Raw genomic sequence first — 141,367 nt, 5'->3', positions numbered from 1 at the left:
CCGGGCCGCGTGTAGTGATCTCTGTCTTTTATCCCAGCACTCAGGAGGCAGTGACAGGTGGATCTCTGAGCTCTGGGCAGGGCCTCGCCTACATAGCCTCTGGTGTGTAGTGAGTTGGAGATCAGCCTAGACTTTATGAGATACTTTTTCAGAATTAGAGAGAAGTAAACACTCTATCTAAAATATCTCTATTATTCCCACGCTTCTGATTCATAATTTGAGTCAGGATAGAATTCTAGGTTAAGAATCACTTTCCGTAGATGGTGGTAGCGCACACCTTTAATCCCAGCATTTGGGAGACAGAGGCAGTCAGAAGTCACGTCCGAGGACAGCTTGGTTTACAGAGTGAGTTTCAGGATAGCTCGGTCTGTTTCACTTGATAAACCGTGTCTCAAAAACCCAAGAAAAAAATTTAAATAAAAACCACCTTTCATGTGTGTATCAGTCAGGGTTCTCTCAAGGAACAGAACTGATTGAAAAATATATATTGATTAATAAATATAATTGATATATACATATAATAATACATTATATTGTTTTATATTAATATATATATATTAATGGGGGTATTAAAATGGCTTACAGGGGCTGGAGAAATGGCTCAGAGGTTAAGAGCACTGGCTACTCTTCCAGAGGTCCTGAGTTCAATTCCCGGCAACCACATGGTGGCTCACAACCATCTGTACCGAGATCTAGCGCCCTCCTCTGGCGTGTGGGCATACATCAAGGCAGAATGTTGTATACATAAAAAATAAACAAATCTTTTAAAAAATAAATAAATAAAATAAAATGGCTCGTCAAACAATGGATGTTGTTCTGACAGAAAAGACAGAAATCCAGTAGTCGTCCAGTGCATGGGGCTGGATGTCTCAACTGGATGTCTTCAGGACACAGCAAATACAGAAGGAGGAGGCCACAGTGCAAGCAAAGAGGAAAACCTTCTTGTCCTTTACAGAGGCTTCCAGTTTAGGCTGACCCAGTTTAGGGTGGGTCTGTGGATCTCCATCATCCAGATTTAAGGTAGATCTTCCAACCTCAAGCAACCTGCATTTAAGGTGAATCTCCCCGCCTCAGACAATCCAATTAACAAAACAAAAAAAAAATTCCCTCACAGGTGTGCCCAGGGGCTTGGGTTTTTTTTTTTTAGTTAATTCCAAAGGTAGTCAAGGTGACAGCCTTTTCAAAAGTACGCGTGTTTGTGTGCGTGTGCAGAGGTGGGGTGTGTCTGTGTACACAAGCAGCAGACTCCTCGGAGCTGGAGTTACAGGTACTCATGGGACACCTAGCTTAATATACAGGCGCTAAGATGTGGACTGTGGTCCTCCTGTTCCCAGGAGATGCTCTTAACCATGGAGCCATCCCTCCAGCCTGTTTTGTACGATTTGTTGTTGTTGTTTTATTTGTGATTATTTTTTGTTGTTTGAGTTTTGGCTTTAAGATGGGATCTCACCATGATGCCCATGCTGGCCCTGAATTCAAGATTCTTCCAGCCTCAGCTAACCTCAGGGCTGGGGATTTCTAGGAAGCGCCACTATATCTGACTGCATGTTAGCATCTAATGTTCTGAACGTTCTGAGGGCATTTCCTGTTTCTCTGGGCAAGCCACGTGTTTCACCTCTTTGAGCTTTAGGATCTGTTCTGGATCACAGAATTCATGGACACTAAGCTTATTCGCTGGGAATGCAGATCTTACCCTGAGCTCCTGGGAGTGTTGACATGACCATCCATGGGCAACCCTACTTAGAGAACACTTGACTGAAGGCATTCCAGAACCAACCAGCGTCCAGCGGCTGATAGTATGGGAGGTGAAGGCCCAGCAGGCCCAGCTCCCTTACCTCAGCTGGTATCTACACTGCGGGGTCCTGCCAGCTCTAGAATGACCATGGTAGGGCAGCTGAAGGTCTTCAGAGGTTCCCCATCACAGCCCAGCTTCTCTGCGGGTCAGCCTTGTTTCTCCTATGATGTTCTACCCTCATCCCGCGGACAATCAGTCCAGCCTGTGTTTTGTTTGTTTGTTTTTTAAATATTTATTTATTTATTTATTATGTATATAAATTTCTGTGTATATGCCTGCAGGCCAGAAGAGGGCACCAGATCTCATTACAGATGATTGTAAGCCACCATGTGGTTGCTGGGAATTGAACTCAGGACCTCTGGAAGAAGAAGCAGTGCTCTTTTCTTTGCTGAGACAAGAGTCTCAAAACGGGCTTGGAACTCACAAAGTAGCTGAGGATGATTTTGAATTTCTGATCCTGTCTCTAACTTCCAAGTACTAGATTGCAGGCATGTGCCACAATGCCCAGCTTTTAGCAATTTGTTTTCTATACACTGATTTTCTTTTAATGCTGAGAAATGAATCAGGAAAATAATACTGTTTATAATAGCTTAAAAAAAAAAAAATGTGCCGGGCGGTGGTGGCACACGCCTTTAATCCCAGCACTTGGGAGGCAGAGGCAGGCAAATCTCTGTGAGTTCGAGACCAGCCTGGTCTACAAGAACTAGTACCAGGACAGGCTCCAAAACCACAGAGAAACCCTGTCTCGAAAAAACAAAAAAAACAAAAAAAAAAAAAACCACCAAATGTTATGGTTGAAAGGATCAGTATGTGAATCTTGAAAATGAAACAGAAGCCAGCACAATGGCTCAGAGAGGAAAGCACTTGCTTAGCAGGCAGGGCACCCAGAGTTCCAGCCCAGGACCCACATAAAGGAAGAGCAAGAGCACCAGTTCCAACAAGGAGTTGTCCTCGGACCTCCATGCAGCACAGCAGTGCCCACGTGCACATCATTCATGCCAACACACATGAAACAGCAGCATCCACGTGCGCATGTCACGCCTACACACACGACACACTGGCACTCACACGCACATGTCATGTCTATGCACACAACATAGTAGCCCTCACATGCCCATATGCCATGCCTACCCATACAACACAGCAGCACCCACATGCACATGTCTTGCCTACACACACTATAATAAATACGTTTTTTTTGTTTTGTTTTTTAAATATTTATTTATTTATTATGTATACAATATTCTTTCTGCGTGTATGCCTGCAGGCCAGAAGAGGGCACCAGATCTCATTACAGATGGTTGTGAGCCACCATATGGTGGCTGGGAATTGAACTCAGGACCTTTGGAAGAACAGGCAATGCTCCTAACCACTGAGTCATCTCTCCAAAAGCGAGGTGATGCCGGGCGGTGGTGGCACACACGTTTAATCCCAGCACTCGGGAGGCAGAGGCAGGTGAATCTCTGTGAGTTCAAGGTCAGCCTGATCTAGAAGAGCTAGTTCCAGGACAGGAACCAAAAGCTACAGAGAAATCCTGTCTCGAAAAATCCAAAAAAAAAAAAAAAAAGCGAGGTGATGATGGCAGAGCAAATAAAGGTGTTTCCTTCTAAAGGCTGAGTCACAAGGTGGAAAGACAGTTGTGTCCACAAGTGTCCTCTGAGCTCCCCTTGCGCACACCACCCTTCATAAATAAATGTATCTTTTTAATCTTTGTTTGTTTGTTTTTCTCTGTAGCTTTGGAGCCTGTCCCAGAACTAGCTCTTGTACCAGGTTAGCCTTGAACTCACAGAGATCCGCCTGCCTCTGCCTCCCCTCCAAGTGCTGGGATTAAAGGTGTGCGCCACTACTTCCGGGCTAATTTTTTTCCCTAGACATTGTAATAATATTTTATTATACATCAAATTGTCTTCATTATAACTTAAAAGCTGATTAAATCTGAGACCCTTTTTTGGGGGGGGGGGGAATCTGAGACTCTTTTATCTTTTTTTTTTTTTTTTTGGTTTTTCGAGATAGGGTTTCTCTGTAGCTTTGGAGCCTGTCCTGGAACTAGCTCTGTAAACCAGGCTGGTCTCGAACTCACAGAGATCCGCCTACCTCTGCCTCCCGAGTGCTGGGATTAAAGGCGTGCACCACCATCGCCCGGCTTCTTTTATCTTTTTAAAATAAAAAAAAAAATCTCTTTATGTACAATATCTACTGTCTAGAGTCTGGCAAATATAGCACCTTTCATTGAAGGATTTTTGCTTAACATAACAAGCAAAATTAACCAAAAAAGAAGAAAAAAGTCAAAGCAAATTGAACCCCCAGATTCCTCAATGGTGAATAAAGCATTAAAGAGTAACTTTTGTCTAGAAACGCATAATGAATATGAAAGACCCCCATATGGAAAGACTCTCTCACTCAAGTCTCGGGATAACACGACCCTCCCCCCCCCCCCCCCCCCAGTAACTCACGAGACCGTCCTTGCTGCAATCACACAAGGTTTATTGACAGGTTACCAGTGCACTGGGGTCGAGACTCTAATCCACGCAGGGGAGGAGTTCGACCCCGAGTTACTGGGAGAAGGGGTTTTTAAGGGAAGAAACCACAGCCCAGTAATCCAAAGGGGGTAGGGAGGGAATCAGAGAAAATTTCGAAAATACCACTGATGATCACAAGGGGGCAACTCCCTGTTTCTCAAGATTATTCTCAAGATTACAATCTAACTTTATCTTCAGCTAGTTCCTGAAACAGAGTTACTGAACTGACTAGTCCCAGATTTCTGATTCTTCTCTCCCTGCTTAGATTTTTGGCTCTATTTTTTCCTGCTGGGGGGGGGGGGGGGGTCTGGATTTATCCAGGTCTTTTAAATACTTATATTAGTATTTAAAAAATTCAAACAGCCCCATTAGTCCTCGGGGCCGATGCTCCCGCTCTGGGTCGGGCTGACTCTGGATCACTTCTCGGCTCCTGGATGACGCAGCACAGGACCACGCTGAAAATTGCACCGAAGATCATCAGTACGGCCATGCCAATGTCCACTGCTTCAATGATGTAGAACTTGCTGTTGAAGACATCACTGATGGCTTCTGGGCAGGACTTAACCTGGAAGGTATCAAGAACTTGCTTTTGGGGGCAGATGTCCGAGATAAACTGTTCCTTGCCTTCTGCTAGGCCACAGCAGTTCAACGCCGCGTGGAAGGCTTTCAGTGTCTCCCGCTGGGGCCCATCTATGCTCTTCAGCTTTTGGTAAGTGTTGTTGTAAAATTCCTGGACTTCCTTAATCACCTCATCCTTATGGGTATAGCCCCAGAAGGCTGCAGCTATCTCGATGGCGAATATCACCAGGAGAAATCCGAAGAACAATCTCAGCATGCACCGGGATTTTCGCTCAGCTCTGCAGCAGCCCAGGAAACCCCCCAGCATAAAGAGGGCCCCAACTCCAATCAGGAAGTACACTCCCGTGTAGAAACTGGGATTAGAGTCTTCCTGTCGGTTTGAGAGTTGAGAGTCTAATCGGAGCCATAGTCCAAAGGCAAATATCGCAAATCCGCCCAGCCAGAACATGAAGTTAAATCCAAAGAGCACGTATTTGAGGCTCTTGCTATCCGCGTTGTCCGGCATGGTGGAAGCTGGACTTCCGTGGGACAAGGAGCAGACACGGCTGGGACAGAAGGGATGGCAGCGGACTGAGACACGCTGAGGCTGGGGCTCCCCGGCTAATTTTTTAATCTTTAAATAAGAAAATGAAGCCAAAAATAAACAAATGTACACAAATAATAAAAATCCAGAGACAGAAATTGGGGTTCAACCCGAAAACCAGAAAAGCAAGGCAGCCAAACCACTAGAGAAGACTTACCTCTACCAAGGCTGGGCGAAGGCAAACTAAGCCGCCACGACTTTGTCTCCCTGCGGTTTATATTTCCTCTAGTGCTGGTTGGTATTAAAGGAGTGACTCCCTAGGACTGGGATTAAAGGAGTAGACCACCACCACCTGGATTTGTTTCTGCTTTGACCTTGTGTAGCCTAGGGTGTCCTTAAATCCCAAATCCTGGGGTTAAAGGTGTGCCTCACCATTCCCTGGCCTCTAGTGGCTTTAGCTTTGCCTCTGGTCTTTAGGCAAGATTCATTCATTAAATAAATACAAATATACCACTATAAACTGTAAATCCCAGCTTCTGGCCTCCATTTTTGGAGACCCCTCCCCTATGCCCTTCGAACCTTGACCCCTCCCCAGGAAAGGTCAAGACCACTCCCTTGGGCTATTAATCGGCTCCCCGAATGAGCTCACCTTAGGAAAATATTCCTGCCTTTAATCCCAGCACTCGGGAGGCAGAGGCAGGCAGATGACTGGGAGTTCGAGGCCAGCCTGGTCTACAAGAGCTAGTTCCCAGACAAGCACCAAAGCTACAGAGAAACCCTGTCTCAAAAAACCAAAAAAAAAAGGAAAATATTCCTAACATAAACAAATGTAATTTTTATCTTAAATAAAATGAAGCCAGGTATGATGTCGTACACCTTTGATCCCAGCACTCTGGAAGCAGAGGCAGGCAGATCTCTGTGAGTTCCAGGACAGCCAGGGCTGTTACACAAGTAAGCCCTATCTTTAAAAAAACAAAAAAGAAAGAAAGAGGGCTGGTGAGATGGCTCAGAGGATATGTGCACTGGCTGTTCTTTCAAAGGTCCTGAGTTCAATTCCCAGCAACCACATGGGTTTTCACAACTATCTGTAATGAGATCTGGCGCCCTCTTCTGGCCCGCAGGGATACATGCAGGCAGAATATTGTATATATAATAAATAAATTTTAAAAAAAGAGAGAGAGAGAGAAAATAAAACGAGTGTGTTGCTGACCATTTCTAAGGCAATTGCAGCATTCTCTTGGTGTTTCATACGCATTGGTGTTTCCTGCCTACATGTCTGTGTGAGGAATCAGATCCCCTGGAACTGAAAGTACAGACAGTTGTGAGCTGCCGTGTGGGTGCTGGGGATTGGTCCTCCGGAAGAGCGGTATATACTATTAACCGCTGAGTGATCTCTCCCGCTTCATCTCTTGGTGTTTTGTGGGGTTCCCTTCAGTGTAAACTGGCTGGACACACTGATGCATCTGTAACAAACAAAATACAACTGTCATATGATGTCATTTTCAGATGGGGTTAGAAAAAGTCTATGGCTTCTTGGGTATTTCCTCTCTTTCTCTTAGATCATTTACCGCAGGAAAGCTGGCAGCTTTGTGATGGGACAACCCCAACCCCGTGGAGAGTCCACCGGGTGAGAACTAACCCTGCCAACCACCATGTGAACGAATTTGTAAACAGTCTCCCACTTCAGCCTTGCGGAATCTGCAGCTGAGAACTTCATGCCCACCACAGCCTGCATCCTCTCAAGATCGCGAGCCGGAAGCACCCACCAAAGCCATCAGGATTTCAGATTTGTGGCAATGTTGACAAGTGGAGTCAGATGCCAAGTAACAATTGGTGGCAGAGTCTGCAGACAGGGCTCGCACGCGTCTGTAATCCCAACACTTGGGAAGCTGAGACGAGAAGATAAGTTTGTTTTTGCTTTTGGTTTTGGTTTTTTAGAGAGGCTTTCTCAGTAGCTATGGAGCCAGTCCTGGAATTGTAGGCCAGGCTGGCCTTGAACTCACAGAGATCAGCCTGGCAGGATAACAAGTTTGAGGTCATCTTCTGCTACACTGGGAGTTCAGGACGACCTAAATTAAATAATTGCCTGTCTTAAACTGGGCATGGTGGTGTACACTTTTAATCCCAGCACTTGAGAGGGTGAGGCAGGCGGATCTCTGTGAATTTGAAGCCAGTGTGGTCTACATAGTTCCAGGACAGCCAGAGCTATATAGTAAGACCCTGTCTCAGAGAGAAAGAGAGAGAAAAGGTAGGGGAATCTGGCTTCTAAGGACTGGCAGATAAAAAGTAGCGTACAAACCTAGTTTGTGGGAAATCTTGGGTTTGATCCCAAAAACTTATAAGTAAATAAATAAATATGGAGACAGCGCAGTGGTTAAAATTTAAAAGCATGGGTTGCTCTTCCAGAAGACCTGGACCTGCGTTCCATTCCCAGCGCCCACGTGGTGGCTCCCAGCTTCTGTAATGTTAGTTCCACGACCTGATGCTCTCTTCTGGTCTCCATGGGCACGAGGCACAAACATGATACACAGACACACATGCAGGCAAAACTTTCGTATATATTTAAGTTTTTTAAAAGATTGGCTAGGCAGTGGTGGTGTACACCTATAATCCCAGCATTTGGGAGGCAGAGGCAGGTGGATCTCTGTGAGTTCTCTGTCAGGAATCGGCTCTCTCCTATCATGGGGTCTGGGGAGCACCTTTGTCTTTAAGCCCCGTTTTCCTGTTTGACCTTTGTTTAGAGGCCAGATCTTGTTTGTTTGTTTTGTTTTTGTTTTTCAAAACAGGATTTCTCTGTGTAGCTTTGGAGCCTGTAGATTGAGAGTTGGCTGTAGGCATGGTGACTCAGGCTTGTAACCCCAGCACTTAGCTGGGTGTGACGAAGAGCATTGCCTGGGTTCAAGGACAGCTACGCAGTGAGCGTCAGCCTGTACTGCTTGTGAACTGTCTAAAAAGGACGGATATGCACCAGGAAGACCGACGTATGGTGTCATAAACGATAGATCCATTATGTGAACATTCAAAAGCACAGCTAGGTGTTACCAGCCTTTGGGAAATGAAGACAGGAGGTCAGGAATTCAAGGTCATCTTCAGTTACACAGCAAGTTCCAGGCTAGCCTGGACTACGTGAGACACCCTGACTCAAACAAACAAAAATAAGACAAAACATAAGGAAAAATAATAATATAATTCATATATATGTGTGTGTGTGTGTGTGTGTGTGTGTAACTTTGGGTTTCAGTGAGAGACCCTGCTCAATTTATAAGGTAGAGAGGTACTGAGGAAAATACCCAGTGTTAGCCTCTGGCCTCCCAATGTCGTGAACATACGTGTGTGCACATCTGCCCACATACATGTGGACAGAGCATACCACACATACACAGTTATATATATATTGCATGCGTATGAATATGTGCAGAAACATAATCTGTGCTAAATTGTTCGTAAGGGCTAAAACACAACCATCTTTTCTCATTTTACATGCCAAATCTTCTTCCCATTCCCTCCCCCATTCCAAAATCTTGACTCTGTTGCTGCCTTGGCCTGTCAATAAAAGTCTGTAATACCACAACAGCCGCTAGATGGCAGGCCTCACCAGAAGTCCCTTTCTGCTGCGGTTTCTCATAAAGCATATTGTGAGTGTTGTGTCACAGTGAGTTGTGTGAGCTTCTCTCTGAGCAGAGCAAGAGTTCATCCTGCATTGAATTATCTCCTGGTTCATCCTAGATTAGGGACCAGCCTCGACAAAAATACCTCTTGCCATGGTAGGGGTGCTGGGATTTAGAAATACAGTAAAGAATACGAAGACACAAAAATAATAAGACATAAAACCATAGGATAGTGTTGGGAGGGAGTTCCAGTGAGTACTGAAATTGCCCGTGTTTAATTTCCAATTGCTTAAAATACCCTTGACCCCAAAAGATAGGAGTAAGAAAAAAAAAATTCATTAACGTGATATAATGAAATGAACAGACCAGTTGAAGGTCCTGGGCTAAATCCATAGTTACCATAATTAAACATTCTGTTGCTAGGGCAAAACAAGTCATTTTCACACCCTAGACCAAAACATTCTATAGGCAAACCAGTCCTGGGTGGAATCCAGTGCTATCTCCTTAAAGGAATGGGTGGGGGGAAGGCGTAGTTGGATCCTTAGACTTTTGTTTGAGGTAGAAACAAGTCTACTTCTCTATTTCTGAAATACTAGGTCTGGATATTAGCCACACCTGTTGACAATAACCTTGCGAGAACAGAACTCTCTGATCTGTTATGCCCAGATCACAGAGTTCCCCCCCAAAAACCAACTAGGAGACAGAGTTCTGTATGTAAAAGCAAAGAGCCTTTATTCTTACACAAGTTTACAAACTCAGTCTCTCTGTGTGTCCAGTGTATTGGAGTGATCTGAGAACTCCAAGCTCAGTTAGAGTTGGTTTTGTTTGTTTGTTTGTTTTTTGTTTTGATTTTCGAGACAGGGTTTCTCCGTGGCTTTTGGTTCCTGTTCTGGAACTAGCTCTTCTAGACCAGGCTGGCCTCGAACTCCCAGAGATCCGCCTGCCTCTGCCTCCTGAGTGCTGGGATTAAAGGCGTGTGCCACCACTGCCCGGCAAAAGAGACCTCAAAGGCCGAACTGTGTTTCTTGCACTGGTCCTTTTAGCCTTTGACTCTCATCTTGGGACCAGGGCGTATTCCTTTCACTGGCTCTGAGTCTAGGGACAACGTGTGCTTCTTTGACACTAGTTTCAGAATCAGGGCATGTTCCTTTGGTCCTGGGTTTGGGGATAAATATGTCTCTTTCCCTGGCTCAGGTCTCAGATCCAGGGTGTGTTTCTTTCACTGGCTCTGGGTTCAGAGTCAGGGTGCTCAGTGATTGGTTGGTTCCCTGCTCCAGTTGTCCCTTTTACCTACAAATATGCTAGACAGTTTGAAAATGGAAGGATTAAATGAGAGGATATGGCTGGGCAGTGGTGGCACACGCCTTTAATCCCAGCCCTCGGGAGGCAGAGGCAGGCGGATCCCTGTGAGTTCGAGACCAGCCTGGTCTACAAGAGCTAGTTCCAGGACAGGCTCCAAAACCACAGAGAAACCCTGTCTTGAAAAACCAAAAAAAAAAAAAAAAAAAAAAAAAAAAAAAAGAGAGGATATCTAATTTAGATGGGATTTATGTAATGTCAATTGTAAACATTATCAGCTTTACATTTTTGTCTTATCACTAAAAAGTTGGTTAATCTGACTGCTAAGACACAGGCCTTAGAAAAACCTAATAAAACAGGTCACAGAGAAATTCAAATCCAGAAAGAGGAATTTAATGGAGAACCAATTTCAGCATTGCCTTATAAGAATAGAGAGGAACTGCTGGGCGGTGGTGGCGCACGCCTTTAATCCCAGTACTCGGGAGGCAGAGGCAGCCTAAGGTTTTCAAACAACCAACTTTTTTTTTTTTTGGTTTTTTGAGACAGGGTTTCTCTGTAGCTTTGGTACCTGTCCCGGAACTAGCTCTTGTAGACCAGACTGGCCTTGAACTCCTAGAGATCTGCCTGCCTCTGCCTCCCCGGTGCTGGGATTAAAGGCATGCGCCACCACCGCCGGGCAACAGGGCAACAACCAACCTTATTATATTCAGTAACCTTATAGGAATTGTCAAATTGCAGAGGCTCTATTACAGCTATTTGGACTCCCGTGCCAATGATAGATTTAAGGAGATTCAAGGAAGCAATAGTCTCATATAGCATGCATTCACCTTTTGTGAAGCAAATGTCAAACTCGTGGTCAGTTTGTAATAAAATTATCCCTAAAGACTGGATAGAATTGGCGAAAGGTGTTTTAGAGTCAGGTCCACAATTAAAATGGAGTACCAGGTTCAGAGAAGAGGCTAAGATTATTGAACAGTGGAGTCAAGATAGAGGCGGGAAAATCTCCTAAAATCAAAATCTTGGAGAAAGAGATTATGCTACAATAGAAAGGAAATCTCTCTATGATGGTCACGTCCTGGCTTTATGCCATTAGCAGCTTTGAATGCTTGGGACAGAACTGGAGAAATAGGAAAGAAAGTTGAGTCATTTACTAAAGTTATACAGGGCCCAAAGCCTTTATGGATTTCTTACAAAGACTGACTTCAGCAGTGAATATAAAGATAAAAAATTTAGAAGAAAGACAAGTAATAATTGAATCTCTGGCTTTTTAAAAAAAATATTCATTTATTATGTATACAATATTCTGTCCATATGTGTGCCTGCAGGCCAGAAGAGGGTACCAGGCTTCATTACAAATGGTTGTGAGCCACCATGTGGTTGCTGGGAATTGAACTCAGGACCTTTGGGGCCGGGCGGTGGTGGCGCACGCCTTTAATCCCAGCACTTGGGAGGCAGAGGCAGGCGGATCTCTGTGAGTTCAAGACCAGCCTGGTCTACAAGAGCTAGTTCCAGGACAGGCTTCAAAACCACAGAGAAACCCTGTCTCGAAAAACCAAAAAAAAAAAGGACCTTTGGAAAAGCAGGCAATGCTCTTAACCACTGAGCTATCCCTCCAGCCCCAGATCTCTGGCTTTTAAAAATGGCAGTTATCTATTTAAAAGGCCTTTAAAGGCAAGATCAGCCCCTTTGGAAGAATGGTTCTAAGATACAATTAATATTGAATCTCATGAACATGATGATGCATGGATAGGAGAGGTGATTTCCAAATCACTTAAGAAAAATCAAAATGTCAAATGTTATCATTGTGGCAAACAAGGTCACCTTAACAGGGATTGTAGACAGGGCATTCCTAGAAGCAATGTTTTTTCTAAGAATGCCCTCCCATTTCTGGAATATATAGAATGTGTGCCAAAGGCAGACACTGGACTAAAGAATGTAGGTCAACAGGGAATATTCAAGGTAATACCCTGCCATTGGGAAACTCCATGAGGGGCCTTTAGTAGGCCACTATGACAAGTCCAGTTCAGTCATTTCCCGCCATCATAGAGGAAACTCCTTCCCAGAGCAATTAAAGAACATAATGCCTATTATAAAACCATACTGCTCTGGATAATAGAACAGCTATAGAAGATAGAAGAGAAAACAAAAAAACTCAGGAGAAACCATAAAATGAGTATTTTGGCAAACTTCTATAAATGAACAAAGACCAAACTTAAAAATACAAATAAATAACATTGTCATTGAATGCCTGGTAGATACAGGTAAGGATGTGACAATAACTTCATCAGAATCTTGGCATCCAAATTGGCCTCTTCAGGATGTAAATGTCCAGTTTTTAGGGTTTGGAGAGAACAAAATGAGTTGAATGTCTAAGGCCAGAAGGACAGAGAGGAAAATTAAAACAATATGTGACTAACATAGCAATGAATTTGTGGGGATGTGATTGTTACAGCAATGGAATGCTCAGATTAACATTCCCCAATCCCTCAATCTTAGAAACAAACCATAAATTAACATATGTTTCTGGAAAAATATTACAAAATATTATAAAGAACAGTCATCTACCATTCAGGATGTTCAAGAACAGGATGCAACAACAGCTGATATTTCAAAGGCACCAACAGCCCTACCTTTAAAATGGTTAACAGACAAACCTGAATGGGTTAAGCAATGGCATTTAACAATAGAGAAACTACAGGCTTTAGAACAGCTGACACAGGAGTAACTAGATGCTCAGCATATTGAAGAATCAACCAGCCCTTGGTATTCTCTTGCATTTGTTAAAAAGAAATCTAGGAAATGGAGAATGGTGACAGATCTAAGAGCTGTTAATAAGGTGATTCAGCCAATGGGACCTCTACAGTCTGGAATTCCTTTGTTTTCTTCATTGCATAAAGGATGGCCTCTTATAGTTATTTGATTTCAAAGATTGTTTCTTCACTATACCTTTACAAGAAAAAGATGAAGAAATAAATTACCTGCATAGTGCCTACTTAAAATAATTCTCACCCTGCTAAGAGATATCAATGGAAGATTCTGCCACAGGGAATGTTGAATTATTCCACCCTGTGCCAATATTTTGTAAGTCAACCACTGGAAATGATAAAGAAGTAATTTCTTCAGTCTATAGTTTACTATTACATGGATGACATTTTACTATCTGATTCAACTATAGATATTTTAGAAAAAAAATGTTGGGCCGGGCGGTGGTGGCGCACGCCTGTAATCCCAGCACTCGGGAGGCAGAGGCAGGCGGATCTCTGTGAGTTCGAGACCAGCCTGGTCTACAGAGCTAGTTCCAGGACAGGCTCCAAAACCACAGAGAAACCTTGTCTCGAAAAAACCAAAAAAAAAAAAAAAAAAAAAAAAAAAAAAAAAAGAAAAATTTGTTTTGTTGGGGATTACAAATTGCTTCTGAAAAAATACAAGGAAGAGATTCTATTAATTATTTAGGTTATAAAATAGGTTTACAAAAAAAAATAGACCCCAAAAGGTACAAATTAGGAGAGATTGATTGCAGACTCTAATGACTTTCAAAGATTGCTAGGAGACATTTCCCAGCTATGGCATACTATTGGGATAGGTCCTGATGACCTGATTAATTTAAACAAAACCTTCAATGGTGATAAGGACTTAAATATTTCCAGGTAATTATCTGCTGAAGCCGAGAGAAAATTGGCTTTATTGAAATTACAGAAGGCACGTGTGGATCCGTGTGTGTAGGGTAAAAGGGACAAGTGGAGCAGGAAACCAGCCAATCACTGAGCACCCTGACTCTGAACCCAGAGCCAGTGAGAGAAACACACCCTGGATCTGAGACCTGAGCGAGGGAAAGAAACATTTTTATCTCTGAACCCAGGACCAAAGAAACATGCCTTGACACTGAAACCGTGCATAAACAATTGCCAGGATCGGAATCAAAGATAAATAGAAGGCACAGTTTTGCTTGGTTTTGTTATCAGATTGGGATTTGTTTTCTTTCCTTTTTTTTTTTTTTATTTTATTTTTCGAGACAGGGTTTCTCTGTAGCTTTTAGTTCCTGTCCTGCTGTCCTGGAACTAGCTCTTCTAGACCAGGCTGGCCTCGAACTCACAGAGATCCACCAGCCTCTGCCTCCCAAGTGCTGGGATTAAAGGCATGCGCCACCACTGCCCGGCTGGGGTTTGTTTCTTGTGGGGATTTTGTCCTTTTTTTTTTCCTTTTACAAATACAATAAAACTTGAAAAACTCTACCTCAAAGTAACCTAACAGTTCAACAAAAATCCTTAGCTGTGGTCTAGACATTGACAGGCTACATCACAACTTAAAATCCAATGATAAAAACAGAGGTTTAGAACTGTTTGGTAATCACATGTCAAAAGAACAAGGTTCTGGAAACACCTTTTACTCGGTTAGCCACACCAGCAGGGACCCAGTGGCAGTTGCCAAAAGGTAATTTTTCCACACCAGACAGGAGACATGACTCTTGGCAAATAATATGGATTTTTCCTGCTTCCAAAATGTTTATCAAATCCTGTGTGTCTCCCAACAAATGAAACATCCATTGTCAGTGAAAGCGAGATGCACTCCTTTGGGGAATGGCTGTTCAACTCCAGTCTGTATCTTCTGCGTGAGCAGGAAAAGAGTCTCCCTCCTCTTCTTTAAAAACCTACTCCTCCTAGCCAGGCGGTGGTGGCGCACGCCTGTAATCCCAGCACTCGGGAGGCAGAGGCAGGCGGATCTCTGTGAGTTCGAGACCAGCCTGGTCTACAGAGCTAGTTCCAGGACAGGCTCCAAAACCACAGAGAAACCTTGTCTCGAAAAAACAAAAAAAAAAAACAAAAAAAAAAAAAAACCACCTACTCCTCCTAAAGTATAGTTCCGGAAAACTGGAAGTGAAGGACTAAAAGGTCAGGGGAGGAAAGGAGAGTGGGGGTCACACACCCATGAACACAAGGGAAATGAAAATTGTACAAACTCGAGCAGTTTATAATAGACACCAAGACACCAAAGGCTGGTTGAAGTAATCACCGCTCTGCAGGAACCAAGGCTGTGTGCTGTGTGAAGATCCGGGCCAAGCAATTCACTGCCTTGGAGTTGTGATCCCCCTGCCCACACCAAACCCACACCAAAGCCTGCTTTCTGCACCATGCCTCCACAGGGAGGGCCTCTCATCCCACCACTTGACCCACCACAGGGGCCTCCTGGTCCCCGAAGATGGTTATCCCTGCGGTCAGCTCAAGTCTTCTTCTCCTCCACGTTCAGAAGGCATGATGGACATATTGTTAAGGACCTTCTTTCTGAACAGGCTCAGAATCGTCTAACACAATAAAACCGAAGTTGGGTAACTTCTCGCCACTGTTAATGCGCAGCTCCACCACATTCCCATAATTTTGGAAAAAGATCCTTCAGTTCCGACTTGTCAGCCCCATGTGGCAGGTTCCCGATGAAGAGCTGGTGACTGTCAGGGTGCCTCACCGTCCTTCGAGGTTCCACATCTCCTGCTTCCCCAGCCTCGCGGATTGGCCGGGGTCCCCTCTGAGGAGGGATATTGATCCGTTGCTCTCGAACTCTCTGATCTCTCTGAGGCCTTTGTGGTAGATTCTGTGATTCAGACTTAGATTCTAGACGGGGCTGTGAAGGCGGCACTTTAACCACATGAGATGGTGTCACTGGAACAGCCCCTCTGGGAGGAAGGTTCTTACTAGTCACAGATGCCCGCCCTACTTATTCTTTATACAGCCAAACACCACTACCTGCAGCAAGTAACCCAAAGGGTATTCAAAGGAATGAAATCTGGCAGATGGATGTGTTCCATTTTGTAGAATTTGAAAAACTAAAATATGTACACCACACCATTGATACCTATTCAGGTTTTCAAGGGGAAACTGCTTAGAGTTTGGAAAAGGCTGATTCAGTAATCACATTTTTAAAAAATATTTATTTTTTTATTATTTATACAATATTCTGTGTGTATGCCTTCAGGCCAGAAGAGGGCACCAGACCCTATTACAGATGGTTGTGAGCCACCATGTGATTACTGGGAATTGAACTCAGGACCTTAGGAAGAGCAAGCAATGCTCTTAACTTCTGAGCCATCTCTCCAGCCCCCTAGTAATCACATATTTGCTAGAAGTTATGGCCATCATGGGTATACCTGCACAAATAAAGACAATGTGAGCTGGGCGATAGTAGCGCATACCTTTAATCCCAGCACTCAGGAGGCAGAGGCAGGCAGATCTCTGTGAGTTTGAGTCCAGACTGGTCTACAAGAGCTAGTTCCAGGATAGGCTCCAAAGTTACAGAGAAACCCTGTTTTCAAAAACCAAAAACAAAAAGATAGATAAACAATGCTCCAGCATATGCCTCTAAGAAAATAAAACAGTTTTTGCTTATTATAATATAAAGCATATTACAAGTATATCAAACAATCCTAAAGGGCAGGCACAGGAAGTTATAGAAAGATCAAATTGAACTCTAAAGGATAAGTTAAATAAACAGAACAGAATGATAAATTGTTTGCCTATAAAATGATAAATAGATTGCATAATGCTTTATTAAGTTTGAATTTTCTAAATGCTAATGAGAAAGAAGTAACAACTGCAGAGCGACACTGACTAGTAGAAAAAAACTACAGAATTAAAACAGCTGATATACTTTAAAGATGTACTGCCCTCAGAATGGAAACCAGGACACATGTTATGTTGGAGAAGGGGTTTTGCTTTTGTTTCCACAGGAGAAGAAAACCTATAGATACCATCACAATTGAAAGATTCAGTTTGAACAAGAGACACTTCTTAATCAGAAGAGATGTTGGTTCACTAAGCACCATGGTCGGTTAAGCTAGACTAACCTATAAAACTAACAAAAGCTGGGGCTGGAGAGATGGTTCAGAGGTTAAGAGCAGTGACTGCCCTTCCAGAGGTCCTGAGTTCAATTCCCAGCAACCACATGATGCCTCACAACCATCTGTAATGAGATCTGGCGCCCTCTTCTGGTGTGTGGGAAGTTGTACACATAATAAATAAATTAAAAAAAAATAACAAAAGCTTTTCATTTGATCACATATAACCAGAGTTAGTGTTGGGAAAGGCTTTTGTTTTTGTCTTTACAGAATTAAGATATCCAGCTAAGGAATCTGAAGACCACTAGACAAATGAGACATCCAAAGAAAAAGGACAAATCATCCAGAAAAAAAAAAAGTCTCAACAATCAGAGTAGCCGGGCGATGGTGGCGCAGGCCTTTAATCCCAGCACTCGGGAGGCAGAGGCAGGCGGATCTCTGTGCATTCGAGACCAGCCTGGTCTACAGAGCGAGTTCCAGGACAGGCTCCAAAGCCACAGAGAAACCCTGTCTCGAAAAACCAAAAAAAAAAAAAAAAAAAAAAGAATCAGAGTAAATTGGCTTATTGGTATATCACATTTCCAACAGGATAAAATTTTACAAATCTTTCCAAATGTTTGTTTTTGCTATTTTTTAAAACATATGATGCAAATAGTCTTTTTGTAGTCCTGTCCAATTAAAGATTAAAGCTGGTTTTGGAGCTGGAGTGTGGCTCTCTCCTTCTCTAAACCCAAGCATGTTTTTTAAAGTGAAATTCAAAATCTATGTCTCATTATTAGAAGAGCTACCTGATATGGGACAGAAGAAAAGCAAAAATTTAAGGACTACTTTATTGCCATGAATCTCATAACCTTATGATTTTATATTGACTCTTTAACAGCTTTTCTTTTTTTTATTTTTTTAAAGGAACTTCTTTTTTTTAATATTTATTTATTATGTATACAATATTCTGTCTGTGTGTCTGCCTGAAGGCCAGAAGAGGGCACCAGACCTCTTTACAGATGGTTGTGAGCCACCATGTAGTTGCTGGGAATTGAACTCAGGACCTTTGGAAAAGCAGGCAATGCTCTTAACCACTGAGCCATCTCTCCAGCCCCTTTAACAGCTTTTCTTAAGGTATACAATTTATAAAATTAATATATATATACACATATGTATATATATATATATTCTAAACTTTTTGTCATGATATTAATGGTCATATAGAGTACTAATTTTAGAAAAAGGTCTCATCTACCTTTCTGTACATGATGTCAGGTTTGAGTCTCTATCAGTTTTCTGCAGTGAACCATGAGCATGCCTACCAGTGACCTTTGAAGTCTCCATGAGAAGGTTGAGCCCCACATTGACGACTCCTCCAGGACTATGATAACACCACTAAGCTGAAAAACACCACCTAAAGATGGGCTTTAGACTACAAACTGCTCAGAACAATTTCAAGGTGGCTAGTTGAGATGATCCAGCCTAACAGACTGCTCTAGTCAGGACTTGAGACAAGCCCTCCACTTTCCCATTATGCAGAGACTAGACAACAAATGATACAGCTACCTCTTCCAGGACTTGACAATTAACCCAAATTTTTCTTTTCAGGATCCCCTAAAGATGCCTTTGCCCCCAAAACAGCAGGAAGTAATTTAAGAACGCAACACCCACATTCTTCCCAAGAGGTAGGGTGGGTGGTTTTTTGGTCTTTCATTGGGTTATAGATGTTTATCATTGTGAGTTGTTATTGGTAATCATCAGGAAAAAAGCTAAACAAAGAAAATTAGACTCAAGGTTCTTATTTTAAAAAGAAAAAAGGGGGATATAGATATGATAGGAGGGCTGGAGAGATGGCTCAGAGGTTAAGAGCACTGACTGCTCTTCCGGAGGTCCTGAGTTCAATTCCCAGCAACCACATGGTGGCTCTCAACCATCTGTAATGAGATCTGGTGCCGTCTTCTGGCCTGCAGGCATACATGGAGGCTGAACATTGTGTACATAATAAATAAATAAATCTTTAAAAAAAAAGATATGATAGGATAAAGCAGTAGATTATTAAATCTACTTTTAAAAAGCAACTATTAGTTTTAAATGTTTTACGTTGGATTGCAGTTTTGTATATTGATACAAATTTGAGATTGTGTTAGAGTACACTGTACATACATTTCTACTCTTGTTCAAGTTATTGTACCTATGCAACTCACTTAATAATGTAATGCAAATTTCTAGTCCTTGAAAATTATTATTACCAACTGTTTAGGATAATAAGGAAATGCAGGTTAGTAGTTAATCAATTATTATAATCAAACTTGTAGTTAGATTAGGTATGTTTTCAAGGTCAAACAAACACTTCAGAGATGTTTTAATAACAGAGGCTCTTTTGGGGGGCTGGAGAGATGGCTGAGCGGTTAAGAGCATTGCCTGCTATTCCAAAGGTCCTGAGTTCAATTCCCAGCAATCACATGGTGACTCACAACCATCTGTAATGAGGTTGGGTGCCCTCTTCTGGCTTGAAGGCATATATTGTATACTAAATAAATAAATATTAAGAAAAAAAATAGGCTCTTTTTTATGACAATGAGACATGTCTGCTTCTGGCAGTATCAATCTACTTCAGAGAAGATAATGGGCTTCGAAGAAACTCCACATGAAGAAAATGTCCTTGCCTCAACTGCTGACAGTATGCTGTCCTAATTGGACAAACAGGACACAAAAGAAAGTGACTGCCAAACATTGTCAAAACAAGGAGGGACAGGGCTGGAGAGATGGCTCAGCGGTTAAGAGCAGTGGCTGTTCTTCCCGAGGTCCTGAGTTCAGTTCCCGGTAACCATATGGTGGCTCACTACCACCCATGATGAGATCTGGTGCCCTCTTCTGGCCTGCAGGCAGACATACAGGCAGAGCACTGTATACATAATAAATAAATATTAATTAAAAAGAAAACAAAAACAAGGAAGGACAGCATTTCAGAATATCCTGCCTCACAGAAAAGTCTGTCGGATATACTAGGCCTATAGGCCAAAGATAGATGCCCCAATGTTGCAGAGGAACTTTGGGTGACTGTCCAGGCAGCCTGCTGTTTCTGTTATTTCTCATACTTTTTGGAAGCCTCTTGCTTGTACTTCCTGCTTACTTAGTTAATATTATTTCCTTCTTGGGTCTCTGAGGGAGTTGAAGACTAGATAGTTATCATTTTCCTTTTTTACTTGACACAGAAATCAAGTTATGATAGAAAGTAAATTAGGTACTTTTGACTCACCAACATAGGATAGTTATGGAGTATTTTCTCTGAATTTGTCAAATGCAAATGGACTAGACATTGTTGATGTATTTATTGTCTGTATATATTGTATATAGTTATTGTACTTATTGTATATAGTTTTCCTTATATTAGTTATCTAGCCTTCTTTTTTATTTTAGACAAAAAAGGGGAAATATAGTAATACTTCTTTTGTATTTTAATAAATAAAGCTTGCCTGAAGACCAGAATGCAAAACAGCCACACTAGTCAGCCATACAGGCCAGGCAGTGGTGACACACTAATTAGCCATAGAGGGGTGGTGGTGCACACCTTTAATCCCAGCACTAGAGAGGAATATAAGGCAGGATGAGTCAGGAACTCGCCCTCTTTCAGTCTGAAGATTTAAGAACTCTCTAGTGGCTTGGCTGCTTTGCTTCTCTGATCTTCAGGTTGAACATCAATATCTGTGTCTGGGTTTTTATTATTCGTGCACCATGTAAGCAATAATAAGACGGAGATCTGACCCTCAGACACAGAAGGGAAGGCAATAGAAAGGGAGGAAATACACCAGAACTTACTTTGATAAAAAGTAGTTGAGGGCACAGTTGCGAGTTGGTCTCTGTTGCCTCTGCTCCAAGCCTCACAGTTTCATCACCCTGCAGTCACCAATGGAAGAGGTAGAGACAGTAAAGTGTGCCCACTCATGGGGGGGGGGTCCCCAAAAAGTTCCTCTATGTTTATCAACAACTTGTGGAGGAAATCGGGGTGAAGGCTGAAGTCTCATTAACACATGAAGACCTGCAGCTCCAAGGGAGGGGTGGCTGAGGTCGGGGGAGGGGCCTATGCTGCTCCAGGCAACCGGCCCTAAAGGTGGGAGACCGGCTCTGCCCCTCTCAGTCTGGGAGAGAAGGGCGTGGCCTCCTTGAAGGCTTTGGGCTGAGAGCCTCCTCTCTGATTCCGCATTGGGTCAGCGGCTCCCGCAGCTCTGCCAATGAGGAACAAATGAGATGGGCTGTTGATTTTTCCCTCTTGGCCATTGAGAATTTTCTCACATAAATACTGAGACCGGCTCTGCCGTCTCAGTTCTCTGCCCCTGTCCTGAGCTGGCCCTGGTCCCCTGGGATGGACAGAGCCATGGGGCACTTGCTTATGCTGTGGGTGGCTGCGGGCATGTGCTGTACCACCTTCGGTGCCTCTGCGTGGTGAGTCCTTTCCCCAGCCCTCATTCCCCAAGGACGCCCCGGCCTGTCATCCCTGTTCACCTCGGTTTTTCTTTTTGGTAGGTCAGTGAGCAATTTCCTGGTAACAGGTCCTAAGGTAGGATGTCTTTCCGTCCCTGCTGATTTTATCCTCTGGAGTCCCTGCTAGACTCTTCTGGGGAAAGAGAAGGGGAGGGGCAGTTTCAGACCCCCTTATGGAGAAACCTAGCAACGCCTAGTTTTTGTGTTGTTGTTTTGTAGTGCCCAGGGTTGAACCTAGGGCCTTGTATATGCTAGGCAAGCACTCTGCCTGAGCAATGTCCCCAGGCCCCAGTGTGGTTTTTTACTGGGAAATTATTTTATTTGAGTCTGCCTTCCCCCCGACCCCACATGGCCCATGCCCAGGGAATCTCACAGCCCTTTCCCCTGGCACAGGCCTATCTGACTTACGCCACCAGTGTGGCCTTGGGTGCTCAGACTGGCATGGAAGAGTGCAAGTTCCAGTTTGCCTGGGAGCGATGGAACTGCCCCGAGCATGCTGTCCAGTTCTCCACCCACAACCGGCTGAGGGGAGGTAAGTTTTCACGGGGCCACACTGCAAGGCGGGCTTGTACATGTGGGTCTATGGCATGTGTATGCATGATGGACCGTGAAAATGCCCGGGGCTGCTGAGACACTGCTTCCTAGGGTGACCCTGTCAACACCAGGTTGGGGGCACGGGCGTCGGACCTGTTCAAAAGGAGTTTTGTACCATTTATTTATTTAGTAGGGGGCATGCCGTGGTGTGTGTGGGTGTGTGTTTGTGGGTGTGTGTGTTTGTGTGTGTGTGTTTGTGTGTGTGTGTTTGTGTATGTTTGTGTGTGTGTTTGTGTGTTTGTGTGTGTGTGTTTGTGTGTGTGTGTGTTTGTGTGTGTGTGTTTGTGTGTGTGTGTTTGTGTGTGTGTAACTTGCAGGAATTTGTTCTCCACTTCTAACATGAGTCTGGGATTGAACTCAGGTCATCAGGCTTGGATCTAGGGCCCTGACCTGCTGAGCCATCTCCAGGCCCTCGGAGTGTTCTGAGTGTTCTGAGAGTTAAATGTAGCGAACAGAAGGGTCTTGTTACAAATGCTGTTGTAGGTTTTCATGCACATCGGCCTTGTGTGCTTGTTCATGCTCACCTTGCTCTGATTTGCATGAAATGCAGTAAGAAATGGAGACAGGCACCCACGGAGCCCTCGAAGGTGATGCATTTGCCCCATTACCATAACATCCTACTGATAATGCAGCTGCAAGATCTGAATGAGTTTGCCTCAGGCTGCTGTGGTGTGTGTGTGTGTGTGTGTGTGTGTGTGTGTGTGTGTATGAGATGTGTGTGAGTGAGAGAGATGTGGAGGGTGTGTGGATGTGACATGTGTGTTTGAGATGTGGAGGGGTGTGTGGTGTGAGATGTATGTGTGGTGTCTGTGTGTGTGTAAGAGAGAGATGTGGAGGTGTATGGTTTGTGTGTATGTGATATGTGTATGTGTGTATATGTGTGGTGTGTGTGATGTGTATGTGTGATTTGTGTATATGTGTGTTTATGTCTGATATACATATGTATTATCTGCATGTGTCTCTGTGTTGTGTGTTGTTTACATGGTATATGTGTGTGGGGGGTGTTTATGTGTGTGTGCACACGTGCACAAATGCTTTCAGTTAGTTGCAGGAGTTTGTATGGGAACCCTTTTGTAGAAACGATAGAGTTGCTGGGGAGAGTTGGGGGAGACGGATCATGCAGGTAGACTAAGAAGTGTTTGTAAGGTAAGACCTCCGGGGTCTGGGGATGGCTCAGTGCGGCACAAGCGTGAGGACCTGGTCCGGACCTGGGTGTGGGACCCGTAATCCTCCTGTCTCAGAGAGTGAGCTCCAGATTCAGTGAGAGACCCTGTGAAAGTAAGACATTCTAACAGAGGAAGATGCCTGATGTTCACCTTGGTTCTCTCTACACACACAGACACTTATGGACATGTGTGCATGCATACATACATACATGCAAAGGGTGTGTGTCCATATGTACCTGTGTGTGTCCACACACTATATAAATACACACACACACACACACACACACACACACACACACACGGCCTCCCTGCCCTGTGTTCAGAAATAAAAGGTCTTTCTGGACTGCCTACGCCAGACCTGGGCTGCTCACTGCCTATATTCTAGTGGACAGAGGTCTAGGCTGGACTCGGAAGAGCGGAGTCCTGATCTGAAACCACAGCTGGCCAGTAGCCTTAGTTTCAGAATCCCCTGAGTTTCAGCTTCCCATCCGCAGGGTGGGGTGTCCATCCCTGCAGGTGGGAGGTGGGCAGGGACCACAAAGCCAGCCTTCTTCCCAAGGCCTCACCTGCGTTTCTCTTCAAAGCCACAAAAGAGTCGTCCTTCCTTCACGCCATCCGCTCTGCTGGAGTCATGTACACCATCACCAAGAACTGCAGCATGGGTGACTTTGAAAACTGTGGTTGTGATGGGTCAAAAAACGGAAAAACAGGTAAGTTGGCCTTTGATGGAGGAGGGAAGAGGCGGGGAGCTACAGAACTGAGTGCAGACCGAGTTTCCTAAGTCTAGGGGACAGGACTATCCTGAATCCCTAGATTCTAGCAGTCCCTTCACTGGGGGCGGGGGGGGGGGGGAGGTCATGGGCTGCTGAGGGGCTGAGTTTGCATCCCTGAGACCAGGAATTAGAAAGTTTCTCTAAACCGGGCAGTGGTGGTGCATGCCTTTAATCCCAGCACTCAGGAAACAGAGGCAAGTGAATCTCTGTGAGTTCGAGGCCAGCCTGGTCTATAAGAGCTAGTACCAGGACAGGCTCCAAAGCTACACAGAAACTCTGTCTTGAAAAACAAAACAAACAAACAACAAAAACAAACAAGGAGATTGGGCCTTGAGAAGGCTGGGAGAGTTGAAGACCAGCCCTGGTACAAGAATAGCTTCTCTTCAACCAACCAACGCTCCCCAACTATTTACAAAGCCCTATAGGACTCAGACCTGTCACTAATGAGGGTGGAGGGGACTCTGACACCGTTGTACAAGTGCAGAGGTCTAGAATGTTTGAGTAACTTCCGGGACCATCCAAGTCATCATATGTATCCATATTTCTGGTGGGCACAGACAAATAAATAAATAAATATTTTTTAAAAAAGTTGGTTCCAGGACAGGGCTTGGGAATCAGACCCCACCCATCCTTCCCAAATACCTCCATTTCCCCATCTCACCTTCAGATACACACAGCTTTAGCACATCCTCCCAGGGCTCTGGAGGACGGTTCAGCTGTCAACTAAACAGAACGCCGCTCTTTCCCTGGGATCTAGCTGAGCATTGTACTGAGAACCCTTTCTTTCCTTGTGTGTAGGTGGCCATGGCTGGATCTGGGGAGGCTGCAGCGACAATGTGGAATTTGGGGAAAGAATCTCCAGACTCTTCATGGACAGTCTGGAGAAAGGGAAGGATGCCAGAGCTCTGATGAACCTTCACAACAACAGGGCCGGCAGGCTGGTGGGTACAGGTTTGAACAGCCCCTCACGGTCACCAAGAGCTGGCTCACCCCAGTGCCATTCAGGAAGAACTGGGGCAGTTGTCTCTGTTTTCTGATGACAAAGCCAGTTAAGTCCCAGACAAAGACACTAAAGTTGATAAGAGTCAAACCTTGCGAACATGCAATCCATTTTATTTTATTTAATTAATTATTTTTTTTTGTTTTGTTTTGTTTTTGTTTTTCGAGACAGGGTTTCTCTGTAGTTTTGGAGCCTGAACTGGAACCAACTTTTTTTTTAAATATTTATTTATTTATTTGTTATATATATATACAATATTCTGCCTGTGTGTATGTCTGCAGGCCAGAAGAGGGCACCAGATCTCATTACAGATGGTTGTGAGCCACCATGTGGTTGCTGGGAATTGAACTCAGGACCTTTAGAAGAGCAGGCAATGCTCTTAACCACTGAGCCATCTCTCCAGCCCCTGGAACCAACTCTTGTAGACCAGGCTGGCCTCAAAATTACAGCAATCCGCCTGCCTCTGTCTCCTGAGTGCTGAGATTAAAGGCATGCACCACCACCACCCAGATGTGATACATTTAAATACCTTTTTTGGTGTGCTTGTGTTTTCCAAAAATGGTTCTTTTTTTAGGTAGCCCTGGCTTGCCTGGTACTTCACTGTATAGTCCTTCACCTCACGGCAATCTTCCTGTCTCAGCCTCCCGAGTGCTAGGATTACAGGCATGAGCCAGCCGTCAGGCCACATCAACAGAGGTCTATTACTGTCCTAATGCCTATCTGGGATTTGAGAGGTTGGGACTGAAGAATCTGTCCTTCACCAAGGTCTCTGGTGGAGTATGTTATAAACTCAAATCTGGAAAAAAACACTGAAATTTTCCTGTGAGCTTTCACCTGCTTGTCCTGGTCACCCTGGACAGGGAGAGGCACTTTTGAGACAGCTACAACCCCTGCCTGGAGAGCAAATGGATCCAGACCCCTTCTCTCTAAGAGGGTGTGGAGGAGACCCGGGGGAGGGCAACAGGTCACCACAAATAGTCTAGCTCCAGGCTTCTTTTTAGTTTTTTTTTTTTTTTTTTTTTTTTTGGTTTTTCGAGACAGGGTTTCTCTGTAGCTTTGGAGCCTGTCCTGGAACTAGCTCTTGTAGACCAGGTTGGTCTCGAACTCACAGAGATCCGCCTGCCTCTGCCTCCCAAGTGCTGGGATTAAAGGCGTGCGCCACCACTGCCCGGCTTCTTTTTAGTTTTTCGAGACAGGGTTTCTCTGTGTAGCTTTGGAGCCTGTCCTGGCACTAGCTCTTGTAGACCAGGCTGGCCTCGAACTCACAGAGATCCACCTGCCTCTGCCTCCCGAGTGCTGGGATTAAAGGAGTGCGCCACCACCCCCCCGGCGTTATTATTTTTTTAATTCCTATTTTTCTTCTTTTTTGCCTGAATTTGACAGGATAATTTCTATTTTTTGAGGTGCTAGAGACTGAACTGTAGCCCCCACATATGCTAAGCCAGCCCTCTACCCTTGAGCTGTATCATCAGCCCCAATCTTATCCAATATTTGCTTCAGGGGGCCAAGAACGCAGTGAAGAAGTGATGGGGTAGGACCAGGAGCCTAGGTTCCTGGCTGCAGTAACATTCTCAGCACTTGACCAGATCTCCATCAGAGGAAGCATTCATATCCTTAACTCCTGAATGTTCTCCTTGAAAAGATCTGGAAGGGCTTAGGAGACTCCCCAATAATCCCCACAGGTCTCCAGAGTCAGAAACCACCTCTCTAGAATATTCCATTTGGTTGCTAACCACTGGCCTTCTCTACCAAGAGTTATTCTTTGTGTTCTCTCTTCCCCCAACTCCTTCATTCACTCTCTTTTCTCCTTCTTTCCCTCCCCCTCCCTCCCTCTCTCCCTCCCCACTTTTTCTCTCCCTTTCTCCCTCTCCCTCCCCTTTTCCCTCCCTCTCTCCCCCCTCTCTCTGAAGGCAGTGAGGGCCTCCATGAAGAGGACCTGCAAATGTCATGGCATCTCAGGAAGCTGTAGCGTCCAGACGTGCTGGCTGCAGCTGGCCGATTTCAGGGAGATGGGAGACTATCTAAAAGCCAAGTATGACCACGCGCTGAAAATTGAGCTGGATAAGCGCCAGCTAAGGGCTGGCAACCGAGCCGAGGGCCGCTGGGCTCCCACAGAGACCTTTCTTCCCAGCGCAGAGGCTGAGCTGGTCTTCCTGGAGGACTCTCCTGACTACTGCTCCAGCAATGCCAGCCTGGGCATCTATGGCACAGAGGGACGCGAGTGCCTGCAGAACGCCCGCGGTGCGTCCAGGTGGGAGCAGCGCAGCTGTGGGCGCTTGTGCACCGAGTGCGGGCTGCAGGTGGAAGAGAGGAAAACAGAGGCCGTGATCAGCTGTAACTGCAACTTTAAATGGTGCTGCACCGTCAAGTGTGGCCAGTGCAGGCGTATAGTGAACAGGTACTACTGCACACGTCCCGCTGGTAGTGGCCGGCCCCGGGGTAAGGGAAAGGGGGGTGCTAGATAACACCACCACAAATTCACTTGCCATTCAGTTGGACGATAGTGAAGGTGGGGGACACAGCTTCTGGCCTAGCGGACACAGACTGGAAAGCAACTGAGACATCCATCACCACAGGGTTGGTCTTATGAGAGCTGCCATAGATCACAGAGCCTCTTTCTTCATAGAGCTCAAATCGAAACCTGCTTCTCCGACTTGTGCCCCGCCCCCCTCTTTCCTGCGCCTTTACTCCTGGACTTATGCAGCTTCTTTTTTTTTTTTTTTTTTTGGTTTTTCGAGACAGGGTTTCTCTGTGGTTTTGGAGCCTGTCCTGGATGTAGCTCTTGTAGACCAGGCTGGTCTCGAACTCACAGAGATCCGCCTGGCTCTGCCTCCCTAGTGCTGGGATTAAAGGCGTGCGCCACCACCGCCCGGCAGCTTCTTAAAAGAGGAGTTTGCTTTGGAGTGCACATCCAAAGGACCCTCAAAGAATTTGTTCCGTCCAGCTGTGCTGCTGGGAGTTGGAGGGAAGAGAAGCAAAAGGAAAACAGTTCCAGAGTTGAGGTGGTGGCTCAGTGGTTACAAGCGCTCATTGGTTGACCTTCCAGAGGACTCAATTCACTTCCAGGCACCCACTTCCAGTTCCAGGGACTCCAATGTACTTCTCTGGTCTCGTTGGTCAGCAGGCACAAATGTGCACAGACATCCATGTAGGCAAAATATCTATGCATATAAAATAATAAAGTAAAAATTTAATTTAAAAGGATCAGAGTTTTGTTCAGACTTGGGAAGGAGCGCCCTTCCTCACTTCTGACCCATTGAAAGCCTTTGATGAGGGGCGTGGGCAGGGACCAGCTTCTCCGACTGTGAGCTGCTTAGTGTGCTGGGGGTTTCCATCTGCTTATACACTTACAAACAGGTCCCCCGGCTAAACCTTAAGGAAACCAGGACCCAGCGTGACGGGAGCCAAAAGGACAATGAGTGGGCAGGTGACCAGGACTCACCAGACAACATCCTAGAAGAAGAGTACTTCACCAGAGCTATAGAACATCTCGACTCTGTTATTTTCCCAAATTGGAAACTCAATGTCATTTGTAATAAATGCTTCTAGGATTTATTGAGACAGGACTTTTGTTGTAAAAAAAAAAAAAAAAAAAAAAAAAAAGATTTGTTTCTTTTCATGTGTGTGTATTACCTGCATGTATGTCTGTGTGCCACATGCCCGTGGAAGTCAGCAGCAGGACTGGAATTACAGGTGGTTGGGAACCACCATGTGGGTGCTGGGAAGTGAACTCAGGTCCTCTGCGAGAGCAGTTGGTGCTGTTTTTTGTTGGTTGCTTTATTTGAAGACAGAGTTTCTCTGTGTGTAGCTCTGGCTGTCCTGGAACTCACACTGTAGACCAGGCTGGCCTTGAACTCACAGAAATCTGCCTGCCTCTGCCTCCTGAGTGCTGGGATTATAGGTGTGAGCCTGGTGTGGTTGGTGCTCTGAACCACTGAGCCATCTCCCCAGCCCTAGGACTTCTCTTTTTCGGTCTTTAGACAGGGTCTCTCCAATCCAGACTGGCCTCTCCTAAAACTCAAGGATGACCTTGAAGTCTTGACCTTCTACCTCCACTTTCAGAGTACTGGAGTTATCCCCACCACACCTGGTTTATGTGGTGTTGGGATCGAGTTTAGGACATCGTATGCTCCTAGGCCAGCTCTCAGCCGGTTAAGTCATCCTCGGGCCTCAGCTGGGACCTTTTCCTAAGCCCTTTAGAAAACCGGGGATCACCAGGCTATGGAGAAAACGGAACACTCAAGTGATTTCAATATTTGACAGGAAGTAAAGTCAAAACTGAGTGTGGCGGTGCATGCCTACAGTAATCCCAGCACTTGGGAGGCGAGAGGACCAGAAATTCAGCTATAAAAGGAGTACGAGGCCAGGCTGTCTCAAAAACCAAAATAAATAAATACAAATACAAACAAAAAAGGGAAGTAACAGGAAAACAGTGCACCAGATTTGGGTGTTATTTAAGTAGAATTTAGGCAACTTTGGGGAGTGAGGAAGTCCTCTGAACTTGGACCACATCCTAGTACTGTCTCAACTGCCTCGGGTGTCTGTACACCAAGACCCGGGTCCCAGGGCGGTAGTCTAGGAAAGCTGTGGATTCTTCTTCCCCTGGTTACACTTTCACTTCTTCAGAAGGTCGCCTCTGGAGGAGGGGTAGAATTCCCTAAAGAGCTGCCGCCTCTTCCCCAAGCCTCTGGGTTCCTTCCTAATTGAATTTCACAGCCAGAATGACACTGGTCCGGATCCCTGCGAGAGGTTTAGGGAGGTTTAACAAGTGAGTAAGCGATCCCCGGGAGCGGGCGGCGATCCCCAGGAGCAGGCGGCGCTCCCAGGCATTTAAGAACAGGATACTTCTGTTTCTTTCTTACCTACAATAAATATTTTTGCTTTGTGCACGTGCACGCAGGCGCCCGTAGAGGCCAGGAGACTTCCGATTCCTTTGGAACTGGGGGAGTGGGGGTTAACAGGAGATTGTAAGCCACCCGCTGCGGGTGCTGGGAACTAAATTCAGGTCCTCTGCAAGAAGAGTGCAGATTCTTAACTGCTGAACACTGTCTCCAGCTCAAATGATCAGTTCATTTTAAAATTGTCTGTGGTGATGAGAGTGAGATGGCCCCTAAGGAAATCGGCATCACAAGAGAAACCACAGTGGTTCCTTTAGAGTCTGGTCCAGCCTGACCTCCATCACTTCTAGTTTAAAACCCCACATGTGTCGGAGGTCAGACACAACAGGAAGTCCATAGACAAGCTTTTCTCCATGGCCCGCTTCAAAACAAGGGGTAAAAAAGACACAACGGTAAGGACAGAGAACGGCAGTGTGGTCGACGTGGGGCTGTGGTGACGGTGGCGGCGAGAGAGGAGAGACTAGAGGATTTGAGTAGGCGGCCAAAGGAAAGGTCATTTTCCTGGGAAGTAAAAACCAAGGCACAAAAATTACGTGGTCCCGAGTGTCGACCTGCAATAAACACGGATCTCAAAGTACCCAGCCTGACGCCTGATTGGAGGTTGTGATTCCGTTAGGGAAATGAATAAACTCGATTTTTCTCCCCGCATCCCTAACAGAATTTCCATCCCAAGGTCCAAGACACCTGCTAGCTTGACATCCGCCCCCCCCAACCTTCTGACCCTCATGTTGAATTCATACACCCAAATAATCCTAAGTGGGCGTGGGGCGGTGTTCAGAAACAAAACTATCGCTGCTGCCTTGTGGTCTCTGTGGGGTAATAGAAGAGTTTTCACCCCCTCAAAAAAAAAACCACAAAAAAAAAAAATAATTCTGTGGCACCCCGCCCCCCTGCAGCTCACAGTCCGCTGATGTCTTCTCCCGAGCCCCGCCCCCATCCATCTTGCCTCCAAAGCCATCAATCATCACTGACCAGTGTGAACCTTAGCGCCAGAAACTAAAGGAATTTAGATTTCTCCACATCCATCACCTTCCTGTCACTGTGGCCCATCCACCCTCATTCAGATCCACCAGTTACAACCCCAACCCCTTCCCTGCAGGCTCACCCTTGACAAACAGGCTATCATTAAGGTGGCTGAAGGTAAAACTCACGTGATCAACAGGTTCAGGATTGGAGGCAGGCAGGTGGACTAGGTTCAGTGCGACGCGTCTTGAGAACCTGCTGAGAAGGGGATCGATTGGATGAGGGAAACTTGTTCCTGAGCCAGAATTTCACCAAGTCCAGACCCTCATCACTGTACCTGGGAAATGACTCCTGTGTTTTCTGTCCAGACTAGAAAATACACTTATACTAGCCACGGGCCCCCATAAGGCTCTTTCTCCATTGCCATCTCCTCCGCCTTCTTCCCATCTGAACTCTGATGTAGATAGAATTAGGGACTCCTAAAGAAGACCCTGAAGCCATTTTCCAGAGCCTGCCATGGGCTCCCACAGACGTAGCCTCAGCTAGCAGTTAGGTGATCATTCAGGGTTCAGGAACCACAATAGGAAGGGACAAGTGGCAAGTGTTTAGCAGACACTCTCTCCTCCAGTCTTCAGAACATCTAATTAAATTGTTGGAATGACTGGGGCTCAGGGTATAACTCAAGGGTGGAGTACGTGCTGTGCATGCTCACAGCCCTGGTTCAATCCCCATAACCCAAAACACATCAAAGTTTAAGAGTTACATTCATTTCCCTCTTAGAGCGGCTCAGAGCGGGCAAGTACCCCAACCCAAGAATGACAACAGGGAGGTGGATTTGAATTCAAACCTGTCACCTCATAAATTCAAATTCTTCCCTTTGCAGTCAGTCACTCCTCTGTGGGGAGCCCCAAATCTCCAGCAACACTCTAGCCACCCCGACAGTTGTGGAGTAAAGATTATTCATATGCAGTGAGAGGTGCCCTCTTCCTCTTTCTTCTCCAAGTGAGAGCAGTAGAGTTCCCAGCCTTTCTCCTGAATGAAAGCCTTAACTTTTGATTTGCAAAAGCTTTCCTTAGAATGATAAAGCAGACGGCCTGGCCCCTGCTGACTTGGGTCGGCAGAATTCTAGTTCTCCAAGGGGCGCTCCGAGGGGGGAAAAAAAACCACTGAGCTTCAGGACTTCATTAGAGGTCAAAGTTTCAAGAGAGGACGTCAAGGGAGGGTGTTTATTTCAGGAAACAGAGGGAAGGAACACAGGCTCCCAAGGGAAAAAGGGAATCCCTAGCTGCGCAGCACAAACTGCCTGGAATTCTATTGGCGACAGAAGATCCAAGGTGAAGAAAAATAAAATGAAAGCAAGGACAACCTCGAAGGGTTGAGACAGATCTCAGAGTCCCTCCTCCCACTCCTGTCCCTACCGCAGGGAGAAAGAACCCTGCATAGCAGGGGAGAGAATAGACTCCGACCCCTGAGCAATCTCCATGGCTGGTGCTCTGGTCATCCCAACCAGGCTGCTCTTCTCAGGGTGAAGCAACAGAAAAGGAATGTGTAATATCCCAAGGGAAGCAGAGGGCTCGGACAGATAGGGGACATGGATGAGAAGTGTGGTTGGTGCCGAAAAGCCGTGTGGTTGGTGCACCAGGTGTCTAAGAAGTACCTAAGGGCAGAATTATGGTGAAAACCAGATAGTCAAAGGGGAAGATTATTTCCCTAGGGCTCGGAGAAATAAAAAAAAAAAATCATAGTTACCTGATTCTGATGTTAAAACATTCAGTCAATAATCTTGCTAGAGCACCCATTCCCAGCTGGGTGTGGTGTCACATACCTGTAATCCTGGCACTTGGGAGTCAAGAGCAAGAGGACCAGGTTATGAACTTATGGTTATTCTCAGTTCCTTTTTTTTTTTTAATTTTCTTTTTTTTTTGTTTGTTTGTTTTTTTTTTTTTGTTTTGTTTTTTTGTTTTTTGTTTTTTTCTAAACAGGGTTTCTCTGCGGCTTTGGAGCCTGTCCTGGAACTAGCTCTGAGTGCTGGGATTAAAGGCGTGCGCCACCATCGCCCGGCTTTTTTTTTTTTTTTTTTTTTTTTCCCCCAGACAGGGTTTCTACATAGCTTTTGGTTCCTGTCCTGGAACTAGCTCTTGTAGACCAGGCTGGCCTCGAACTCACAGTGATCCGCCTGTCTCTGCCTCCCAAGTGCTGGGATTAAAGGCGTGCGCCACCACCGCCCGGCTATTCTCAGTTTCATAGTGAGTCCAAGGCTGACCTAAGCTACGTCTAGACTGGCTCTCTACTTTCTGTTTTTCTTCCTGCCTCCCCCCCACCTCACCCCCCCCCCACTTCTTTCTTTCCAGGTGTTCTCAGGAGGCACAGGCAGATCAAGGCCAGCCTGGTTTACAGAGCTACTGCCAGGTCAACCAGGGCTACACAGAGAAACCTTGTCTGGGGAAAGAAGAAGGAGAAGGAGGAGCAGAAAGAAGAAGAGCAGGAAGAGGAGGAGAAGAAAAGAAAGTTAAGGAAAGAAGAGCAGCAAACTACACTCAAACTATTTTGGGTTTGTTGATTGTTGTCCTGTGTTTGTTTGTTCGAGACAAGTCCTTGCTAAGCACCCCAGGCTGGCCTTGAACTAGAAATCGTTCTGTCTCAGTCCCCCAAGCTCTGAGGTGACAGTTAGGCACCTCCTATGTATCCAGCTGTACACCTTGTCTTGAAAGACCATGGGGGAGGGGATGCCAGTCCTTCCCTTCCTGTGGCAGGTGTTTGTAAGGCATGTGCCCATCTGCACATGACCCCGTGGGTCCAGCCTTGTCTTTTAAGGCCCTGTGTTATGACATCTACTACTCCTACTTCCAGAATAGCCCCAAATGCTGCAGTTTTTCACTAATTAGCTCCAATAGGTTGTCCATCCCAGCCAGAGAGTTTAACTGCCAGCTGTTATCAGCTGGAATTGGCCCAGTAGATCAACTCCAATCACCAAGGTCCTCATGTGCTGGGAACTGGAGGTGGGATGGGGACAAGGATGTGACATTCACTTCAGAGGTCCTCTGTTCTGGGATCCACAGCTGGCCATTGAATCTTGAGTACTTGAACATTTAGTCCCAAGCTGGTGGTACTGTCTGGTAAGATTTAAGTGCTCACTGAAGGAAGGATGCTGCTATAGGTAGACTTTGAGATTCAAAACCCTCCACCCCTTCCTATTCACTCTTTCTGTTTCCTGCTCGCCCTAGAAGATGTGAGCATTCAGAATCCAGTTCCTGGCATAGTGGGTGCCACTTGCCGCCACTCTTCCCCACAACAGTTGACTCATCCATCAGGAACCATAAACCGATATAAATCCTTCTGTAAGTCGCAGTGTTTTGTCTTAGCAACACCACAGAAAAGTAACTAACACAATGAAAGGCCTAATAAAATCCAGCGGCTGAGCTGGCTCTTCGGAGTCACCCACGAGTCCACGCTCTGCTCAGCTGAGCATGGACCATATTTGGTCGCCTTCCCTTGGTTTGTTCTGCGGCTCTGCTTTGCTCTCCGTCACCTTCACCTCCACTCTGGGTTACACCCTGTATCTGGGTTTTGCACTAATTCAGTAACTGTCGGGTCTGTTGTTGTTCCTCAACTTGTCAGGATCTCTCTCTGTAGCCTAGGGCCCAGTGAGGCCTGGAACTCATTTTATAGCCCACGTTGGCCTTGAATTTATGGTAATTCTTCTGCCTCAGCCTTCCAAGGACTGGGGTTATAGATGTGGATACCATAACTGACTTATTATAATAAATTATACGTGTGTGCACACATACATATGTTTGTATATGATCGCTTTAGCCTACTTCCTTGCCAGCCCATCACCTTTCCAAGCACAGCTATTCCTTTACATTTTTTTTTTTTTTTTTTTTTTTTTAGTTTTTTTCGAGACAGGGTTTCTCTGTAGCTTTGGAGCCTGTCCTCGCACTAGCTCTTGTAGACCAGGCTGGCCTCAAACTCACAGAGATCCGCCTGCCTCTGCCTCCCGAGTGCTGGGATTAAAGGCGTGCGCCACCACCGCCGAGCTCCAAGCACAGCTATTCTTAACTTACTTTCCCTATTTTATTGCTTGCTCCTGCAGCTCTAGCCAGGCCAGGTTACGATATTGCCTTGCACATATAATTTCTACTTTATTTCTGCATCCCAGCTGAGTGCCTTTGTCCCATGTACCTGTCCAACTCCGAAGACTCCTTGAAGGGCCACCTATTCCTTGGCCTTGTGTTCCATTAGTCAGAGAGAACTACACATTATTTTATTGCCTATGCAATGTGTTCATGTCTCTACAACAGGTAGAGCCAGGTGTGGTGGAACTTGGCTGTGATCCGGGTAGAGGCAGGAGGATCCAGAGGTCAAGGTTTCCCTCAGCTACAGAGCAAGCTCTAGGCCAGCAAGGGCTACAAGAGACCCTGTCTTTTTTGTTTGTTTGTTTGTTTTCTTGAGACAGGGTTTCTCTGTGTAGCTTCAGAACCTGTCCTGGAACTCGCTGTGTAGACCAGACTAGCCTTGAACTCACTGAGATTCACCTGCCTCTGGCTTGACAGCTGAGACTATATATATTTTTCATCTATTTTATTAATCTTTATTTTATGTGCATTTGTCTGTGTGAGGGCATCAGATCTTAGAGTTACAGACAGTTGTTAGTTGCCATGTTGTTAGTTGCTAGGAATTGAACCTAGGTCCTCTGGAAGAACAGTCAGTGCTCTTAACCACTGAGCCATCTCTCCAGCCCTAGACCCTGTCTCAAAAACACAAACAAGCTGGGAGGTGGTAGCACGCCTTTAATCTCAGCATTTGGGAGGCAGAGACGAGGATCTCAGTGACTTCAAGGCTAGCCAGTACTATTTACACAGAAAAATCCTGTCTCAAAAAAACAAAACAACAAAACCCACAAACAAACAAACAAAAACCCACAATAGAGCTCACATACCTCTCTCAGAGGTAGGACCATGATGTCATAGTCAAAATCCCACTGGACTTCAGTGGCCTCTGGAAACACAGTAATCTTTCTTGGTTTAGGGCTCTTGTTAAAAGTGCAATTATCATGGCTCATCCATGACTCTGAAAATTGTCCTGGATTCTTGTTTGTTCTATTTTGTAGTTTGAGGGATCCAGCCCAATGCCTTGTGCATACAAGACAGGTGCCCCACCACCAAGCTACATCCCTAGCTCATCTCTGTTTGTTTGTTTGTTTGTTTGTTTTTAAAGTTTTGCCATGTAGATATGCTGGCCTGAAACTGGCCATAGATTACAACTAGCCTCAAACTTGCAGTAATGGCTCTATGGCAAAGGATCTGAGCTCAGATCTCTGGGCAAGGGGCACACCATCTATAATCCCAGCCCTGGGCATTGGCACACATCTTCAATCCCAGCCCTGGGCAGGGTGGCACACATCTGTAATCCCAGCCCTGTGGAGGGGAAACCAGGCAATCTCCTGAGCTTCCTGACCAGTCTAGCCCAACTGGCGAGCTCCAAGTTCAGTGAGAGACCCGGTCTCAAAAAAATAAGGCCATGAGCAACTGAGGAAGACTCCTGATGTTAACTTTTGGCCTTCTACACTCATGCTCATTCATGTGAATACTTACAAACACATATGTACATCACACACACACACACAAATATACATGGGCCCCAAGATGGCTCAGCAGGTAAAGGCACTTGCCACTCAAGCCTGATTGATGAGCTTGAGATATCTGGAACTCAGATAAAAGTGGAAAGAAAACCACTCCATGTTGTCCTTTGACCTCTACGTAAACCGTGGCATGCTTCTATCTCCAGTCATGCACACAAACAACATAATGATAATAATAAATACATGCAGCTATATATTTATAAACTCTCAACAAATGCTCGGAAGCAAGCACAGTTACACCCATAGCGATGCCATGAGATAGGCCTTCTAAGGGATGAGAGACTCTGCAGGGACCAAAGCAGCAAACATCTATCTGCCTGGGAAAAGCAGTGCCCAACCAAGCAGTAAGAGGAGGGCTCAGCTCACTGCCAATCAGCTCCAAAAACAAAAAGGCACTTGCTGCCTTCTGTTTACTCATGGGCTTTCCTTTTTAAACAAAGTCTTGCTTCTTAGTGGAAAGGTAAAATCATGAGGTTTGTGGGGGCAGAAAGGGTTTTGTTTCCCTGCTGACAATAGAGAAAGGCCTTTGTAGTAATAAGAAGCGGCGGGGCTGCGTCCCCAGCACCCCGGCTGCCTGCTCAGCTAGCTTATGCCCCGAAATAATTACACGGACACTGTATTCTTTTAAACACTGCTTGGCCCTTTAGCTCTAGCACTTACAGGCTAATTCTCACATCCCGATCAACCCATCTCTAATAATCTGTGAGAACCGGTCTTACCGGGAAGATTCTAGCCTAGTCCATCCTGGGTCGGAGCTTCATCACGTGTGTCTGCCCAGGAGCAGGGCATGGCGTCTCTCTGAGGCGTCTGCTCCCGAGAGGAGAGCTGTGGAGTCTGAGCTCACTTCCTCTTCCTCCCAGCGTTCTGTTCTGTTTACTCCTCCCACCTATCTTCTAACCAATAAAATGGGCCAAGGCAGTTCCTTTATTAGCCAATGACCTTCCTCCATCATTTCCCCTTTTTCTGTTTAAACAAAAAAAAGGCTTTAACTTTAACATAGTAAAATTACATATAACAAAACAGTTATCAAGTAAAAGTTACAATAATCTTTATCATAACTAAGGAAAACTATAACTATAACTAACTATTCTTAACTCCATCAAAGACTCCAGAAAGATACAATACTACCTAAGCAAACAAGAAAAAAGCAACTTTTAAAACTCTAGAAATGACAGAGACATCTCGCTGCCTGGACAGTCACTCAAAGTTCCTCTGTACTGTTGGGGCATCCATCTTCAGCCTTCAGGCCCATGGTATCCAGCAGACATTTCCATAAAGCAGGAAAATTCAAAGTCAGTTCAGTCACTATCTGTTGTGTCCTGCAGAATGTCTCGCAGACTCTTTCATGAATCAGGAACCCCGAAAGATCATCTCACCTTAGGCAAGTTCAGTAGTCCTCTCTCTGTGGATTCTCTGTGTCCAGTTTATGCAATAGTCCAGGCAAGAGCAGTTTCTTGCCCAAATGGCTATCAAACTCCATAACGAGCCTCTTCGATGCCCATCATCCTCTTGAAGTAGATTGGTGCTGCCAGGAGCAGAGTGTCTCATTGTCATGAAAAGTCCTAAGTTATTAAAACATTTAAAATGCCATATTCTATAATCTTTGAAAGATATGAAGAATGCCTATCTAAAATATATCTATGTACATCTAGAAAATCTTAACTAACATGACTACAAACTTGACTATTATGATTATCTATTAACAATCTATATTTCTAATTATACATTACATTTTTAAATGAACTACACAATCACAATACCTTAATCAAGACCAGAAACACATATACATATAACAAAATTGACCTTAAATTTAAATCACTAAAACAAAATCCATATCAATGTAAATTATTCATATCTCTATCAGGCCTTGTCCACTGAGTCTTGATCAATCAGGTGTGGGGTTGGAGAGGACATTAGAGGGGAAAGTGGGAGAAATAATTTATTACTTTCTCTCTCTCTCTCTCTCTCTCTCTCTGAATGCAGGTTGGCATGTGGCACAAAGCAATAAAATTCTCTGCCCTGAGCAGAAGGGCCATAATCAGTAGATGAGCTATCATTTAGCAGAGGAGGAAATTGAAGTTTCATTTCCTTCCTTTGGTGGCACCCCTTGAACTGGGTTGATGACACCATTCACTCAGTCAGCATGAGGCCTGCTGTACCAATTTTGTTTTGCAAAACAAAACCAGTCATGGTCAAACTCAGTTGGTCAATTCCATAGATTAACACAAGACGCTCCTGGAAAACCAGACAGCTGGAAGGGCTGGGAAATGATGGGTTAATCCGGGGTCAGCATCACAGGGAGCTTCATGAGGTCTTTTAGGTCCCTGACACGATCCATGTCCTCAACACTCCCAGGGCATCCCTCTCTCACCTGTGTCCTCAGCTTGACGCTGTACTCTGCAGAGTCTGAAGGCTAGATAGAGGCTAAAACTGTGCTTCCCCTTTGTGCATATGATTCTTCTTACATCAAGGCTGGGGACAGTGGTGTGGTAAGGGAAAACCTGACAAAAATTCAGAATCCATGAGAGCACACACTGAGAGGACTGTTCGTCAGGGCTCTCTAGAGGAACAGAACTGACAGAATGAATCATAGCATGACCGATTATATATATATATATATATATATATATATATATATATATATATATGTGAAATATATATGTATAAAGGAAATTTATTAGCGTGGCTTCCAGGCTGTGATCAGTTTCATACATGTGTGTGTTTATCTAATGACATGAGAGACATTAATTCCCCAACTCTGAGAATCCAGTAGTTATTCAGTCTGCAAGACTGGATGTCTCAGCTGATCTTCAGATCCATGAGCACTCTGAAGAAGTCGACTCTAATACTGGTGGATGGAGAGCAAGAGCAAGCAGGAAAAAGCAAGAGCTTCCTTCTTCCCTGTTCTTTATATAGGCTGCCACCAGCAGTGGGCCCAGATTTTAGGTGGGTCGTCCCACTTTAAATGATTGAATTAAGAAAAATCCCTCACAGGTGTACCCAGACACTTGGGTTTTAGTCAGTTTCATACATGTGTGTGTTTATCTCATGACATGAGAGACATTAATTCCCCAAGGTTGGCAAACAGAGACAAAAGTTTTATACCCGCCGGGCGGTGGTGGCGCATGCCTTTAATCCCAGCACTCGGGAGGCAGAGGCCGGCAGATTTCTATGAGTTTGAGACCAGTCTGGTCTACAAGAGCTAGTTCCAGGACAGGCTCCAAAACCACACAGAGAAACCCTGTCTAGAAAAACAAAACAAAACAAAAACAAAAAAGTTTTTTTTTTTTTTTTTTTTTTTTTTTTTTGGTTTTTCGAGACAGGGTTTCTCTGTGGTTTTGGAGCCTGTCCTGGAACTAGCTCTTGTAGACCAGGCTGGTCTCGAACTCACAGAGATCCGCCTGCCTCTGCCTCCCGAGTGCTGGGATTAAAGGCGTGCGCCACCACCGCCCAGCCAACAAAAAAGTTTTATATACATAAGTGAGACCATTGTCTGTTTTGTTTCGGGATCCTCATGATGAAGGAGTTAAATCACTCGGCAGACTCTCATGTTTGAGTGTAGCAAAGATAAAGCCTCAAAAAGTATCAGCGCGAACATGAACGAATGTGAAAGGTCAGAGGAATTTAGTGAATTATATCTGTCTGTCAAGGGAAATTATGATGAAGGCCAGGGGCACTAACTCTTCTCTGGATGGGGTCTTCACTTGCACAGTGTCACACAAAGGCCTCCATGGCTTTTATATGACTTGGTTCTGAGGGTCCAGACTGACCCTAATGCTTGAGCAGAAGCTCTTAACCCACTGAGCCATCTCACTAGGCCTATTTGGGTTTTGTTTGTTTGTTTTCTTTTAATTTCAAAATTTTATGTGCATGGTTGTTTTGTGTGCATATATGTGTGGAATACATAGGTGCCTGGTGCCCACTGAGGCCAGATGAGGGCATTGGATCCCCTGGGACTAGAGTTACAGACGGTCATGGTCTATAGTATGAGTACAGGATAGCCAGGGCTACATGGAGAAACCCTGTCTCGAAAAACCAAAACTTAAAAAATTAAAAAAAAAGAAAAAGGAGAAGGGAGAAAAGGAAAGAATAAAGAAAAAAGTGAAATAAACAAATAAACAAGAAAATGAAAATGGGGCTGGCGAGATGGCTCAGTGGGTTAGGGTGTTTGCTACCAAGCCTGGTAACCTGAGAATTCTGAGAATCCACATGGTAAAAGGAGAGGACTAATTCCCAAAGCTTCTTCTACAGCACCGTGCCGTTCACCCCCACCCACCCACACCAAATAAGCAATAAATGTTAAAAGGGAAGGAAAGGACTGTAGCCAGACGTGGTGGCTCAGGCCCCAGTCCCAGTATCCAGGCAGCTAAGACAGAAGGACCAGAGCCAGGATACCTGAGATGTTGTCTCAGAAACAGGTGAACAGAGAAAATGCAAAGGATGGACCCCAGCCAAAGTCAGAGCAAAGGAGAGGTGCCGGGACGTGCATAAGAAGAGGCGGGTTTCTCGCAGCCGTCAGAAAGCTGCACAGTGACGTGAGTTCACTGATGGGCCATCGTGACCTAAGGCCACATCTTGGCTTCACGCAGGACGTGTGCTGTGTTCCTCTTGAGGGTTGTAAAGTTTCTGGGGAGTCTACAGCTGGCTCAGCTTCCAGCCTTTGGTTGGGGGAGGGGTGTGACTGCCACCTCACAAAGACCAGCACCACCAAGGAGGAAACGCTTGTTTCTGAAGCTTCCACCTCAGTAGACAGTGCTGCAGGCTGTTCCTTTTCTGACCATTTTATGGTACCAGGAGTCACTAACCACATAGATATGTTAAAGACCCCTTGAAATGGTCTTATAACTGGCTAGGGCCAGAAACACTAAAGTCCAGCAAGGTTGTCATTCTGGCCCCATCATAAAGGCCACCTGGAAGGAGCAGGGCTTTACAGTTTTTATTAAGACAAGAGTTATTGAGTGCCCCTCCCCAACACGAAGATGTTTACTGTTTTTTTTCTTTTTAAAATGTGGTGTGTGTCTCTGTGTGTGTGCACGCATGTGTATGCATGTGTGTGTGCATGTGTGTGTGTGTCTGTGCGCGTTTGTGACTGTGTGCATGCGTGTGTGTGTGTGGTGTGTGTGTGTGTGTGTGGTGTGTGTGTATGTGTGTGTGTGGTGTGTGTGTGTGTAAGTCAGGACAGTTTGAGAGCCTTGGTTCTCTCCTTCCACTGTGTGGGCCCCAAGGATGGAACTCAGTCGTCAGGTTTGGCCGCAAGTGCCTTCACTCCGAGTCATCTTGCCGCCCTGAGGTGCTTATTCATATAAACCAGTTTAGCCCCCTGCACGCCACGGTTCTGCTGAAGAGTAGCCAGCTCCAGCAGAGCTAGGAGAACACTCCCGGTGATTGGAAGAAAAAGTAGTGACCTGTCATTGATCATTTATATTTTTCAGTTCTCGCTGTTCACACGTCTTTCCTGTTTGTTGTCACAAAGCTGTCCCTAATCCGCCCCCCCCCCCAAACTGTCCTCACACAGGGAGTTGAAAATACTTAGTCTGACTGAGCACAATTGACTTGAGAAGCAAACAGGGGGTGGGGACTTAGAGCCTTAAAAAAGCCACACTCCCGAGGACGTGGCCCCACCCCAGCCCTGAGGTGCCAAGGAGGCAAGTGAGGGAAATGGCATTTTATAAGAGTCTAGCGCTGGGGCTGCCGGCAGGGTTAGCTGCGCATTTGTGGGCTGACTGTTCTCTCCTCCGCAGGGTTCTCCAGCCTACAGCAGCTGCAGCCCAGGACGCCTGGGGACCCGACTCCCCCGGGAGCGGATGGCAGTAGCAGGGGGTGGGCTATAAAAACCAGTTTTGTCTGGGAACAAAAGGCATCAATCAAGGCGCTGTCTTCGGCCTTTGATTTGGAGAAGTGTGTGTGTGTGGGGGGGGGAACCCAGCCCCCTTCTGGGCATCTCTCTTTGCAGGCCAATCAACTGGCGAGTTAACAGGACCGGAGCCTGACTGTGCAGAGGTCTTCTTCAGGCCTATCTTTGCTGAAGTCACTCGTGTCTGTATCTGAAGTTGCCCACTGGACCCACTGTAGAAGCCAGCTTCTCTGTAGGTCTGAAAGTCCCTGATGGCATTAACTTTTCAAAGGCATTATATGGTGAAGGAACCAAAGGAAGTAAGACCCAAGGGAAGCAACTGAGGTCACAAAGACCTGGGTCATGTCTGAGTCAAAGTTCAATCTAAATAGTTTTGACAAAGAGCTGACCGCATAAGAGCAGGGTCAGCAGTTTTGGGTACAAATTTTTTTTTTTTTGTGGTTTTTTGAGACAGGGTTTCTCTGTCTCGAAATATATTTTTAAGAAGTTTGTACCCAGCCGGGCGGTGGTGGCGCACGCCTTTAATCCCAGCACTCGGGAGGCAGAGGCAGGCGGATCTCTGTGAGTTCGAGACCAGCCTGGTCTACAAGAGCTAGTTCCAGGACAGGCTCCAAAACCACAGCGAAACCCTGTCTCGAAAAAATATATATATATATTTGACAATTTCAGTTCAAGCTGATCAATGGTGTGATCTAGGCTGTGGTGGGAGGATTATTAATTCAAGGCTGGTCTAGACAACTTATGAGACCCTGTCTAAAAAAACTAAAGTAGACCTAGGCTCTAGCTCGTGGATAGGAAGAGCATTAGGCTAGCATGTGCAGAGCCCTAGGTCCTGTAACCAGAACTGCAAAATAATAAAATAATAATTAGTAATAATAATATAAAGAAGAAAAGAAGGAGGAGAAGAAATTGAAAAATGAAGAAGAGGCCAGATCGGCCCCCCTTTCAGCCCAGCACTCAGCAGGGATAGTGGGCAGTTTATTTGTACTTATACCCTGGAGAAAAATGGCTTCCCCTGAAGCACCCATTGCCCACCAGCAGCTGGGCGTCTTGATGCTGTTTGCTGCTTTTGTTTCCAGTTTTGTTCGAGGCTCTGTACAGTTCAGACAGGCCTCCTCTTCACAACCGTCCTTTCTCTGCCTCCCAAACCCTGGGGTAACGGGAACAAACCACAGCATTCTGCCCCACCGCACAACTTATTTTTATGATTTATTTTTTTGGTGGGCCGGGAGTTCAAGAGAGGGTTTCTCTGTGTAGCCCTGGCTGTCCTGGGAACTCGCTTTGTAGACTAGGCTGGCCTCGAACTCACAGAGATCCGCCTGCCTCTGCCTTCCAAGGGCTAATATTAAAGCCACTACTACTTATTTACTGTGTGTTTTGGAGGAGGAGGCATACGTGTAATAAATAGGACAACCTGCAGGAGCTGGCTCTCTCCTTCCACTGTGTGGGTCTCAGGGACCAAAGCTAGGTTGTCAGAGTTGGTGGCAAACTCTCTTGCCCCCTACCATCTTGTGGGCCCAAGGTCCCATTACAACAGAATAGGATCCGTAGTGTCAGGCTGTAATCCCAGGAGGTCAGTACACGTTCCCCCAGGCTGAGCCATGTATTGAGATTCTGCTTCAAAATTAGGTAAGGGGTCAGAGTATGGGGTGAGAGGGAAGCATTGCCCAGCGGATGAAGGTGCCTGTCACACAAATCTGGTGACCTAAGTTCAATTCCCAGAACCTGCCTGAAGGCAGAGGGACAGAAGCAACTCCAGAGTTGCCCCACCTCCACATGCACACCACACACATTCTCAAAATAAAGGAAAACATTTAAAAACATTAAGAAGAAGTAAAAAGCAAATTAGATATTTAGCTTTATGGTAGATGCTCACTGTGGCCCATGGGACCCTGGGGTCAATCCCTAGTCCCATCAAAGAACAAAGCAAAATTATAAAAAAATCCTGGGGCTGACCAGACACATCTTATCCAGTAAAGGTTCTTGCCACCAAGATTGATCTTAGGATCCACATCGTGGAAGGAGAGAGCCAAGAATCAAAAGTTGTCCCCTGACTTCCACCCAACGCATCAAGGCACACACATAACATCCGCAGATACACACACACACACACACACACACACACACACACACAATACATGAAATGTAATGGAATTTTTTTTTTTTTTTTTTTTTTTTTTTTTGGTTTTTCGAGACAGGGTTTCTCTGTGGTTTTGGAGCCTGTCCTGGAACTAGCTCTTGTAGACCAGGCTGGTCTCGAACTCACAGAGATCCACCTGCCTCTGCCTCCCGAGTGCTGGGATTAAAGGCGTGCGCCACCACCGCCCGGCTGTAATGGAATTTTTAAAATATCTCTGTTACCCCGCAGCTGTGGCACACACCTTTAGTTCCAGCACTTGGGAGGTAGAGGCAGGCGGATCTCTGTGAGTTCGAGGTCAGCCTGGACTACAGAGCCAGTACAGCTAAGTCATCCTTTATTTATTTTTGGGACAGAATTTCTTTTTTTAAAAAAAAAATTATGGGCTGGAGAAATGGCTCAGAGGTTAAGAGCACTCACTGCCTACTCTTCCAGAGGTCCTGAGTTCAATTCCAGAAACCATATGGTGACTTACAACCATCTGTAATGAGATCTGGTGCCCTCTTCTGGCCTTCAGGGAGACATGCAGACAGAATACTATACACATAATCAATCAATCAATCAAAAAAAAAGATTTAAAAATAAATAAATAAAAATTTTGAGAAATTATTTATTTATTTATTTATTTATTTATTTATACAGTAGCCTGCCTATAGGCCAGAAGAGGGCACCAGATCTCATTATAGGTGGTTGTGAGCCATCATGTGGGGAATTGAACTCAGGACCTCTGGAAGAGCAGTCAGTGCTCTTAACCACTGAGCCATCTCTCCAGCCCCTGAGACAGAATTTCAATAAATTGCCCAGGCTTAACTTACTTAAAATTCTTTTTTATTGTTTAAATTTTTAATTATTTATCTTATTTTATGTGTGTTTTGCCTGCATGTATGTATGTGTACCATGTGTGTGCCTGGTGCCCGTGGTAATCAGAATAGGGCATCAGATTCCCTGGAACTGGAGTTACAGATGGTTGTACCTACTACGTGTGTGCCAGGTATAGAATCTGGAACCTACCACGTGGGTGCTAGGCATAGAACCTGGAACCTGCATGTGAGTGCTAGGTATAGAATCTGGAGCCTACACATGGGTGCTAGGTCTAAAATCTGGAACCTACCATGTGGGTGCTAGGTCTAGAGTCTGGAACCTACCACGTGTGTGCTAGCTATAGAACCTGGGTCCTCTGCAAGAGCAACAAGTGCTCTTAAGCACTGAGCCACTGCTCCAGTCCCTGTTTTATTTTTTGAGACAGGTTCTCAATTGGCCCAGAGTGGCCTTGAACTTGCTATATATCTGAGAATGACCTTTAATCTCCAATCCCCTCATATTTGTCTCCCGGATCCTGGGATTATAGCCATCTACCACCATGCCCTGTATTATATGGTGCTGGGAACGGAACCCAGTTCTTCATGCATGCTAGGCAACTCTAGCAACTCAACAGCATCTCCAGCCCTGACCTTGACCTTCTAATAGTTCTGCCTCAGCCTTCCAAGTCTGCTCTACCACAAGCAGCTTGCAGAGGGGCCCATGGGTGCCATGGCACATGTGTGAGGGTCAGAGGACAATTTTGTGGACTCTTCTAACTTTACGTGAGTTCAGGGGCTAGAATTCAGGCTGCCGGCTCACACAGCAGGACCTTCAGCCACCGGGCCATGTCTGCTGCCTGCTTTGGTTCTAAGACAGAGTCTCACTGTGTAGCCCAGATAGGCCTACAGATTGTGTTTTCCTAGGTGTGCGACCCTATGGCCGGCTCCTGCATCTGTGCTGTTGCCATTTTCTCCTACAGATACACACACATGGACTGGAGAAATGGCGCAGCAGTTAAAGGGCACTTGGGGTCCTTGCAGAGGACCCAGGTTCCACTCCTCGCATCCGCTCGGTGGTTCACAAATGTAGCTCCAGTTTTAGGGGATCTGCTGCCTCTTCTGGCCTTCACGGGTACTGCACTAACAAGGTATACAACTATGCATGCAGACAAATATTCATGCCAACAACAAATAAAGAGGAAAGTATTTTTAAAGTATTTGCGGGCTGGAGAGATAGCCGGCTTAGTGTTGGAGAGTGTACATGCTCTTGCAGAAGACCCTAGTTCCCAACCCTCGTGCAGGTGATTTACCTGTAACCCCAGCTCCACAGGATCCAATGCCTTGGGCCTCCTCAGGTTTGTTCCTGTGCTCACATGCAGACACATACCCACACAAAGACACATACATGGTTTTTTTTAATGTAAAGAAAAGCTAGTTTATTACACATGTAATTACTTGAACCACTAGGAAGGAGGTGTCTTTTTAAAAGTAGATGCGCAGCTTTTCACAGGGAGATAACTCGCCGCCTGTCCCACCAGCACACTAAGGCTCCTCTGGTATTGGAAAATGACACAGTTTAGGTTTGTTGGGATTATTTTTCAGCAGCCAATCAGCTAGCCAACCCTATGGAAGAAAGAAAAACTAAAGTTAATAAACATCTAGCTATTTCCTTTCTATGTATAATAAACATATAAACTAGAAAATTAAGTATCTTTTTAAAAAAGACTTTTAAGACAGAATCTCACAGCCTAGCTTGTTTGGAATTTACTCTGTAGGCCAGGCTGACTTTGAGCTCCTGGAGATCCAGCTGCCTCTGCTTCCTGAACTCTGAGATTAAAGGCATGTGCCACCCACCACATCTAGCTAAACAACTTTTTTTGTTTTGTTTTGTTTTGTTTTTGTTTTGACAGGATTTTTCTGTGTAGCCCTGACTGTCTTGGAACTTACACTGTAGACCAGTCTGGCCTAGAACTCAGAGATCTGCTTACCTCTGCCTCCAGAGTGCTGGGATTAAAGGCGTGTACCACCACCAACCTGCCCAAATTTAGAGGTATCGTTATAATCCTGGAAGTTGACAAGGGACCACGTGTAGAGAGAAGATACCCTCCAGTGGCATTGTGTCATTAGGGCTTAGTGGAGGCTGAGGTTCAGTTCAGACTACTGGTCTACCTTAAGGGGGGGTTAAAGACTGTGAGCCCAGGGTAGATGTTGAACTAAAGCAGGAGGAGATAGCAAAGCGAAGTGATTAGGGAGGAGTGCTAACTCATTAGAACCTAGACAGACTGTAGCAATCATAACAATGAAACTCAAGCTTTTACACTTTGGGGCCAGCCTGGACAATGTTAATAAGCAACATGAAGTGGAATTTTTTGCAACATAGTGAAATCATTCTATACTGTTAGCTCTTCATTGGAAAATGATTAAGAGTATGAGTGTGGGCTGGGCTGGGCCACAGCCTTAATTCCAGCACTCAGAGGCAGAAAAGGTGAATCTTTGTGAGTTTGAGGCTAGTCTGGTTTACTGGTCTACACTGTCTGACTGCTAAATAACTTTTATAACCACTTTAAGAATAAAAATAAAGGCTGAGAGCGATGTGAGTTTGAGGCCAGCCTGGTTTACAGGGTGAGTTCCAGGATAGTCAGGACTATACAGAGAAATCCTGTTTCAAAAAAAAAAAAAAAACAAAAACAGCCGGGCGGTGGTGGCACACGCCTTTAATCCCAGCACTCGGGAGGCAGAGGCAGGCGGATCTCTGTGAGTTCGAGACCAGCCTGGTCTACAAGAGCTAGTTCCAGGACAGGCTCCAAAACCACAGAGAAACCCTGTCTCGAAAAACAAAACAACAACAACAACAAAAAAAAAAACAAAAAAAAGAAAGAAAGGAAGGAAGGATGAAAAAGAAAAAAGCTCATACACACAACTAATAAATGTAATTAAGCATTTTTTTTTTTAAGAACCAGGAGGTGGTGGTGCATGCCTTCAATCCCAGCAGAGGCAGACGGATCTTTATGACTTCGAGGTCAGCCTGGTCTACAGAGCTAGTTCCAGGACAACAAGATTTACACAGAGAAACCCTGTCTTGGAAAAGCAAAAACAGTTTAAGATCTGGGGATAGGTTCATCTGGTAGAACGTTTGCCTACTAAATACAAAGCCTTAAGTTTGATCCCCAGCACCTGGTAAACTGGGAGAAGGGACACACATCTGTAATCCCAGCACTTGGGAGGTAAAAGCAAGGTCTAAAGTTATCCTTGTCTACATGGCTAGTCTGGCACCAGCTCAGGATGCAGGGAATCCTCTCTCATAATACAAAATAAAATAATGATGATTATAATAATGACAAATGGAAGCCGGGCGATGGTGGCGCACGCCTTTAATCCCAGCACTTGGGAGGCAGAGGCAGGTGGATCTCTGTGAGTTCGAGGCCAGCCTGGTCTACAAGAGATAGTTCCAGGACAGGCTCCAAAGCCACAGAGAAACCCTCTCTCGAAAAACCAAAATAAAATAAAATAAAATAATGACAAATGGAGGGCCATAGAAATGGCTTGGCAGGTAGAGGTACTTGCCTTCAAGCCTGAAGACCTTAGTAAGGTCCTGAGGACTCCCACGGTGGAAGGAGAAGGCCCTCTCTGACCTCCACACATGTATTGTAGTACTCACAATAAGAACATAATAAATAAATAAATAAATTCAATTGTTGCAACATTTTAATGGAGGAGGAAAAGTTCACGCGCTGAGCCCTCCCTAGCAAGGCCTGTTACCTTGCTCATACCCTCATGAGTGTTCCTGTAAATGACCCTAAAGAAACTCAGTCCAAAGGAACAGAAGACATGGAAGCAGGAGAGGGGCTAAATGGGAGGAGGAAGGGGGGGAGCGGGACAGGGACAATGGTAGGTAAGGGGTTGCACACATGCACAACCAAATACATGATCTCCTAGTAAGTTATAGGCCAGCGAGGGCTAGACAGAGAGACCTTGTCTAAAGATCTACAACAACATTCAAGGCCAGTCTGGTCTACAGAGAAAGTTTTAGGGCAGCCTGGGCTTCATAGGAGACTTCCCCCAAACAATTAAACAAAACCCTTCAACAAAACAATAAGCAAAAAAAAAAAAAAAAAAAAATCACCCAGTGTTATGTGCATCTATGAAAATGTCATAATGAAACTTAGCAAGTATAATTACTATATGCTAATAAAAACAGTAAAAAGAATAAGAAAATGGAGCTCAGTTCATGAGGCTTGCACGGAACTGCTTTATCGACCCCCACCAACTTACCCAGACCCCCCCAACACACACACCCCTTCCCCCCCAACACACACACCCCTTCCCTCCCAACACACACACCCCTTCTCCCCCAACACACACACCCCTTTCCCCCCAACACACACACCCCTTCCCCCCAACACACACACCCCTTCCCCCCAACACACACACCCCTTCCCCCCAACACACACACACACCCCTTCCCCCCCAACACACACACCCCTTCCCCACAACACACACACCCCTTTCCCCCCCAACACACACACCCCTTCCCCCCCAACACACACACCCCTTCCCCCCAACACACACACCCCTTCCCCCCTCAACACACACACCCCTTCCCCCCAACACACACACCCCTTCCCCCCTCAACACACACACCCCTTCCCCCAACACACACACCCCTTCCCCCAACACACACACCCCTTCCCCCCAACACACACACCCCTTCCCCCCAACACACACACCCCTTTTCCCCCCAACACACACACCCCTTCCCCCCCAACACACACACCCCTTCCCCCCACACACACCCCTTTGTTGTTTTGTTTTGGAGGCAGAGTCTCACTGCACAGCCTTGGCTGGCCTGGAGTCCACTGTGTGGACCAGACCAGCCTTGAAGACAAGACACTTTAGGGTCTCACTAAACTGTCCTGCTTGGTGGCCACAGAATCAATACATAGACCAAGAAAGACTCAGAACTTGTGAATCTTTAGACTAAAAGAATAAATATTAGCCAGGTGGTGGTGGTGCACACCTTTAATCCCAGCACTTGGGAGGCAGAGACAGGAGGATCTCTGTGAGTTCTAGGCCAGCCTTGTCTGCAGAGGGTGTTCCAGGACAGATACCAAAGCTACAGAGAAACTCTGTCTCAAAAAAAACAAAACAAGCCGGGCCGTGGTGGCGCACGCCTTTAATCCCAGCACTCGGGAGGCAGAGGCAGGCGGATCTCTGTGAGTTCGAGACCAGCCTGGTCTACAGAGATAGTTCCAGGACAGGCTCCAAAACCACAGAGAAACCCTGTCTCGAAAAACCAAAAAAAAAATAAATAAATAAAAAAAAACAAAACAAAAAACAAAAAACAACAAAACAAAACAAACAAAAAGAATAAGTATTAGCTGGATATGGTGGTGGCATCTTTAATCCCAGCGTTCAGGAGGTAGACGCAAGTAGATCTTTGTGAATTTGAGGCCAGCCTGGGTTAGGATAGCCAGGACTACACAGTGAGACTCTGGCTCAAAAGCAAACAAATACAGTTTTAAATATGAAAACGATACACACTATTCTCTAGTGTGAATAAAAAGGGATCTTACATAAGGGTCTTCTGGCTTCTGCTTACAGAGTTCCGTGAGGCCTTGAAGCAGGGTTGGCGTCACGTACAAATTTAAATAGTCCTTAGCAGCTTGTCCAATTGGAATGGGTTCAATAATCACTGCAAATACAAATAAATTCTCACTAAAAAGCAAATGTAAATGAGTACACACTATATAACTATTAAAAAGGATGTCTTCAAGAGTTGTGAACTGTCGCGAGACATTCGTATCACTGTGAGTTTTTTTTAAAGATTTATTTATTATGTATATAGTGTTCGGACTGTGTGTATACTTGCATCCAGAAGAGGGCACCAGATCTCATTACAGATGGTTGTGAGCCACCATATGGTTGCTGAGAATTGAACTCAGGTCAATTAGTGCTGTTAACCTCTGAGCCATCTCTCTAGCCCCACTGTGAGTTTTAAATTTGATTTTTGTTTCTTCATATTTATTGAAGTGTTGTAATTGTTATCAGTACGGACTTTCTGACAGAGTCTCACCAGAGCCCAGGCTGGCCTGGGACTCACTGGGCAGCCTCGGCTGGCATCAAACCTACGGTGATCTTCCTGCTCAGGCTCCTGGCTCCGAGAATAACAGGTGCAAGGCACCACACTCTGACTCTTTACTGAGGTGTTATTTACACACGGTGCTTGCTGAGCTTGTGATCACACAGAGAAATAAATATAATTTAAATAAAAACAACAAAATAACAAAAACTACCAAACACAAAAGAACTAAAGCAAAACCAAATCAACACCCCCCACACACACACCGTGGCTGCCCAGGAGGCTGCACAGATGGACCAAAGCAAGGCTTACCTGTGGACACTTTAGTGAGATCTGTCTTAAAACACAAAGGACTGGTTGCAGGTTGCAGTAGATGCCTGGAATCCCAGAACTCACTAAGTGGAAGCAGGAAGATCAGGAGTTCAAGGCCAACCTGAGACACAGAGGCCCGTCTCAAAATAAACAGGAGACTGGAGGAATGGCTCAATGGTTAAGGCCAAGTTTTCTTCCAGAGTCTCCCAAATTCCTATCTCAGAGCCCACATAAGGGGGTTCACAGCTGAGTGTAACTCTAATTCCAGGGGATCCAATGTCTTCTTCTGGCCTCTAAGGGTATCTGCACACATGTGGCATATACTCACAGACATAAACAAAAATGAAATAAATCTTAAAAATAAAAGGGCTGCACACTCAGCAGCTCACTGGCCAAGATCTGCCTGTTATAAAGTCCTAGGTTCACCCCAGTGCTTAGAGACAGCATCCTGATTCTTCCACACTTCTTTCTTCCTTACTTCCTTCTTTCCTTCCTTCCTTCCTTCCTCTCTCTCTCTCTCTCTCTCTCTCTCTCTTTCTCTCTTTCCTTCTTTCTTTCTTCTGGCTTTTTTTTTTTTTTAGACAGGGTTTCTCTGTGTAGCCCTGACTGTCCCTGGAACTTGCTCTATGTAGACCAGGCTGGGCTTGAACTCACAGAGATTCATCTGCCTCTACCTTCTGAGTGTTGGGATTAAAGATGTGTACCACCACCACCTGGCTAGTATGTCCATTTCTTAAAGGATTACCAGATTCATGAGTTCAAATTGGATGGAAATCAAAAAGAATCTCCAATGACCAATTTCACAATGACTTACAACTTTTAGGAAAAAAAATTGCTTTTTTTGTAAAAAGACACGTTTACCAAGTCTAAACAAAGGAGCAGAGCCAGCAACGGAGCCCTGCCTGACTGCACTAGAACTTAACTTTACTATTCCTCTGTGTCTGAAACACTCATGAAGGATCATGGATAATTAGGAAGAATGACCGCACAAGGAAGAGCAATCCTAAACACTCCCAGAGAAAGAAGGAATTCCAGAGCGCCCAGGGCACAGCACAATCCATAGGTGTGCACTTTTCAGCTCTGCTTTGTCGGTGTTTGTGTTTATGTGTGTTTGTCTACATGTATGTTTGTGCATACTGGTGCATGCCGGCTTGCCCAAAAAGGTCAGAAGAGGGTGTTGGATCCCCTGGAGCTGGAGTTACCAACCGCTGTGGGTGTTGGGAACTGAACCCTGGTCCTTTGCAAGAGCAGCTGAATCAGCTCTCTGAGCCGTGTCTCAGCTTCTGCATTCTTGAGACAGGTCTCTCTCTGTGTAGCCTACGCTGCCTGGGAGCTCTGCAGATCAGGCTGTCCTGGAACTCACAGAGATCCACCTGCCTTTGCCTCCCAAGTGCTGAGAGTTTGGTTTTTGTTTTGAGTTTGTGCTTTGTTTGTTTTGAGATAAGGGCTGGGGTAGCATAGACTGGCTTCAACAGAGCTAAGACTTTGAATTTCTGGTCCTCCGGAGCTAAAATTAGGATTACAGGCTACTGACCTGTGCCTGCTTTTAAATTCGGTGCTGGGATTCAAACCCAGGACTTCCCAGGAGCTCAGCAAGCACCCCACAATCTGAGCTACATCCCAGGCCCCTCCAGCTTCAAGTTTGGATGACTTACAACTTGAAAATATAATAAAGCATATTTGGAGGAAAATTCTATCTTGCTTTCTAGTCATATCTTCAAAACAAAAACAAACTTTAAGAAGTGACCGATTTGGAGGTGTAGTCAAGAAAGCCCGCGTGAGAAACTCACCTTCTGGGAACATGAACCGAATTTCTCTTTCCGAGGCAGCAAAGTCGTTGCTCCCATGAAGGGCATTCCGTAGCTCATCCGTACCGTAAATCGCCCTTAGACTAAAGCAAGTTAGGGAAGGATGCTGTCCTTCCGTTCTGACAGCCAGGGAAGGATGCTGTCCTTCCATTCTGGCATTTCCTCTACATTATTGGGAGGAGGGGGGGCGTCACACGTGGAGGTCAGAAAACTACTTCAGGGGTGGTTTTCTCCTGCCAGCTTGTGGGTCCTGAGTTCGAATCCAGTCATCCCACTAGGCAACAAGCGCTTTACCGGCTAAGCCATCTCGCCAGCGGTTTCTATTTTTGTCTGCTTGTTTTTAGACAGGACATCACTAGATGACAGTCAAACATTTGTGTGTGCTGGTGGAATGCACTGAGAACAGCCATTCTCTAGGTGAAGAAGGGTGTTTTTGGGAGAAGTGAAAAGGATATATAAATTCAAAAGTGCGACAACTGTTTCATTTCTAGAAACCAGTGATTGTGCTAAAAATTTTGATTGGGGGGGGCATCTTCTTATTATGTATCCGTGGCTGGCCTGGAACTTTCTAGGTAGACCAAGTTAGCCTTAAACTCTCAGAAGTTTGTCTGCCTTCTGAGACAGTCTCAGGTACTGAGATTAAAGGTATGAACCACCATGTTCAGAAAATAAATCTAAAAATTTCAAATTTTCCCATTAAAAATCTTACTTCTGGATCAGTGCGTGGGTTCTCTAAAGCCTGGTGACCCAGTTGATCTGGGACTCACATTGTGGACAGGAGAGGGTTAACTCCCACCAGCTGCATTCTGGCCTCCCCCTGGGCTAGGCCAAAGTGCCCACACAATAAATAAATAAATAAAAGGCAATTTCAAAAATCCTCCTTCATAGGCACGTGTTGTGGCTCACATCTGTAATCCAGAATTACAAAGATACTGGGTTTGGTTTTTTGCTTGTTTCTTTTGCTTTCATACTTTAAGGGGGCTTCAATCCCTCAAGGCACTCTGGGGAAGTTACCTGTCTGGGTGTGTCTCCTTGGCTACTAAACTATTAGGTGGCCCCAGAAGATCTTTCCAGTAAGAGATGGCGTTATGTCTGGCTAGTACCATAGCAACAAGAGGTCCAGAGCTCATATAAGCTGTTAAGTTTGGGAAAAACAGTTTCCCATACTGTTCCACGTAAAAGTTACTACAGTGCTCAGGGCTCAGATGTAGTTTTCGTCTCTGTAAACAAAGTCAACAAAAGCAATTAAAGTAACAGCTCAAAAGAACTCATTAAGTCATTAATAACTTCCCAGACATGGCAGCTCATGCCTGTAATTATCTTTGTATTATTATACAGAAATGATAATTAAATTAAATATGCTCAGAGGAAGTATTTATATTTATCCAACTTAAAATAAATAAGATCCCTAGGCTGATGAGATGGCTCTGTGGGGAGACACGCTTGCTGCCAACGCTGAAGCTCTTAGTTCAACCCCAGAACTACATGCTGGGAAGAGAGAGCCGGTTCCCTAAGTTTTCAGACTGAAACACATACACTGTGTGTGTACATGCACACACACACACACGTTGTTAAAGAATGTTTGCTGAGCATCATGAGGAGCAGAGTTTGGATCCGAGCACCTACACTACCAGCAGGGTACCCACCACACTCCCTCTTCCGGCAACCACCCCCTTGTGCAGGCACGAGTGCATGGCCACCCAGCCATCAGGCACGCTTGATCCGCATAGTGAGGTCGTCTAGGGCTGCAGAGAAAGTCACTGTCTCTAAAAACAAGAACAAATAATAATAATAACAATAACTGAGATATGAGTTTAGCTCCAGGCACGGTATTATAGGGTGTGGAGAGGAATATTCTGATAAACTCTTCGGTCAGCTCCCAAGAAGCCTAGCTCCCACACGACTCTCTTCTCTCCACCACCCAGTGAAGCTGTTTGTCTGTTTTGAGATGGGTCTTGTGTGCCTCAGGCAGGCCTCACTCACGGTATGGCCCGTTTCTGTACCAGTGCACTCTGCTGCCTTCCTCCCCAGACACAGGCAAGCCCCGCATGGGCCCCTTCTGCAGGTTTGTTGGTTTCTGCAGCATAATTTTAAAAATTTTGAGTCCAGGGGGCTGGAGAGATGGCTCAGTGGTTAAGAGCATTGCCTGTTCTTCCAAAGGTCCTGAGTTCAATTCCCAGCAACCACATGGTGGCTCACAACCATCTATAATAAGGTCTGGTGCCCTCTTCTGGCCTGCAGACATACACACAGACAGAATATTGTATGCATAATAAATAAATAAATATTAAAAAAATTTTGAGTCCATCTTTAAAGTTGACACAAAACTAATGATTTTATTGGTTGCTTTAAAACTGAAATCTGTGAGTTCAAGCCTGACTGACGGAGCCAGCTTCAGGACTGCGGCGGGATTTGGTGAAAACTCTACTGGTGGGGCACAGAACTCAGCCTGTGACAAAGAAAAGCCTGCCACCTGCTGGAAAGAGGAAAGCTCAGCGCCTGCTCCGCAAAGGAACCGCACAAATGCCCTGCAATGTCACTGTGAGACAGTTGGGAGAGTCCCAGCCTTGGGACGGAAGGTAGGCTAGTGGTTACCAGGGGCTGGGGGGATGGAAACACACTTCACCCCTTTTAACAATAAGTTCACAGCTTCATGTTGAAAACGACAGATGATAATGGTGAGGGTCACAAAACCACGCGAAGGTGGTGAATACCACTGTCTGCGCTGGACCCTAAAAATAGTATGGTACAATTGATGTAATGGATCTCTTCCAAAACAAAGCAAAAGGAAAAACAAAGTCCCCCCCATCACCTGTGTGTGTGTATGTGTGTCTGTGATATGCATGCCTGTGTACATGGGTATATACACATACGTGGGGGTGCTGGTGTCATATGTGTAGACAAGAGCTCCACACTGGGTGCTAGCCTCACTTGCTCACCACCTTGGATCCCCCATTGAACCCAAAGCTCACCAACTTGTCAAGCCTGGTGGGTTCAAAAGCTCCAGGGGTCCTCCTGCTCCCCCCACCCGGCACTGGGATTACCTACAGGTGTCTACCACCTCACCTAGCTTTTACATGGTTGCTGGGGATTCAAACTCAGGTCCTTGTTCTTGCTCAGCAAACACTGTGCCAAAACCCTTCTCCCCAGCTCAGTTTTCTTTAACACACTGACAAAATAGGTGATATGATGACAACCTAATACTATATAATTTCTGTTGTTGTTGTTTATGAGACAGGGTCTCACTCTGTAGCTCGGGCTGTCCTGGGACTCACTATGTAGACCAGGCTGGCCTCGAACTCACAGAGATCTGCCTGCCTCTGCCTCCCGAGGGCTGGTATTAAAAGCCTGTGCCATTATGCTTGGTTCTGTATAAGAACATTTAAGACAGGGTCACTGTGCAGCCCGGGCTCGCCAGGAACTTGCTGTAGGGATCAGGCTGGCCTCAAACTCACAGAGGTGCACCTGCTTCTGCAGTGCTTGGAATAAGAGCACTGCACTAAGCTATATACGTTTAAAAGGATAAAAAACTAGTAACTCAAGTAAAATTCAACAAAATATTATATTCTATTTGGTATAATCATACATTTTTGTCTTTAGTTGGAGACATTGCCATTCTAGAGGACAGTTAGGAACTCTGTGAAGGCCAAGATGGTGGGGCCCTCAAGATCCTCCAGTCTTATCCTACCTAGTGCTGGGATCACAGGCTTACACCACCACTTCCGGTGCCCGGGTCCCCTGTACTTCAGGTCCCTGTACCCCAGGCTGACCTAGGACTCCCTGTATAATACAAGCTGACCTCTCAATGTCCTCTGGAGAGTCTGGCTTCCTTAACAATGTTTACCAACTGTGGAACAAATATTGGTCTTAAAACATCAAATATTTGCTGGTCAGTGGTGGCACACACCTTTAATCCCAACACTAAGGAGGCAGAAGCAAGTGGATCTCTGAGTTTGAGGCCAGCCTGATCTGCAGAGTGAGTTCCAGGACAACCAGAGCTACTAAGAGAAACCCTGTTTTAAAAACAAACACACAAACTAAAACCCTCCCACCACTGGAGAACCCAACTAGGCACAGGAGTACTGCACATGCCTTAGAAGGGATACATTGACTACAATTTAATGATCCAGAACTTTACCAAAGAGACTCCTGTGAGGAAGTCAGAGAGGATCACTTCCTCTTGTGGGGGAAATGTTTCAATCGCAGAGAAACCCCTGGGAGAGGACAATGCAGTAAACCATTTCCTCTCTCTAGACCTGACTAGAGAAGTTAAGGGATGGAAAGAACAATTCGGCTCCTTTTGTGTCTTATGCTGTATCTTTCAGAAATGGAGAAAACATATCTATTACAAGTAACTTGCTTGTTTTTGAGACAGGTCTCACAGAGCCGAAGCAGATCTGTTAACTCTGAAGTCACTGCATAGCCGGACCCCTGATCCTGCTGCCTCCACCTCCCCAGACCAAGATTACAGGCATGTGCCTACCTGACCAGCTTACATATAACCTTTATGTTTAGAAGTGTAAGCTTAATGTTACCACGGATCTAAATGGGTGGGTACATTTATATACGTATAGTGCAGACTAATAAAGAGACACTGGAAGTTACCTGAATGATGGTGAATCCAGATCTGAGAATAATGTCGCGTATCTCCTCTTCTTTGTCAACAATGTCTGGCTTGATAAGAGCTAGGGTTTTTTCTACATATATCTGAGGCAGGGGCATTGACACCTCCATTCTGGCGTTTCCCGGTATAAGTCACTAATCTCTGACCAGGTATCCACTGCAATGACACGCGCTCCCGTCCCAAATTCGACCCGAGGCAATACTTGGTGTTAGGGTTGACTAATTTCTGAAAATGGAAACTGCGTGTCTTCCTACAAGCAGTCCCGAAGAATATGACTTGTACAAAGCCCAAGTGGAACCCTGGCCGCTTCAATGAGGCTGGATGGCGCCATCAGTGGGTGGGGAAGGTTCTAGCCCGCTGCCCTAGCGAGGGGTCCCCACCCCTCAGGAACTGCTTTGCACAGGCTTAGACGTGACTGCAAGGCAGGGTCCCCAAATCCTTAGGAAATCTCCAGGCTATACCCTCCCCGCTCTCCGTTCAGGTGTTGTCAAAACCCGTTGCTAAGAAACCTGAAGCTGCTTTTCCAACGGTGGCTGCAGAGGGCCAATCCCAGCAGCGTTTTTCAGGCCGTGAGAATTTTATTGTGTGTGATGTGGTGGTAAGAAAACAACTTCGTGTAATCAAGTCTTTCCGTGTTTGCGGTTTCCAGTGATGGTCCTCATGTGGCGGGGCCTGTATGCAAGCCTCTTTACCCACTGAACCGGAGTGCCAGCCCTCCTCTAATTGATCTTCTTCCTCGGACCTACTTGAAGAATGCTTGATTTATTCACACTTCTTAAATGAGATAAATCAGACACTCCTCTCACCGGCTCCACCCCTCCCAGACACCATGTGAAAGATTAATGCCAAGTTTATTTCTTTTTTTTTTAAATATTTATTTATTTATTATGTATACAATATTTTGTCTGTGTGTATGCCTGCAGGCCAGAAGAGGCCACCAGACCCCATTACAGATGGTGTGAGCCACCATGTGGTTGCCGGGAATTGAACTCAGGACCTTTGGAAGAGCAGGCAATGCTCTTAACCTCTGAGCCATCTCTCCAGCCCCCCAAGTTTATTTCTTAACACTACTTTCTCTTTTCTTCATTTTTGGCCTGCCTTCCCTCCCTCCCTCCCTCCCTCCCTCCCTCCCTCCCTCCCCTCCTCCTCTCTCCTCCTCCTCTTCTTCTTCTTCTCTCCTTCTCTTTCTTCTCCTCCTTCTTCTTCTCCCCCCCCCCCCCTTTAGGAGGTGATGGTGTTAGTGCTGGGATCAACCCTAGGGCCACCTCCTCCTCCTCCTCCTTCCCCCACCCCTCTCTTTAGGAGGTGATGGTGTTAGTGCTGGGATCAACCCTGGGGCCACCTCCTCCTCCTCCTCCTTCCCCCACCCCTCTCTTTAGGAGGTGATGGTGTTAGTGCTGGGATCAACCCTGGGGCCACCTCCTCCTCCTCCTTCCCCCACCCCTCTCTTTAGGAGGTGATGGTGTTAGTGCTGGGATCAACCCCGGGGCCCATTCTAGACAAGCACTCAACACTGGGCCATCCCCAGCAAATACCTTATTTGTTTCACCACTTGATGCTGTGCTTTCTATCCCAGCTTCTTTAATTATTTGAAACAGTCTTTGTAAGGTCTGGGGGCACATACCTCTAATCCCAGCATTCCATTGGAGGGAGTGGCTGAATGCTATAGAGATTTCCAGGAAAGCCTGAGTTTAAATGTTCTGAGACCTGGCTCAAAAACCAAACAAAGCTGGGCGGTGGTTGCTCACGCCTTTAATCCCAGTACTGGGGAGGCAGAGGCAGGCGGATCTCTGTGAGTTCGAGACCAGCCTGGTCTACAACAGCTAGTTCCAGGACAGGCTCCAAAGCCACAGAGAAACCCTGTCTTGAAAAACCAAAAAAAAAAAAAAAAAAAAAAGAGAGAGAGAGAAAAAACAAACAAAATCTTTGGCTTGTAAAATATTTATTTATAGAGAAGCAAAAGGTAAAAGGTTCAATTAAATCACTTCTAAATCTATGCAACAAAAATATGGGAAATATTTACATCATAAACCTGGATCTCAGCACCCCACCTCCAGCCCTTTAAAATATTACAGCTGCAAGCACCATTGACTGCTCGGTAAGGAAGTAAGGCTTATTATCCTTATTAGGGAAGGTGATGGAGAAGGAGGAAGTAAGTCTTCAGATCTTCTCTGGCCAGGTTTCAGAACTACTCAGACTTGTAGTTCCAGGCTATCAGAGCAGGCTGCCTTCACCCACTGGATTAGCTGGCACTCACTCCGGACTGCTCGAGTCCTTCCGTTTGTCTAACCAAGTACTCAGCACCTACAGGGGCAAGGCCAGACACAAACCAAGAACCTTAAAGCCACATAGGAAATGTGCAATTTCACCTATTTTTTTTAAAGATTTATTTATTAAGCATACAATGTACTGCTGGCAAGGAAGGCACCAGGTCTCATTACAGATGGTTGTGAGCCACCATGTGGTTGCTGGGAATTGAACTCGGGACCTCTGGAAGAGCAGCCAGTGCTCTTACCCTCTGAGCCATCTCTCCAGCCCCCTCATCTATTTTTTAAACGCATAAAAATAATGCTTTTAATCCCAGCACTCGGGAGGCAGAGGCAGGCGGATCTCTGTGAGTTCGAGACCAGCCTGGTCTACAAGAGCTAGTTCCAGGACAGGCTCCAAAGCCACAAAGAAACCCTGTCTCAAAAAACAAAAACAAAAAAGCATAAAAATATTAATTTTAATGATAAAACTGAAAAACTGAAAAAGATTCATGTAGTGATATTAAGAATTTGATTGTATTCTAAATAACTTCAATTTTTTGATAACCCATTAATTTAATAATTTCATCTATTTTATAGGCAAAAATCCCCATTTATTTTATCATTAAAGTGTGATGCTTCCCCAAAGAAAAATCCTTACGTCTCCTTGACCTTACTCTGCCTATCCCCCAAAGGCGGCAACTATTCACGTACATTATTTGCTAATGGACATGAGTTACATTACAGCAGCTGTAGCAACCAGGACATGGACAGTGGACCCAGCACTTGACTTGCTTTTAAGTTTTACAACTTGGGCCTTTGAAAGCAGAAGTTCCCATTACTTGCTCAGTTCCTGCTGTCTTGCTGCTGACCTTCCCAGATAACCTCTTGCCAGTGCTAAATCTGGACCTTCTAAGACAGGGTTTACCAACCCTGAGGGTCCTTCAGTCATCTCTGAACACAAGGTCACTCACTCCACATCATCTCTAGTCTCACAGGCTTCTTACATCCGATTCCAGAAACTCCATTCCCCGTTCTTATGGCACTGTCTGCCACAGTACCTGCATTTGCTCCAAGACCTCACGCTGCATCTCCACGGCCATATGGTAGATGTGATGGTCAGAGTCATTGTACATCACAGCATTTTGGAACATCAGCATCAGGTCCCGCTGGAACTCAGCCATGGTGTGAATGCGTCCCTTGGACAGATTCCTCTTCAGGGTTGTTAAGTCCATGGGTCTGCAGGAGCAAGAGGAAATCAGCCCTAATGTGTAAGAGCTAATGAACCGGAAGCTGAGACAGGGGAATTATCATGACTTTGAGTTACAAGACAGCAAGAGTAAGACTCTCTCAAAATAGACAGACAGACAAAAAATGTGGTGTTTGTAACAAGCTCTTTGAGAATTTGTCTTTATTTGTTGTTTTGTCAATAGGGCATAAGCGAGGGTCATCTGGGAAGAGGGACCCTCAACTGAGAAAATGTCTCTGTTAGACTGCTCTGTGGGCATGACTGGAGCATTTTTTTTTAAATTAATGATGGATGTGGGAGGTCCCAGTCCACTGTGGGTGGTGCCACTCCTGGGAAGATGGCCCTGAGTTCTGTAAGTAAGCTGAGCAAGCCAGGAGGAGCCAGCCAGTAAGAAGCATCCCTCCGTGGCCTCTGCCTCCAAGTTCCTGCCTCCAAGTTCCTGACTTTAATTCCCATCCTGATTTCCCTTGATGATAGAAAAAACCTGGAATATGGAATAAACCCTTTTCTCCCAAGTTGCTTTTGGTCATGGTGTTTATCACAGCAATGGAAAGCAAACTACAAGAGAGGCAATCATAACAATTTTCATAAAATAATAAAGCAGTAGCTGCAGATACTGATCCCTTATAAAGGCCAAGCACTACGTTGAGCACATTCTACGGTAAATTATACACAGTGTAGGTATTACTTGTCAGCAGCAGCAGCATTTTGGAGGCACTGGGTGTTGAACCCACGGCAGTGGTTTTCAACCTGTGTGTCAAGATGCTTTGGGAGTCGAACAACCCTCTCACAGGGGTTGAATATCAGATATTCACATTATGATTCATAACAGTAAGCCAAATTACAGTTAAGAAGTAGCAACAAAATAATTTTATGGTTGGGGGTCACTACAGCATGAGGAACTGTATTAAAGAGTTGCGGCATTAGGAAGGTTGAGAACCACTGACCTAGGTGGAGCCTTTCATATATTAGGTAAGCACCCTCCCATTTAGCCTTTATCCCAGCCCTTCTTTTGCCTTTTAGAGACAAGATCTTATGAAACTGCCAGGCAGGCCTTGAACTCGCCGTCTTCCCGCACTGTGTCAGGGAGTGAGAACTGCCGACTTGATGACACAAGGCCCACTGTTACTACTGTTTTTAATGCACCATTTTATTGGACACAGTGAGATACCTTTCATCCAACATTTGAGAGGCAGAGGCAGGTCTGTCTGCCTTCCCATTGCTTATGCTGGCCTTCAACTGGTGATAATCCTGCCTCACTTTCCAGAGTAAAGATAGGGACATATGCTTTCCATTAGACAGATGAAGAAAATGAGGTCTGAAGAGATTACATGCTGTTTTTTTCTGGCTGTAACCATGGCAGTGCCAAAGAGAAGGAAAAGGAGGCTCCTACTGTGCCAGAAACCCTTAGTTGAAAAAGAGATCTCAAGAGTTGGAAGGAAATGTCCCCAGACGCTGCCCCAAAAGACAAAGAGGACGCTTACTGTGGAAGAGCATGCACTACCACAAGGAACCCAGATGTACAGAACCCTTGCTCCTAAGAATCCCAGGCGTCAACGTTGTGGTTTGAATGTGAAATTCTCCTAGTCCACGCATTTGAACAATGGGCCTCATTGTTGAGGGAGCTGCTTGAGAAGGTGTAGAACCTTTAGAAGGCAGAGCCCTGCTGGGAAGAAGTGCACACGCTTCCTGTTCGCGCGCTCTCTGCTTCCTGTGTTGCTGCCACCATGTTTTCCCTGACTGTATCTTACTGACACTGTAAGCCAAAATAAGCCCTTCACCTGGTAAGTTTCCTTTCTGTTGGTTGGTTGCTTTTTTGAGACAAGATCTCTCAAAATGGCCCTGGCTGTCCTGGAAACCTGTGTAGACCAGGCTGGCCAGAACTCAGAGATCTACCTGCTTCTGCTCCTCTGAGTTTACCATCACACCCAGGTCTAAGTTGATCTTTTGTTTGTTTTGGTTTTTTGAGACAGGGTTTCTCTGTTTAACAGTCCTGGCTGTTCTGAAACTGCTCTGTAGTCCTGGCTAGTCTCAAACTCACAGAGATCCACCCACCTCTGCTTCCCAAGTGCTGAGATTGAAGGTGTATGCCACCACCACCCAGCTAAATTGATTTTTTTTTTCCAGAGTATTTTTTATCACAGCAACAGAAAGTAGCTAAGACAGAAACTGGCACCAGGAGTCGGGCAGTTTCTATAAGCCTGACTATAAGGTTCTTAGGTCTTTGAAACTAATTAGGAAATGAAAAAATACTTTGAAATTTGGGCTAGGAAGGCCTTTAAATGTGGTAAGAAGAGCTTTATAGGCTCTTCTGGTAGGAGTCTGTAAGACAAGCAGAGAAACATGCAGACTGGAGAGGCTTGGTTCATGAAGATTCATTCAGAGATGAGCAGGGATTCTATTGGGAACCGCAATGAAGGCCATTCAGGTTTTATTCCGGCAAGGAATTTGGCTATATTCTGCCAATTCTAGGCACGTGAGAGAGGCTGAATTAAAAAGTCATGGACTAATTTGTTTGGCAGAGGAAATTTCAAGGCAGGAAAACATGAGACTCTTTATTGCTCACTGCTTTCATCCATGTCTGCAGTGAGAGGAGTAGAAAAGAGAAAACCGTGAAGTCTGGCAAGGAAGGGTGCACAAGATCAGAGCTGTGAACAAGGAGAGTGCAGGCCATAAACACATCTAATTGATAAAGAGATGAGTGCCATTAAAGAGAAACCTCTTATCTGCACTGAGATGACAAGGTGTCGCGGAGCTGCAGCAATGACTGAGCTGCCCTTGTGTGAAGCTGTGAAGATGACCTTAGGACCATGACATCTCTACTGAACATAGATTTAGACATGGGATGGAGTTGGCCCAAGAGAGAATCTATGTGTGTTCTATATAACAGCAGAACTTTTCGAGCCCAGATGAACACTACAGCACCAGGTGCTAAACAGAGAGCTGCAGGATTTAGCGTTTGCCCTACTGGATTCCAGGCTAGCTTTGGTCCAAATTTCCCTTGCTATGCCCCATTCGTCCCTTTTAAATTAGGAATGTACACCCTGTGTCATTGTAGACTGGAAGAATATGATTCATTTTTTATTTACCGGGGTCACAATTAGGAGAGGGGCTGACAAGATGGCTCAGCAGGTAAATGAACAAACTTGCTGTGCAGGCCTGACACCCTGAGTTCATTCCTGGAGCCCATGGTAGAAGGAGAGAACGGGCTGCTGAAAGTTATGCACTGAACTCCTGTAGCACACATATGAATGTGTGCTACACGCTTACACACATGCACGCTTACACACACACATAATAGAAATAATAATAATAACATTTTTAAAAAATTAAAAACTTAAATCTTAAAAAAAAACGGCGGGGGGGGGGGGCTGGAGAGATGGCTCAGAGGTTTAAGAGCACTGACTGCTCTTCCAGAGGTCCTGAGTTCAATTCCCAGCAACCACATGGTGGCTCACAGCCATCTATAATTTGATCTGGTTCCCTCTTCTGGCATGTAGACTGAACACTGTATAAATAATTAAAAAAAATTAAAAACTAGGTGTGGTGCACATACCTTTAATCCTAGCACTCAGGAGGCAATCAGATCTCTAGAGTTCAAGGCCAGCCTAGACTAGCAAGTTCCAGGCTGGTTAGAGCCACACAGTAAAACTATGTCTTAAACAAACAAACAAACAAATTAGAAAAGACCTGGCCCTGGGCTTTAGATATTTTAGACGGAGATTTTTAAACTTTTGAAATATTGGCACTGTTAAGGACTATGGGGATTTCTTTTTTTTTTTTTTAATATTTATTTATTCATTATGTATACAGCATTCTATCTGTGTGTGTGCCTGCAGGCCAGAAGAGGGCACCAGACCTCATTACAGATGGTTGTGAGCCACCGTGTGGTTGCTGGGAATTGAACTCAGGACCTTTGGAAGAGCAGGCAATGTTCTTAACCACTGAGCCATCTCTCCAGCCCGACTATGGGGATTTCTAAAGTTGGACTGAATGTATTCAGATGACAGATTTATTAGAAGGATAAACTAAGCCCCATGAACTTATGGGAACAGGAACTGAATGGTGGCACTGCTTGGAAAAATTATGGAACTTTTTTTTGTTTTATTTTGTTTTTTTGAGACAAGGTCTCTCTGTGTATATCTGGCTGCCCTGGAACTCACTCTGTAAACCAAGTTGTCCTCGAACTCACAGAGATCCGCCTGCCTTTGCTGTCCAAGTGCTGGGATTAAAGGTGTGCGCCACCACCATTATTCTAAAAGTTTGGAACAATGAACCCCACTGGAGGAAGTGGGTCACTGGGGTAGGCTTTGGGGCTTTACTACCTGTGCTATTACCTGTCCCCTCTCTGTTTATTTTGTTATGTTTTGTTTTTTCAAGACGGGGTTTCTCTGTAGCTTTCGAGCCTGTCCTGGAACTCACTATGTAGATCAGGGTGACCTTAAACTCACAGAGATCTGCCTGCCTCCGCCTCCCGAGTGCTGGGATTAAAGGCGTGCGCCACCACCTCCCAGCTCCCTCTCTGCTTCTTAAGTATAGATACAATATGAGCATCCAGCTTTTTGTTCCTACGATCACACCTTCTTTGCCGGTCTTCCATTTCACAATGGGCTATAAACATCTGAAACCGAAAGCAGAAACAAGCCCTTTATATTTTAAGTTGCTTTCGATATTATCCAGGGTATTTTATCACAGCAATGGAAAGGTAACTAAAAGGGCCAGAAAAATGGCTTAGTGTGTGGAAGGGTTTGCCATCAGAGCTGATGGCCTGAGTTCAATGTCCAGGACCCATACTGAGATAAATGGGAAACAAAATTTAAAACAAAAGAAATAACAGTAATAGCAGCTGTAACTGCAGTCAGTACTCAGGAGGTAGAGGAGGAGGAACAGTAATAGCAGCTGTACTGCAGTACTCAGGAGGTAGAGGCGGGAGACTTGAGAGTTCAAGATCATCTGCAGTTAAGTTTGAGACCATTATGGGGTACATGAGATTGTCTCAAAAACCAGTGGTCTCAGCTAAGAGAGAAGCAGAAATTGGAAGATCACTTGAACCCACAAGTTAAAAACCAATCTAGGTATTGTTGGGGCAGGGAACAGAAAGCATATCCAAAAACAATTTTTTTAAGCCAAGCTGGTTTATATTGGCTGTGGGATATATCTTGAGTTTATGAGTACTGGAAATAAGATAGTCTAATAGATGGGAAATAAAGAATGAAAAGACAGATACAAAAGCAACCGAGGGCCTGGTGTAGTGTCTCAGGCCTGTAATCCTAGCACTTCAGAGGTGGAAGCAGGAGGATTAGGAATTCAAGGTGAGCTCCAACCATTTGAGACCAGCCTGAGCTAATGCAACCCACAGAACAAAACAAACAAAAAGAAAACAATGAGTCAGACTAGCAATGTTGCACAGCTGGTAGAGGCTTGCCCAGCATGCTCTAAGCCCCGGGTTTAATCTTCAGCCCCACAAAAAATGGGCATGGCAGTGCATACTTGTGACTCCAGAATTTGGGAATTGGAGTCAGGAGGATAAGAAATAAGAAGTTCAAGGCCATCCTCAGCTATCTAGCCAGTTTAAAGTTAGCCTGGGCTGCGTGAGACGCTGTCTCAAACAATAACAAAGCAACCAGCCACGCTCTTGGCCCCTTTCCTACTGACCTTTTCACCACATCCTTGTATCCTGGGGCCTGCTTTTCTGACACAGGCTTCAGAAATGGACTGCTGAACCTGTTAAGATATAAACCCAAAGAGGATAAAGAAACCCTGGGGAATCACTCCAAAGGAGAATGATGGGCTAACGACAAGAATACTTAGACTACAGAGTAAATGAGGTCATAGCACTAAGGAAGCTGGAACAGGAGGGTCATCAAGAGCTGAAGGCCTGTCTCAACTACTTATGGAGTTCTAGTACTAGGCCAGCTAGGCTACAAAGCAAAAACAAACAGCATATTATATACTTTTTGAGACAGGGTTTCTCTGTGTAGCTTTGGAGCCTGTTCTGGAACTCACTCTATAGACCAGGCTGCCTCGAACTCACAGAGATCCGCCTGCCTCTATCTCCCAAGTGCTGGGATTAAAGGTGTGCACCACCACTGCCCAGGAGCGTATTACTTCTTGTTGACTTCCCTAAACAGCAAGAATGTGGGGAGGGGGACCCAATCTGTAAAATATTTTAACTATTATCATAATCTCTTTTAGTTAAAGGCTCAAAATTTGCTCAAGGTTTCCAAGACCCTGATTTTTTTCTTTCCCTTTTAAAAGTATTTCTTTTCATTTTATGTGGATGAATGTTTTGCCTCCATGTATATACGTGCATCACATGTGTGCAGTGCCCACAGATCCAGGATAGGGCACCTGAGGCCTGGAACTTGAGTTAGAGATGGCTGTGAGCCACTGTGTGGGCGCTAGGAACCGAACCCTTGTCCTCTGCAAAGGCAGCACGTGTTCTTACTTGTTGAGCTATCTCTCCAACCTTTTGTTTGTTTTGAGGCAAGGTGTCACATAGCTCAGGCTAGCCTCAAACTTGCTATACCGCTAAGGATGAATGTATATTTCTGCTTCTCCTGCCTTGATGGGTGTGTACCACCAGACTTGGCAGGCATATGCAACACTAGAACTTCATGTATGCATTCTACCTAGGAAGCCTTACCCACAGCTCTGAGGACCTGTTACTGTGGAAAGGAAGATCCACCATATGGAAAGGAGGCACATATATTTGATGTGCATGTATTGGGAATGAATTCCTAAGGGCAATTCAAATAGCACAGCATGACTCCTTAGAGACTAATAAAACAGATATAGGTCTCACCCTTGGCTTCGTTCTTAGTTTGGGGGACTCTTTGTTTTGTTTTGTAGCTCAGGCCTATCTCAAGCTAGGGTGCCCTTCAACTTGTGATCACCTTGCTTCCATCTCCTTAAGCTGGGATGACAGGCATGTTAGGTCCTGGCCAGTGTTCACTATGTTCAGATGAGACCTAGGATGTCACATGTGCTGGGCAGGCACATCAGCAGCTGAAGTCACAGACCTGCACCCCCACTCCAACCATGACTTGCAGGATGAACATATCCCCTTCTGTGTGCATATCCAAGCATGTCCTTTGGTTTTGGAGATAATCTCATATTGGAAACCTACCTGTGACTGGCAATCATCTTCCAGACTTGCAAAAGAGTCTTCTTAAATAGGAAATGATCCTGAATAGGGTCACCTTGGCTTAGGTCACTCCTACAGGATACATGACAGAAAAGAGACAGTCGCTTCATAAGTAGTCCTGTGTCTCACTAGGTGGATAACGAGGCTTTCCCAAGGTATAGCGCTCCTAATTAAACATCTGAAGGGCTATAATAGCATAGTCATGACAATGTACTTAATAGTAAAAATATAGTAAACTATATTTTTTAACATCCTTTCTTTTATGTGTCTCTGTGTGTGCCTGTGTGAGTTTGTGTGCATCAAGAATGAACTGGTGCCTGTAGAGGCCAGAGGGCATAGGGTGCCCTTAGTACTGGAATTACAGGTGGTTGTGAGTTGCCTAATATGGGCACTGGGAACTGAACCCAGGTCCTCTACAAAAGCAGTAAGGGCTCTTAACTGCTGCATCATCTCTCTCCAGCACAATGAACTGTGTCACTACTGCCCCATGAAGTGGTTAGCTTTGTCTTGCATTCTCCTTTTTTCTCTTGCGATAGGGTTTCGTGTAGACCAGCTGGCTTTGAACTAGCTATGCAACCGAAGATGAACTCCTGATTCTCCTTCCTTCTTCACATCCCAGAACACTTGAATTATAGGCCTGTGCCACCATGCTGGGTAAGTGGGCTGTCTTATAAAGTCTACTGCAAATCTGAAACTGCTTGTGCCTTTTTTCCCTTTTTCTCCCCACCCTGATGTTTGGAGACTATTCTGAAAATCTATGTTTAGCTCAAGACAGCTTTAAACTGTTAACCTTCAGCTTCCCAAATGCTGGGATTACAGGTGCTTGCCATGCTCACTTGAGCCTTGTCTACTTCTGCTGGTTGGCACTTGTGATTCTACAGAACTGTGCTATGAAATAGTTTGAAGTGGCTTGATGGTGCACACCTATAACCCAGTACTTTGAAAGCAGAAGAAGGTAGAGGTTCAAGGCTACATATGAGTTGGAGGCCAATCTGGGCTACATAGGACTCCACTTCAAAAAAAAAGTTTTTGTTCAGTGTTCTTTCCTAAGTACCTATAACCACAGGAAACATAGTAGATACTATTAATTTGTTCCTCACATATCAAAGAATTCTGTTATGTTTCATTTGAACGTTTGATATTTAAGTATTTTTCTCTTTCACTCTCCCCTGTATGCCTCATTAGGGGTAGCCAAGTTTAGCAGCCTGGAAGCCCACTCTTTGGGCTATACACATACCGCCCCTTTTCTAGGAATATGCCTAGCAGCCTAAGACCCTTACCTGAGCACACTATGCATACACGTGTACTCCTCTCTGAACAATGTCCTAGGAACCTGTTGGCAGCTGGGGATCCCTTCCTGGACCAGGCTGCACACTTTACACAGGAGAAATATGGTATTCCCTTTAGCAGCCTCTTGATAATGGCCGCCCTCTGCTTTCCATTTTAACATTCAGAAGTGGGCCCATCTGCCCTAGACTGGTTCTGGATGCAAACTGTGTCTCCAAACTGAACTTTTTTTGTCTCCCTGTTTTGGAGACTAACCCTAAGCCCTCCTGCCTGCTCGTCAGTATCCCTCAGCCTCCTTTGCACAGCGATCTCAGTTGTTCTAGCTTTTTCCCTAGTTTCTTCTATAGCCTGCATGTGCGCTTGTGTGTGTGTGTGTGTGTGTGTGTGTGTGCTAGCGTGCGCTCACAGGTGGGTACCAAGGTACACTTATACGTATGGAGATCAGAGGACAACTTGAAAGAGCTGGTTCTCTTCTTCCACCATGTGTAACTCAAGTCATCAAGTTGGCCAATAGTGTCTTTACACACCGAGCCCTCCCTCTGACCTCAGTTTTCATTTTTTGTTTGTTTTCTGGTACTAGTGTTTCTTGTTGGCTGGACAAGCAAGTACTCTTCTATTAGACTATATCCTTAGCTATCATAATCTTAAAACAAATACCTACTATAGATTCCTTTCTCCTCATGATACTTCCTGTCCTCGACTAAATTGTCTTTCTTTGCTTTTCTTTTGAGAAACAACAGTTCAATACTTTATCTCACTTATAATTTCCCCGGTTGTAAAGCTTTCTGTTGAGCCAGGCAATGGTGGCACAACCTTTAATCGCAGCACTTGGGAGTCAGAGGCAGGTGGATCTCTGAGTTTGAGGTCAGCCTGGTCTACAGAGCAAGCTCCAGGATTGCCAGGGCTACACAGAGAAACCTCGTCTCAAAAAAAAAAAAAAAAAAAAAAAAGAGAGAGAGAGAGAGAGAGAAAAGAAAGGAAGGAAGAAAAGCTTTCTGTCCGCAAAGTATGTTATGTTACATGTTCTATATCACACACTGTATTTATCCCTCAACATTCTCTCAGTTAGACACGGTGGCACATCTGCAGATCTAGCACTTGGGAGACAGAAACTGGAAGATCAAAAGTTCATCATCCTTGACTACAGAGCAAACTCAAGACCAGCCTGGGCTACATGAGAGCCTGTCACATGAAAAAAAAAATGATTTTCATATTCTTATTTTGCATCGTGTACTAGAGGGTATAAATCCATTGAAACTACACTCCTATCTGTTCAATTTTAATACCTCCTCATAACTATTTATTTTCATTATGTAATATTTTCCCTAGATCTAGAGTCAAATTTTAGATTATTTTATTTTTACTTGATGTGTATAAATATTTTGACTGTATGTACGTATGTGTACTATGTGTGTACCTGGTAGCCATGGAGGAGGTCAGAAGAGGTCATTGGGTGCCCTGAAACTGGAGTTACATCATGTGGGTGTTGGGAACCAAACCCTAGTCCTCTACAAGAGTAGCTAGTATTTCTAACTGCTGGTCCATCTCTCCAGGCACTTTAAATTAATTTATTTACTTATTCATTGAGATATGGTCTCACTATGTATCCCTGGTTGGCTCATAACTTGCTGTGTAGACCAGGCTGGCCTTGAACTCACAGAGATCCACCTGTCTCTGTATCCCGAGTGCTGGGATTAAAGGCACATGCCGCCATACCTGGCCTCACCTGGATCTAAATCACATACCATCATATAATTTTACTATGATCTTTACTCAACTTATCCTTAGATGCTATTATTTTACAGAACCCTATCTAAGCAAGACATTTAAAGCACAAAACAAATTTCTTTTCTTTTTTCCTATTTTATTTATTTTTTAAGAATTTATTTTTGTTTTGTAATTCTGTGTGTTTCTGTGTACATGAGTGCAGTGCCGGAGGAGGCCAGAAGAGAGTATCAGATTCCCTGGAGCTGAGTTACAGATGGTTGTGAGCCTCCGGATATGGGTGCTGGGAAACGAACTTGGGTCTTCTGCAAGAGTAGCAAGTGTTCTTAACTGCTGAGCCATCTCTCCAGCCATTCCTATTTTATTTAATGTTTTTATTAGCATATATTAATTATACATAATAATGGATTTCATTACATTTTTATACATGCACATTAATATATTTAGATCATATTCATCACCACCCCCTTACCATCTCTTGTCCCATTAGTCCCTTTCCATCTCCCAGTTAGCCTCTCTTCTCCTTCCCTGTCTCTGTGTATGTTCCAGTGAGTGTCATTAGGTTTGTTTACGGGAGGTTGGTTTGTAATAGCATCTGTGCCTTAAGTTTCTGATCACTCAGACTAAACAACAGCTCCTTTGCACTAGGTTGTAGAACTTCATTTCTACATCCTCACAGTAAGTATTTAATGTATGCACTATATGTACTGTGGTAGGTTTTGTAACCTCATAATTAACCAACTATGCATATTTTAAGAATCTCTGTCTTATGTTTATTTTACCTCTATAGAGACAAATACCAAGTAACATAAATGAGAGCAAAAGCAAGGGAGTGGGTGTACAGTGTAGTAGACCAGACCCCAGGTCTGTTTCTCTCGTCCCTGTCAATACAGACTACAGACTGAGATAGAGAAGAAGAGCCTGGTGAACACCGGTTCTGTCTGATCTTGTTTTCCAGTGCTAAAACACAAGGCCTTGAGTATACTGGCAGAGTTCTATCAGTGCACTCTGCCTTTGGGATCTACCTCTATCTTCCCCGCACCCCAGGGACTCTTGTTGTTGTTTGACAGAGAGCTTCACTTTGTAGAGAGACTGGAAGTTATTAGGTCAACCAGGGAACTCCTGAGTTCTGGGATTATAGATGTGAGGCACCAAGCTCAGTTTTTTAAATGGGTTTTAAACTTGTGCTTTAACATAAGAATTCAGCTTTCTATCACCACTTAAGATAATTGGCCAAGGCCGGGCGGTGGTGGCGCACGCCTTTAATCCCAGCACTTGGGAGGCAGAGGCAGGCGGATCTCTGTGAGTTCGAGACCAGCCTGGTCTACAAGAGCTAGTTCCAGGACAGGCTCCAAAACCACAGAGAAACCCTGTCTCGAAAAACCAAAAAAAAAAAAAAAAAAAGATAACTGGCCAAGCCTATAATCTCACTTAGGCAGAGACAGTAGGATCAGAAGTTTAAGATCACTCTCAGCTACATACAGAGTTCTAGGTCAGTCTGGGTTACATGAAACTCTGGTTCAACAACCAAATAAACAAAAAAATATATTTGATCAAGCAGACACCATCACCACTATTCTATTGCTTTCTTTTCTTTCTCCTGTCTCCTCTCCCTTTCACCTTTCTTTTTTTCCCCTAAGATACAGAAGATATATACAATTTTCTCTGAATTTAAACATCCCATTTTGAAATGAAGTTCCTTGAAGATTCAGAAGTTGTCAGACATGTTGGCATATGCCTCTAATCCCAGCACTTGGGAGGCAAAGAAAGGTGGATCTCTATGAGTTTCAGCCTGGTCTACATACCATGTTCTAGGACAGCCAGGTTTGATTCCTTATCTCAAAACAAGACACAACAAAGACAAGACTCAGGAAGTTCTAAAAGGACTTCCTTTTCAACTCATTAGGGGGCTCATTAAGATCAGGAAGCAAACAACTGGCAAGTCTCAGGAAGTCCCTGAAACTGAGAAGAGTCACAAGCTCCTCCTCACCAAAGTTATATAAATAGTAAGGACTTCTAAGGAGACTCTCCCATCTACTGATCTGCCTACAAGTTATACAGAGAGATCTAAGGTTTCAGTTTTCATGAGATGTTACCCATGATGGGGTGGGCTTTCAGTGCTCCCTTTCAGACATCTCATTCTCCAATAAGTAACCTCTCACCTATGTTCCTGTAAATTCTCCTAATAAACTCATTAATTCACTAAGTTGGACTCTGGTGATATCATTACTTTGGTCTCTGATCAGTTCCCTGTTGATGTAAGCAGATGTTAGTTTGAATTTCCCCAGTAGTAATGTCACACAAAAACAGGTTCATCAGCCTCCTAGAATGCTAAGGTTAGCCTGACTGTACCAACAAAGCGCGCTACTTTTTGCTTTCCAAAAAATTGTCTGAGGAGAAAATGGTGAATATACCTGTAACCCTAGCACTCAGGAGTCAGAGGCTCGGGCCAACAAGAGCTGCCTAGTAAGATCATATTTCAAAATAAATATATGTGTAAAATATGGTCTTTAGTCCCTCAATTATCTATAAAAATAAGACAATTATATTAACAATTTCCCAAGATACATGCAAGATAAAGGGAGCACATAAACTTTCATCTTAAAGAGCTGGTCATGATGACTTAGATTTATAATCCTAGCACTTGGAAGGTAGAAATAGGAGGAGCAAGGTATCCTCAACTACATAGCTAATTTGAAGCTAGCCTGGGCTACATGAGACCCTGTCTTGGGGGAAAAAATAATAATTTTTAAAAATAGGTTTCTGGGCTAGAGAGATGGCTCAGTGGTTAAGAGCATTGCCTGCTCTTCCAAAGGTTCTGAGTTCAATTCCCAGCAACCACATGGTGGCTCACAACCATCTGTAATGAGATCTGGTGCCCTCTTCTGGCCTGCAGACATACACGCAGACAGAATATTGTATACATAATAAATAAATAAAATGTAAAAAAAAAAGGATTTTAAAAATAGGTTTCTACAAAATTAATTTTGAGACATGGTTTTGCTCTGTAGCTCTGGCTGTCCTGGAACTCTCTAAGTAGACCATGCTGACCTTGAACTTGCAGCAAACTTCCTACCTCAGCCTCCTTAGCTCTGAGAGCACAGGCATGTACTCCTGGCCCTGTTCCAGTAGTTTTTAAAAAGGTATATTTTGTATAATAGTAGATCACTTAGCACCATTTCTTTTTTTTTTTTTTTTTTGGTTTTTCGAGACAGGGTTTCTCTGTGGTTTTGGAGCCTGCCCTGGAACTAGCTCTGTAGACCAGGCTGGTCTCGAACTCACAGAGATCTGCCTGCCTCTGCCTCCCGAGTGCTGGGATTAAAGGCGTGCGCCACCATCGCCCGGCAGCACCATTTCTTAAGTAAATTAAAGTAGCAATCATTGACAAGGTTTATTTATGATTGATACTCTTTTCCCTTCTTTTTCACAGTGCTGGTTATTGAACCTAGGGCTTTTCATCTACATATGAGCTACATCCTCATCCACGAAGGCTCTCTTAATGTCAACAAAACAGGCTGGTGGTTGTTTTTAACATTTATTTAATTTATGTGCATTAGCGCTTTGCTCGCACCATCTATATGTTAGCACTGTATTTTCCACCTGTAACACCTTTCAAAACTTATAAAAATAATTCATTTCACAGTAGCAAATTCAAGTAACTATAAAGAGAAGTAAGTAAAAGCGTGAATCCTAACAACCTTGGACGAAGGTCTATGCTCAGAGTCCCAGCAGTGCTGGGGATCACCTTCGGTGCCTTGTGTGTGACACAGGCACTCTAGCATGCAGCCACACCCCAGTGCTGTACTTACAGTTGCGAGGAGTTGGGGCAGTTGTAAAGGATGTCCACCAGGGGAGTGTCCTGAGCGCTCGTGCCGTCATCACAGTCACCTGACCAGGGCTGCTTGTCCACATCCCAAGTATCCCCTTCACCCTGATCCTCCTCTTTTGAGTCCTGCTGAGCCTCCCCCTGGGAAACCCAAGAAGCACAGGAAACTTTAGAGATTGACTACCTGCATCATAACTTTACTTATACAGAATAAGTGAAGGCAGACCGTAAGGTGAGAAGAGGTCAATTCTATACAGTTACCAGAAAAATCAGAAAAGGATGACTTTGTTAGACAGATCACTGAAGTTTTCAGTGATAATCTGAACAATTTTTAAATGCCCCAAAATGAAAATGTGAATTTAATTCTAAATCTGATGTTGACCTCTGTAGGGAAACATACAAACAAGCCAAACAACAACAAAAACCAAAAAAAAAAAAAAACCTAACCTTTTACTGTATCACCTGTGGTCTTAAAGCTAGCTATTATAGCCAGCCAGATAATATTAACAAGGAGACTCCAAACTGACTGATTATTTTTTTTTTTCTGACTGATTCTTTTAAAGCTAAAACAAACATTAGGATAAACGTTGGCAAGTTCAGGAACACTGGGAAAGCTGAGTAAGAGGGTTCGGAGCGGGGTGTGAAACAGCACACTGGCTGTTAGCTCAGTAGAGGGTTTGACTGGCATGCTTCAGACTCTGGGTTCTATCCAGGAAAGAAAGAAATCAAAATAGGCCTCAGCCAGCTATAGTCAATTCCTGTGGATGGACATGAGGAGTACAAGCAGGGTACTTCCCCCACTAAACTTTCCAACCATAGGTAGACCCACGTTTAATGTATCTAGTTGTTACTAAATTATGGGGAAAGACATCTTCTGAGAAACCCCTGCCTATTCCAGACAAGAGACCGCCCCTACTGCCCCAGCATGGGCTATGAGGTTAAAATGGGAGATGAAGACTTCTAAGGCCAGAAACTAGTGGCAACTGGTTGTTGCCACTGAGCTCAGACCTTCATTCTGAAAGGTGTATGTATTTCCTGCTGCTGCTCTCCTTTCTGCTGAAAACAACCCTCTGACTCTGTTCTGCCTGTGTTTGGGGACATGCTCTCTGACTCTGTTCTGCCTGTATTTGGGGGACATGCTCTCTGACTCTGTTCTGCCTGTGTTTGGGGGACATGTTCTCTGAGGACATAAGAACAGAGACAGCTGTGGCTGGGATCAAACAGGAGGAGGAAACTCCCATACATAATCTGCAACAATTTTTGTTTGTTTTGGTTTTTCGAAGACAGGGTTTCTCTGTGTATCCCTGGCTGTCCTGAAATTTGGTGTGTAAATCAGGCTGGCCTCAAACTCAAGAAAGAGATCCAACTGCTTCTGCCTTCTGAGTGCTGAGATTAAAGTGTGCACCACCACCACCTGGCAATAACTACTTGTTATGAGCCACGCATTGTGCTTGACATGAGCTGACTTTTTATTTCACTGTTTTAGTTTTTGTTTATTGGTACACACATGTGCACACACACATGAACATACGTGGAGATCAAAGGACAACTTTCAGCAATCTGTTTTCTCCTTCCAGCATGTGTGTTCTAGGGACTGAATTTAGCTCGCCCCTAGCCCTGTTTTGGGTTTTAAAACAGGATGTCTTATAGCCCATGCTGGTTTGAAATTCATTGTATAGCCAAGGGTGGCCTTGAACTTCTGGTCCTCCTGCCTTAGCCTTCCAAGTGCTGGGATTACAGGGATGTGCTACAATGTCTGGCTGCATTCTTGCAATTAAATAAATCTCACCAAAAAAAAAAAAATCTTTAAAGCAGAACACTAATCTGTTGGGAGCAGAGAAAACAGGGGTTCTAAATATCCAGTAACACACTGAAGATCACATGGCTAAAACTGGTGCTGAAGTCAGACTTTGAACCCAAGAAGTTTAACTAACTCTGTGGAGTCCAGCTGTGTTGTAGCCACTCTGCTCCGCCTCCCTGTGTAACCAGGTGATTTAAGTTGTTTACCTCTTCACTCTCTGTGGGCAGCCCCTCTAGGGTATAATATCTGTGGGGGCTGGAGCTGCCTTTGGCTTTCCATATTCTCTCAGTAGCTTCTTTTCAGCCACTAAATCTAGCTTGGCTACAAGCTCTTCAGTCTGTCTGCAGGGCTCCTCTTTCACTTTGGTAGTTTCCATCTCCCTTCTCTCCTGTTGCCTGGTACCAACCAGATGAAGGACAACAGTTTCCCCTTGAGTCTCTGCTGCTAATGCACAATGGCTCCATTAAATAAGCTACCTGCAATCAAAGTTTATTATTAGATGCATAGGAACAGCAATGGAAACCAGCATCCATACATCAGTGATGCTACATGCTCACACTGTCAGTAGGACTAAGTCTAGGATGGCAAATAGATTTAACCCATTTAATCATTCAATTATTAAATGTTATCAAAGGCAGTGGGTCATAGTGAACATGTAGACATAATTCTTAGCTCTTTAAGATTATGGTATAATTTTTGATCTCAAGTGTCAATTGTGATTAATTGGGAATAGCTGTCTAGAAAACTTAAACTCTTTTTCTTTTATAGAAGTGGCAACATTTGAACTAGATACTTGCTGAACTTGATGTACATTCTCTTGAACATGTTCCTTTGCAGTTGCAGAAAAAATGTAAATTCACTGTTCCAATATGTTGGTCCTCAGCCCTTAACCAAGGTAATGACACTTGGACAACAAGGATATTCATGATAAGGCAACACTGCATATAAAAATTCTACTTCCTGGGCTGGAGAGATGGCTCAGTGGTTAAGAGCACTGGCTGCTCTTCCATAGAACTCGAATTCAATTTCCAGCACCCACATGGCAGCTCACGACTGTCTGTAACTCCAGTTCCAGTGGATCTGATACCTTCACGCCAATGTACATAAAATAAAATTAAATAAATTGTTAAAAAAAATTCTACTTCTGAGCTGGAGAGATGGCTCAGAGGTTAAGAGCACTGATTGCTCTTCCTGAGGTCCTGAGTTCAATTCCCAGCAACCACATGGTGGTTCACAACCATCTGTAATGAGATCTGGTGCCCTCTTCTGGCAAGTAAGCATACATGAAGATAGAACACTGTATACATAATAAAAATCTTTTTAAAAAATTCTACTTCCTAAGACCCAGGGGCCTAAAGACTGTGGATTTAGGACATTCAATTGCAAACTATATATTTGGCCCATATTCTATATCAGCATCAGGTGCTGGGGGCATAATAACCAGCCACTGCCACAGTGGTACTTGTATTTTGTTTTTATTTTTTAAAGATTTATTTTTATTTACTGGGCATGGTGGTGCATGCTTTAGTCCCAGCACTCAGGAGACAGAAGCAGGCAGATCTGTTTCAGGCTAACCTGGTCTACATAGTGAGTTCCAGGACAGCCAAAGTTACATAGTGAGACCCTGTCTTAAAGAAACATACATACATACAAAAAAAATTAAATTTTATGTGTGTGTGTTTGTTTCTGAATACATGACACATGCATGTGTGTGTCCTCAGAGGCCAGAAGAGGGTATTGGATCCACTGCAACTGGAGTTACAGGCATTTGTGAGCTGCCTGATGTGGGTGCTGGGACCCAAACTTCAGTCCTCTGCAAGAGCCCACTGAGCCATCTCTTTAGTCCCAAGCCTTTGTTTCAGTAAACAAGACTAACAGTAGTAGAAACATGCAAGGGTAACAAGCGTTCTGGTAAGAAGTTGGGTGGGCCAGGGCGGCGGCCCTGCAAATGTCAGCCCTTGGAAAGCTGAAGCTGAAGCTGAAGCCGGGTTTCTGGGCTAAGCAGCCAGATCTGATCTCAAAATGAGAGAAAAGAGAAGGTGAAAGGAAGCGAAGGGGAAGACAGTGAAAGGGGAAAAGAAAAAGAAAAGGGGTAAAGTGTGATCTTTTCAGCTGTGGAAATAATAGCCTCACCATTACCTCAGAGAGGAAGTGAAGGAGGTTCTGGCTGTTGCCTTGCTCTCCCTCCTCCTGAGATTCTTCACTCTCGACATCTTCCACAAGGAACTCACTAGATTCTTTCTCTGGGATGCTTTCCTCTAGTTCTTCAGCCTCTACATCTGAATTCTCAGTTTCCCTCCAATTGCTCATATCAAGATCCAGACTGGAGTTCCAGGAGCTGAGGGCAGACCTGTACTTGTTGCTCAGTTCAGAGTTCTCAGGGCCATTGCGACCAGAGTTCATCCAGACCCACTTGCACCGCACCTGTAAACACATAGAAAAGATGCATTAACTCAAATAAAAACAAATTAATTCAAATCAACACTCCCAGTACACTGCTATGTTCCAAGTTCATAGAAAGGGTCTTGAAATTTCTTTCATTAGGAGGCACAAGAGCCAGCTAAACAAAGACATTAGATGAAAATTTATCTTTTGGATAAAAAATAGCTTGTTTATATTACCCCATTTTCAAACTTGATTTCATACTGGACAAAAATGGGGTGAAGAATTGGAGCATACTTGGCTTACAGACTTGCTTTATCACCAGATATCCATGGACTCAGCAAGGCAAAAAACTTGAGGATTAGATTTTCCTCAGTATATACAACTTTTAATCTATTATTAATTTATTAATCATTAGTCTCAAAACACTTGTGGTTACCTTTGGCATCCTTCTGGTCACATCTGACTGTCAGAATAAAAACAGAAGCACTTATTCATTCATTCATTTGGAAATTTTATTATTTTTACGTGGTGTGTGTGTAAATGCCGTGTGTGTAGGTGTCCATGGGCCAGTAGAGGGAAGGATTGGATCCCTTGGATTAGAAGTGGTGGCAAGCCACCTGATGTAGGTGCTCTGACTCGAACTCAGGTCCTCTGGAAGAGCAGCACTGTCTTTTGCAGTTTTTCTTTCTTCTAAAGCCAGGTTGGCACGTAGACTGGCTTCACACTCAGTAGGTAGCCGAGAAGGACCTGGTTTATGTGCTGGCAAAACGGAATCCAGGGTTTCAAGCATACTAGGAAAGCTAGCTACAGACCCAGCATCTAGCCATAGCTTTCAATAGATTCTTGAGTTCTTGGTCTTCTGCTTTGCCATTAAATTCAAGTTTCAACTTTTTTCTCTGTTCAAGTTGCTCCCTTGATTTTTACAAAGTATTTAAAATTACCACTTATGTATATATGCCAGTGTGAAGTACTTGCACCTTAGTTGCTGGAGTTAACAGTTGTGAGCTGCCTGATGTGCTAGGACCTAAACTCACTTTCTCTGCAAGAGCACCATCCCCTGCCTTTTGTGTCTTGCTATATATATCCTCAAACTCAAAATTCTACTTAAGTGTCCTGAGTGTTGGCTGGAATTACAAAGCTGCATCACCGTGCCTAATCCCTACCGCTGAGGCAGGAGTGCCTTTTGTCTCATCTGTACTTCACTCCTCAACAGCATGAGTCCTAACTATGCCTCCTTAGTTTTGCCCCCAATAGTTACTATCTTGGTAAACTCATGCATCAGCTTTTCTACCAAACGAAAATTATTTTTAGAATACTTTATTGACAAACTTTCCCTACTTAAAAACTTTAAAAATTTTTATTTATTGAGGCTGGGTCTCACCATGCAGCCCTGGCTGGCTTGGCACTCTCTGTAGACTAGGCTCGCTTGTGACTCAAGAGATCCACCTGCCTCTGCCTCTGGAGTGCTAAGATTAAAGACATGCACCACCATGCCCAGCAGTTTTCCAGCTTCTAGTGCCTTGGTGTTTGTAAGGCATGCCTGTCTGTGGACTGCTTTGAGACTCATTTCATATTCTAACTCCTGGACGGACTCAATTCTATTTCATCTCAAAGACTAACTTCTCCCTTAGCTTAGCAAACTTTACATTTCTGAACAGGGTCTTGTATATCACGGGTGACCTGAACTTTGCTATGTAGCCAATTATTAGTTTGAACTGATGCTCCTTTATCTACTTCTAGTGCCAGGAATAGGCTTGGGTCACAACGGTACATGAAGAACTAGGACTCAAAGTAAACTCTAAACTACATCCCAAACCCTCAAATTTACAAACAGTTCTATTTTAGGCAGTAATACTTGTGACTTCTAGGTACTTTTTTTTTTTTTAAATGACAGGGTCTCAACTAGGTAGCCCTGGCTAGCCTGGAACTCACTATGTAGACCAGGCTAGCCTTGAACTCACAAGAGATCCACCTGCCTCTGTGTCACAAATGCTGGGATTAAAGGCATGCACCACTACACCTAGCTTTAGGCATTTCCTTCTTAAACCTTTTTCCTCGAGGAAGAATAAAGAATTAAAGCATGACCTATTAGTAATTTTATTTTTAAAAAGGTTCATACTAGTTCATTTTACTGATGAATATTTTTATTTAGAAACAGAAGTTAGGATAGATAAAACTAAGGTCACAAGGTTTTTAATACATTTTTAAAAATTTTAATTACACTTGTGTGTGCACAGACACGTATACATATGAGAACGCACACTCCATTGTGTGGAGGTGACAGCACAACTTGTAGAAGTCAGGCCTTTCCTCCCACCATGTGGGTTGCAGGGATAGCAGATCCTGACCCACTGAGACACCATGCAGGCCCCACCAATGTAGTTCTGAGACAAGAGCTCCTTCTGCAGTTCAGTCTGGCCGCAAACTATCAGCTATCCTCCTGCCCCAGTTCCCAAGTGCTAGGGTTACAGGTATGAGCCATGCTGTTTTCAAGTGATTTCTTTCCCCCAGTACTGGAGATTGCCGAGAACTAGTCGAGCTGTACCACTATACTGCCAAAATACACACCTGGCCTCAACTTCCTCTCAGAAACTAACCTTTACATACATCAGTAAGTTTCTGTTGTTGTTGCTTGAGCAGTTCTAGCCCAGTGTGGTACACACACTTGTAATCCAAACTACTGGGGAAATTAAAATTGGAGGATTTTTTTAGCTCTAGGCTAGCCTTGTCAAAATACAGACTCCACCTCAAAAGACAGAAGAATATTGTGCATGAGTTCTACCTACAGAAATACCAATAGTGTGGATGGTGGTGGTGCACATCTTTAATCCAAGCACTCTGGAGACAGAGGCAGGCAGATCTCTGTGAGTTTAAGGCCAGCCTGGTCTAAAAGAGCTAGTTCCAGGACAGGCTCCCAAAAAAACTACAGAGAAACCCTGTCTCGAAAAACAAAAACAAAAGAAAGCAACAACAACAACAATAGCATGAGCAAAGAAAGTTCTGGCATGAAACATTCCTGCCCTATTCTGCTGCCTTTGTCCATGCTAAATCCCTAAGGAATTGTATGAACTAGATCCTGATAATCTTCACATTTTCCAAACATTCAAGAAAAGTCCAATAAAATAGCCGGTATTCTTTTAAAAACACTAATCGCGAGTTTAGTCTTGGCTACTCACCTCTTCTCAGTTGCCGCAAACAGCTTATAAACCCACTCCTCAGCTCTAACAATCCATCCCTCATGATTAGTTACCGTGGTGAAGAAAACACATTTTAAACACAAAGGACACACCAAAGGCCAGAGTTTTCCTTCTGTTTGTTATATACACACACTTCACAGGTTTATTCTTTAAAAAAGTCTGTACACTTCACAAGACAGTACAAATTAGCTACAACCTGCTAGCTACACAGTAGGGCATTAACACAGCCCATGATTTTTGCCCTAAAACAGGCAATTGTGCTACTCCAACTCTCTGAAAAGAGATTTTCTCAGCTCATGTCATTTGGCCCAGGCACCTTCTCTTCTGGACCCATAACTGCTTCTCAGCCTTTTGACTAAGATCAAATGTGGATCTGAGCCCACAAGCCCCAAGCTATGTCTTGTTTATTCCTAGTTCAGGTTCAGCTCAAAGAGGGAACTCTGAGGCTTCACTTCTTCATCTTCATGTCTGCTTCAATGGCACAGCGGCGTCCCCTGGTTCCCCCATCCTAGACAATATCAAAGAAAGGAAGGAAACATGAGTGAGATGATTACATGGTAAGAGACAACATACAACAGGAATGCTGGGAATTTGATTTCGTGGGGGAATGGATCTGCAGAGAGTACCAAAGGGATGAAGTGGAAGGGATTTTCTGTTCTCCAGAGCAGCTAAAAGAACACTGGTGTTCTGTGAGTGAACTGTAAGACTACCAGTTATCCCACCCAGGCCCACATTGTGTGTAAGAACAGGAAGAGAAAATGCAAAGTAGGAGAGGCAGAAAGGGCAGTGGAGAGTGAGGTTCTTGGCTAACATACCTGTCCAGTTGCTGGTCCCTATAAGAAAGGCCTTTCCTGCAGACTGACCCTGGCACTAGTTCCCTAGCACCTCCTGACCGTTGCTTTCCATGAGATCAGGACAATCAGGCTTCTTTCCATCTGCTGCTCTCTCCCTGCAGCCCAGCTCCTTCCTCTTGTGCAAAACTTTGCTGTCTTCAATAGATAAAAGATCCTATTAACTGGCCTTGCAATAGCCAGCCACTCGAATGAGAATCCAGAGTCACTGTTGCAGGCCAATAAGAAAGAATAGACATCACAGTGTTCTGTTTGTGGTACAGGTCTATAGGCAAGATGAACTAGTGAACACTTTGGCTGGGCTGGACCATTTCTGTATTTCTAATATGCAAGGATTAAAATTTTTTTAGAACATTAAGTTGTCAATAGCCAACAGTTAGAAATAACACCTTGCATTTGTGTAACACTTTATTTTTTTCCCCCAAGTTAGTTTCATAACTTATTTTATCCTCACAACATCCCTGTGAGGTAGGCTGGACAGGTTATCTCAATCTTATTCTTTCTTTCTTCTTCTTTTTTTAAAGCCTTATTTTCATTTAATGTGTATGAATGTTTTGCCTGCATGTGTATATGTGCACCACAAGCGTGCAGTGCCTGTGGAGGCCGGAAAAGGGCTTTGGGTTCCTTAAAACTGGAATTACAGGCAGTTGTGAGCACCATGTGGGTGCTGGAAAGCCAACCCAGATCCTCTCCAAGAGCAGCCAGTGTTCTTAACTTCTGAGCATCTCTCTAGTACTCCCTCTTGCTCTCTTTGGAGACAGGGTCTTACTCTATAGCCTAGGCATTCCTTGATCCTGTGGGCAATCCTCCTGGCCCTCAACTCATTATTACTTCCATTACACAGATGAGAAAAACAAGGCCCTCAAATATTATCCAATGATCTTAAGACTGTACAGTTTTTCATCATGGTCTTTCCCTTACTTCACTGCTCTACCATGAAGAGTCAGCCATTTAATTTATAGAGCAAAAGAATAAAAACCTTTAGGCTAGAACTAATATGTTTATCTATAATCTCATCAGCAATTATTACACCCAAGTGGTCACTGCTACTGAGATCTTTAAAAGAAGTTTTTTAAAGAACTGTCATCACTGTGTGTGATGTATGTGTAGGAGCACATACACCATGGTGTACATGTGGAGTTCAGAGACAATTCCATGGAGTTAGTACTTTCCTTCCACTTTCACTGGGGTCTGTGGATCAAATTCAGGTCACCAGACTCCCATGGCAAGTGCCTTTACCACTGAAATCTTTAGCTTAATTTTACTGAGGGTTTGTGTGTTAAGTCTCTCAGTTTAGGTAGGAGGAAATGGAAAGGTATGTGTTAAATATCTGCCAACACGTGGAAAATGCCAAAAACGCCAGGTAGCAGCTGCTGCTCTGAGCTCTCTTCCACTTGTAAGTAAAGAACTGGTAAAAGGTGGAAGCAAGAAATGAGGAGCAGGTGCATCCCAGGTCCTTTTCCCTAAGAACACTTCATACTTCAGTGCAGTGATCTTACAGTCAGTTCCTTCTCAGCCACCCAGCTCCCCAGCCCCCGCCTCCAACACACACACATACACACAACACATGCAAAGAATGCAGAAGAAGAGTTTCTTATTCAATGGATAAAAAGAATTTCAAGACATTGCCACAGTCTGCATGTTGGATTTCCCTCTGCCACCCAGGCCCAGCAGAAGCTGAGAATCTTTCTGGCAACATCACCCCTTGCAGCCATTCAATACTTACAAAGAGAGAGAGAAGGAAGGCAGGAGAGCCCATGGGGACACTGTCCTGTTAGAGGACAAACAAATACTGATCAGGTTCCACAGAAACTCTCAGCCACAAGCACCCCAAACCTCAGGACAGAGGCAAAAGCACCACACACACAGCACAAAGACAAAAATGTAAAACTCGAGAGCAGAGGAAAGAGATCCCACAGCCACAGGACCCCAGAACAGGAGCTAAGTCACCAACTGCTGTCAACTACTTCACCCCCACCCGACAGCACTCTCCTAGAGGATTAATAATCCACGCACTCAAATCAAACTGTCCCTCGTGTCACAGACAGAAGCAGGCCTCCACCACCCTCACATCCATCTGCACACCACTGGCTTGCATAATGTTAGCAACGTAAGAGTAAGGGTAACTTAAGGTTCTCTGGATGTTTTCGACTCCATTTCTGTCTCCATACCTTCTCCGAAGCATCTTGTTTTCGGGTAGAATCTCTCCCCCGAAGACTCTTAGCACTGATTCCAGATTCAGATGTTTGCATAATCAACTGTGTGGCCAAGAATTGCTGTAGAGAGAAGAAAAAACGTTTGACCACAAAGACCCAACCCAACAGGAAAGAACCAACATACTTCAGGTTTTGTGACTACACTTATACACTCTTCTTGGCTTACTAAAAGGCTTAATTCTAACTGTTCCTACAGAATTTAGAAGCCGAAAGTAGCTTTAAAATAAAATAAAATAAAGACTTTTTAGCAATTAAAGTCACTTGGCAGACTTAACAAAGACACAACAGTCCTCCAAGGTCAGCATCATGAAGGATGTGTGGTGAGACAATTGTTAAGACCGAAGTAGACTTCTTGTGATAAATAGGGATTATGCACTCTGTGCCAGAATATTTTATGTAACTAAAAACATCCTTAGCCTTACCTTAAAAACTGATTTGAAAACTTCAGAGGGGGCCAGGGAAATAGCTTAGATAGAGCAGTGCTTGTCTAGCACACATGAAGCCCTGCCTGGGCTTGACTCTTAATATGAATAAACTGGGTGTGGTGTGGACGTGATATAGCTCAGTGGTACAGCATTTGTGTAGGCCGTGTGAAGCACTAGTTTGAATCTCTAGCAACAAGAGCAAAATAGCAGCAGCAACAACAAAAACTGAATTCATTTGCCCAAGAAAGATAGAATTTCTATTATAATTCTTCCATCAAACCAATAAAACCTATACAACTCCAGTAAGAGAAAAATGACTGACTTACCTGTGCTCCTGATGCCTACTACAAGCAAAGTCACCATTATGATTCTTCCCTTCACTTCATCCCTACTCAAACAAAAATGAGCCTCAATGTACCTGGATCTGTTCCAGGACATCTCTCTGCATCTCTACTGCCATGTGATATACATCATGGTCTGAGCTATTATACATAACAGCATTCTGAAACATCAGCATGATGTCACGCTGAAACTCAGCTGTGCTGCGGATCAGTCCATTTTCAATGTTTTTCTTAATGGTTGACAAATCCATAGGTCTAAAAAAAATAAAATAAATAAATAAACAGAGCTAATTGGCTGTGGAGGGAGGATTTCACTTTGATTTCTGAATACAGTATCACTATGTAGTCCTGTTCACATAAACCTTCAGTTTCGGCTACCAAGATCTAAAAGCATGTAATCAATTCCCCCAAAAGCCCATCTATATACTAGGCATCAAGAAAAGTAATAAAAGATAATTAATTCTTTTAGACTATCGATGGTAATCAGCCACTGCCATGGTCAGTTCAACACTAATACTACTAGCCTTTACCAATCTCAGCACATGGGAGGCGGAGGCAGGAATTACTCACTTTCTGTGACTTTGAGGATAGCTTTGTCTATAGAGTCCCAGGCCAACCAAGGTGATATATATTAAGACCCCGTCTCAAAACAAAACACCCTTGCCTTAAATTTACTACCTAAAGCAAAATTCACTTACGTCTACACAAATTTTCAGTCAGGCATGTTAGCTGGACTATGGCTTACCTCTGCACAATGCTATGGTAGCCAGGTGCTATGTCATCTGTAACAGGTTGCAGGAACACATTGGCATACCTGTCCAAAAAGAATAGATTTATTACTGATTTATTCCCCAAAAGGAGAAACATCAGCAGTCTCATAGCTTACTGAAATAACTTCCTGAGCCAACAATGAGGAGCTGGTAATGCCTGCTCACCTATGATTTGCTGCAGCCCTCCACACAAGCATAATGGCTTTCTTCCATATTTTCTGAGCCTGAATTGCTTCTTGGTCTTCACTGCACACAGAGCTGAAATAGACAAGGGGTACTACTAAGCATAAGGAGAAAAACAATGCCCTATTTCTCTTCAACTATTTGTTTCAAGCCAAGAAAGGGAAAATAACAAGCAAAATTAAGGCTAAAGATATGGCTCTATGCTAGAATGCCTAGCATTCAAAAGTTCAATGTCCCCAAACACCACCCACCCCCACACACAGGGCAAGCATAGTTGCTCACACCTATAATCTGTCTGTAATTCCAGCATCTGGGAGACAGAAGCTAGAGGAGTAGGAGTTCTAGATCACCCTCAGCTATATAATAACAACTGCACACCAACCTAGGGTACAGGTGACCCCATCTAAAAATAAAAAAAGGAATCCCATATACTCACAACTGTGAAGAGGCAGGGCTACTTGGGATAGAGTCTGCCAGTGTGTGTGACTGCAGTGTAGCATTATGTATACTAAAGCCATCATCACTTTCGCTCACAGGAGGTTCATTATCCATCTCAGACAAATAGCCTTCTCCTTGATCCTCTTCCTTAGGCTCCTCTAGGCTAGCTACTTCACTGACTCCATCTTCTTCCTCCTCATCACCTGGAGCATCCTTAGATATAGTGTGCATTAGTCAACAAATGCAAGCAAAGCTACCTACCAAACCATTATTAAATGAGATCTGTTTTGGGGTTAGATCAGCTCTAGAAATGGCCTCACACTTTTTTTGGCTGAGCCCTTTATCACTTATACTACCCTCTACTTAACTGACTAAGTAAGGCAAAGTAATTTATAACCTGGACAAAGAATACAGCCCAGGACCTTTTTTAAAGGAAGAAAAAAAAAAAAAAAAAGCTACTTACTTAAGACTAAGCTAAGAGGCGTTCCTTCTTTCCCCTTGCTCTTGAGAGGAACTCTGACCCTGGGTACAAAGTTATCAAAAATCATTTTATAATCATTTTATTTCATGTCTTTGCTGACGGAGCAAGCTCACCTTACATTACTTTAAATTTGTTACCGCTACTTTAGTAATTCTAAGGTAAAACCAGGTAATTCTCTTTCAGTAGTCTAAATTGTAACCTGACTCCCCAAATGTTCCTCCTGGCACCTCTATTCACTCTGAGTCATTCTGGATGTAGCAAAACTTCTTTGTGCGCTATATACAGAGAAATTCTCACGGGAAGCACATGCTGCCATAGTACTCCCATTAGACCAGACTGTCTGCTACAGTTTCTCCTCATCCAACTCCCTACAGGTTTACCAGGAGATAAAAATAAGAATTTACTAAAATTCATTTAATAACACAGTGTGGGAAAATCTAATCATAAGGCAAGAATAATAAAGAAAAGTCTGAAATACCTTTATCTGGCTTCCAAAAATAGTCCCTGATTCTTCTTTCAATGAGTCTGCAGAGGAGAGAAAAACTACCTGAAGATTCTGTACCTTAGCCTTCCCCTTCCTGTGGACCACGATCCTTCCCTGCAGCTCTCCTTTCTTTCCATGCTGTCTTGTCTTCTCCTCTACCTGCCCACAACCCACAAACCCTGAGAAGCCAAAAGGAAGACATTTCAAGCTAGAAATAAAGTTTCTTTACTCACCTGATATTTCAAACTTGTGCGGATCCTCTAAAGGATCTTCAATTGGATTTGACCCATGTGATGGAGACAACAAGCTTTCAGGAGATGCCTGAAAAGCAAGAGATTAAGTATCTTAATTACTAATAAACTGTTAGAAGGCCCACAGTTCATTCTCTAATGACAAGGAGACCACAGGAAAAAATCCTCAGTCCTCCTTATCTTATATTTTGATGATCGCCTTGGTATGTACTACTTGCAGCCTATGGCTTTGGCTATGTGCAACATGCCAAGACTCAGGAATCCAAGAGCCCAAGTTGCCTAAATCACAACCCTCCTCTCTTCCCAGCCCATTCATATAAATACCTCTGTCTTCACAGTTGAAAGTGGTATCTCATCGTCTTTCCCACTGGAACCATCTGTTTCACCAATCTCTCCACCTGCAGAACTTCTAGGTTCTTCATCTAAGTCTTGACTCCTGAGTTCTGGTGGTGCCATACTTGAGACTGGACCAACTCCAGCTACTATCTCAGCCCCTGACATGCCTGGCTCTGGCTCTGCAGGTTCCATCTTAATCTCGACACCTGATTCCCTGATATCTACCAGTTCATGGATTCCTTTGTTTTCTGTTTCCTCAAAGTCTAGTCTCTCTTGTTTGACTGTCATTTCTGGTGCCGGAAGAGGTGCTGGCTTTTCCCGCTCCTGCTGGATAGGGTGTTCCCAAGGGCCAGGCAGGGACTGAGGATCATCATTTTCTTCACAGAATGATAGTGCTGCTTCTACAGCTGCCACATCCAGCACTTCAGGGTGATCATCGACCTGTCCCACAATATACAAACTGTTGAGAGCACAAAAAAGCCCAAGTCCCCCCAGTCTAACAGTATAGAATCAGATGCTTAATCTAAAGCTACTTTTTCTACTTTTACCATTTAGAGGAAGCAACCAGTGGACAGACACTTGTGCTGAGCAAACAAGTAAGCAGGACAGCAGGGAAGATAAGTAGTACATCAGATTATAAAGATGAAAATGGACAAAAGTACAATTAAATAATCCTTACTAAGAAAACCAAAGAAAGTCAGAGGTAGTCTATGGAGTACCCTGAAGACTTTTTAGGATTTTGTTAAATAGTTACCTTGTCTTCAATGATGGCAATAATGTCTCCAACTGTTTCAAAATCCAACTCTTCACCTGTGTAAGACACAGCAATATCCATCTTCTCAGCCAGATCTAAATCTTCCTTTCCATCTATGCTTGGAGCCTTTGATCCACCAGGAGCCTCTGCTACCCCTGATCGGAAACACTCTTCTTTGATAGAATTAATGATCATGGAGATTTCACTGCTATCCATGGAAACAGTCACAGTATGTGGATCCCCCACGGCATCACAGGGAACACAGGGGTCGGGCTGACTCACTGATTAACAGGAAGAAAACAGCAATTCAGAAGCTTATCCATTATTAAATGACCACCCGGAGATCACACCAGAGCTGTAGACACTAAAGGTCAGACACACTTAAGGTTAAAAACTCACTCCTGCCCATGTTTTCTTCGCCCTGATTTTATTTACAGAGTGAGGTGAGAATACATCCTCAAGCCTACTTATGTCTCCACACTTAACCCTCCCCACCCAACTCACTAAATACCCACCCACTTCTATCCTTGTTTTTCTAAGGATACAGATGATCCAAGTCTACGAGAACGGAAGAGAAGTATCTATATGGGAGATAATGCTCTTGGTCATCTTTCTCTAACTAAAGTTTGGTCCTGTGGCTGCTCAGGGCATGGGTCAGGGACGAACCTGGAGCTACACTTTCAGGAGTGGAGCCAGCCGGAGCAGAGGATGGTGTTGGCAGCGCAGGCATCATGACAATGGTAGCCTGGGACACAGACTCTACAGGGGGTGGCACAAGTTTAACTGGAGGCTCACTGGCAACAGTAGTGAAGGAAGGAAGAGGAGCGGTGAACTGTGTAGGACCAGCTTCTAAAAGCCGGGAAAGAGTGGGAGCACCTAACAGACAAAGAGGTAAACAAAATGAGGGAAGAAAGCACATGAACAAGAAGCAATAGCCACTCAAGGACTCAATCAATATTTTTTTACAGTTTCAAAGAATGAAAGTAACTCCTGTGTTGAATAAACTCATAACCACATCCTTCCTTTCTTTAACCTCACCTAGGATCTTCCTCCAAGTTAGCAATGAACCCAAGTGCCAGATTATACACTATCTATAGCAAAAACAAGTAGACATTTTCTCTAAGGAAAAAATACACACTAAATAAAATAAAATAAAATGACTGGTATGACAGGCAAGAGGCTGAGGAAGAAAGAGCTCTACGGCTACAAAACAAAATCCTGGACAGCCTGAACTCTATGGCAAGACCCCGTCTCAAAAACAAGACAAAAAAAGGAAGAAAAAGAAAAGCGAGGAAAAGCCCTGCAACTCCTGCTCAAGTTCAGCACACTGTACATCGCCCATGCTCCACTTTAATCAATACCAGTGTTTCGTTTTGCGGGAGTGGGGTTGGGGGGAGGGTGTTTTGAGACAGGGTTTCTATGTAGTCCTAGCTGTCCTGGAACTTACTCGGTAGACCAGGCTGGCCTCTGCCTCCCAAGTGCTGGGATTAAAGGAGTGCACCACTAGACCCTACCCAATCTCTAATGTAATGTTCATATGGTATTACTATTTTTGCTTCACATTCTCTCATTTAATCTTAACACATTCCTGTAAAAAAATATATGCCACCACTAAAATAGGAAACTAACTCTCCAGTAGTTAAGTTGCCTGTCAAATGTCACAAAACCAACAGTATGGTAGATCTGAGATTCAAACCAGGTCTCTAGTTCCAAATCCCTTTTCCCCTATTTTATAATCTCCAGGGTCTCTATCATCTTTCCACAGTTTTGCAAGAACTAATATATTGCCAACATTAATAAAATAGGGAACTAAGCCTCAATAGTTATCTATCCAAGGCCACAAAATCAATTGTACGAAAGACATGAGATTGAAGCCCAGATCTCTGGTTCTAAACCTCTTTCCCCTATTTTATAATTTCAAGATCTCAGGCATCTTTTCACATTTTACAAGGCACAAAGAAATAGCTTCACTATCAACTTTATTGGTCTTTTTTATCACCTATACTGTGGTAATTAAAGCTATTAATATTTCACATATGAAATGGGTCAATAATCTCAAGCACTATGTTAATAGAAAAGCTAGCTCCAAAGCAGTCTAAGAACTATAATTTGGCCTTAAATACATGACTATTTCCTTTATAATAAACATGAGAAGCATGAACAATAACTTACCTGAGGCAGCAGGGGAGGCTGCAACGGCACTGGTTGTTGGCTGTATCTCCCCACCATGTATCATGGGAAGAACCCCGCCTACCTCCAGGAGAACACCTGTGCTGTTCAGGTGGCCAGAAGCCACAGACATCTCACTCTCATTGACCTACCAGGGAAGAACAGAGGTGAAGGCTACACTCAAGTTCTTTCACTACCACTTCCCAAAACGCTCCAGTGCTCAAACAAACCTCTTGAAACTAAAACTTACTATCCACAAAAATACTTTAAGATAGAAGGGAAACTCTAAACTATATAATGTTTAGAACTTAAGTGACAAGAGTTCTCTGGGGGAAGAAAATCACAAATAATTATCATTCAGATACCTTAGGATCCAAGGACCAACTTAACGCACTTTTTTTTTTTTAAAAAAAAGTTAACCTTTAACTAGGACACTCCTGTTTTTTGTTTTGTTTTTGTTTCACCCCAGGTCATATTTAAGGGCCCAGGCATTCCCTTCCAAGTACTAAATCACCACAGCTCTCAAACACCCACAGAAGTCTCCATACCAGTCTGGGGCTAGTAGGCAGGAGGCTGCCCTTCTTCAAGAGCTCTGACAGCAGAGGGGAGGGGGGTGGAGTTGCTTTCTGTCCAAGCATCTTTTTCTGGGGTGAATCATCTGTTACTGGGGTCATGGGGGCTTCTAAGGGTGCAGAGCCTGGAGGAAGGGTGTCAGGAATCCCAGGAAACGAGGTGACTGGGGTACTCGGCAAAGTCCCAGGGGTTACCTAAGAGACAACAGAGAACCTTTATCTGACTTCTCAAACTATGGAAGGTTCCCTACTAATCTGGATGTGTTAGTGTGTCTATTATTTTATTAGTTCTGAATGGAAAAACCCAGAAACTATCTACACTTCTTTCCCATAGTATTTTCTCTTCCACTCACTCTAACCCACAACCCAATTATTACATCCAACCTGTTATTTTCAAATTCCTTAAAAAACTATTACTATTTTATTTGTAAAGAAACGATCTCTTTCTTCAACAGAAATTTTGTAAGACTAAATACATTTACCAATAATTCACATAGTCTTTTTACCTATCTACCAAAAAGTCAAAATCCTCAATGCTTTTAGGTCCATCCTTATAGTCTTTAACATTCAGACCAAGAAAAGTTGCTTTTAAGCAAAAAGTGGTTTCCCATTATTCAGCTCTCTGCTGGCTTAATTTCCCTCTGCAAAGCAATTTCAATAAATGTAAATATACTTACCCCAGAGGTAGCCTCTTCCATAGTGTTTGGAGTCAAGTCTCCAAGTGGATAATCACCTCCTGGGGAGGCAGAATCTATAGGTGAACGGACCATCACAGTTGGTAGCCTTCGAGGAGGTGTTTTTACTGCTTGCCGAGCTAGAACATAAATGAATAGAGACCAAATGTTCAGGGCTAAATAAGTGAAACCAGCCACTATTATACCCTAAAGAAGCATGGTAAGTCTAGATTAGAAGTTTAATTACTCTTTTAGCTTCATTTTTCAAACTAAGGGCAATTATCTCACTATACAATTTAACTACTTAACTACTTCAAGGATAGTAGTTTATATAAATGTTTTACATACTTCTCAATGTCTTCTCCTGTGAATTAAGAGTCTGCTTTTAACCAGGTGGGTGGTAATGGCGCACACCTTTAATCCCAGCACTTGGGAGGCAGAGGCAGGCGGATCTCTGAGTTCCAGGACAGGCTCCAAAGCTACAGAGAAACCCTGTTTTGAACACCCCCCCCCCAAAAGACCCAAAGATGCTGTTTTTTTTTTAAATATTTATTTATTATGTATACAATATTTTGTCTGTGTGTATGTCTGCAGGCCAGAAGAGGGCACCAGACCTCATTACAGATGGTTGTGAGCCACCATGTGGTTGCCGGGAATTGAACTCAAGACCTTTGGAAGAGCAGGCAATGCTCCCAACCACTGAGCCATCTCTCCAGCCCCCAAAGACGCTGCTTTTAAAAGGAGGAAAGGACCTCATTGGTTCACACCATGTACTCTGCCTTATAGTTGCAAACACTAAGTTTCTCTTCCCACCTCACCACCAAGGCTCACTGAGATGAATTTTTGATCCCACCTCCTTCCTGGATCCACATTCCAAATTCTGAAATTATAGGCATGCACCATTATACCTGGCTTTCCTTTTTTTTTCTTTTTCTTCTTTCCTTTTGTAGACAAGGTCTCACAATGTAGCACTAGCTGGCCTGGAACCCACTCTGTAAAGCAGACTGGCTCACAGAGATGTGCCTCCCCAGCCTCCCAAATGCTAGATTAAAGATGTACATCACCACATCCAGTTCCATATTTGGCTTTGGTTTTTTTTTTTTGTTTACTGGCCTTCGAGTTCTAAAACTTTAATTAAGGCTAGTGAGATGGTTCAGTGGGTAAACATTCAATCTCTGAGGCCCACCTGATGGGAGAAGAGACTGGATTTCCAAAACTTGTCCTCCGATTTACACATACACACTATGGCACTCACCTGCGTACCTCACCACCAAGACAATAAAAATAATTAAATAAAAAATTTAGCCGGGCGGTGGTGGCACACGCCTTTAATCCCAGCACTCGGGAGGCAGAGGCAGGCGGATCTCTGGGAGTTTGAGGCCAGCCTGGTCTACAAGAGCTAGTTCCGGGACGGGCACCAAAGCTACAGAGAAACCCTGTCTCAAAAAAAATTAAATAAATAAAATTAAAAAGATAAAACCTTAAATTTTATTCAGTATATCATTACTAAGCTTGTGAGTCCTACAAGTAAACTAGAGAACCTGAGAATATAAAGAGACCTCATTTTCTAATGTCTTCTTGGACATTAATGGATGACTTACTCTGGTAGAAAAAAGATAACAAGAATCTCTGTTCTTTTTAGTTGTTTGTTGGTGCTAAAGACTACGCCTCACCCATGCAAGGCTACTGGGCTACATTCTTTACCCACATGCCTTATTTGATGAGGGTTCTTTGCGTGTGCAAACAATAAATTTGTATATTTCTCCTGTTTACTGCCAGTTTGTTCCAGAGATTCAAAAATACTAAAACTTTTAGAGAAAGGAGAGAAAGTTTTAACTGCCCTACAATTCTGACAGATCATTCAGGAGCCTAAAATATTTTGCTTGATCCCGAGTCTACAACTGGGAACTCATGGGACAAGACAAAAACTAGTTATGGTAAACACAAAGGTGTAGATTTCTGATCATTTTGAATTACAGTAGAATTTTTTGATAAAAGTCTATTTATTTAATGCCACCAGGAAGTCTAACTTTATGGGGCATGTATAAGGCCCTCAGTTCAATCCCTACCTAGCAGGGGGAAAAAAGGGGAAAGGGGAGAGACATGATAAATTTTCAAGTAAATTTAAACTAGTAGACTTTATGTTATCAACAGCTAAGTTTCCATGGTGCAGTGGTCACCACACTAACGGAACAGTCAACTGTCATTAGCATGCAGTATTTTATGATCAAGGACTAGCAAAGGCACTAGACTCAGCTTACCCTGGTATGCAGCATCTGTAGCCTTCCTTTTTACTTCAGCCTCTTCTTCCTCCAATTTCTTCTTCCTGAAGAAAGAACTGAATGTTAGCCAACTCCAATTCTTCCCCATAGTTCACACTGCCCTCATAAAAAAGGTTTCTGCCAACGGGCACAGAGCACAGATGGAACCTACATTGCAATGTCATTGCAAAGCTCATCCAGTCTGCTGTCCATGTGTCCAGCTTGAATTAGTTCAGCATCTCTTTTTAGTCGCCTATAAAAACAGAAAGAAACAGACTGTGGTTCTCTTTATGATTTTTTTTTAAATTTTGTAAGTTTCTTTCTTCTTTTTTTTTTTTGGACAGGGTCTCCTCCTGTAAACCAGGCTTGCCTCAAACTTAAAGAAATTTTCCTGTCTTGGTCTCCCAAGTAAGTGTTGGGATAACAAGCATAAGCTATCAATACTGCTTTTTAGAAATTGATTAGTGTGTGTGTGAGTGCACCCAAGTATAGCACACACTTTTATCTGCTGAGCAATCTCCATGACTCTTGTCTTGCTTTCTAAGCAAAGACCTTGTTATGTAGTCCAGGCTGGCCTGAATTTGTGGTCTCAAGTGACCTTTCTATTTCAACCTCTTGAGTTGAGTAGACATACACCAAACACCCAGACTCAATTAAGTATTTTTTTCAAGACATGGTTTCTCTGTGTAGCTCTGGCTGTCCTGAAACTCACTTTGTAAAAAAGGCTGGCCTCAAACTCAGAGATTTGTCTGCCTCTGCCTCCCAAGGTGTCCACCACCACTGCTCATCTTTAACTGAATTTCTCAATCTGCTATTTTAAAAACTTTTATGGGGGCTGGAGAGGTAGCTTAGCAGTTAAGAGCACTAGCTGCTCTTCCAAAGGGCCTGGGTCCAATTCCCAGCAGACACATGACAGTTCACAACTGTCTGTAATCCAATTCAAGAAAATCTAGTGTCCTCACACAGACATACATGCAGGCAAAACCCCAATATACATTTAAAAAAAAAATCTTAAAAAAGAAAAATCAAAAAACTCTACATGGCTGGTTCTGTGCACACCTTTAATCCAAGTTCATGGGAATCAGAGCCTGGTCTGCATAGTGAGTTCCAGGCTTGCCAGTACTACACAGTCAAAAACAAACAAACAAACAAAAAACAACTATTCTTTATACTTGCTTTTCCAAACAGGGTTTCTTTGTGAAAAGCTCTGGCTGTCCTGGACTCACTTTGTAGAGGAGGCTGGTCTCAACGTCATAGAGATCCACCTGCCTCTGCCTCTGGAATGCTGGAATGCAATGTATGCGCCACCAGACCAAACATCAGTTCTTAATTTCTTTCCAAGCCAGCCCAAGTCATCTGATAACTACCTGTATCTCTCCTGTGTTTCCTTGATCACCTTCTTCAGTTCCTCAACTCTCTCAGCAGTCAGTTTCCGAACAATAACATCTTCAACAGTTTCTACCACTTCTCCTTTCTCACCACGTTTCCGTCTGTGGAAAATCAAACAATAATAAATCCAAATTGAAGTTAAGAGGCCAAGTGTTTCTTTCTACTTGTAGTTTTTCAGCCTTTTCCACCGTTTAATCCTAAGTAACACCCGGTATACCTTTCTCACCCAATTAAGACCGATATCCATGGTGAACACTTCCCAACTAAACAGATGTGTACCTGGGTCTATACTCACTTTGGAGTCTCAGTAGTCTCTAAGAGCTCTGAGTACTGAGAAGCACAATGCTATGGAAAAAAATAAAAATGTGATAAGCAAGCTTGGAAAGAAACAAGATTTGCAAGTTTCAACAATTAGAATAAGACTAAGTGAATACACCTTTTCAAGACTGTGTCGTTTAGCTGGTCACAGTAGGAGGCAGAGGCAGGGGACCCGAGTTCAAGGTTAGCCTGGTCTACACAGTGAGTTCTAGGACGACTGCCAAGGATACATAGTAAGACACACAGCACTACTATTATTACTAAATAAAAATTAGAAAAAAGTTTGCAATACTTTTTTGCATACATATATAACCAGATTAGCAAATAGTGGGGGGAAAGGAAAATGGTATTTTCTTTTGTTTTTAATTTTTAAATATTTTAAAATATTTTAAATGTGTTTTGTTTTTTGAGACAAGGTTTCTTTGTGTATCCTTGTCTGTTCTGGAAATCACTCTGTAGACCAGGCTGGCCTCAGACTCACAGAGATCCTCCCCACCTATCAAGTGCTGGGGTTAAAGGTATGTGCCACCAAGACCCAGCTAAGTTATTTATTTTTATTAAATTTAAAATATCTCATTTTAAAAATAGTTTTACTTAAAATTTATTTCGTTTTTGTATCTCTGTATGTATGTTCATATGAGCCCTCAGAGGCCAAAGAAGGTACTGGAAGCCCAGAGCCAGGAGTTACAGGTATTGACAAGCCACCAGATGCTTGTGAACCAAACCCAAGTCCTCTACAACGTTAGGTGCTCTGAACCACTGAACCTTCTTTCTAAACCCTTTTACTTTTTTTTTTAAATGTGTAGAATGTCTGTGTTCACCAAGCTCACATGTATGTGTGGGCGCAGGTACATTCATGTGGATACTCAAGATTAACTCTGGAGGTCTCCCTCAACCAGTCTTTACCTCATTCTTTTTTTTTTGGTTTTTTCGAGACAGGGTTTCTCTGTGGTTTTGGAGCCTGTCCTGGAACTAGCTCTTGTAGACCAGGCTGGTCTCGAACTCACAGGGATCCGCCTGCCTCTGCCTCCCAAGTGCTGGGATTAAAGGCGTGCGCCACCACCGCCTGGCCTTTACCTCATTCTTTGAAGCAGGGACCAACTACACCTTGTTTCAACTAGTCTAGAGAGCCAGCTTGCACCAAGGATTACTTACTGCCTTTCCATTCCAAACACTGTAGTAACTGGTGGGCTGCCACACCTTCTTGGCATGCTTGGCATGTAAGCGGGTTTAAGGATCCCAACTTTGGGCTTATACAGCCAATACTTTAACCACTGAGCCACCTCCCCAGTCATAATTTCTTTCGGTTTTCTTGAGGCAGGGCTTTGCTACGCAGCCCTGGCTGACTTGAAATTTACCATGTAAACCAGGCTAGTCTCACACATGTTGATATCCTCCTGCCTATCTCCTAATCGCTAGAATTGCAGGTATGTACCACTACACTCAGCCTCTAGCACTGTAAGTTATTCCCTACTTCATGATACAGAAAACCTTGTAAACAACAAGGCAAAGCCTGGTAAAGAACCAATTTCATATTCCAATGAGTGTAGAAGAGCATCTGATTGGGAACTTACTTTTTGAGAAAACCAGTCTGGAGGCCGGCCAGGTTCTGCAAAAGGCTTGATTGCTCTGCTAACTGATACCCTAGCAAATGAGAAAAGCCTTATTATACATCAAACAGGAAAAATACGAGTGGCAGAGACGGGCTGAGTTCAAAGCTTAGAGTTCATCATTATTCTATCTATTTACTTGTCAGTGCTGAGAATAAAAACAGAGGTTCACTCATGCACATTAGGTGAGTGCTCCACCTGTTAGAGCTCTAGTTCTGGAATACCTGACAACAGAAAATGACACAACTATATAAAAAGCAATTCAAGGCCTGGTGAAACAGCCCAGTGGGTAAAGGCACTTTCTGCCGAGCCTGATGATATGAACTCAATCACCAAAATCTATGGGGTTTAGGAAGAAATATCAACGTCTAAAATTTGTTCTCTGACCTCCCCATCACACACAGTGGTATTCACACACCTATATACACATACATGCACAATGAATTAAAACGCAATAAACCAAGTCTTTACATGCTAGAAAAAAATTCTTCAAATGTATCCAGAGTCTCACATATGTAGACAAATACCAAAACTATATCCCCAGCCTGGATTAATTCTTTTTTTTTTTTTTTTAAGATTTATTTGATGTATGAGTGCTCTATCAACTTTAGGCCAGAAGAGGGCATCAAATCCCACTCTAGATGGTTGTGAGCCAGCATGTGGGTGCTGAGAATTGAACTCAGGACCTCTGGAAGAGCAGCCGGTGCTTTTAACTTCTGAGCCAACTAATTCTCCAGCCCAACTAGATTCTTAAAATTATTTTTTTGGCCATTCTCCCTTGAGAAACCAGTACCCATGTTTGGCATGTCTTACTTTATGACTCCTGAGAAGCCTACACCCCTGCTCTCACCTTCCTTTCCTTCTGAGGCACTCTCTCTCTCTTAACCCTTTATTATGAAACTGTATTTAAAACCTTTATTAACATTTAACTGTTTCTAAGAAACCGCTCTTAAAAGTTGTTTTTTTTTTTTTTTTTGGTTTTTTGAGACAGGGTTTTTCTGTTTTTGTTTTTTTGGAGATAGAGTTTCTTAGTGAAACAGCCCCTGCTGTCCTGGACTCATTTTATAGACCAGACTGGCCTTGAACTCAAGAGACCCACTTGCCTCAGAATTCTGACTGCTGGAACTAAAAGTATGCACCAGTCGTTTAAATTTTATGAAGTATTTTTCACTGTGTACAATATATACTTATAACTCTAACAAAAAGGAGGGCTATCATAAGTTTGAGGCTGGCCTGAGCCACATAGTGAGTATCAGACCAGCCAGAACTAAATAACAAGACCCTTCGTTGCCCCACCCCACCCTTCTCCCCAAAGCAGCTGGGTATTGGTCTACATGGCTGACCAGGCAACCAGGGCTACAAAGTGAAACCCCATGCCAATATAAACCAATCCAAACAAATCCCCAAAGAGCATTTTCTGTCAATTAGACCCTGTAAATACGTTAAACCTATCTTCCTGACTAAGGAAAAACTAAACACTAATAATAATATCACGAACAAAGGCAAGATCATTGCCACTGAATTAAAGGACAGGGGCCAATCTATGTATGTACAACTTTATGTAATTAAAACATTATCTAGCTGAGCCAGGAGGTGGTGGTGAACACCTTTAATCCCAGCATTCGGAAAGCAGAGGCAGGCAGTTGGATCTCTGTGAATATGAGCCAACCTGGTTTAAACTTCCACGACAGTCAGGGCTATTATGCAGAAAAATTTGCCTCAAAAAACAAAAACAAAAATACCCCAAATATTATTTGAGTGTGTTAGTGTATACTTATAACCCCAACAATCAGCAAAGAGAAAAATCTTGAGGACAAGATCAGACAATGTGGGGTTACACAGAGATTTGGAGGCTACTAACAAAAAACAAACCTTTAAAATCAACTAAAGACATTCCAGTAAGATGCTCTTCCAAAAGCATCAGGAAAGCACACGGTATACATGCATATATGCAGGCAAAACACTGAAATACACAAAATAATGGTAATAAAAAGGTTTAATAGTAAAATCCAACAAACAAAAAAGCAAAATAAGTATTTTCCTAGCCAATTCTCAAACAAAGCAACAGAAGAAACTAAACTGGTATCATTAGAATTAAAAACTTTTGGCTGGGCCAGGTGGTGCACACCTTTAATCCCATCACTAGGGTGGCAGAGGCAAGCAGATTTCTGTGAGTTCAAGGCCAGCATGGTCAATAGAGTGAGTTCCCGACAATCAGGCTTATATAAAGTGGCCCTACCCTGCAAATATTCTTAAAAAATTTTTGTGTTGTAAACAATAACAATCAAAGACAGGTGAAGAGATGGCCCAGCAGTTAGATCATTGGCTGCTCCTCCAGAGCACCTTAGTTCAACTCCTATCACCTATGTGGTGGGTTCAAAACCATTTGTTACTCCAGTTCTGGGAATTTCACAACCTCTTCCAGCATACATCCTACAAGCAGGCAAAACTCATACACCTGAAAAATAAATGATTAAAAATTGCTTCTTGGGGCTGAAGAGATGGCTCAGTGGTTAAGAGCATTCATTGCCTGCTCTTCCAAAGATCCTGAGTTCAATACCCGACAACCACATGGCGGCTCATAACCATCTGTAATGAGGTCTGGTGCCCTCTTCTGGCCTGCAGACATACACACAGACAGAATATTGTATAAATAAATAATAAAAAAATGTTTCTTAAAAAAACAGTGCAGCTGGGTGAAAAAAAAAGTATAGCCAGGTGGTGATGGTGGTCCATGCCTTTGATCCCAGCACTCAGAAGGCAGAGGCAGGCCTGGTCTACAGAACCAATTCCTCCTGGAATTGGTTAGGATTGTTACACAGAGAAACCCTGTCTCAAAAAACCAAAAGTGCTATGAGCTGGCTCAGCTAATAGACACGGATCACCAAACCTGATGATTTTAGTTTGATCCCCAGAACCCATAAGGTGGAAAGAGAAACAAGTCCACAAATTCTGCAAGCTGTCTTCTGACCTCCACTAGTATGCACACTCACACATGTAAACACACAAATAAATATTAAAAAAATCTGTAATGAGATATGACTTTATACTTACTAGTATGGCTATAAAAAATGACAGGAAATATTGTGAAGCAGACAAAAAAACTGAAGGTGATGGGGATAAGTTCAGTTGGTAGAGTGCTGGCCTAGCCTGCATGAAATCTTGGTTTGATCTGTACTTCAAAAACTGGGCCTCGGGGGCTGGAGAGATGGCTCAGTGGTAAAGAGAACTGACTGCTGTTCCAGAAGACCCTGGTTCAATTCCCAGCACCCACATGACAGTTCACAACTGTCTGTAGCTCCAGTTCCAAGGGACCCAACACTGACGACAAAACACCAATGAACATAAAATAAAAATAAATCAATTTAAAAAAACTGGGCCTCACAGTACATGCCTGTAATCATAATATTCAGGGGGGCTGAGGCAGGATCAGGAGTTCAAAGTCATCCCAGGCTACATAGGGAGGAGTTTGAAGCTAGTGTAGCTTAAAAAATAAAATAATATTAAGCCAGTAGAATATGCTGGAGAAGCAGCAGACAGCCTGGGCCATACTTTTTTCTGGACATGGCAGCACAAACCTTTAATCCTAGCACTCAGAAGATAGAGACAGGAGAATCTCTGAGTTTGAGGCCAGCTGATCTACAGATCAGAGTGGGCCTCTGTCTTTAAAAATCAAAATCAGGCTAGGTGGTGGCGGTGCACGCCTTTAATCCCAGCACTCAGAAGGCAGAAGCAGGTGGATCTCTGTGGAGTTTGAGGCCAGCCTGGTTTACAAAGTGAGTTCCAGGACAGGCTCCAAAACGTCACAGAGAAATACTGTCTTGAAAAACCAAAAACCAAACCAAATGAAACTAAGTTTGATGACTGAAGGTATAGTAAGATGGCAGAATCTTTACCTAGCATGCACAAAAATCCCGTGTCCCATTCCCAGTACCTCTACTCTCCAAAATTTGGGATGAAGAGATGGTTCAGAAAACACATACTGCTCTTACATAGAGCCAACATTCTGTTCTAGGAACCCATGTCTCACAACTGTCTGGAACTCCAGGGACTCTAGGGTCCTCATTTGGCTCCCAGGGGATCCTGCACTCATGTGCCCATATTTTGGCAGTTCCTCATAAACTGTTAGACCTGGAGTTACCAGGTGGCCCAGAGACTCTTTCGCCTGGGTGATCTTAGGAGAACTGAAGACACTGTCCACAAAGACTTATTCACACTTGCCCCAAGGTGAAAGCCCGAACGAACATGCAGTTGACACGAACATGCAGTCAGGTAATGAACACAGGCAGGGGATGTGCATTTTTGGATTTACTCAACCTAGGTTAGACACTATAGTCACTTCTAAAAACAAACAAACAAGCTGGACAGTGGTGGTACATGCCTTTAATCCCAGAACTTGGGAGGCAAGGAAGGTGGATCTCTGTGAATTCAAGGCCAACCTGGTTCACAAAGTGAGTTCCAGAGCAGCCAGGAATAGAGAAGCCCTGTCAAGCATGTATTGAACATGTACAGACTTTATTCCCATAACCAGTCGCTCTCAACCTTCCTAATGCTGTGACCCTTTAATACAGTTCCTCAGGTTGTGGTGACTCCCCAACCCTAAGATTATTTTCATTGCTACTTCATAAATGTAATTTTGCTACTGTTATGAATCATAATGTAAATATTCTTGGAAATAGGTGTGCCAAGGGGTCATGACCCCAAGGTTAAGAAACTGCCCTAAACCATTAGCATGCAATGTCACTGTATTAGAGATAACATGGAGTATTTAAGAGGGTATGTGTTGGCGACATGCAAATACAAGGCATCTTATGTAAAAGAATTGAGTCACCATCATTTTTATAACTTCAAGGGTCCTGGAACCAATTCTGCACAGATACGGAAGGGATGAGTCATACTATCCTATGACCAATACTAGAAGTATTAACGTATGTTACATGTGCATAAACCTTGAAAGTGCTATGTTAACTGACAAAAAAGCTAATCCCAGAAGACTACATAGTATATGCACAGGAAATGTTCAGAATAGGCAAATCTATAGGGAAAGAAAGCAGACTGCTCTGGAAAGGGGAGCAGAGGGAAATGTAAAGAGATTTACAGGGATGGCTGCACAGCTTTGTGAAAACAGGAAAAACCAAAAAAGTTTTCACTTTCAGTGGGTTTATTTAATGTGTATATGATCTGTAGTTTGCTGAAGCTGACTACTACATAGAGCTTTAAAGTGACTAACTTAAAGAAATAAATACCCCGAGGTGAAAAATACTTATTCCTGGTTAATTTCATGACACATGGCAAATTCCTGCACCGGGGAGGCAGGGGCAGGCCAGCCTGGTCTACAGCGTGAGCTCTGAGATAGCGAGGGATACACAGAAAACAAAACACGAAAGAAAAACACTCAGTCGTACAGCCCAATAAATCAGGTATCTTAGATTCCTTACCAGTTCTGATCTCCACTCCTCATAACAGAAGATGCTAAACACAACTTCTCTCGGATGGACCATGGCTCTGTCGGGCCAGTACTCAGCAGCTTGTGCTCTGGGAATAAAGGAGGCTTAGAAACCATCACCCATCACTGCGCTAGTTCTAAGTCCCAGAACAGTTAAAAGCCGATATAAAATAATACCCCGGATGAGTGTGGAGTATTAATCCTGGTTCTCAGGAAGCAGAAGCAAGCAGAACTCTGTGAGTAGGGCTTGCCTGGCCTGCATAGTGAGTTTCAAGCCAGCCAGGGTCAGTCTCAAAACAAATTAAATCTCAATCTTGTCCGAAAAAAAATGTGAAATACTACCATCAACCATTTATTATCACCAAATTTTGATTTTCACCATCCAATGAAATATCATCACTACTAGCCAGGATACCTGTACAATGAATACGCATTAAGTTGTTCAAATGCCATTTGTTCAAAACACTGTATGTGTTCAAATGCCATGGCTTTAAGGTCTGCTCTCAAAAAAAAAAAAAAAGGCAATATTACGTTAAAAAAAAAAAAGTTCCCCAGTTTGAAATCAACCTTATTTCCCAAGATTCCTAGCGGCCACCGGCTCCTTCTGCCCACCTCCTACTTTGCATAAAGTTGTTTACATCTCAGCCCCTCCCCCCCCAACTGCCAGTGAAACCCCCAAAAAAAAAAAATGGCTGAAAAACACGAAAAGCATTTTCCCCACAGCAGAACACGCCCACAGTTAACAGATTTCACCGCGACAGCTTCCCGCACCTGACTAGAGAAACAACTGAGCCGCAGGGCACTGGGCCCTGCCTTTATGTTTACCCTCGAGCGCGCCAAGCACACAAAGGCTTCGCGGCTGCTTCTCTGCAGCCTCGGGTTCATCCCTCCGCCAGGCGGCGGCCATAAGCGCGCCACGGAAGGCAAATCTCTGAAGACCTTGCGCTCTCGACAACCCACTACTCCCACTCCCTTCGTGCACGACGAAAATAGGCTGCCTAGCCTCGACTCCACAAAGGCCTTGAACGCAAAAGCCGCTCCGATACTCACTGCCTGTTCCGGTCGCCATTTTGGCTTCGACGTCTTCAACGCTTGCGAAAGATGCAGGGAACTCTGGGAAATACGGTACCAGCGTGTTCGCGGTGCCTCCTGGGTAATGTGGGTGGGTCAGTTTCCCTAATAAAATCAGCCTAGGAAATTAATATTATTATTATTATTATTTTTAACGAACAAAGGAAAAGGTATATCAGCTGAAACCTCAAGAAAGAAACGTCTAGATCTAGAGAGAAGTAAAGAGCGAAGCGAGACGAATCCGGTAACGAACATCTACGAATTCCTGACAGTTGTTAACCCGGACCCACATTACTAGAGGTCAACCAGAAGCAGTCTCCCGGTTGTCTCCGCCCCCCTTCGCTTTCTGATTGGCCGGACGAGCTCAGCGCGCAATTTAAAACATTGTACGAGGAACAAAGCTGCGCCTCGTGGGCGGAGTTGTGCTCTCCGCCAGCCAGAGCCTTGGTTCGGCTGCTGGGTGGAAGCTGGGATCGGAGAAGCAGCGAGGTAGACCGTCTTCGGGTAAGTGCGCTTAGGCTGGAGCACGGTTTATCAGCTCTTGCCTGCGTGGCATAGGCCACAGAACGCCCCCGTGTCTTCTCTAATTCCTGAGTTCTCACCGTGATCTTTGGAGTGAGGTTGGAAAAGTACCCTAGGGTTCCTGAAGCACACCTGCTCTGCTAGGCCTGTAGACAGCCTTTGGGGAACGCTAGATATCTCTCGGTGCCAAGTCGCCCTCAGAAATGCAGCCTCGGGCTGGATTATTTTTCTCATTCTCTTCCACTTAGCTGATAATGGTATATAGTCGCGACGTAATGTCCTGGGCAAGGTTATTCCACTCACCGGGGAATTGTTTCTAACCCATAGGTTTGCACTTTCTCTGCATGAATGCTCTTCCACCCATTTACTCTTGTCTCTTGTCTTTTAGACGTTGGCTGACTCTCTTGCTATGTCTCACGGGATCCTTTCTCCGCCAGCGGGCTTACTGTCTGATGAGGATGTTGTAGTCTCCCCCATGTTTGAATCCACAGCTGCAGATCTGATGTCCGTGGTTCGAAAGGACCTGTTGTCAGACTGCTCTGTCATCTCCACCTCTCTGGAAGACAAACAGGTAAAGGAGTTGAGTGACTTAGGGGCAGAAAATGATACCTGCAGCTTAACAGTTCTTTATACAAGGTAGTATGAGATCAAAGACCAGTAATCCCGAAGAAGTGAAAGATCAATTAAAAATTAAGGGCAAAGCTGGGCCTTGTGGATCTCTGAGGGTAGCCTGGTCTACATAGTAAGTTAGTGCCAGGACAGCCAGCACTACACAGAGAAACCCTGTCTAGAAAAGCCAAAACACAAAAGAGGGCAAACAAGTAGAAAATAGAGTTTATATTCTTTTTCTTTTCTTTTCTTTTTTTTTTTTTTTTGGTGACAGGGTTTCTCTGAAGCTTTGGAGCCTGTCCTGGAACTAGCTCTAGAACTAGCTCACCGCCCGGCCTAGAGTTTATATTTTTAAGAATATTATTGACGGGCCGGGCCGTGGTGGCGCACGCCTTTAATCCCAGCACTCGGGAGGCAGAGGCAGGCGGATCTCTGTGAGTTCGAGACCAGCCTGGTCTACAGAGATAGTTCCAGGACAGGCTCCAAAACCACAGAGAAACCCTGTCTCGAAAAACCAAAAAAAAAAAAAAAAAAAAAAAAGAATATTATTGACATTATAGTCATGAAATACCCCATTGTTAAATCATAGATACGAGGGTGTGAGAATACGTTTGCTATGTCCTAGGTTCAAATCTCAGCACTGCATACAATTGTTTGCACAGAACCATGGTGGTCTTAACTAGGTAGAATGGAATTCATGTTTTAATAATTATCACAGCTGCCAAAGCTTTAGCCTTTCTTTTGTAGGCCAAAAATTTCTCAGTAATAGCTCTATTCATGCTTGGAGCCAAACTTTGTTGGAGAGGGGCTGCCCTGTGCTTGGCAAGATGTTTAGTAGCATTTCTGGCCTCTAGCCACTAGATGCAGTATCTCTTCACTAACTAGAACAGTGTCTTGGGAATAGAGAGACATTCTCTAAACATCTGCTGAGTAAATGGGATGACTGCTATTTAATGTCGTCCTTCAGAACTGTGTTCATGGTCTCCTAATTACTATGATGAAATTGGGTCTTGGATTCACGCATGTCTACTCTTACTTGTTATTGTTGGATGTATGTTTGGTATGGATGTATATGTGATGGGGATACGCACATGTAGAAGTCAGAGGACAGCTTCGGAGAGTCAGTTCTCTTCCATTCTTATATGGATTTCTGTGACTGAACTCAAGTTGGCAGGCTTGTTTAGTAAGTAAACTGAGCCATCTTACTAAGAGTTAAGAGTCCTTCTTGCCAGAGAACCTAAGTTAAATAAACAAAAATTGTTTATTCTGAAATAGTCTTTGTAATCAAGACTGGCTTTAAATTTCTGATTCCCCCATTTCTTCCTAGTGGATGTTGGGATTACAAGCATGATGCCTGGTGCATACTGGTTTTCAAATATCAACCGATTCTAACACAGATCACTGGTATAGCTAGCCAGATTTAGAGGACAGTAATGAGACAGGGAAGGGTAACAAAGTTCATGTGTACTAGAATTATTGTGGAACATTTGCACAGGGCTACTTAAGGTGGAATGAGGAATTGGTAGCATGCTTCCTAGGAACTGGGCTGTTTGCCCATTTGCTTAGAAGTTAACTCTGTCCTGGCTGGAATCTGTTACAGGCTCCATTTGAGGACACTGCGGAGAGGGTCAAAGTTTACCTTCGAATCAGACCCTTTTTAACTTGTGAGTTGGACCGACAAGAAGATCAGGTGAGGATAAGGTGAAATGGTATAGTACAGAAGAGGCTCACTAGGAACACTTCTTTACTGTGCTGACCTCTGCTTTCTGCCTTCTCAGGGCTGTGTCCTTATTGAGAATACAGAAACTCTTATGCTACAAGCACCCAAAGACTCCTTTGCCTTGAAGAGCAATGAGAGGGGAATTGGTCAGGCCACCCACAAATTCACCTTTTCCCAGGTATGCAATACTGTTGTATGAACTAGACCCAACACTCGGGAAGTTTTATTTGTTCTTTAAAAGATTTCTACCCGAGTGTGAGTTCTCTATATGTGTAGCTATTAATTCTGGGACCCTTACTGTATGTGCTAATCAGTGTGTCAGGTACTTTATGTACATTGATTCCTGCTGATACTATCATCACCTCTTCCCTGATAAGCATATTGTGGCTCATAGTACAGTGAAGGTAATTTTGCTAACGCCATAGAGCTAGTAAGTGGGAAGACAGCGCTGGGATCCAGATCCAGCCATCTCCAAACCCATGCTTACAACCAATGATATTTTCCCCTTGTATGCACAGTGTCACAATAGCATTAAGTATTTAATGTGGAAGAAGGGGACTAGCAGAGTGTGGCTGAGTCTTCAGCATTTAGGAACAGCTGGAGTTCAGTAGGAAAACCTAGCTGAGTGGTCCCCAGGAAGGAATACACCTACCAGTCCTGCACAGGAAAACCTAGCTGAGTGGTCCCCAGGAAGGAATACACCTACTAGTCCTGCACAGGAAACAGGTGGCAGGTGAAGTATGGCAGGCCTCTGATAACAGGTCTATTTCTAGATATTTGGGCCAGAAGTGGGCCAGGCGCCCTTCTTCAATCTGACTGTGAAGGAGATGGTAAAGGATGTACTCAAAGGGCAGAACTGGCTCATATACACATATGGAGTTACCAATTCGGGGAAGACTTACACAGTTCAAGGTAAGTAGTAAGCTTGAGCAGGGTAGTTAACCCAGGATCTAATGGTTGTCTTTACCTTTTGGTGCCCTGGGTAAAAGATATTATCCCTGATATTCTTCCAGGTACTACTAAGGATGGGGGGATCTTGCCCCGGTCCCTGGCTCTCATCTTTAATAGTCTCCAAGGCCAACTTCATCTGACACCTGATCTGAAGCCCTTGCTTTCCAGTGAGGTGATCTGGCTAGACAGCAAACAGATTCGCCAGGAGGAAATAAAGAAGCAATCCTTACTAACTGGAGGCCTTCAAGAGGTAAAGTAGTAAGAAAGCTGGGATAAAGGATAGAGTTCAGGAAAGATTTGTGCTTATCTTCTCTTTGCTCCTTCAGGAGGAGCTGTCCACCTCCTTGAAGAAACGTGTCCACATTGATAGTCGGATAGGTACCAGCACCAGCTCTGACAGTGGCATTGCTGGGCTCTCTTCCACCAGTCAGCTCAGCAGCAGTAGCCAGCTGGACGGTACGTACATGTGGGCTGTGCTGGGCAATGGTGGGGACCCACTAGAGATTACAACCTGAAATCCATCTTTTGAAGTTCCTGTAGACCAAGGCAAGATGAACTGCTCCGTGATTAATGACCTACACATTGATTTTTCTCACAGTAACAAGTCATTCATGGGCACAGCCAGACACTGCTCCAGTAAGTGTCCCAGCAGACATCCGCTTCTCTGTTTGGATCTCCTTCTTTGAGATCTACAATGAATTGCTTTATGACCTGTTAGAACCACCTAACCATCAGCATAAGAGACAGACACTGCGGCTGTGTGAGGATCAGAATGGCAATCCTTATGTGAAAGGTATACAAAGGTAGAGGAACCTGATAGAAAACCTGGAGGCATGTAGGGAAAAAAGGGGGCTAAGTGTTCCCACCTCTTTCTTGGCCACAGACCTCAACTGGATCCATGTTCGCGATGTTGAGGAAGCCTGGAAACTCCTGAAAGTGGGTCGCAAGAACCAGAGCTTTGCCAGCACCCACCTGAACCACAACTCTAGTCGCAGGTGAGTTGTGAAAATTAACTCTTTGCTGTGTCTAGGAAGCCTTAGCCCTCCACCTGATCATGGGCAATATGATATTTTTCTCCTTTTCAGTCACAGCATCTTCTCCATCAGAATCTTGCATCTTCAGGGAGAAGGGGATATAGTGCCCAAGATCAGTGAGTAAGTTTTTCCAATTAGAAATTTAATCATCTTGGTCACCTGGTTGTAGGGGCGAAGGGTAATATAATTCTCAAAGGAACTAGCTGTTCCCAGAATTATATAAGCTATGAGTTCCTCACATCAGGTCCTACACATTATTCCATCCAGACTGTCACTCTGTGATTTGGCTGGCTCAGAGCGCTGCAAAGATCAAAAGAGTGGCGAGCGGCTAAAGGAGGCAGGAAACATTAACACTTCTCTGCACACACTGGGCCGCTGTATTGCTGCCCTGCGGCAAAATCAGCAGAACCGGTAAGCTGTGGGCTAGGATGGCCTGGGGCTTGGTGATTTGGTCAGTTCTACGTCACCTGTAAGGATGGTATTTGGAAGCCCCTTTATGTTCACAGTGCTATTTTTCTGATTCTGTGCAAGGTCAAAGCAGAACCTGATTCCTTTCCGCGACAGCAAGTTGACTCGTGTGTTCCAAGGCTTCTTCACAGGTCGAGGCCGTTCATGTATGATTGTCAATGTGAATCCCTGTGCATCTAACTATGATGAGACTCTTCATGTGGCCAAGTTCTCAGCCCTTGCCAGCCAGGTATGAAGCTATAGGCATGATGATTGTACTTAATCTGGACTGGCAACCTTAAAATAATCCTTAGAAACTGGTAAACGAGTTGATTAAGTTTTTTCTTTTCCTTCTCTAGCTTGTGCATGCCCCACTTATGCATTTGGGGATCCCTTCCCTGCATTCATTCATCAAGGAGCATAGTCTTCAGGTAGCCCCTGGCTTACAGAAAGGGGGCAAGACTGACTCAGACCTTGATGACCATCCTGAAAAAGAAGCTGACATCTCTATGTATGACAAGGAGGTGAGAATACAAGAAGGCTCTAGGATAGCAGCTTGATGGCTGCACATTTTCCACAGGGTGCTCCAGATGGGTTCGGGCCTTTTACTGCAGGATTTAAGATCTCTGACAGGCGCGTTCTTCCTAGGAGCTACTGCAGGTGGTAGAAGCCATGAAAACACTGCTTTTAAAAGAACGACAAGAAAAGCTGCAGTTAGAAATGCAGCTCCGCGAGGAAATTTGCAACGAGATGGTGGAACAGATGCAGCAGCGGGAGCAATGGTGCAGGTACTGCTGAGTGGCCCCTTCTAGTGAGTTACCTGTGAGAGGGGACAGAAGACTGGGGCACAGGGTTGTCCCTTAGTTTCACTCAGAATCCTCACTACCCTCCTGTCAGTGAGCATTTGGACAACCAAAAGGAACTACTGGAGGAAATGTATGAAGAGAAGCTGAAGATCCTCAAGGAATCGTTGACAAGTTTCTACCAAGAAGAGATTCAGGTGAGTTTGCCCCATTCAGTCCCAACTGCCATGTAGACTTCTGTCACTTGGTTGTCTGAGATGAACAAAATTTTACTTATATTTAATTATTTATTGGTTGATTGATTTTGTGGGACAGGGTTTCTCTGTGTAATAGTCCTGGCTTTCCAGGAACTCTGTGGACTAGGCTGACCTCAAACCCATCTGCCTCTGCTTCCTGAGTGCTGGGATTAAAGGTGTGTGTACCTACCTAAGTTATATAAACTCTAGTAAGAACAGGAATATAAGTCATTTTTCTTCATTTCTCTTAGTGTCTCGTAGTTATCTGAATTTAAATTCAGGGTCTAGCGTCAAGATTTATGTTCATTTATTTGGGCAGTGGTGGCATAGGCCTTTAATCCCAGTATAGCTAGGCAGATCTCAGTGAGTTTGAGGCCAGCCTGGTCTACCAAGTAAGTTCCAGGACAGAACTGTTACACGGAGAAACTCAAAAAAAAAAAAAAAAAAAAAAGAAAAAGAAAAAACAACCAATCCCCAAAAAATGTTCATTTAATCAGGTCCTTTGGTTATTTCTCTGACCCTGGACAGAATTGTGCTCTCTGTTTCCCTCTTAGGAGCGGGATGAAAAAATTGAAGAGCTAGAAACTCTGTTGCAGGAAGCCAAACAGCAGCCAGTGGCTCGAGTGTCAGGGTCTGAAGTGTCCTTACGGCGGTCACAAAGGCTGGCAGCTTCTGCCTCCACTCAGCAGCTCCAGGAAGCAAAAGCTGAACTAGAAAAATGCAAAGCAGAGCTGAACTATGCCACTGAAGGTGAGGAAAGAGCCTCAACTTGTCTGCTTGCTGCTGTTAAAGAGGTAAGCCCAAAGCTGGAAAGCCATGTATTAAATGTGTTTATATTCTGTTTCCCTCCCAGAGCCACAGAAGTTCCAGCAAATGGTGGAACCACCAGCCGTAGCCAAGCCCTTCACCATTGATGTGGATAAGAAGTTAGAGGAGGGCCAGAAGGTTTGTAACCTTTCTGTTATCAAAGGGAATTTATGTGAGACTGGGTTTTTTTTGTTTTGTATTTGGGTTTGTATGTGTGTCCCCTGAGGAATGGCTATTTCATTCAGAAAGCCAGCTTTTGTTTTTGCTTAACATTTATTTATTTATTTGTGTGTGGTAATGTGGAAGCCACATGGGTTCCATGTGAGTTCCTGGGATTTAACATTTAACTCAGAATGTCAAGCTTGGGGGACAAGTGCCCTCACCAGCTAAGCCATCTTACCGGCTCCCAGCCTCCTTGAGTCTCGTCAAATGGCTGCTGTGGTTGATTTTAGCCACACTCTGATTCCTGCTCTTTCAGAATATAAGGATGCTAAGGATAGAGCTTCAGAAAATAGGACAGTCTCTCCAGTCAGCAGAAAGGGCCTGCTGTCACAGCACCGGGGCAGGAAAACTTCGCCAAGCCTTGACCAACTGCGATGACATCTTAATCAAACAGGTGAGGGCAGCCTAGATACTCCTCCCCTTCCCAGGCCCATCCAGTGTCTATGTGAGAAGGGAACTGAGAACAAAAGAGAAAGGTGTACTAGTGAAAAACTGTCATGATGGGGGTGGAACCCAGGGCTTCAGGCATGCTACACAGGCACTCTACCACTAAGCAATGGCATTTCTCGTTGGTGTGTGCTGATGCCAGAGATCTTAAAAGGCTAAACAGAAATGTTCACTTCTTAGACTGATACCTAGGGGCAGGCTGAAATGTTTTTAGAAGATGATAGGGTCTCACTGTGTAGCTCTGGCTGGCCTAGAACGTAGAAATGCTGGGGTTAAAGGTTCAATCTCTAACTTCTATGTTACTTAGAACCAGACCCTGGCTGAGCTGCAGAATAACATGATGCTAGTGAAACTGGACCTTCAGAAGAAGACAGCCTGCATTGCTGAGCAGTATCACACTGTGCTGAAGCTCCAAGGCCAGGCTTCTGCTAAAAAGAGGTTGGGAACAAACCAGGAAAACCAGCAACCAAATCATCAACCCCCAGGAAAGAAACCATTCCTTCGAAACTTACTTCCCCGAACACCCACCTGCCAGAGCTCAACTGACAACGGCCCTTACGCGCGGATCTTGCGCTCTCGGCACTCTCCTTTGCTCAGGTCTCCTTTCGGCAAAAAGTACTAAGGTTGTGGGGATGACACATGCTTGTCGCCCTAAGGTTGGTGAACTGCTCAACTTTTAAGTCTCTTACGCTCCATATATATATATGTATGTATATCTCCTGAACTGTATCACGAATTATTGTATTATAATCACATATATAATCTCATTTTTCATGCACAAATATTATACTGAATAAAGACACTGTTTATGCTTTTATTTGGATTCCAAACTTAGAAAAATATAAAAAGGGGGACAGAAACTGATATAAATACCATCTGGTCCGTTGGACCCTTGGACAGGAACAGCAATGGGAACCAGCCTAAGGCGCACTACGAAATGAGTCAAATGGCAATACGTATTCAAAAGGTTTTGTTTTGTTGTTTGTTTGGGTTTTTTTTCAAGACAGGTCTTACTATGTAGCTCAGACTGGCCTGGAACTTGCTGGGTAGACAGCTAATCTCAAAACATCCACCTGCCTTTGTCTTCAAAATGCTAGGATTAAAGACGTGCACCACCATGCACAGCTAAAATTTCAAAAGTAAGAGGGGAATAAAAATACTCTGAGGAGCACAAGAGAAGGAAGGTTACATCTTAAACACAGAATGGTCGCTAGCATCATATAGCACAAACATCAAAGTGTATTTGAAACTACAAGAACATAAGATGATTCACTCAACCTTGCAGACAAAGTTGAAAACAAAGTATTCTTTGGAGATAAAAGGAAAAAACAATTACATCAAGCATTAACTAAAAGATATCAGCATGGATTTTAATGTCTCAAATAAAAAAGGTACTTTCAAATGTCCACAAAGTTCTCTGTAATCTGGTCTCCCTGTGTTGACTTTCATCAGGGTATAGCCAATGCTGTAGCCATCCCGGCCTTCAATATGAGCTACAGTTCATGCTCACAGACTTCCACTTGAAAGGTTTTAGAAGACTTCCTTCGAAAGCAGTCTCCCAAAGATCATATGAATAGCTACACTCTAACCCTAATCTCCGACATCAGAGACCACACTGCAAAACGAAGGTCATTCTAGCCAGGCCTCACAGCACAGGCCTGTAATCCCATCGTAGGCTACACAGAGAAACCCTGTCAACACCTGACCTCACTACACCAGAAGACAAGCAGGATAGTCTTTACTCCCCGCTTTGCCTAGCCCACTCCAGCAGCATTAAACCTTGTTTCTGTAGCATCACTTATGGTAAAGTGCTGTAAAAGGGATTTGTGGAGGTGAGGAGACTATGGGAGGGCCAAGACCTGCTATTCTGAATAGAAGGGAGAAGTGCTGGCTGACAGAAGACAGTCAGTACTGTCCTCCGTCGTTCCTGTCTACCTCTGAAGGTGATTCCATAGGCTGTCCCCAAGGCTGTTTCTATCTGTAAAAATGAGAAGAGTTTAGGTCCTTGGGAGAACAGACGTGGCTGCTCTTTACCGGAGGTAAGGCTTAATACTGGTCTAGCAGTGCGCTGCCTTGAGAGCTGTCAACTACGGCGTGACTGAAGACAGGTTGAGTGGAGAAACTCTGCGTGTAGGCGTGTTGTTTGCAGACAGTGAGGCAGGGAGGAAAAAGGTACCAGGCGTGTCAGTGCTCGGTGTCTCCCCTTGGTTCCGCAGCTGTAGGATCTGGCGGAGCAAGGCCTTACCTTCTTCCCGCGTCTGAAACAAAGTTACAGCTGTTTCAAAATGTGTTCGGTGCTATTCTCAAAAGTTGGTTTTTAAAATACTCTTCAGAACATTCCTTTACAAATAAAAGGAGTCTTGTCCCCTTAAAAAAAAAAAGCAAGTATGATGTGGGAGAGTCTTCTGTTTTGTGTTGATTTCGTTGGTTAAATAAAGAAACTGCCTTGGCCCTTTAATAGGACAGAAAATTAGGCGGAGTAAACAGAACAGGATGCTGGGAAGAAGGCAGTGAATTTAGTCACCATGATTCTCCTCTCCGAGACAGATGCAGGTTAAGATCTTTCCTGGTAAGCCACCTCGTGGTACTACACAGATTATTAGAAATGGGTTAATCAAGATGTGAGAATTAGCCAGTAAGAGGCTAGAGCTAATGGGCCAAGTAGTGTTTAAAAGAATACAATTTGTGTGTTGTTATTTCGGGGCATAAGCTAGCCAGGCGGCCGGAACGCAGCCCGCCACTCCTCACTACAGAAGTACTCAATGGCTGACTCCCACAAGTCAAAGTAAGCTTCCTGGCACACCATGTAAAGACCACATGTTTTGGCCTGAAAAATCAAACCTTTTAGAATCCAATACTCACATCATTGAATGCACAGCACTTCTGGGCACAAGTTGAAGCTTCATCCCACAACTTGCATTTAAAATAGTACTGGGCCAGGTAGCGGAAGGCTGTACTCTCCTCCAAGTGCTCCACTACTTCCTAGATAAGGAAAGCAAGCATGACTGAGGTGACAAGAACCTGTCAGGGACACAGCTCTCATGCTCTGACACATACCCCACACGAATAGATATCTTGGATGTATTTGATGTAACACTGGGCAGCCTGCTCTGACTCAGTCAACTGTTCATGAAGCCTACAAAAGAAATTGGGCTTTAAATAAAAGACCACAAAGCAAGTCAGATATTAAAAAGTAAAGGCATAAATAAAACCTGAAATGACATATAAACAAGTAAATTTTAACATAAATAACATGTTGAGATCCAGAATACAATCAGTGTCTATTAAGTGGTTACTATGATGCACAGCTTCACTCCACCAGCACTAGGAAAGCAGAGACGGGGATTTCTGTGAGTTAAAGCCCAGCCTGGTCTACAGAGCAGTTCCAGGATAGCCAGGGCTACACAGAGAAATCCTATCTTAAAAAACAAAACAAAATGACAACAACAACAAAAAGCAGGGTGTCTACCAGTGCTACATAGTAAGTCCTTGCCTCAAAAAAAAAAAAAAAAAAAAGTTAACGGCCAGGTGAGCTGGCTTAGCAGCTGAAGCAAAGCCTGACAATCGAGTTCAGTTCCCGGGGACCACATAATGGTTGGCGCGACCTCCACATAAACATACCACATACATATACACAAAATTTAAAAAACTTTTTAAAAGAGTAGTTGACTTAAACTGATAATTGGATAATGTACCCTTCCAAAATTTTCCTGCTAACACTGGTACGAATGACAGCTGACTACTTCTGAGCAATTCTCCCATGCACACAGGCCCTGATGCATGCTAGGTGAGTCCTCGACCACACAACCACACTTCTAGTCCACTCAGATCTTTTTCCGTTCATTTTTCATCTCTTGCCTAACAGGAAATCTATTCCAATTCAAGGTGAAGTGGAACTCTCTAGAGTCAAGAGGCTAAAGCCAGAATATAATTTCATGCCTAGCATGTATAAGGTCCTGGGTTCATCTACAACACAGAGAAAAGGAAAGAGCTTTGCGCAACTGCAGAACCAGTCTTTCCATACCCTTTCCACACCCTGCTCCATGCTCACACTCATGACACAACCTCAGGAGAACCAACACAAGTATCAAAGACATTCCACTCACTTTGCCAGCTTCACGAGAGCCATCTTCTCCACATCTCCCACAGCATATGCTCTCCAGTAACACTGTCGAAGAATAAACTGGTCACTTCTGACTGCTGCCCATGTGGAACAACTAATCACATAAACACTAAGGCCATGCAAGCCTTCTAGAAATGCAGGCTTACACAATACAGAGCGTTTTTCCTGTTATATAGGTCCAGGCTATACATGTAGACATCCACGCTGATAATCTCAGCCTACATTTCTTTTATGCTACACAGAGATCAGAATGGGGGGGGGGGTGTTACTACAGCGCTGTACACAGCTCAATGTCCTTCTGAACAACAGGTTTCTGCTCAGATTCTCCAGGCTGAAATTTGAGGTACCTTTTTGGCTTCCACTAGTTGATTGAGTTTCTCATAACATTCTCCTAAGGCAACCAGCATTCGAGAATCATTGGGACTATGAAAAAGGGTAACAAATAGTTAGAGCAAAGACTTTATCAAAACCTCAAGTCCTCACCTGAAAGCTTGGTCTCTACTATTTCACACTGTTCCCAGTCTATGCAAGGACTGTTCTTCAGTCAATGCTTCATTTAATAACATTACTTTATGTTTATAATTATCCCATAAACACACTAGTAGAGAAACTAAGTAAAAATGACCAGACCCACACCCTTTAGTTCTGAGAGAGAGCTGGTATCATATCAACCCTTTCCACACTGTCAAGAAACCAACTTACCGCAGCTGGTGGGCCCGCCTATAATAATAAAGGCAATAAAAGGGCATCTTAAGAATTTCATAGGTCTGTCCAAGGCCATACCAAGCTCTGTAGTCTCTCTTGTTGACTTCAATGGCATGTCTAAGAAATAGACAAAACAGACAGAAACATGGCAAAAGAATTAAGGTTAGCCACACATAGGCTTAGCAGAGGCTCCTGTTCCACTCACCCCTCCCACCCCAACTGGACACTTACCGGTAAGCCTGGATAGCAGCAGATGTGTTTTTCATTTCCATGTACTCATGCCCCATCAACGTCCAGGCCCCAAGATACCTAGGGTTCAACTTGAGGGCTCTCTGAAAATATAAGGCTGCTTTCTCATGCTGGGAGCGTAAGCTATAATAATTGCCTGATAAAGAAAAAAACAAAATGATTCACAGTAAACACACACACACAAGTACACATAAATAAAAATAAAGGGGCAGGAGAAATAGTTCAGTGGCTTAAGAACACTGGTTGCTCTTCCAGAGGACCCGAGTTCAATTCCTAGCACCCATGTGGCAGCTCACAACTACCTGTAACTCCAGTGCCAGGGGACATGTTTGCTAAGTTATAGCCTCCTTTTGTATCAGGCATGACATACATACATAAAGACTATGGGCAAGCACTAATAAACATAAATAAACCCTTAAAGGTAAATTAATATTAATATTAAAGAGAGAGAGAGAGAGAAAATTTTTTCCCTAACATTCTTTAGTTTGGTGATATTTGTTTATTTTTGTTTTTTGAGACAGGGTTTCTCTTTGTAGCCTTGGTTGTCCTGGACGTCATGCTGTAGTCCAGGATGGCCTTGAACTCAGAGCTCTATCTACCTCTGCCTCCAGAGTGTTAGGATTAAAAGAGTACACCACCTCGCCTGGCCTGAATTTTGTTTGTTTAGATTAGTGATTCTAAACTAGATTATTTTCAACCTAGACTTCAAAGGAATTTCTCAAAAGGATTAAAAAGGTAGAGAGCTCTGAGCTTCTTCACCAAGAATCACAGCATTCTATTACAACTGTTTCTGAAAAGACAAATTGATTTAAGATGCTGTAAAAGATTTTAAGAGTCTAAAAGCTAACCTGTCTTAGCATGAGGCATGAATCAGCAAATATGGTAGATCCAAACAATGGGACCCAATCCAGGAAGAAAAAGGATTGCTTTAGATGCTACAACATTCGTAAGTCTTAAAACCATGTTGGATGAATGGGTGGGAAAAGCTTTAAATCCGCATTTGGGAGGGAAAAGCAGGCAGAGCTCTGTGAGTTTGAAGCCACTCTGGTCTACACAGTAAGCTCTAGGCAGCCAGAAAAAAAAAGATGCTAACTAAAAGAAGTCAGACAATAGGATTTTATTAATATTAAGTAATATCATTTATATAAACTTCCAATTAGGCAAAATTATAAGCTAGAAAGTCAAGCAGTGGTCTGGAGCATGGGAAAAACAATGGAAAATTGTTAGGTTGATGGAGTCAGACTGTAATGTTGCTGGGAAACTCCCTTCACCATGAACTTAACACAGCAAGTCCTGTGGCTGGCTCTCCGTTCCAATAAAGCTTTTCCTCTTTCAAGGAACCAACTCAAGCTGTCATGAGACTTGAAGGGGTTTCCTTCTTTTTTAAAAAACTGTATTTACTTTATCATTTATCTGGGGCATAGGAAAGCACTCTACTGTTGAACCCAGTTCCAACCTGAAGAGATTTTCATGACATACAGAAAAATAAAAAGCATAGGTAAGAATATAATTTGGACTACTTTTACAAAGCAAATAATCATCACATCTGACATGTGTATATTTTTTTATCAGTAGTTATCAACCTGTGGGTCACAGGTCCTTTGGGGTTTGAATGATCCTTTCACAGGGATAGCCTAGGACTATTGGAAAACACAAATATTTACATTACAATTCATAACAGTAGCAATAAAAATAATTTTAGAGCCTGGTCTACAACAGCCGGCTCCAGGACAGGCTCCAAAGCTACACAGAAAAACCCTGTCTCAAAGAAAAGGAAAACAAAAAAAAAAAACAAAAAAAACAACAATGCATGAACCACCTTTCTTGCTGGGCGGTGGTGGGGCACGTCTTTAATCCCAGCTCTCGGGAGGCAGAGGCAGGCATATATCTGTGAGTTCAAGTTCAGCCTGGACAGGCTCTAAAACTACAGCGAAACCCTGTCTCAAAAAACCAATAAATAGGGGCTGGAGAGATGGCTCAGAGGTTAAGAGCATTGCCTGCTCTTCCAAAGGTCCTGAGTTCAAATCCCAGCAACCACATGGTGGCTCACAACCATCTGTAATGGGGTCTGGTGCCCTCTTCTGGCCTGCAGGCATACACACAGACAAAAAAATACTGTATACATAATAAATAAATAAAAAAAAACCAATAAATAAATAAATAATTTAGACCACTGTTATATATGGGATGACAACACACTCAAACAAGTATAATAAAGAGGAAAAGCGCAACAACAAAACAAAATTCCACAACCGCCCCCTCTGGTTGGCTGCAGTGACCCCACTTAGGAGGATGAGGCAGGTCTGCCTAAAGCTGCAGGTCACCTTGGGCCACACAGTAAATCCCAGTCCAGCCTAGGCTATAGGTTGAGACCTTACCTCAAAAATCAAAATAAAACTTCCCTTATGTATAAATTATATGTACACAATAAGCCAGTCAAACATAGATTTCAATATATATTAACTTGTAGAGAACATGAGATATTGTTAAATAAAATAATGAAAACTTGAAGTTATTGTATAAAAGATTCCATTTTGGTAAGATAATAACAACAACAAAAATTCCTAGTATGTTTTTAAAATAGTTTTATTAGAAATTAATTATATTCACTGTTTCTACTCTATGTCTGATTATTTACATTCAAACTCAACTTCATGTTCACCTAGAAGCTTTAAAGCAACAGGTTTCATGCCCTCTATAAGAATCTGCCACCAGGGAAAATGGTTCATGCCTTTAAACCCAGTACTTAGGAGGCAGAGGTAGGAGGATGTATCTGAGGTCTAGGTCAGCCTGGTCTACATAGTCAGTTCTCTACATAGTCAGGGCTCTACAGAAGTCTCTACTATGTCTTTTTAAAAAACAAAGTGAATACGTCTACACCTGCAATCTCAATGCTTGAGAGTAGTCAGGAGGCTAAGGTCACCCTCAGTCACACAGTGAATTGTAGATATGGATCCTGTCTGGAAAACAAACAACGAAATACTAGCTGGGTAGGGTAGCACATTCCTGTGAGCTTGGTCTCTGGGAGGTGACAGCAGAATCAGCAGTTCAGGGTCATCCTCCACAGGTTACATTCCAAGCTGAAGCAGACTGAAGCTAACTGAGAGAACTATCTCAGAAAAACAAAAGGAAGCCAAAGGGAGTTCTTGGAGAGGCGCCTCAGCAGCTAGTCTAAGGATGCACACAGCCCTTAGAGGGCGTCTGTGTCGTGAGGCCCAGAATGATCTGACACGTCTAGACTCTGTGGCCACCTGCACTCATAGGCCAAGGCGTGAGCACAAACAAAAGCAGAAGAACCACCAGGTTCTTTACCAGCCAGTAAAGACTAAAGGGTTCTAGGTCATTCCGGGCTAGGGTGAGAGAGACCCTCTCTCAAAACACCTCTAGGATGGGGCTCATCAGTTCAGAGCACTGCTGTACCAAAGGACCTAAATTCAATGTCCAGCACCCACATGGCCGCTCACAACTACCTATAATTCCAGTTCCAAGGACCAAGCCCTCTTCTGGTCTCTATAGAACCCAGCACTTGGGAGGCAGAGGCAGGCAGATCTCTGTGAGTTCAAGGCCAACCTGGTCTACACACCAAATTCCAGTGCTATATAGAAGAGACTTTGTCTCAACAAAGAGATGAGAGAGACAGACAGACAGACAGACAGAGATCTTAAAAGAAAAAAGTAGCCAACTCTCACCAATTACACAGCATGTTTCTACTCGGTACTTATCAATTTCACAGAGGTTATGTGCCAGATAACTCAATTCAGACTTCATACTCTGGGAAGAAAGAGGAAGATCATGTGAGCCTGATGAAGCACCCAGAAGGTGTTCATTCTTTAGCAAATGCAAACATGCTATCTAATCCAGTAGCTTCATCAAGCTCAATCAAGAGGAACAAATTACCCTGACATAAAGAAGATTGGAGAATGTGTCCATATTTTCAATCCGGTAAGGATCTTGTTTCCTCAGCTCATTAAAAATAGAAAGGGCTTTGTCGATATCTGAAAGAAAGAAGGCAGAGTTCAAAGCCCGACTAACTGCAGCCCGAGTCTGTCGGCACTCCAGCACCCTTGTTCACTCACCTCTGATATTGTGATAGGCAACTGCGATCTGGGATACAATGTATGAGCTCTTGGAGAAGCCCACATCAATGAGATGCTGATACTTCTGCAGGGCCTCCTCTATCAGCTGCAACTCTGTGTATATATGAGCCAGGAAGAATTCCTTCATCCAGGTGTCAGGCAAAGACAGGAACTTCAGCTAGTACCCAGAGAGAGGGACACACTTAGTATAACCTGGTCTTTCTCCCAAAGCAACACCAAAGATCATTACGTTCTAAAAGGATTCATCACTAAAATCTTAATGAACATCTACAAATGAATACAGGGTAACCCCACTGAATCTGACTTAGAAGCATAATTAGGGGAGAACGGCCCAGTAGGATAGACTTAAACAAACAAACAAAACCCACAAAACTTGAGAATGAGCAGAATCTAAATAGAATAGAGAGAAGAGAGGAAACAGCATTCCAGGCAAAGGCAACAACAAGAGTACAGTGATTAAAACTAGCTTTGTTTAAGGAGGCTTTGCGTCAAAAAAAAGTAGACCCCATCACACACTAGAAAACAAGATACAGTTAAGAAACTACTGAAAATTTCTGCCCAAAGTGTTTTATGATGTCTCCTCCTTATAATTCCAGTACCCAGGAAGCTGAGACAGAAAGACAGCCATGAATCTGATGTCAGCCTAGTCTTAACAGAGAGATCATTTCAAGCAGTGGTGGTGCAAGCCTTTAATCTCAGCATTCAGGAGGCAGAGGCAGGCAGATCTCTGTGAGTTCGAAGCCAACCTGATCTACAGAGTAAAGTCCTAGAACAGGCTCCAGAGCTACTGAGAAACCCTGTCTTGAAAAACCAAAAGAAAAAAAAAAAGAGCTATATGTGGTGGTGCACATTTTTAATACTAGCACCACTCAGACTCAGAAGGTAGAAGCAGGAAGATCGTGGTGAGTTCAAGGCTAGCCTGAACTACACAGCAAATTCCAGTACAGTCAGACCTACACTGAGAAACCTTGTCTCTTCCTTGGGAGGTAAGGTAAGAGGATCTCTGGGATATCCTGGTCTACATAGAGAGCTCAGGTCAGCCAGGGCTACATAAAAGGATCACTCTGAGGGGGTGGGGGTGTTCTTGCAGCAGATCTGGGTTCTGTCCCAACACCTAGAGGGTGGCTCACAGGTGCCTATAATTCCAGAGATTCAGATGCTTTCTTCTGACTTCCTTGGGCACCATGCACACATATGGTGCACATACATGCACCCAGGCAAATACTTGTACACATAAAACTAAATAAATCTTTTTTTAAACACTTTTTAAAAAGGAATTTTAGAAACTGTGTACAGGATAACTTGGAAATGGAAGAGTGTTGTAAACCAGAAGCTAGAGAGAAAGTATCCATTATTAATTAAGTAATCCAGGTCTGAGATGCCAAGAGAGGTAACAAGCAACCAAGAGAAAGATTCCCACAGAAAAGCGACCACAGCACTGCTTCATCCCAGCAAAGAGAGACAGAAGAAAAGGAGGTGACAGACTTGGAGGTGTTGAGACTGGATGTCTTGGACTTACGATGCAGGTCAGTGGTGGAGAGCTTTCTCAGCTCAGGGAAGGATCTAGAATTAATGCCTACTATGTCCAGAACCAATAGTAACCACCCATACCCAAACTCAGGGTATCTTGAGTAGTGATAGTAATAATGATGAAGCTGGAAGGAAGAAAAAATCTGATAGGAAAAAGAAGAGAGGGGGCTGGAGAGATGGCTCAGAGGTTAAAAGCACTGATTGCTCTTCCTGCGGTCCGGAGTTCAATTCCCAGCAACCGCATGGTGGCTCATAACCATCTGTAATGAGATCTGGTGCCCTCTTCTGGAGAGTAGGCATAAATGTAGATAGAACACTGTATACATAAGAAAAAGAGAGATTTTGATATGCAAGATGAAAAAATTGCTTTTGCATAATTTGATTTCAATGCATAATTTGGTTCACCCTATATGAGGGGGAATACAAATAAAGATACATTTTCAGACACTGACTGAGCAGTACAAACCATTGTTGTGGAAACAGAAGAATGAACCCACCTTTAGTTTTTATAGTTTTTAAAACAAGGTCTTAGCCCTGGCTGGCCTGGAATTCAATACACAGAAAAAAGGATAGCCTTGAACTCATAAAGACCCTCCTCCCAGGTGCTGGGATTAAAGGCACTCACCACCATACCTGGTCTACCTTTAGCAATTTAGGAGCAACAAAAGGAAGGAAGTGTGTTGTTCTATCAACTACTAAAGGACAAAATGAATACTAAACAAAATTCACAGACAGCAACTAATAAAAAAGATTTCAGGGCAGGTCATAAAGGCACATACCTTTAATCCCAGTACACGGGAGACAGAGGCAGCCTGGTCTACACAGAGTTTCAGGATAGCCAGGGTTACATAGAGAGCCTCTGTCTCAAACAAACAAAAAGCCAGGTATGAGAGTATACACCTGTGCTGCCAGGGAAGTAGGTACGTGGAGGCAGAAGAGCCACAGGTTAAATAAACCCAAGCTACCTAGCAAGTTCCCACAAACAGAACAGTGGAGGGGCTAGGGAGCTGCAAAGAGCCAGCTCTGAACCAAGTTCACAGTGAGAGCACGTTCTCCCCACAACACTACCATAGGGTTCCCCATGAAACTCACCATCTCTTTGTCTGTGATCAGGTTACACAGCTCCAACCAGGCTCCCCAGTGCAAAGGCAAAACATGAGTAGCCTCCACAAACACATCAATGGCCTCTTTCACCAAGTCCAGTTTCCGAAGCACCACCCCATACCTGGGAAAGAAAGTCAGAGCCACCAGGGAGGTTAAAGCCTGAGAATGTCTTCTCCCTTCTCCTCTCCTCAAGGGGCAAACACGCTGCTGAAAGCGCCAACCCCTGGTGACACTCACAGGTAAAGGCCGAACCCATCGAGTCCCCGGGCCTGGTGCTTCCTGCTGAGCTCCACTCTCAGCTCTCGGAGAGCCTCGTTTTTCACCTGTCCTTTTTCTAGGGGTCCTAGGAGAGAAAGAATTATTCATCCTCAGACACACACATATATTTCTGTTATCATCAACCAAAATTATCCCTGCAACCCCTCACACAACCCATTTACTCGAGATGATGGCTGGTGTGCAGTCGTAGGTTATCAATATTTACAAATCACAAGTTCCAATTAAAACTGAATTGTCCACCTTAGGTTGCAGAAATCAAGTATGGGTTAAGGGAAGCAAGCCAAATCCCACAGCAACCAAGCGGTGGAGCTGGGTGGACAGCCCGAAGCTGAGATAAATCATGAGCCATGGAGTCTACTGATGGACCCTGCAATGGCCCATATGGCATCTAAGCATGCAGATCTGCTTTTTAGGACAAAAGGTTAGACAGGAAAAAGAAAAAAACATACCTAGGCTATCAACTGTCTCATCGTCCTTCTTTTTCTCTCCAGACTGTAAGAGAGGGAGAGAATCAATAAACAGGTTTCTCACCTTATTCTAAATGCTTCCTAAAAGCAGCAGCCTGACTCTATCTACAAGGCTAACTAAAGTCTTCGCAAAATAACACTTGCCTTATAAACAACCATTCATTCAGGTGTTCCCACTGGCTAAATGTGAGTACACTGAGCACCAAAGACTTAAATATAATGATAAATAGACAGTTAAAAACATGAGAATCCAGCAGGGCGGTGGTGGTGCATGCCTTTAATCCTAGCACTCAGGAGGCGGAGGCAGAGGCAGGTGGATCTCTGTGAGTTCGAGGCCAGCCTGGTCTATGGAGTGAGTTCCAAGATGTTTAGGGCTACACACAGAAACCCAGTTTTGGAAAGAAACAAAAGAAAGAAAAAAGAAAAAAACAAGAAAGGCTGTATGTGGTAGTGCATGCCTGTAAACCTGGCACTCTGCAGAGGTACAGGCAGGACAACAGTTCAGGGCAGCCTGGGCTATGTTACACAGTAGGACAGTATCCAAGACAATTACAAATTCAATATTAATTTTACTTACATTGTCATTTCTTATTTATTTAGGTTTTCTGAGGCAGGTTCTCACTATTATAGCCATAGCTGACCTGGACTTTTCAATATAGACCAGGCAGGTTTTGAACTAGGAGAAAACCTCCTGCCTCTGCTTTTTGGGTGCTAGGATTACAAGTGTATGCTGCCATACTAAGTTGCATTGTCCTTTTTATCAAAATTTTTAACAAAGTAATAAATATACTACAAATAAGTGTGAAGTGAGTTTATAAAACTTTAAATCAACTGATACTTTAACTCAATTGTAGAATTTTTAGGGTGGGGGTTCCTTTATTTTTTTTGCTTTTTGTTTGTTTATAGAGACGGGATCATACAAGGTAGCACAAACTGATCTCAAACTCTTACTCCTTCTGCCTTGGCATCCCAAGTACTAGGATTCTACGTGTATACCATCATGTCCTGCTTTCAGGCCTTTCGTTTTTTGAGCTAGGATCTCTACCACTACCTGGCCTGGAACTCACTACGTCACTGTGCAGACCAACATAGCCTGGAACTCCCTGGGATCCTTAGCTCTCTGCATCTAGAATGTGGAGATTATAGACACCACCACACCCTACCAATTCTTAAGCACTAGTATCAATGCAATAACCCAGAGAAAAGAGTCATCCTGTTAGCAATCATCCTACCTACATATACGTTCCTTTTTTTAAAATACTTATTTATTTATTTATTTATTATGTATACAATATTCTGTCTGTGTGTATGTCTGCAGGTCAGAAGAGGGCACCAGACCTCATTACAGATGGTTGTGAGCCTCTATGTGGTTGCCGGGAATTGAACTCAGGACTTTTGGAAGAGCAAGCAATGCTCTTAACCACTGAGCCATCTCTCCAGCCCATACGTTGCTATTTTTTAAACTTTGTTACTTTTTTTTTTTTTTAGACTTTGTGTAGCCCTAGTCTGCTAGAAATTCACAAAGATTCACCGGCCTCTGCCTCCCAAGTGCTAGAATTAAAGGTGTGCACTACCAGGCCTGGCTTCCTATTATTATTATTATTATTATTATTTTATTGCAATATTGTCATTAAGCATATTCACTTGGTGACCTACTACCTAGGTATTTAAAAATTAAACTTTTTCAAGGCTAGAAAAATGACTCAGTGGTCAAGAGCACTGGTTGCTCTTCCAGATGGCCCATATTCAAATCCCAGCATACACATAGCAGCTCATAACCATCTGTAACTCCTCTTCAGGCCTCTGCTTGTATCAGGCCCACCCATGATACACATACATATATACACACAAAACATTCATTCATATATATACATATATACATACACACATATATATATACACATACATATACACATATGTATATCTAATTCATTTTTAATTAAAATTTTCCTTTTGGTTCTAAATTCAGATGTTTCCCTGAAGGCAGAATAACATCTTAAAGTGACCCTTACCAGGTATCTGGAATACATATACAGGAAATAGGCTTTCTTGCTATTGCAGCCATGCAGGAAATGTGCTGCCCGATCATACTCTTTAACATCAAAGTAGGCCTTGGCCAGGGTGTAGGCATCTACATCCTGGGCGTCCTCCTAGAAGAGAAGAGACAGGACTGTGTGGGTGGTTAAGACTAAGACAGCCAAAGTTCACCTTAAAAAAGCATGTCCATTAATTTCAAGTATAGGAAAAGATTAACTATTTCTCCTCCCCCAATATATGTAAATACATGCATTTATACAGTAGTTTTTAATACGTGTATCACCTGTAAAGGCAAAGAACCTTTTTTCCAAAGTTTTTTTTTTTTCCAAAATAAAAAGTGGCATAATCCTAGCACTCGGGAGGCAGAGGCAGGCAGATCTCTGTGAGTTCAAACCAAGCCCAGATTACAGAGTGAGATTCAGGAAAGCCAACACTATATAATGACACTCTGTCTCAAAGAGAAAAAAAAAGAAAAAAAGAAAAAGGAAGGAAACAAGGTTGGGGTTTGGGGGGTTGGCTCAATGAGTAAAGTATCTGCCACACACACATTATCCCCTGAATTTGCATTCCCAGAGCTCACACAAAAACCAGACATAGCAGCCTATACCTGTAACCCCAGAGTTTGCCTATAATCCCCACACTTGGGAGGTAGAAGCAGGAGGATGAATTCAGGTTATTCTCAGCTTTACAGCCAGTCTCAAGACAACCTGAGCAACAAGAGGCCCCGTGTCAAAAGAGAAGAGGGGAGGAAAGTCAAAAGGAGCAAAAAGAATACGGAGAAAACGGTATCTTGAGTGGAGAAAAAAGGGTCCTCTATTATAATGATGAATATGCCTGCTTGTCACAAACAAGCCTGGGTTTGTTGGGGCCAGCAAGATGACTCAGAAGGTTAAGAACACTTGCCACCAAGCCTGAAAAGCTGAGTCAATTCCCAGGACCCACACAGTAGGAGAACCAACCCCTGCAGGCTATGGAATAAGCCTTCTGTACACTGCGTGAATATGTCACTATGATTGGTTTGATAAACAAGCTGACAGGCCAATAGCTAAACAGGACCAAATTAGGTGGGAAAGTCAAATTGAGAATGATGAGATGAGGAAGGGTAGAGTTAGAGAAGTTGCCAGCTAGATGGGCAATGAGTCAGACATTCAAAATATGATAGAAGTAAAAGCCAAGAGCCTTGGGGCAGCATTAGACTAATAGGAATGGGTTAAGCTTTAAGTGCTAGTTAGTAATAAGTCTGAGCTATTAGCCAAGCATTTATAATTTATATTAAGCCTGTGAGTGATTATTTGAGAGTGGCTGCAGGAAAGAAAAACTGCGCCTACTCCTACAGGCTATCTTCTGACCTCCATATATGTGCCATGACATACACGCGCGTGCGCACACACACACACACACACACACACACACTAAGGAAATAAACATAATTTTACATGAATTATAATGAAATTCATCCAGGACAGATATGGTGCCCATAATCTCAGCACTCAGTAGGCAGAGGAAAGAGGATCATTACAAGCCCAAGGCCAAGCTGGTGTACATATTAAGTCTGAGACCAGCAAACACTACCAAAATGGTTATACAAAACTGTATAAACATACACACATAAAATAATATTCCTAACTTTTCATGCACCTATGTAACTCAGAAAATTTTACTACTTGGACTATATGGTCTTTAAATTTGGAACCAGCAAGATGACTCAATGGGTAAAGGAGCCTGGCATCAAGTCTGAAAACATGAATTTGATACCTAGAACCCACATGGTAGAAGGAGAGAACCAACTCCCAAAAGTCGTCTTCTGAGCAGTACATGACATGGTAGTACACACCTTGAATCCCAACAATCTAGAGGCAAAGGCAGGCAGATCTCTGTGAGTTTGAGGCCAGCCTGGTCTACAAAGTGAGTTCAGGCCAGCTAGGGTGTCTCCAGGTTACTACTGCTGTGATGAAACACCAAAGGGTTTATTTCACTCACAGTTCCCTATCATCATCAAAGCAGTGAGGGAAGGAACTCAAGCAGGGCAGAACATAGAGGCAGGTGCTGCTTACTGGCTTGCCCATCGCAATTCCTTATAGAACCCACAACTGCCAGCCCAGGGACAGAACCACTCACAATGGACTGACCCTCCCCCATCACCCTCCCCATTAAACTGTCCAGCACACAAGGCTATATAATAAGACCCAGTCTCAAACAATGCCCCTCAGTGAGATCCCATCTCAAAACAAAGAGTGGGGCTGGAGAGATGGCTCAGCCGGTAAGAGGACTGGCAACTCCTGCAGAGGACCTGAGTCTGGATCCCAGCACCCACGAGGCAGCTTAATGGGGATCTGACGCCATCTGCTGGCTTCCATAAGCACCAGGCAGGCGCGCGCGCACGCACACACACACGCGCACACACAAACATACAGACACACAGGCAAAACCCAGATACATAAAATGAAAACAAATCTTTTTGTTTAAATAAAAAGAGAACTGACAATATAAAACACAACTCAGTGTTGAGAGCTTGCTTAGCACAGGTCCTAGATCCAGTACCTAAAAGAAAACAAAACAAAAACCAAACCCCTATTAAAAGTTTTAATGTTTACTCTAAATTACAGATCAAGGCTAAATTAGACTTAAATGTTTCTTCCATGATAGTTCCTAGCAAGAAATAAATACGTGCTCAACAATTCAGCAAAGAGGCTTCTAAGTCAACATATCTCGTAGCAACCTGGAAGCTATTAACTTCACCAATAGCTAACACTTAATGTCTGTAAGTGTTATGTGAGTTCTTAAAAATTATTTATGTATTTTGCATTTACTTAGAGAGAGAGAGAGTAAGTAGAGACCAAAGAACAACTTTCAGAAGTCAGTTCTCTCCCTCCATCTTGTGTGGTCCAGGAGTCCAGCTCAAGTGGTTGGCATCTTATCTGGTCCAAGAGACATAAATTCGAGAGAGGGGGCTATTTACTGAAGCTCTTCTCTCACTTGAGAGTGTTCATTGTTTACTCATTTATCCTGCTATGGACACCCATGTGCCTAAGCACTGTGACAGTCAGCACAGAGAAATACAAGCTAATAAGATAGATGCAAATCACAATGACTTTAAAAAGTCATATAAAATAATATATGCCTAATTTTACCCTCATTGCTTTACTTAATCTTCTTGGAGACTGGAAAGTTATTAATATTATCTACAACTGAAAAGGCTGTCACTTTTAGGAGAGGGTTGGAGGGTTGAAGTAGGTGCTTGCTCAATAGGCTGGCCTCAAACAATTGGCAATCCCCCTGCCTCAGGACCCCAAGTGTTGCAATTACAGGCATGAGCCACCACACCCAGCTGCAGAAAGCTTGCCACCTGCCAACATTGATGGTTTTAGTAGCGAACATGCCTGAAATACAGAAGAAAACCTGCGTACAAGTCGCCTGCACTCTACCTCCTTTTGCTAATGAGAATGGTTAATTTTACTGAATCCTATGTGCCTAGAACACTTTCGGAGGAGGGGGCTGAGACAGGGTTTCTCTGTGTAGCCTTGGCAGTCTTGGAACTTTCTCTGTAGACCAGGCTGGCCTCAAACGCAGAGATCTGCCTGCCTCTGCCTCCTGAGTGGGGTTAAAAGCCTGTGACACAGACTCTTAATCAATCTGCAGCGAAGAGCTACAGTGTAGAAGAATGATTTCATGTTTCTTATTAGCATTGTCCGGGCTGACCTCACACCCTTCTAAAGGCTCCAGGGGTTTGTTTGTTTTTGTTTTCTGTGTGTGAATGGTTTGCCTGCAGGTGTCTGCGCACCTCATGCAGGCCTGGTGCCGTCCCACGCCAGAAGACGGCATCGGATCTCCCCGGAACTTTGTTGCAGGTAACTTGTTAGCTGCCTCTGTGGATACTAGCAATCAAATCCAGCTCTTCTGGAAGAGGAGCAAGTGCTGCTAATCGATGAGCCATCTCTCCAGGCCAGGGATGAATTTTTTAGAAATGATTTTTCTTTATGTGTATGCATGTGTATCCATATACCGCATAGCTGTGTGTATCCGTGGAGAACACGGTGTGGGATCCCCTGAAGAGCTGGAGTTGCAAGAGATTTTGAAACGCCTGCTGAGGGTGCTGGAAATCGAACAGAGGTTCTTAACCATTGAGCCATCCCTTCAACCCCATCAAGGCTGAAATCTCAAACAGTAATTGTTAACTAGTTCTCCCCAGCTTAAGTAACAGCAGAGACTACATCTTCCAAGGCACAAGCAACCCCCACATATGAACTCGCTCGTAGGGCCCAGTTCAAACGCCGGCGTCTCAGCTACATCATTTCCACCGAGCAGCGGGCTCTCCTCCAGTGACAGGGCGCTGAGGACCTCTTGGGCCGCATCCCTCTGTGGCTAGGGAACGCCACTGTAACGACGTCCTTACCTCTGTTAGAGGCGGCGGCGGCTGCAGCTCGGACAAAGGCAAGGCGGGCAGAGAGAAGGCCAACTCCGCGGACCTGGAACACCACGCAAACTGCATCAGCCACGCGAGCCCCCCGAGGCCGAGATCCAGCACCGCCCCATCCGACCGCGACCTCTCACCATTTGCTACTGTGAAGCAGGCCCCGCTCCCGAGTGAGCCCCGCGATGAGCAGCAGCTGCTTCTTAATTTCTCGCAAGTCTGAGAAATCCGCGCCAGGGGACACGCCCGGTACCGCGGCCGCCACCGCGGCCACAGAGACTACCGAGGTACTCGCAGCCATTTTCCTCTCGGCCGATCCAGCCAATCAGCGTCGACAATAATTGCTCGGCAAAGCCGAAAAGGTCTGCCTCTCATTGGCTTAGCCTTGCTCCGAAACAACCAGTCACAAACCTTCTTCGTAATGGGCCTTAAAGGCACTGTGGGGGCGGGGTGGGGAGAAAGAGACAATTACACCCTGATTGGCAAGAGTTATTGAGGGAGGTAAATTAGAACGCGGAGGGGGAGGGAGGTAAATAAAGGACTTGATGGGTGGGGGCCTGAGGTCTCGTAGCAAGAAAAGATGGAGAAGAGCGAGAGCTATGCATCTTAGCGGTTTCATCTTCAACGAAAGATAAAAGGGGCGTGGCGTATGGGAAGACTCTGCCTGGGGGTGGCAATGATGGATGTATTCTGGAACGAATTCGCAGATTCCCCTGGGATTTTTCCTTGAAGTATATTAAGAGGCGCTACCCCGCGTGAAAAATCATTCCTCTTTATCACCCTCCGTTTTGCCCAACAGGGAAAAAGCGGTCAATATTGATTGAGAGGTTGCCTGATGAAGGGTTGTGTGCTTCTACAAATATAATCTGATTGAATTCTAAAATCAGAGCTATGGTATTTCTATCATTCTGTCGCCACAGTTTTATAGATAAGAAAACATTATCAGGCTCAGGAAAAATTCTGAATTATAAACTAGAAGCTCTGAACTATCACATGCAGAGTGCTGTAGGGATAAATCTTGCCCTGGTTCAATCCTTAGCGCGCGCACGCGCGCGCGCGCGCGCGCGCACACACACACACACACGCACACACACAAATTACAGGAAGATACTTAACATGTCTTTGTTGTTTGGTTGATTTGTGGGGCTAGGTTCTCATGGAGCTCAGCCTGGCCTTGAACTCCTAATCTTTCTGCCTCCACCTACTATGTGCTGAAATTACAGATGTGTACTGCTAAGCGTCACTTTTTCTTTAACCTAAAAGTCTTTCATATAGCCAGATGTGGTGGCACATGCCTGTAGTCCTATTCTTCTGGGAGTTGAGAAAGGAGGATTGCATGAGCCCAGAAGTTCTAGACTAGCCTGGAGGAACATGGAGGGATTTAAAAAAAAAATGCACATAGTAGTATCAGTACAAGCTCACTAATTCCCTTCTGTGGTGGTCTGAATGAGAATGACCCCCATAGGCTCATGTGTTGAAATACCTGGTGGGGCTGTTTGGGAAGGATTAGGAGGTGTGGCCTTGCTGGAGGAGGTGTGTCACTGGGGAGGGCTTTGAGGTTTCAAAACCCCACACCATTCCCAGTTAGCTCTCTGTCTGCCTCCTGCTTGTGCACCAAGGTGTCAGCTCTCAACCACTGCTCCAACATCATGCCTGCCCGCTGCTGCCATGAGTAATGGCTGTGGATTCTAACTCTCTGAAACTGTAAGCTTCAAATAAGTGCTTTCTGTTATAAGTTGCCTTGATTACAGTGTCTTTTCACAGCAATAGAAAAGTAACTAAAACACCTTGGGAAGTTTTTTTTTTTTTTTTTTTTTTTTTTTTGGTTTTTCGAGACAGGGTTTCTCTGTGGTTTTGGAGCCTGTCTTGGAACTAGCTCTTGTAGACCAGGCTGGTCTCGAACTCACAGAGATCCGCCTGCCTCTGCCTCCCAAGTGTTGGGATTAAAGGCGTGCGCCACCACTGCCTGGCATCTTGGGAAATTTTTGAGCTAGTTTATTATTTTTTGGATTTTTTTCTTTGGGTTTAGTTTGGTGTCTTTTTGAGATAAAAGTCTCTTTTTGTAGCACTGGTTGTCCTGGAATTCTCTGTGTAGACCAGGCTGGCCTCAAACTCACAGACATTTCTTTGATAAGGGGTGAAAAGATAATTTAATTTTTAATGATAAAATTTAAATTTACAATAACATATTTTACTGAAAATAGGTTTCCAGCTTTTCATTTGAAACAAAAATCTCATGTTGTACAGTCTGGTTTTGAACTCCTCCTGATGTAGCCAAGAATAACTCTAAACTCCTAATCTTCCTGCCCCTACCTCCTAAGTGCTGCAATTAATAGATATATGCCACCACACCTGGCTTTGAACTTTCCTTATTACATTTATTCATTTAGTGTCGTGTGTGTGTGTGTGTGTGTGTGTGTGTGTAGGTCAGATGACAACTTGTAGGGAGTGACTTTCCTTCTTCCACCATGTAGGTCCTGGGGTTGAACTCAGGTGGTCAGGCTTGGCAGCAAGTACTTTAACTCACTGAACCATGCCTACCTTTGAAATAATTTAAAGAAACTTCTCTTTTCAACAGATAAAGATTATTAAAGAAAACCACAGCCAATCAAAAGGCAGAGAACAAGAGCTCTTGCGGTACCCAGCCCCAGCCGATAACATCTAGAACACAACTCCTGCACCTAAGGCTCGGGGATCATTGCAGAAGACCTTGACACATGCAATCCTTTGGCCTCCTGCAAACAAGTATCCTTATCTCCATATCACGTGGTAGAGAACAACCTCAGGTGATAATTTAGGTGAGGTGACCTCAAGGCCTGCACACCGAATGTCTGTATTCTTCTACTATATTTTTATAACGTTAAGTTTGTGATATTTTTATTTTTAAATTTTCCTTACATTTTTAATTGATTGTGCTTGTGGTTACATGTGTGGGTGTGCACCTGCTGTGCACACTTGTGGAGGTCACAGGATAACCTTTGGGGGGGGGTCAGTTCTCTCCTTCCACCGAGTGAGTTGTAGGGCCCTAACTCAGATCATCGAGTTCTTTGAAAAGCACCTTTACTCAGTGAGCCAACCTGCTGGTCGATACTATTCCTTCTTGTTTATAGTTTCCATCTACAGATTGTTTTCAAATGTTATAGGCTGCTATGAAATAGACCTTGTGTTCTTTTTCAGATGCTAAAAAAAAACATCTAAAGCCACAGAGAAACCCTGTCTCGAAAAAAACAAAACAAAACAAAAACAAAACCATCTTATAGATTCGTCATGACAATGAGAGAGGTATACACTTAGGAGAGCCTGGTATTCTTTAAAAGAACAGGATGACAAAAAAAGAAAAAGAAAGCAGGATGACATAATATGGGGACTGTCCAGACATTCTGAAGTAAAGAAACCAGGCCTGGAAACTGTTTGCCTCCATTGTCATGTGCACAAGGTTGATGGTACCTGAGATCCTGGCAAGACTCCAGTGCTGTCTCCTGTTGTAGTTCTGGCTCCGGCCGGCAGGCGGAGCTCTTCCCTTCATCCCTCCATCCTGCTTGCTGAATTAGAAACACTTTAGCTCAAAAGTCCTGAGACCAATGTACAGTGGGAGTTGGCTGCTGCCGGAAAGAACTCACTAAGTCTAAACTCCATAAGGAAACAAAGAACAGTCAGTTCCCAGCAAGTCAGTTCCCAGGTCCCTCAGTCAGTTCTCAGTGTCACGGTCAGTGACTTGGGGTGTGTGTGTGTGTGTGTGTGTGTGTGTGTGTGTCTGCATGTGGTCTATTTATTCAATAACCGCTTACCGACTCAAGCTCTTGGGATAGATCGAAGAGCAAGATGAATCCACATTTACAGACATTGCTGTATCATGAGGGAGAAAGACAATAAACAATCATACAAGGAAGTCTTCGGTGATAATAGTTAGAGGCTGCGTACGATGGCTCTCGTATACGCTCCCAACATTTGGGAAGCAGGCTGTGAACTGGGGGCTAGCCTGCATTCTACAGTGAGTTTCAGAGGAGTCTGGGATACAGAGTGAGACCCTGTCTCAAAAATAACAAAAGCAAGCCGGATGTGGTGACGTGGTTGTCATCCCAGCACGTAGGGTGTGGAGGCAGGAGCTTAAGGTCTTCCAGTACAACAACAAAAACTGAAAACAGTTGTAAGAGATGCATGGAGAGAAAAGCTACAAGGGAGGCCAGTGCTAGGTTGGGAGCGAAGAGGCCACAAGTCCTCCCGATCTTGCTTATGTGCCCCTTTGTAGTGTGACTTTGTCTCAGGAGGTGAATTTGCATCCGTTCCCTTGAGTCTCCATTAATTCTGTGACTTGCTCCAACCAAGAGACTATGCTAACAGGGAGTGATGTCACTTGTGTGCCTTGGCCATAAGAGACCACGCAGCTTTGACCTTTGCCCTCTCGCTGCCCTGCAGATACTACATAAGCAGGCACCAGGTTCGCTTCTTAGCTCGACCAGACATTGCTCTGCCCCTGCTTCCCCTGCCATTCTGGCCAAGGCTCTGCAAAGCCTGCCAGTGCGCCAGCAGCAGGACAACCGGCTGAAACGCAGAACTGACTCCAGACAAGGCTGAGTCCATCTGGAGGTAGAGAATTCTGAGAGCTCGGCAGGAGCAGATTATTATGCAACAATATGGAACAAACATGAGGCCCTCACCTGGCCCGGGAAGTCTGTCAAGAAGGCTTCATTGAAGAAATCGGGTTCCAACAGAAACCTGAAGGCTGGGTAGGAGTCAGCCTGGTCGCGCAGGGGAAGAATCCAGGCAGCAGTACCAATAGATTGAGTGCCTTGAGCTAAAGGCACATCATGTATGTCCGAGGACCCAAATGTGCAGCACAAGGTGGTATAAGGAGAGATATGAGCCCAACAATGACTAAGAACAGAGAGCTTTCCTCCTACCCACCATGCTCCTCCTTCCCCAACCCAACCTTTAGGTTATATCACATTCTGGAACATCAGAGGGCTGTGTCAACCATGTCAATTTTATCCACTGTGTATGTCGAAGAATTTAAAAGTTGAAAATAGAGATCAATGGTAACCTGCTTCCCAGATGGTTGGGCACGGTCAAGTCACAGTCGTCTAGGGATAAATGATAAGAAGATGACAAGGCAGCCCGAGCGCAGGGGAAAATGTATTTTTAATAGCTGTGGTGCCCATCAGAGCTATTATGGCCCCATCTTCACGGTCTAAACTCCTACTTAAATGGAAATTTACTTGAAAAGCCCTTTCTTTGCATAATGGAAAGGCAGGCTTGTCCAGTTCCCTCTCCCCAAGGTAATAACCCCAGCATGTAATCGGATGCCTCCTTGTCGATTCTGCTCATGGGGCTCCCAGCCTGTGCACCTTCCCCACTTCCCAGTGTCTCTCATCCCTATTAATCAGGTTCCCCTTAAGGCTGCCTCACCTCCCAGGTCACTGCTAAGAACCGTAAGAGGAGGCATTGATTGAGCTGACATCACATGTGGCTCAGCCCTTTCCTCTGTCTAAGGAAGATGATCCAGGGGGAACTCCTTTGCTGGGGCGACAAGCTGAACTTGATCACAGTAAGCTTCCTGTCAGGCAGGCCAGACAGCCAGAAGAGCCTACACTCTGGTATGGGGAGGAAAGGGGGTTGCAGAGACGGCTTGGCTCCATAGTTAAGGGCAATGGCTACTCTGCAGAGGAATGACCTTCAGATTCCAGCAACCATATGACAGCCCACAGTCATCTGTAACTTCTGTTTCAGAGAATCCCAAACTCCTTCTGACCTCCTCAGAAATCAGGCATAAATGCAGTACACATATGTAGATTCATACACACACACATACACACACCCATAAAATATTTTTGAAATTCCTTTTAAAAAAGCAAAGCAAAGGGAGATTGGACCAGACCTCTCTCTCCTTGATAAGCTGTCTTGCATTCATCTTTACCCTGCTACTGCTAGATTCTAGCACAGAAAGGGGCATTTGTATTATTTTAAGTAAAAAAGGGAACATTTACTTGCAATAGTAAAACAAGCAGTCAGGTATAGTGGCACACACCTTTGATCCCAGTCCTCTATGGGGCAGAGGTAGACAGATCTCTGTGAGTTAGGAGCCAGCCTAGTCTATGTAGCAAGTTCTAGGACTGCCAGGGCTACAGTGAGACCCTGTCTCAAAAATAAAACAAGTCATAAGAAACTATAATTTGTCTAGGTGGTGGTGGCACACGCTTTTAATCCCAGCACTGAGGAGGCAGAGAGGCAGGCAGATCTTTGAGTTGGAGGCCAGCCTGGTCTACAGAAAGAGTTCCAGGATAGCCAGGGTTACACAGAGGAAAAACCCTCTGGCAGGGAGGGGGCAGAGAAGAAAGAGAGAGGGAGAGAAAGAAAGAAAGAAAGAAAGAAAGAAAGAAAGAAAGAAAACAAAAACTGTGGCTTGTCAAAAGACTGACAATATCCCAAGGACTGGGAATACAGGGCAGAGCTGGTGTTATGTTGGCGTCATGAGCCCCCCAGAGACCACTAGGAGACCGAGTTCATATGCAAAAGCAAAGAGCCTTTATTCAAGCTTGAGCTTGGACTCTCCACCCACTCTAACACTGCGGCTGGATCAGAGAGCATTGAGCTCAGGGGCTGGATTTTAAGGAGTAAAGGACGTGGCGGGGGGATTCCGGATTCAGATGGGGGTTGAACTCCTGACAGGGCAGGAGTGGGGCAACAGAAGTCTTGTCAAACAGGGATTGGTACTGGTGCTGCTGTAAGGAAATTAGCAACCTATAGGAAAGCTATTCTCAATGTTCCGGAGCATGGCTAGGCAATGGATTTAGGTTACCCCAGATACCATGTGCCAGTGTGGTGACAGTCTCATGAAGGTTTTGTTGCTGCTTTGGGGGTTTGTTTCGTTTTGTTTTTTGAGACAAGGTCTCACCATGTAGCCTTGGCTAGCTTGGAATTCGCTATCTGGACCAAAATGACTGCAAACTGTCTTCTGGAATGCTGGGATTAAAGGCATGTGCTTCAATACTACACCCAGCCTGGTGTGTGACTGTTTTCTTTCTTTCTTTTTTTTATATTTATTTATTTATTTTGTATTCAATTTTCTGTCTGTGTGTATGCCTGCAGGCCAGAGAGGGTACCAGATCTCATTACAGATGGTTGTGAGCCACCATGTGGTTGCCGGGAATTGAACTCAGGACCTTTGGAAGAGCAGGCAATGCTCCTAACCGCTGAGCCATCTCTCCAGCCCCCGTGATTTTTTTTTTTCAAGACAGGGTTTCTCTATGTAGTCCTGGCTGTCCTAGAACTCACTCTATAGACCAGGCTGGCCTCAAACTCACAGAAATCTGCCTGCCTCTGCCTCCTAAGTGCTGGAGTTAAAGGTATGCACCACCCAGTGCAGCTGGTTTGTCACATTTTTATAATAGCAGAATGAAGAGAATCATAAATCAAGGTACTTTAAAAATATACTGGTGAAAACAGGGAGTGTTCCAGTCATAGCAAAGTAGAAAGATCTGTTGTAAGCCTCAGGGGTTCTCTGATGGCATTCTTGGCCCTTGAGTTGGGGGAAGCTAGTAGTCTGTTAGTACATTCCAGAAGGATTTACCTCTTAGTAACAAGGGTGCAAGCTCACACACAGAGGGCAATAATGGCCATTAGGAAGCTAAAGATAGCCCCAGGTAATTTGGCTCTGACTCTGTAGCATCCCAGGTCTCCACAACTGTACAACTGCAATCATTCAATCAGCCCTGCAGGGTGTTTAGCACAGGAAGAGCCATTTTGTTTTCTTGGAACTTCAGTTTCCCACTGAGTGATTCCTTCTCCCTGAGGAAAACAGCAGAGGATACTCCCAGCAGTCACTGAAAACCATAATGCCCTTATTGGGCGTGTGGGGCCTCCCTGAGAAGACAGTGGCATACTCACACTTCCCAAGGTCCGCAAGTCTAGGCAGGCAACTCAGACCCAAACAATGCTCTTTATCTGGAGTCAGAGAGAAAAGTCGCTCAAGTCTGACCCTCTTCAGTTGGATTCCCCCTTCAACCGTTCCCTGAATGGCCAAGGGCATCTTCATCTGGACCAGGGGCTGCAAGGTCAAAAGCAGGAAAGTGGAATTTAACCAGCATCTTCACGTAGAGAAGAACAGATAAAAACTGGACTCCAGACCCCAAACTTGTCTTCAGTATGTTGACAGGAGCTTTAGGTCTACATAAAAAAGCAGGACAGGGGTGAGAGCTGTGCTTAACTGCACAGTCCCGGCCAAGGTGTGCTTTCCTTCATCTTTGTCCCACCTTGGAAGAAGTCATACAGCTCGAGGAGGCAAGCTGGTTTTCTGGGGGTAACTATTTCCGCTGTGTGGTCAGAGTTAATACCGTGGAGGCTATCCTTAGCTGAGGGATGTTTGGCTCCTGGTGCCACCACATTTTACTTCCTAGAATCTAAGGGGA

The 141,367-nt window shown here is 44.1% G+C and overlaps 7 protein-coding genes across 10 annotated transcripts; 2 read left to right on the top strand and 5 right to left on the bottom strand.

Moving 5' to 3' along the window:
* Positions 1 to 4,669: 4,669 nt before the first annotated feature.
* On the bottom strand, positions 4,670 to 5,415 carry LOC121453571 (CD9 antigen-like). The gene has a single exon (XM_041660435.1). The coding sequence runs from the start codon at positions 5,396 to 5,398 to the stop codon at positions 4,670 to 4,672; it is 729 nt and encodes a 242-aa protein (XP_041516369.1). The 5' UTR covers positions 5,399 to 5,415.
* A 16,076-nt stretch (positions 5,416 to 21,491) lies between these two features.
* LOC121453656 (protein Wnt-8a) lies at positions 21,492 to 27,788 on the top strand. Its single transcript, XM_041660582.1, has 6 exons — positions 21,492 to 21,571; positions 21,653 to 21,686; positions 22,004 to 22,142; positions 23,955 to 24,080; positions 24,942 to 25,084; positions 27,054 to 27,788. The coding sequence occupies exons 1-6, from the start codon at positions 21,492 to 21,494 to the stop codon at positions 27,606 to 27,608; spliced, it is 1,077 nt and encodes a 358-aa protein (XP_041516516.1). The 3' UTR covers positions 27,609 to 27,788.
* A 19,085-nt stretch (positions 27,789 to 46,873) lies between these two features.
* Positions 46,874 to 58,722, bottom strand: LOC121453663 (nucleoside diphosphate kinase homolog 5). Its single transcript, XM_041660587.1, has 5 exons — positions 58,241 to 58,722; positions 54,650 to 54,855; positions 53,618 to 53,718; positions 51,010 to 51,128; positions 46,874 to 47,059 (listed from the first exon to the last, which is right to left on the bottom strand). The coding sequence occupies exons 1-5, from the start codon at positions 58,367 to 58,369 to the stop codon at positions 46,979 to 46,981; spliced, it is 636 nt and encodes a 211-aa protein (XP_041516521.1). The 5' UTR covers positions 58,370 to 58,722; the 3' UTR covers positions 46,874 to 46,978.
* A 1,470-nt stretch (positions 58,723 to 60,192) lies between these two features.
* Positions 60,193 to 79,976, bottom strand: LOC121453126 (bromodomain-containing protein 8-like). Of its 2 annotated transcripts, XM_041659633.1 has the most exons (6): positions 79,680 to 79,976; positions 75,723 to 75,880; positions 68,884 to 68,973; positions 67,410 to 67,478; positions 61,567 to 61,744; positions 60,193 to 60,563 (listed from the first exon to the last, which is right to left on the bottom strand). In XM_041659633.1, exons 1-6 carry the CDS (start codon positions 79,974 to 79,976, stop codon positions 60,513 to 60,515), a joined length of 843 nt encoding a protein of 280 aa, XP_041515567.1. In that variant the 3' UTR covers positions 60,193 to 60,512. The 2 variants fall into 2 exon arrangements, with proteins under 2 accessions (XP_041515567.1, XP_041515568.1); XM_041659634.1 differs by lacking the exon at positions 67,410 to 67,478.
* A 3,404-nt stretch (positions 79,977 to 83,380) lies between these two features.
* Positions 83,381 to 106,236, bottom strand: LOC121453122 (bromodomain-containing protein 8). 3 transcript variants are annotated; one of them, XM_041659628.1, is made up of 22 exons: positions 106,142 to 106,236; positions 105,084 to 105,180; positions 99,610 to 99,679; positions 98,013 to 98,062; positions 97,696 to 97,818; positions 96,501 to 96,581; positions 96,329 to 96,393; positions 94,071 to 94,207; positions 93,370 to 93,588; positions 92,825 to 92,969; positions 91,319 to 91,528; positions 90,653 to 90,933; positions 89,887 to 90,339; positions 89,545 to 89,632; positions 89,306 to 89,352; positions 88,345 to 88,559; positions 87,891 to 87,983; positions 87,701 to 87,769; positions 87,033 to 87,210; positions 86,145 to 86,249; positions 85,700 to 85,744; positions 83,381 to 83,630 (listed from the first exon to the last, which is right to left on the bottom strand). In XM_041659628.1, the coding sequence occupies exons 1-22, from the start codon at positions 106,158 to 106,160 to the stop codon at positions 83,571 to 83,573; spliced, it is 2,850 nt and encodes a 949-aa protein (XP_041515562.1). In that variant the 5' UTR covers positions 106,161 to 106,236; the 3' UTR covers positions 83,381 to 83,570. The 3 variants fall into 3 exon arrangements, with proteins under 3 accessions (XP_041515562.1, XP_041515563.1, XP_041515564.1); XM_041659629.1 differs by lacking the exon at positions 85,700 to 85,744; XM_041659630.1 differs by lacking the exon at positions 93,370 to 93,588.
* Positions 106,237 to 106,488: 252 nt separating this feature from the next.
* On the top strand, positions 106,489 to 114,616 carry LOC121453124 (kinesin-like protein KIF20A). The gene is made up of 19 exons (XM_041659631.1): positions 106,489 to 106,666; positions 107,073 to 107,255; positions 108,894 to 108,983; positions 109,072 to 109,191; positions 109,787 to 109,925; positions 110,027 to 110,214; positions 110,291 to 110,420; positions 110,563 to 110,757; positions 110,848 to 110,959; positions 111,050 to 111,118; positions 111,266 to 111,409; positions 111,530 to 111,695; positions 111,805 to 111,969; positions 112,094 to 112,233; positions 112,343 to 112,445; positions 113,039 to 113,234; positions 113,338 to 113,429; positions 113,770 to 113,907; positions 114,268 to 114,616. Exons 2-19 carry the CDS (start codon positions 107,094 to 107,096, stop codon positions 114,580 to 114,582), a joined length of 2,664 nt encoding a protein of 887 aa, XP_041515565.1. The 5' UTR covers positions 106,489 to 106,666; positions 107,073 to 107,093; the 3' UTR covers positions 114,583 to 114,616.
* Positions 114,617 to 114,760: 144 nt separating this feature from the next.
* Positions 114,761 to 133,427, bottom strand: LOC121453125 (cell division cycle protein 23 homolog). The gene is made up of 16 exons (XM_041659632.1): positions 133,103 to 133,427; positions 132,945 to 133,017; positions 128,527 to 128,664; positions 126,497 to 126,539; positions 126,006 to 126,111; positions 125,757 to 125,889; positions 123,114 to 123,291; positions 122,935 to 123,032; positions 122,727 to 122,808; positions 119,020 to 119,173; positions 118,786 to 118,905; positions 118,431 to 118,506; positions 118,067 to 118,128; positions 117,018 to 117,096; positions 116,823 to 116,942; positions 114,761 to 116,218 (listed from the first exon to the last, which is right to left on the bottom strand). The coding sequence occupies exons 1-16, from the start codon at positions 133,261 to 133,263 to the stop codon at positions 116,048 to 116,050; spliced, it is 1,794 nt and encodes a 597-aa protein (XP_041515566.1). The 5' UTR covers positions 133,264 to 133,427; the 3' UTR covers positions 114,761 to 116,047.
* Between the last annotated feature and the right edge of the window lie 7,940 nt (positions 133,428 to 141,367).

This window comes from Microtus oregoni, unplaced genomic scaffold (assembly GCF_018167655.1).
Source record: "Microtus oregoni isolate MIOR12 unplaced genomic scaffold, Mior012 000011F_ref0000422, whole genome shotgun sequence".
NCBI lineage: Eukaryota > Metazoa > Chordata > Mammalia > Rodentia > Cricetidae > Microtus > Microtus oregoni.
The sequence above is the reverse complement of the archived record's forward strand: the minus strand, read 5'-3'. Positions and strand labels throughout refer to the sequence as shown.

Coding starts and splice junctions, on each gene's coding strand:
- LOC121453126 (XM_041659633.1), bottom strand. CDS start 79,976: ATGTGTTTACAGGTGCGGTGCAAGTGGGTCTGGATGAACTCTGGTCGC. Junction 67,479..68,883: donor AAGATGATTGCCAGTCACAG/GTAGGTTTCCAA, acceptor ATATCTTAACAG/GTTCAGCAGTCCATTTCTGA. Junction 60,564..61,566: donor AGGTCTTGGAGCAAATGCAG/GTACTGTGGCAG, acceptor TTGCCCCTGTAG/GTGCTGAGTACTTGGTTAGA.
- LOC121453571 (XM_041660435.1), bottom strand. CDS start 5,398: ATGCCGGACAACGCGGATAGCAAGAGCCTCAAATACGTGCTCTTTGGA.
- LOC121453125 (XM_041659632.1), bottom strand. CDS start 133,263: ATGGCTGCGAGTACCTCGGTAGTCTCTGTGGCCGCGGTGGCGGCCGCG. Junction 125,890..126,005: donor GATGGGTTCGGCCTTTACCT/GTGAGTGTCACC, acceptor TTTCTTTCCCAG/GTATGGGGTGGTGCTTCGGA. Junction 119,174..122,726: donor AGAAACATGCTGTGTAATTG/GTGAGAGTTGGC, acceptor TTTCTTTATCAG/GCAATTATTATAGCTTACGC.
- LOC121453656 (XM_041660582.1), top strand. CDS start 21,492: ATGGACAGAGCCATGGGGCACTTGCTTATGCTGTGGGTGGCTGCGGGC. Junction 21,687..22,003: donor TCCTGGTAACAGGTCCTAAG/GTAGGATGTCTT, acceptor CCCCTGGCACAG/GCCTATCTGACTTACGCCAC. Junction 25,085..27,053: donor ACAACAGGGCCGGCAGGCTG/GTGGGTACAGGT, acceptor CTCTCTCTGAAG/GCAGTGAGGGCCTCCATGAA.
- LOC121453124 (XM_041659631.1), top strand. CDS start 107,094: ATGTCTCACGGGATCCTTTCTCCGCCAGCGGGCTTACTGTCTGATGAG. Junction 108,984..109,071: donor TGGACCGACAAGAAGATCAG/GTGAGGATAAGG, acceptor CTGCCTTCTCAG/GGCTGTGTCCTTATTGAGAA. Junction 110,758..110,847: donor TGGCAATCCTTATGTGAAAG/GTATACAAAGGT, acceptor TCTTGGCCACAG/ACCTCAACTGGATCCATGTT.
- LOC121453663 (XM_041660587.1), bottom strand. CDS start 58,369: ATGGAGGTGTCAATGCCCCTGCCTCAGATATATGTAGAAAAAACCCTA. Junction 51,129..53,617: donor TCGGTTCATGTTCCCAGAAG/GTGAGTTTCTCA, acceptor TTGTATTTGCAG/TGATTATTGAACCCATTCCA. Junction 47,060..51,009: donor AGAAGCCAGAAGACCCTTAT/GTAAGATCCCTT, acceptor TTTCTTCCATAG/GGTTGGCTAGCTGATTGGCT.
- LOC121453122 (XM_041659628.1), bottom strand. Junction 96,582..97,695: donor GAAACACAGGAGAGATACAG/GTAGTTATCAGA, acceptor CTGTTTTTATAG/GCGACTAAAAAGAGATGCTG. Junction 91,529..92,824: donor AGCCTCCCCTGCTGCCTCAG/GTAAGTTATTGT, acceptor TTTGTCTGTTAG/GTGCTCCCACTCTTTCCCGG.